The 101,338-nt window shown below is 48.3% G+C and overlaps 3 protein-coding genes and 1 long non-coding RNA gene across 8 annotated transcripts; 3 read left to right on the top strand and 1 right to left on the bottom strand.

The window, feature by feature from the left end:
- The first annotated feature begins 8,571 nt into the window (after positions 1-8,571).
- PHF12 (PHD finger protein 12) lies at positions 8,572-53,218 on the top strand. Its single transcript, XM_077836301.1, has 15 exons — positions 8,572-8,723; positions 8,893-9,074; positions 28,990-29,062; positions 33,418-33,805; positions 34,620-34,740; positions 35,916-36,048; positions 36,816-36,980; positions 38,356-38,517; positions 40,288-41,098; positions 44,030-44,158; positions 45,604-45,747; positions 48,116-48,214; positions 48,921-49,003; positions 50,411-50,549; positions 52,050-53,218. The coding sequence occupies exons 1-15, from the start codon at positions 8,658-8,660 to the stop codon at positions 52,382-52,384; spliced, it is 3,030 nt and encodes a 1,009-aa protein (XP_077692427.1). The 5' UTR covers positions 8,572-8,657; the 3' UTR covers positions 52,385-53,218.
- Positions 53,219-56,194: 2,976 nt separating this feature from the next.
- On the top strand, positions 56,195-60,712 carry DHRS13 (dehydrogenase/reductase 13). Its single transcript, XM_077836808.1, has 5 exons — positions 56,195-56,529; positions 57,580-57,698; positions 58,495-58,618; positions 58,863-59,174; positions 59,979-60,712. The coding sequence occupies exons 1-5, from the start codon at positions 56,223-56,225 to the stop codon at positions 60,239-60,241; spliced, it is 1,125 nt and encodes a 374-aa protein (XP_077692934.1). The 5' UTR covers positions 56,195-56,222; the 3' UTR covers positions 60,242-60,712.
- A 1,550-nt stretch (positions 60,713-62,262) lies between these two features.
- On the top strand, positions 62,263-94,714 carry FLOT2 (flotillin 2). Of its 5 annotated transcripts, none has more exons than XM_077836898.1 (11): positions 62,263-62,386; positions 72,846-72,927; positions 78,622-78,712; positions 86,465-86,588; positions 86,999-87,117; positions 87,625-87,738; positions 87,845-87,964; positions 89,640-89,854; positions 90,117-90,300; positions 90,611-90,760; positions 91,272-94,714. In XM_077836898.1, the coding sequence occupies exons 1-11, from the start codon at positions 62,338-62,340 to the stop codon at positions 91,308-91,310; spliced, it is 1,287 nt and encodes a 428-aa protein (XP_077693024.1). In that variant the 5' UTR covers positions 62,263-62,337; the 3' UTR covers positions 91,311-94,714. The 5 variants fall into 5 exon arrangements, with proteins under 5 accessions (XP_077693024.1, XP_077693025.1, XP_077693028.1 ...); XM_077836899.1 differs by lacking the exon at positions 78,622-78,712 and adding an exon at positions 76,344-76,434; XM_077836900.1 differs by lacking the exon at positions 62,263-62,386 and adding an exon at positions 67,707-67,833.
- Positions 94,715-97,701: 2,987 nt separating this feature from the next.
- On the bottom strand, positions 97,702-100,287 carry LOC144276617 (uncharacterized). The gene is made up of 2 exons (XR_013348289.1): positions 99,842-100,287; positions 97,702-99,385 (listed from the first exon to the last, which is right to left on the bottom strand). It is a non-coding gene; the product is annotated as an uncharacterized LOC144276617 (long non-coding RNA).
- Between the last annotated feature and the right edge of the window lie 1,051 nt (positions 100,288-101,338).

The raw sequence follows: 101,338 nt of genomic DNA, 5'->3' as shown, positions 1-101,338 counted from the left end.
CAGCTTCGCCCTCAGGCTTGTGGAGAAAACTGAAAATCGGAGCAAATGTCAGCACCGCAGCATCACCTCCCTGAGTGTGCAGCCAGCCGCGGGCAGAGCTGTGCGCTGCCCCATGGTCTCCGCCATTGCCTAGGACTTCCCAGCTGGCAGTATGCACGCCGTGGAATTGGACGTTTTGCAGTCACTGTCTCCTGCTTCTCAGACGGGGAGTGACTGGATTCCAGCACCTGCTCCCCGTACCGCTCCCTGGAGCCAGAGCCAAATCCTGCCTGCAGCCAGGGAGCTGGGGCAGCTAGCCAGCCTGGATAACAGTGCAGCAACCCAGGTCTGCCAAGCCAGGGAGATGAGCTGCTGAAGCCAAATGCAAGTTTGCCCTCCTCTGGCACATACTGGATGGTGCAGCAGAAGGAGGCTCTGAGCCTGGCGCATGGGAGCAAAACACCCATCCCTGGAACTACTCAGAGACACGTTGTACCTCAATGAGTATTTGCAACTCCCCATCCTCCCTCTGTGTGCGTAGCAGGGGTAGCAGAATGCAGGGTATTTCATTAGCTCATGGTCGTAGGCTAGAGGAATGCTGGCATGGCACTGTGCCCCCGGGCACACGGCACCCTGAATATCAAGCACTGTGTCTCGCTGTGTGAGACACCTAAGTCACCCCGCAAGAACACAGCCCGCCCCTGCTGCCAGCCTCTAGGGCCAGGGTAAAACCGACATTAAAATTAGAATTCTGTAAAATCAATCTGGCCCACTTCCCGTGGACTAAAAGCTGGTAGGTAAGGGCTCTCCAGATGTCACTGTAGGTGGGGAATCGTCATCAAGCAGGTGTGTCCAGTGGGGCAGTTCTTGGCCCTGCGCTATTTAACATCATCAAGAGACAACATCAAATCATCACCAATGATGTTTGCAGATGACACACAGCTAGGGTGTGGTACACAATGAAGAGGCCAGGTCACTGCTGCAGAGCAGTGTGGCGTGCTTGGTAAACTGTGTGTGAATACGGCTACATGTCAGCGTGGAGGGACAGAGACTGCAGGCCGTGTTACAGGCTGGGGGACTTGTCATGCCAAGCAGTGACTGAAAAAAGCGTTTACCTCTGTGTGTGGCCCTGATGCAACTGCTGCTGGAATCCTGGGTCCAGTTCTGGGGCCCGCAATTCAAGAAGGATGGTGATAGATTGGGAGGGGCTCAGAGAAGAGCCCCAAGAATGTGGAAAGGATTAGAAAACCTGCTTCATAGAGAGAGACTCATAGAGCTCAGACTATTTAGCTTGGCAAAGCGAAGGTTCTGGGTGACTTGCTCCCCGTCTATAGGTATCTATGTGAAGAACAAACATTAGATAGTGCACTGGCTCTTCTGTGTAGCGGAGGGGTGTCTAACCCGGGCCAGTGGCTGGAAGCTGAAGCTAGGAAGTTCAGACTGGCACAAGTAAGGTGTAAATCATTAGCAGTGAGAGGAATTACTCATTGGAACAACTGACCCAGAGCTGGGGCGGATTCTCCGTCACTGACCGTTTTTAAATTAGGACAGGCTGTTTTTCTAACAGCTCTGCCCAAGGGATTACTGGGGCGGGTCTCAGGCCTGTGCTATACGGAGCTCAGACTGGGTGGTCACAAGGGACCCTTGTGGCCTTGGGATGTAGGAGAAAGCTCATAGGGCAGGGCCCAGACGCCCCTGCACTCCCTTTGCGTGAGCAGCAGCAGGCCTGCATCTTAGCTGAAGTGTGCAACAAGCTGCCATTGCAACGGGGTTCGTGGAGGAACTGTACGTGGCTTAGAGTGGGGGCATCCCCAGCCCAGGGAGCAAGCCCCCTGCCTGCCCGCCCCGGTTTAAAGGGGAGGCCTGAGCCAAGCAGGCAGTGGCTGCAGCCCAGATTCCCGTGGCCCTGGCTAGGGCCCAGCCTGGACAGAGATGGGGCCCAGCACCGTGCAGCATGTGCAGGTGCCAGCCGTCCTCTGGGCACAGCGGCTGCAGTGCTCCTGCCATGCAGGTCACAGACGAAGTGGCGGTAAGGTGGGCCTGGGCCAAGGACCCAGCAGCTGGGGCAGGGACAGCTTGAACGTGCTCTGGCCTAGCTGTCCTGGGGTCTGGGGAGGGCATAAAGCCTCAGCGAATGCTGACCAGCAAGGGGGTGGCCCAGGTGGGTTTGAGTGGGCAAGCACAGGGCGGGTCTCTCGGCCTGGCACAGAGAGAGACGGGGGGCCTTGCACTCTATGGGAACCGCAGGACTACAAGGCTCAGGGCCTGCAGAGGGGGCAGCAGCGACCCCAGCTGCAGCTCAGCCCCACAGCTGGGTTTCATTGGGGGGAGCCCCCAGCTGCCCAGCAGGTGGGGGGCACTGGAGAAGCGTCTCCCCCACAGGCGGCCCAGGCTAAGCCCAAGCCTCTCCCAGGTTGTGAGTGGCGGGCAGGGTGTAAACCCTTCCGCCCAGCCCCAGAAGGGCGTGTGATTCCAGGGGCTCAGCAGCGGGCTGAGAACTGACAGCCCCACCCTGAGGTGGCACCTCCATGCGGCTGGGCTCTACCGTTGGCGTTGGTCTGCCAGCCCCCAGCGGGTCACACTGCTTCCCCTGCTCACACCAGCGCCTGCCCCCACCTAGAGCGGCTGGGGACGGTCACAGACGAGGGCAGGTCACTCAGCACGCGTGTGGCTGCTGTGAGCATGCTGCAGTAGCCAGGCCTGTGGCCCTGCGGGGGCACTGTCCAGCTGCATGGGCAGCCATCCTGCCTGGGCGTGAATCCTGCTCCGCGGGCTTCGGGGCACCTTGGGTGCCCACGTGAGGCAGCCTGAGGGACCCGCCCCCCAAGACTGCCACTAAGACCCCAGGACGGTGACCTCCAGCCCCACACGTTGTGGGGTCACTCCCTCCCCTGCCTGGCTTGGGCGGGGCTGCCTGGGGCATGGGAAGCAGTGAGGGCAGGCATTGAATATTGAGCTCCCCAGAGCCAGCTCACACCCCTGCCAGCTAGCCAGACTCTGGCTGTGTGCACAACGAGACTTGGGCTCCGCCAGCCACTGCCAGCCTTTCTCCAGCCAAATGGCCGGCAGGAGGCAGATGGGGGGTGGACGCCGGCTCGGTCCCATGTGGCCCAAGGAGACCCCTGGGGAGGTCTGTGCATGGGCTGGGGCAGGCGCTGGTGCGGCAGTGTGGTCGCTGGATCCAGGCCCAGACGCTGCAGGAGGCTGGGGCAGGGAGACATTTTCTCCCACCCAGGTGCACCGGCCCAGGGTCCAGCTCCCATTACTGCCAGGCCCCTGTGCCCAAGATGCCATTCTCCCTGAGGTGGTGGCCACAAGCTTCAACCAGCTCCAGCCTTCAGCCAGAAGCCTCCTGGCCCCCCGGGTATCTAGCCCAGCCCACCCCGCTCTGCCTCACGGGCCCTTCTGAGTCGCTGTCCCACTGCTGCAAAGATCCTCGCGTGGTGCCAGGACAGGAGGGAGTGTTTGGCTGCAGCAGCTGCTTCCCAGAGAGCCCTGATGGGGCTTTGAGAGAGACGCCAGCCCAAGCGGCTCCCATCCCCCATTTGCCAGGGCCCCTTGCCCGCCAGCCCAGCCGTGGGGTGTGCCATGCTGTTCTCTGTGAGAAGGGAGTGAGAAGCAGCAGGCTAGGCTGGGGAGACGGACAGGACAGGGCGTCCCACCAGCAAGGGGCACCGGTGCTGGAGGGATGGGGAGCCCTGCACGGTCTCCATGAGGGGCAAGAGTGCTTGTGCGGGGCCGTGAGGTCTCGCCCCTTGCTAGGGAAAGGGGGGCTTCGTGCTGCTGCCCCCCGACCCAGCCAGAGCCCCTGGGCCTGGCGAGCCCCAGCATGGGCAGGAAACTTTTCACGTGTAAAATGTCATGTAGAGTCCCAGCTTTCTGCCGCCCGGTCCATCTTGGGGAGAAGAGCCAGGCTTTTCTTTCAGTTGTTTCCTTAATAAACTGGTGTTTTAGAAGAACCTGCTCTGTGTGGTGGTGCCATGTTCCTGGGGCCTGCAATCCCTGAGCACAGGGAACCTCCTCGCACCTTCCTCCCCTGGAACGAGAGCGGCAGGCGGTCTGAATTCTGTGCCTGAGCTGGGGCGTCCTCTCCTCACCCGTCAGCGCACCCCCATCCCAAAGAACCACCTGTGTGCAGTGAGGGCAACCCCACTGAAAGCCCCCGGGGCGATGTCTAAACCTTACTCCCTGCTGCAGACGTACTCAGGGTCCCACCACACCAACCACCCCTGGCTGGGGAAGTTGGGCACTGTCCTGGATGGAGCGGGACGCTGCGAGCCGAGCTCCGGGGGGAGGGAATGGGAGGACACAGGAGAAGGGCAGCCCCATGGGACCTTCCCGGACCCCCTTGTGTCCCTGTAGAACATGCACTGGACTCAGCTGGGAGTGCAGCCGCCTGCTTCCACCATGGTCAGGGCTGCCAGGAGCGTGTCAGGCCCGTGCTCCAGCTCTTCACTGGTGCCCAGTCAGCTGCCGATGCCAGGGAAGGCTGCCCCAGCTCCGTCCACCCGGAGCTGTATTTCAGGCTATGAACCACGTGCCAGCAGTACACCTCTGGGAGCATGCAGATCCCAAAGGCCGGGGGAAGCGCGTGAGTGCTGGGGACCTGGGTACGGACAGTCTTCCAGAGGGGATCAGGCGAATCCAAGCAGAGGGTTTTCTCCAAAAAGGCCAGCGTGCCAGAGACTCCATGGAGTCCAGGGGGTCAGTTCTATGGACCGGGGCTTGTACCATGGGCTGGGCTGCAGGAGAAAGGCCAAAGACAGCTAGCTATGGCCAGGCCCCTGAATCGGGCAGGGCCTGCTCAGCACCTGGACGAGCCCAGCTGGGATGGCCAGAGGGGTGCTTACCGGGTTCCCACTGCTTCAGGACCAAGTGGCTGCCCTGCAGCCCAAGGCAGTGGAAGCTGAGCCGACCCTGCCAGGAGAAGCCAAGCTGATGTGTGGGATGGGGGGGGTCTGTTTGATCCTGCACCCTCCTCTTGGCCATTTGCCCCGCTACACCACTGCCCCCATCCAGCTGCCAGGTAGGTAACACTGCTCCACCCCCATGTCACACCAGCCTGTGACTTGCCCCACCTTCGCCCTCCACCACCCTGGACTTGGCCCAGAGCCTCCCACAGGACTTGGCCCAAGATTTCTCCAGGGTCCACCTGGCTCCTGAGCTGTTTGAGCAGCTGCTGGCTGAGCGCCTGCCCTGCCTGGCCTTGGCAAGGGAGCCACTCCCACGGCGCCCATCAGCCTCAGAGAGAGCTGAGCAGCTCGTGGGCGTGACTCCCCGTTGGCAAGCACACGGGCCTCCACGCACAGGTCGCTGAATTGCCTCGCTGCCGCCCGCCAGTGAGTTACTGGGGATCCTCAAGAGCAGAGACCCCCGGGTCGTCCTCTCGGCCCCCAGAGCTTTGCCTGAGGTGGGTGTGTGGTGCGGGGGCTGCTTCATTTCATTTCTCGGGCCTGGAGAACCGAACCCGCACGCTGAGGAAGAAAAGCAGGTGCAAACACTCCTCGATCCTCCCTGGCGCCATCACAGAAGCCAGCGGCCAGGCTGTTTGAGTTCAACCAATAATGGGGGGGTGGAGCCTTCTCACCAATTCATCCCTTTCAGGGAGATAGCGACTGGCCCAGTGCTAACCACTGAGAGCGTCCTGATAACCGTGGGGAAGGGCAGCCCTTGCCCACCTCTCGCCCCGAGCCTAGCTGTAGCAGCCAGGTGCTCGGAGCGGGATGCGTCTGTATTCCTGTAGTCCAGGCCCGCAGTGTGCAGTGCAGCACCCAGGGAGGTCACACTCCACAGCAGGCCCAGACACAAGCACGTACCAGGAAACCTGCTGCACGCAAGCACAGCTGGGCTCTGGGCCACCCACAGCCACACTTCCTGCTCAGACTGCTCCACGCCATAGGTTGCATTTCTTTGGGCATAGGCAGAAAGGCGATGAACCCACCACAGGGGAAGCCCCCACAGTGACCGCCCCGGGTGACAGCCCTGTATGCAGCAGCAGGAAGGAGGAGGCCAGTGGAAAGGAGCAAGATTCTGCTTATACCTACGGATCCTGGTGCTTGGCATGCTGGGAAGTTAAATGGGCTTGTGAGACAATATTGCACTGTACAGTCTCCCTGCTGGAGTGTGACGGTGGCTCGGTAATGCTGACGCCCCGGCACTCAGTCAAAGTGACAGCCCAAGGGAATTCGGAGGCCACAAAGCACAGCATTCCAAGGGCTTTTTTGGCCCATAAGCATTTTAATCTGGGGAACCTTCAGAGCAATGACATCCGTAGCGCTTAGCACAGAAATCACAAGCATGTTGTGCAAATGCTGCGAGCAGCACCTGGCTCCAAAAAGGCAGCAATTCCCCAACATGTGGTGTGGGGCGCAGCTACAACTGTGTGGCATTTAACTCATCACGGCTGCAAGCAACACAACCTGAAGCTACTGCTGCTGCTACTGTTAGTCAGTGGAAGCCACTTCCTCCTGCAGGCACGCACGGACAGGAAGCCATGCAGGGCTCAGAGCCCAGGCCTGCCGCTGAAACTCAACAGAGCTGACAGTGGAAGAAAGTACGACAGCAAGGCCAGGGGGCCATTCCCCAGCAGCTCCCCTGGACATGACATTCCATGCCAGGCACGCTGAGATCACTGCATGTGGTTGCGGGTAGGCAAACAACGAAACCAGGACACAGCCAAGGGAGAGGGATTACACACACACACCAGGCCGCGCAGCTCATTCATGCTTTATCCACACGCTGTCTGTTGGTGGGCGGGAGGAAGCATGAACCCACATTAAAAAGGAATATGGCAAAGGGCCGGGCTGTAGCCCAGCTGGCTGTGGCTGGCTCAGCCTAGGGCTATGTATCGGTGCCACGGCTGATGTCACTGCCCGGACTTGGGCCTGCCAGAAATGGCATTATTCTCCTGCACACACCACGTGGTGTGAGGCGCGCCCCCCAGAAGAAGCACATTCCTGGCTAACCCTTCTGGTACTGGCTGCTGCTGCTGGCATCAGCCCCCGGGAAGGGTGAGTAGCCTCCTCAGAGCTGTGCTTTGCAGAGGGGCCAAATGGGGCCAAAGACTGGGCTTTTCATAGCTAGTGCAGCCATTCAAATCCAGCCCAGGTCAAGAGTGACTAGACATTGTGCCAGGTGGGCTGGGGGGTCTCAGTACCATTCTGTCTCCCCACCCAACCCACAATTAGCACTCTTGATGGCAGGCTCCAAGAGGCCAAGGACTGACTGGGCATGGCAACTCACCTGCCCTCCCCGCTACAGACGGGCTCTCAAGCACAGGGCAAGGTTGCTCACGATACACGCTTGCTGCCCACACTGGAGCGGTTCTGGGATAAAAAGACGGTTTCAGACTCTCTCCCCCTTCCCTGGCATGTTTCTATTCCACCTTGAACCCCCTCCCCTTGGACACCAGCCCATCTGCACTAGTCAGTGTTGGGGTACCCCAGGCCAGTGCCTGATGGGCACAGGGGACAGTGAATACAGACAGGAGCGGTCCCTACTTGCACCATGCTCCCCAGTGCTGCCAGGCTGGCAAAGCCAAGGGCACCCCAGCCCCAGGGCACTGCTGCCATTTGTGCCAGCTGCCCGGGCTGCGGTTTTCAGACATGGGCTCCGTAGGGTGAAGGATGGGACTGGGCACCCCCCAGAAAAGAGAGGCCGGGTGCGAGGTGGGCACGTGCCAGGGCGATGAGACAGCAGGGAGGCAGGAACACAGCTTTATGCTTCGCCTGTGGCTCCACCCTGAGAGCTGGCTGGGCCCCTCTTTGTACAGCGCCGAGCACAGCGCTCCGCCCCCTGCCGCCCTGCGGAGCGCGCCGCCTACCGGCACGCCAGACCCATTACAGCTGGGCCGAGCTTGCCTACAAACGGAGAATTTAAGCATGCGCGTGGAATGCATGGGCAGACTGAACTGCGCTTGCGCGGGGATTGAGCGGGACGAGGAGGGGTTCCCCGCCGGGCCGGTCAGACTGAGTCTGCGCCGGAACTGGGCTGGAGGGCGAACGGTGTGAGCCTGCGCGGGAATGGCGCCTCACTGCGTCGCGCCTGGGCGGACGGGGGCGCCTATGCCACCTGGGATGCGCCTGCGTGGTGGTGTCCGAGCCAAGCTTGGCTGCGCCTGCGCGTGGGGTGGCGAGGTTCCGGAGTCCGACCCGGGCGGGCTGCGCCTGCGCGCCGGTGTCCGGGCCCGGGCGGGCTGCGCCTGCGCGGCGGGGGTGTCCGGGCCCGGGCGGGCTGCGCCTGCGCGGGGTGCGCGGTGGCGGGGCCCTAAGCAGGCAGCGGCGCCTCCTGTGTGTCTGAGGCGGAGGGAGCGGAGCCCAGCCGAGCCCGGAGCCCCTGCGCAGGTCCCGCCCGCCCCCCCGCCCCTCCCTTCCCCGGCATGGCACTGGGCGCGGGGCCCCCCGCGGCCTCCCCCGGGCCCGGCAGGAGGAGGAGGACGGGGAAGCAGCAGCGGCCCGTGGGATAGGCCGAGCGCCGCCTCCGCCGCCGCCTCCCCCGGGGCGAGGGGCCCCCGCCCGCCCGCCCGCCCGCGCCGAGCCGCCCCCCCGCCGGGACCGGCCTGAGGCCCCGCCCGCCCGCGCGCCTGCCCCCGGAGAGCGCGCGAGGAGCCGCCGCTGCCGCCCCCGCGGAGGGGCCGGGGCCCGTGGGGCCGGGCCCCCCGCCGCGCCCGGGCTGGATGAATGTGGGGCAAGATGGAGACCAAGACGATCGTGTACGACCTGGACACCTCCGGGGGGCTGATGGAGGTGAGCCGCCCCCCTCCCCCCGCGGGGCCGGGAGCCCCCGCGGCCCCTGCGCGGACGGACCGGGCCGGGCCGCCGTGCCCGGCAGCAGCCGCGGGGGCTCGGGCGGGGTGGGGGGCCGCGTCCCCGGGCTGGGCCCAGCCCCTCACCGCCCCTCTGTTTGTGTGTGCAGCAAATCCAAGCCCTGCTGGCGCCCCCGAAGAGCGAGGACGGGGAGAAGAGGAGCCGCAGGCCCGAGAAGGAGGCCCGGCGCAGCGGCCGGGCCACGAACCACGATAGCTGCGATAGCTGCAAGGAAGGCGGGGATCTGCTGTGCTGCGATCACTGCCCGGCCGCTTTCCACCTCCAGTGCTGGTAAGGCCCGGCCGGCTCGCCGGAGCCCTGCCCGCTAGCTTGGCGCAGCGTCTGCGGGAACAAAACCCGGCGAGGGCTGGGCCCGCGGCCGCCAGCTAACCCGGAGCCGCCGAGGCGAAAAGGCCCCGAGCGCCCTTTCCACGGGGCTCGGCGGCTCGCTCGGGTGCCCGGGGGCGGGGGGAGGCTCCTCTTCTTTTTGGGTGAAGTGCTGAGGCGCCGAGGAGGGGCGAGAGGAGAAGCCGAGCTGTCGGTCTGCGGTTTGCATTGCCGTTATTGCATGCCCCCGGGGCTTCAGCCGGGAAGTTTCTCCTCTTCCCGCTCCATCTTCAGGGCTGCCTTGCCTGGGGATCCCTTCGGGGCTGCGGCGGGTGGGAAGTCGCCTCTGCTTCTCTTGGGCTGGCCTGACATCGCTGAGCGCCTCGGTGCTGCTGCAGCTGCTGGGAATAATGGAGGTTGCTGTCTCTGTCTCTCTCCCTGCTTCACTGTTTACAATATGGCGACCTTCCTTTAAATTATATTTTTATTCTCAGCGCCATTTTGGCTGCATATAGCACTTCCAAACCCTTGCACCGTTACTGTAGTATTTTGAATACAGAAGTATCTTCCCAGCGTTGATCCAGAACTCTGAACTTGAAAATTGACACCCCCCTCCCCCACCCTTATTCCTTTTTCCTTCCTCCCGTCGGTTAGACCTGCCTGTTCCATCTTGTAGGAGTGACCAATACGAATTCAGGGACAGCTTGCCAGTAGTTTTGTGCTCTTGTTGCTAATCCTCGGTGGTTGTTTGGAAATGTGTCCTTTAGAGCATAGTGGCTGCTGTTCGTGGGGGACACTGGACCTTTGGTGCGTTACGGGGAAGCCTCCCAAGCTAGTAACAAAAAGCAAACCAGCAAAGTCAGGAGATGTCTGAACTTCAGTTTCTGCCCTGAGAAGTTATTTTTTGCTTCTGTGTAAGGAGCCCAGGTGCATCGAAAGCGAATTTGCATATATCTGTTCAGCAGTTGACTCAGGCTCATGTGAAATTCAGACAGCCAAAGTGAATAATGGGATGGGGGAGGGAGCAGGGCAAGTCAGAGCAATGAAGTTCTGGTGAATCGGTATTCTTCCTTAGAGAGAGATTTTTAACCACATTCCTTATTGTCTTTCATGCCTCGGATCTTTGTTTGCTACTTGGCTACAGTTGTCTCCTTGTGACTTTAGCTGAATGGTTATACTTTTTTATATGGTAATTGCAGGTCTTAGAGCGCTTATTACAGTGATTACTGATACGGGGGAAATTAACCGTCTGGTCAGAATTCTGTAGGGAGTGTCCTGTTACCATTCTATAGACCTGTTTACCCAAGACAGGAAGCTCCATTTTTATAATCCATGATACCATCATTTCTACCTGGAAGAAGTTCCATGGGTAGTTTTATTATATAGAGCACTTAAAATCTGCTGGACAACATTGGTTTTGGTTTTTTGTTTTAATCTGTTTAGTAATTAAACAAGGTAGGTGAGGTAATCTTTTATTGGGCCAACTTCACTTGGTGAAAGAGACAAACTTGGGAGCTTACACAGCTCTCCTTCAGATAGCTGTTGTTTTAGGATGGGATTGTTTTATAATGTAGGGCTCAGTAGTTCAACACAAACAAGTTAATGTTTTACGATAGGATGTTGTTGATATAAACTGAACCTGGTAAAATCGAATGAAGTGCTTAAAATATTGAGTCTCATTTGTTGAAGCAGGATAGTTGCTAGAAGCCTTGAGAATATTTGGGAGAGAAAATGGTCCACACACAGTTTCTCACTTACTTAAAAGCTGGTGTCTCTATCATAAGTCAATATCCACTTTATAGTCATGGAGATATTAGCTATGCATATACTTCATGGTTTAATTTGGCAACAGTTTGGGGTTTTTTAATCTGCATGGAGAAACCATGGTAATTTTATTCAACTTAGAGACTTTTGTGAAGTGACCTTTTTCCTAAAATTGACACAACTAAATTACCCCCAACTGATTAGCTACTATTTTCATGATACGAATACAGGGCCCTATCCCTTAAGCCTTTTCTCACTTAAGTAGTCCCGGTGACCTCAATGAGACTGCTCTCCAGGGTAAGGGGTTTGTAAGGTCAACCCCACAGTTTATGCAGCCACAGTATTCAAATAATTCTTGGCTTAAATTTGCTTTAACTGGCTTTTTCTTCAGCAGAAGTAAAGGATGGGCTGCTTTCCTGTTCTCATTTCTAAAGGCTTGCATACCACTTGGTAAATGCATGCAAATGAGACAAGTTGCCTCAAAAGAACACTTGGGTGTTGTCTTTACCTCATACATCTTGCTTAAAGTAAACTGCCATTCCATTGGGCATGAATGCAGTACATGCATTTCTATGTTGTTCTGCAGTGTTTCAGTAATGCTTCCTTTGGTATATTTAAGTTTACATTCACTGTTTAAATTTACTTAATCTATAGCCAACTTGTGAATTCTGCTGTTTGAGGCATCTTCCAGGCATTTCCCTCAATACTGTTTTCACTGTTCTAAAACTTTCTTTTGTGACAGTGAGGAAAACAATATTTGACAATACCTAGTTTTTATTTAGAGCTCTTCAACAGTACACCCTGAAGCACTTCACCAAGGAGGTCAGTACCATCTGTAAAGGATAGGGAGGGGAAGTGGCATAGCTGAGAATTGAATCTGTCTCCCTAATTCCAGTCCAGTGCACTATCTGCTAGGTCACACTGCTTCCCACTTATACAATACTTGTAACTTGCTTGCTACATTATTGTACCTTGATTAGGTAAATACGTGTATATCTCCAAAGCAACAATCTGCATGTTTTAACTTAAAAAGGAAACAACCACACGGCATAATTTTTGTTTATCTGCTTCCATAGTCCATGTTAGTCTGGCGGGTGAATTCTTACCCATGTTTATTGAAATTAATTCTGTAATCTATTGTGTGCACTTCAAAGATACGTTCCAGTAAGCAAGTCTTGAAATATAATCCAGGCAGGTATTGTGGTTCCATTTTTGGTTTGGTTTACAGTGTCTGGGTGTTCACGGGAGTACTCCAGGAGAGAAAAGTCCTTTTTTTTGTTCTTAAGCATATCTTGACTTCTACAGTATTTCCACACATTTGGAAGCCAGCTGAAAAAAGATGATCGCTTTGAATATTTCCAGGTCGAATTACAGTATATTTACCTGCCAAAAAAGAGCAGTTTTACCCAGTTCTTTATAGTTACAAGTGGGTTGTCAGCCCCAGAATGACTTCATGTGCATGGAACAGATTTCTGATTTATCTATTATGAATTTGACTATTTTTGTAATCTTGTCCAAGAAAGATTATAGTTTGTGGAAAAACCAGATAAAATCTGTATTTTCTTTACTTACATCAGAGTTCATCAGCGTTGTTGCAAATAATTTGGATGGGGTAATAGTTATGGAAAATTTTGTAGTGCCCTTTTCGCTAGATTACCTATGACACTGCGTCTGCTGTATTCAGATATGTTGACTGTTCTTCAGATTTAAATTTTGCATAGAATGCTTTTTCCACTTACCAGCTTTTTCCAAGGAAGTTTTATTGGCTTTTAGCTTTTAAAACTCTGGTTTTGGTTAGGAAGCTTGCATATTAATTTGTCACACGCTAATGTGATTACTATGAATGCAAGTTATTGAACAGTTCTAGAAATAATGCAGGAGAGTCTTTTCTTGAATTTTATCTCACAGTTCGATTCCAAGGGGGCTTTTGAGCTGGGATAAACTATTATAAAATGATCCAAAAGCAGTTTTCTTGTTTAGTAACTTTCTGTACTTTTCTCTTACCCCCTTGTTTTAGATGTGTGTAGCTATTACAGTTTTTTCTGTCTCCTTTTTCCTGCCTGATCGTCAGTAAACTCATGATCCTGTGCTTGAGATCAGTCCACAGAAATGATTGTGATGTCAAAAATTCCATATGGCTTTTCTGAAGGATTAAGCAGAAAGTGATTGAGAGGAAAAGCGCAGTTTTAAAATAGATAACTAGTAAAAATGGCAATAGAGGTTACAAAACAAAGCAGGTGAACTGACTTTTTAAAGCAGTGCTATTAATTTTTCCTAGTGTGAAAGGTGCTCTCAAATTACTGAGCCGTAGCATTCAGTTAGATTCTCATTTACAATTGCCTGTTTGTCTGGCTCCTGAGTACAAGATTGTTAGTATACTGAAGCAACTTAAGTTGTCTTAAATTAGTCAACTTCCTTTTGAAGTGAATATGGCTCTTTACGTGACAAAACTGACACACCAAAATTGTGAATCTCTTGTGCCCCCTCCCAAGATTTCCCTTCATTGACTATTGTTCTGAACCAGATGAATTTTGTGTCTGTCACAGGGTAAGAGCACTGTCTGCTAGTTCCATCAAACATCTTTGCAACACTTGCCTCCCCATGTTTACATTTGGAGTGTTTGGCTCCATTTCCCCTTTCTGACTTGGCAGTCCTCTGGCATGCTGTTGTTGAAGAATTGGAGTAACAGAACTTGCTAAGAGAAGCAGATGAAACTAAACTAGCCTCAGTTTTGCATATTTTATTTTCTGAGTCACATCAGTTGACAATTTTTTCCATTCTATATGTGAAATCTTTGTTCAAATGCTATGACATGAATAACTTTCTATACCTCATTCAGATTTAGAATTCTCTTGGCCTATCCCAAGCTAGCATTCAATCTAGTTAATCATTTAGGAGTTAATTTTGATTTTTCACTTTTGTGTCTGATTCCTCCCCTTCTCTTGTTTTGTTTTTTGACTGAAGAAATCTTTGAGGCATCCAGATTCGGAGCCGCTGCCTTAATTTCAGTGATTTAGTCTTTTAATGGTCATAAAAATAGGTGTTCTGGACATCCTGCCGTAAGATAACTAACTCTCAGCTAGGTAATAGTGAATTGGACAAAGTTTAAATACACTTCAGCACTCCATGTAAGTGAATGAAACGTCATACTGAAATTACTAATAACTTTAAAAAGGCTTACTCATTGGCTCTTCGTAGGTTTAAAAGAACTTAAAATTTACGTTTGAATGTTTACTATCAAAACTAGATCCTCCTTTTATGTGAACAATATACTGGCAAAATCTATCGTTTAAAAGGTCCTTGAAGTAAGCCTGGAGTACAGAGACTTTAATTTAAGCTTCTTTTTGAGCTCATAACTGTTAGAAGAGACCATAATATTTTCAAGTTACGTAAGAAAACAACTCATGCTATTAACACCTGTTTATTTTTAAGTTAATAAAATATTTTAAATTAATTCGCTGCTTGCCAAATTTTATGCTTTAATTGCATTTGGTATTTGGGTGGTGTCAGAAGCAAAGTGGAATCTGAGATATTAAAGTTAATGAAAGAAGCAATTGCACTGGTCTGGTTACTTAATTAAAAAAAAAGTCATTCTTTATGTGCCTTTAGACACAGTAACATGATCAGCCATAGCAGCTCTGTTAAGCTTCCTTGTTCAACTTTGGTTTTGCTTTTTTAGTTTACACTGAGGCTCTGAAATGCAAAGCTATAAAAGTTCAACTGTAGGAATAATGCTGTGCGCAGAACTTAGAATTTTCTGGAGTTTGGTTTGTCACAATTTAATAAGCTGAATTTTTTTAATGTGTAATTCAGGATCCTTAAGGTGTCATTCTATTCAGTATGTGGGTGCATGCTCTTTTAAATCTTCTTATGGTTGATTTAACATGTACACAGTGAAGTGTGCCTGCCAACCAAACCATTGGTTGCTGCTACTCTCAGAACTGGACCATAGTAATCGGGTTTCCCAGTCATCAGTGGGACTCTGTTGAAATCAACAAGATGTGCTATATAATAGCTGAACTTAAACATGATTCCTTCACCCTCCTCTGTATCAAATGGACTAAACTTGTTAGAAAAGGTATCAAAATTACAAGTAAAGTTGTTTGAAAGGTACAGGATAAGATCACTGATAAAAAACTAACAAGGCTTGTTACCCTGCCTAGGGAAAAATGTGCTTTGATGTTGAACTGTAACTCTTAAACATTTTGAAAATTGTGATCATCCATTTTTACTGCTGCAGTGAAATCTGTGTTTTAAAGATGCTGCATCTTGCTGAACTATTCGGTTTAGTAAAGTTTTTTTAAAGTAACTCTGTGACTTAGTTTGAATCCATTGTTCTGCTCAGTAGTTACCCATTATGGTTTTACTTTCTGGCTGCTGTCTTCCAGCATGTTATCGCATCTGTAGGTGTGGCTCATGGGAGCGTTTCAGAATGTGGAAACATCCTCCCAAAGGATTTCTACTACCTAGAGGCACTTGCTTTAGCAAGGAGATTTTAATTGGATTTGATTTCTGATGGATAATGTTCATTGGTTAATGACGGCTATGCAGATCTTAAATATTACCTGTAAAAGTTCTTTGACCTTAATTTTTGTTACCTTATGTTCTATCTGCTAGACTATATACCTAGGCTCAACACTGCTGGGGGAAAAAAATCAAGAAGGTACAGTCACCTGCAAGTTTTATATGGCTTGTTTTACACCCCACTCTCTTCCCCGCAAAAAGGAGGGAGGACAATTGGTTATGGCCCTATGCAAATTCATGGAGGCCACAGAAATCATGAAAATGCCCCCAAACTATGATCTTTTAAATATTTTTTTAAATGGAAAATGTCTACAATGAAGTCTTTAATACAAAAAGAAAAAAGGTACCCTAGCTAGTCAATTTCAAGGACAGAATGTGTTTTCCTAACACTTCTAAAATTCCTGCTGGCCTATAAATTAACTAAATTAAGATGTAAAATTAATTGCATGCAAACCGTGTGAAATCCAATACTTTGCCATTTATACTCATGAATTTTTAAGTTTTTTATATAGGGCCTTAGTTATACAATAAAGGTGTGTGTTCCTCTGGTACTGATTAGTAAGGGAGAAAATGGGAAAAAACATTTGCTTTCTTTAGAGGTGGGATAATACATGAGAAATTAAAACTTCATAGCTCACGAAAGCTTATGCTCAATTAAATTGGTTAGTCTCTAAGGTGCCACAAGTACTCCTTTTCTTTTTGCGAATACAGACTAACACGGCTGCTACTCTGAAACTGGTGCTATCACTGTTACAGTCTGTACTGGGGAGCATCTCAGTTTGGGGAACCTGATAGGGATGTGACTGAGCCTGTTACACCACTGTGTGCCTCAGGTCTCTATAAGTGAATTGTAATTAAGAAACTGTGGTTTTGTTGACTAGAGCAGAAGACAGGATATTGGGCTAGATGGACCATTGGTCTGACCCAGTATGGCTGTTCTTACGTTCCCCTATCTGTGTGTAATACCCTACACCTCATTTGCAGGGTGCCAGGCATGTGTGTAAATTACAAGAAAAGCATATTGTCAGCCTTCAGTTGTAAGACCCATTCAGCACAGGTACTGATGTAATAAAGGCAGCAGAGTTGGTGTTGCTGCCCTTCAAGATACCCCATAAGCGCACACACATCTTGGAGTTCCTTTGTTTCTAGATTGAGTCAGTATGTGGTGCTTCCTTGACTTTTCCTGTGTTCTAGGAAACCTGGTCCTTAATCCTTAAGTCAATAATGACTAGCAGAAACCTACTGTGAAGAAAGCAGGCAATAATTTCCAGAGTAGGAAGGAAAGTGTATCTTTTGAAACAGAGTCCTCAGTGCATTAGGAACCTTGTGGTATCAAGGGATCTTAAGAACAGCCATACTGGGTCAGACCAAGCTCCATCTAGCTCAGGATCCTTATTCCGACAGTGGCCAATGGCAGATGCTTCAAAAGAAATGAGCAGAATGGTAATTATCAAATGTTCCATCCCCTGTCGCCCAGTACCAGCATCTGGCGGTCAGAGGCTTTATGCAATAATACAATAGAAATCCGTGTAAGATCTAGCAGTTTAAAAGACCAATCCAGGAAGCAAGTTTAGGCGTGTGAAAACATTAAAGTAATTCAGAATATAATGTGGCTTTGTTCTGGGGATGTGAAATTCTTGTTCTGGCCTATGTTTACACTTACAAACAGTACAGTGGCACAGCTACAGGTGTGCCACTGAAGCGTAGACACTTACTGCAGCTACGGAAGGGATTTCTCCATCGCTATAGTAAATCCGCCCCCTTGAGAGGCAGTAACTAGTTTGACAAAAGAATTCTTCCATCAACATAGTTGTGTCGACACCAGGGCTTAGTCTGGCTTAACTATGTCTTGGGGATGTGAAGTTTTCACAGCCCTGAGTCACATATGTAGGTCGACCTAAGTTTTACGTGTAGATCCAGGCCCAGAATAAGAAAGCGTAAGCAAGCATCTTGCCACAGTGGCTAAACTGTATGTGACTGATTCTGGAGTACTTGGCACAGTCAACCTTCAAAGAGCTTCTTGTGTTCTTCCCCAACCAGTAGTTCTCACCATGGCTTTTGCCCAACTTCCCTTGTAGACTGCTGTGTGATGCTGAATTAAACACCACTTAGAGAGAAAAATACCTTGCATGTCACCATGGATCATAATCTTGTCAGCACACTTGAATGCAGTTGTAGCTGTGCAGGTTTGTGTCTTTGCTGTGTATAACTAGTTCTGGTGGTTTTTTTCCACCTTTAACATACTTTTTACAAATTGCCTTTCCTGAGAGGTGTTCAGTATATCATCTCAAGAGTATAAAAGGCAAATATTTTAACAGCAAGTTGGGAGGAAATCTAGTGTCTGAACCTGACTTGAGCCTTTTCCACTGATGTCTGCTGTGCATGAGTCACTTTTTGAAATAAACTAGAATGAGCTAGAGATTACTCTCTGCAGGGTTTGAATTTAGCAGTGGCCTGAGGACACAACAGGCCAAAAAACCTTCTCTGAGCAAGTAGCCCTAATCATTATAAAATATGTGCCTATATAGGCTATGACTTTCTGCTGTGGATTTTTTTTTTTGGCGGGGGGGGAGGCACTGTGTTAACTACCCCTAGGATTTCCTTCCACCAGGAATAGTAACAGGAGCAGGATGTGAAAGGGGATAGGAGGGGGAGGTTTGTGCCTATGTTTGTATCTTTTTCTTTAAAAAAAAAAAAAAAAAAAATCTGAAAACGCCTGGGTGGATTTTCAGTTTTGCTTTTTTTAATCTGCTTAGGTTTTTTTAATCTAGTATTTCTACCTGGAGAAATTCTGTGGCCAGCTGAAGGTCTGAAAGAACATAAGAATGGCCATACTGGGTCAGACCGAAGGTCCATGTAGCCCAGTATGCTGTCTTCCGACAGTGGCCAGTGCCAGATGCCCCCAGAGGGAATGAACAGAACAGGTAATCATCAAGTGATCCATCCCCTGTCGCCCATTCCCAGCTTCTGGCACCAGAGGCTAGGGACACCATCCCTGCCCATCCTGGCGAATAGCCATTGATGGTCCTATCCTCCATGAACTTACCTAGTTTTTTTTTTTGAACCCTCTTAGGCCTGGTCTAAACTGCGTTGGGGGGGGGCAGGGGAAATAGATCTACGATGCGCAACTTCAGCTACAAGAATAGCATAGCTGAAGTCGATGTATCTTAGGTCGACTTAGAATCACTTACTTTGCGTCCTCACAGCGCGGGATTGGCGGCCGCTGCTCCCCTGTCAACTCGGCTTCTGCCTCTCGCCGTGATGGAGTTCTGGAGTCAACAGCAGAGCGATCAGGGATCGATCACTACCCACTCATCCAGCGGGTAGTGTAGACGTAGCCTTATAGTCTTGGCCTTCACAACATCCTTTGGCAAAGAGTTCCACAGGTTGACTGTGCGTTGTGTGAAGAAATACTTCCTTTTGTTTGTTTTAAACCTGCTACCTCTTCATTTCATTGGGTGACCCCTAGCTCTTGTGTTATGAGAGAGAGTAAATAACACTTTCTCCACACTAGTCATGATTTTATAGACTTCTATCATATCCCTCCCTTAGTCGTCTCTTTTCCAAGCTGAAGTCTTATTATTCTCTCTTCATATGGCAGCCGTTCCATACCCCTAATCATTTTTGTTGCCCTTTCTGAACCTTTTCCAATTCCAATCTTTTTTGAGATGGGTTGACCACATCTGCACGCAGTATTCAAGATGTGGGCTTACCATGGATTTATATAGAGGCAATATATTTTCTATGATTTATCCCTTTCTTAAATATTCCTAGCATTCTGTTTGCTTTTTTGACTGCCACTGCACATTGAGCGGATGTTTTCAGAGAACTATCCACAATGACTCCAAGATCTTTCTTGAGTGGTAACAGCTAACTTTTATATATATATGTTGGGATTGTTTTCCAATGTGCATTACTTTGCATTTATCAATATTGAATTTCATCTGCCATTTGGTTGCCCAAGTCTGCCTGGGACTTAACTATCTTGAGTAGTTTTGTATCATCTGCAAATTTTGCCACCTCACTGTTTACCCCTTTTTCCAGATCATTTATGAATATGTTGACTAGGACTGGTCCCAGTACAGACCCCTGGGGGACACCACTATTTACCTCTCTCCATTCTGAAAACTGACCATTTAGTTAAATGATAGGAAACAAAGGGTAGGAATAGTTACCAGTCCATGAGAGGACCTTCCCTCTTATCCCATGACAGCTTACTTTGCTTAAGAGCCTTTGTTGAGGGACCTTGTCAAAAGCTTTCTGAAAATCTAAGTACACTCTATCCACTGAATCCCTCTTGTCCACATGCTTGTTGACCCCCTCAAAGAATTCTAGTGGATTGGTGAGACATGATTTCCCTTTACAAAAACCATGTTAATGTGGATTGTGACATGTTGTGGTGACACCTGAGAGAATGTTGCTTTTATTGAGGTTTAAATAAAATAAAACAAGTTCTAAACATCTAACTAACTAAAATACTTTGGAGAAAAGCTCTCTATTAAAATTCAACATGTCCACTTCATTGTAAGGGCTCAGAGCACTCAAGATACACTTCTGTCTTGTTAGCAAAACTGAAGTTCAGACTTGACATTCCTGGTATTTCTAAGGCTAAAAATCCTTAAGCAAATTAAAATATTCCCACCTTGAAGATGTATTCAGTTGATCATCTGAGAAATGTTGAGCAGATATAGAGGCCCAGAGATGAGCAACAAAATATTAGAGAGATGGAAAGGCTTCTGTGTGCGGAGAGATTGAAAGTTAGACTAAATAATTTTAAATGTAAATTAATAATCTAATCTCTTCTAGAGATGAGGCGAGGGAATATAACTTGAGGTATGTAAAACAACAAATGGTTTAGAGAAAGCTAAATAAACACAGCTGTTTACCTTCTCTCCTTGATTAAGAACAAGGGAACATACTTAAAAGCTAACAAATTTGACTGGTAAAAATATTTTTACATAAACCTGTGGAATTCACTTCAGTAAGAGATCATCATGTGCTTTGTAGTTTTCCCACATGTCCTTGATATGTATATGGGTAACCAGAGCATCCACGATTACATTGGCTAGGATAGCCATAGTCTCATGCATCACAATATAAGCCATCAACCAGAAAGCCATTTCATAGGAATGGCGATAGTGGACAGACCAATGGTCTACTTAGCTCAGTATCCTGTCTTCCAAAAGTGGGCGGTGCTAGATGTTTCTGAGGGAGCGAACAGAATAGGGCAATTTGGGTGATCCATCCTGTTACCAGTCCCAGCTTCTAGCAATCGGGTTTAGGGGACACCCAAAGCATAGGGTTGCATCCCTGACCATCTTGGCTAATAGCCATTGATAAACCTATACTCCATTAACTTAGCTAATTCTTTTTTGGACCCAGTAATATTTTTGTCCTTCACAACATTTCCTGGCAACGAGTTGTACAGGTTGACAGCGTTGTGTGAAGAAATATTGTTTGTGTTGTGCTGAATTTGTAGATTAGATACTGTACTGTCATTTTGGAGTTTGGCAATTTTTTAGTGGTTTTTTTCCAATCTGTGCAATATTGATGGGCGTCATCTTTTTTCTTTTCAATAAGTCTAAAAGTGACTTGACTGTTGTGCTCTTTCCCCCTAAAGAGGTTCTCATCACGCTGTGTAGAGTTTTAAGTTCATCACAAACATTGAGAATCTTTTGAAACAGCACATTTATTTGCATGTGATTCTGTAGGCCTGATCTGCACATTGTGTAGCCTTCTATATACGTATGCAATATTGTACATGATATTACATTACATCTGTGTATCACTTTTCATCCCAAAGGATTTCAGTTCACTTTGAAAACTGTGTAGTGATAGCTTCATATAACACGCAAGTGCACCCTACTCTGATAATATTAAACACTAAACAACACTTCAGGACAAGCGGAGAAGAACACTCCATGTCTCTGAAACAGCAGAGTGAATTTGACATAGCCAGAATGTAACTACCTAAGTCGGAATTTTCCTGAAGTAACCCTGTAAGTTTATTTTTGCAATAAGGTGTTCCTGAGGCTTAACCTCTGGAGTGCCTATCCCCTAGGTGCTTTCTCCAGACTTTGTCCCAGGGAGTTTGACCATGAGCATTAGCTGAGAGTTTAAATCCTTGGAAGGCCTGCACCAATCCAAACTCTGCTAATAACTCAAGGTGAGCAATGGGAGGAAGCAAGGTGTTCGCCGCTTTTGTCATTGAAAACCTTGCATTCATATCTTCACAAATTATTTTTGGACCATACTCCAGTGGATATCTGTCCACACCAAATATTTATCAGACTATTCAATATTAACAGTTACTCCCAGGAGCAGAAGGATCCAAGGAAGGATTGAGATGTTTGGTTAAAGCAAGAGCTCATGTTATGCCAGTAGTTAGCCAGCACTAGTAGTCCCTTGCTTTCATGAGCACAGGAATTACAATATCAGATCAGACCAGCAGATGGTGGTGTTTTTTGCTCTGTGACAGTGGCAAGTGTTGGATATTTCGGAGGAATTTGCAAGAAACCCCATAGTAACCAGTTATGGAGCCATGTGTGCGTAGTGAAACTTCCTCCTAAACCTTACGTTCGCCCTCTGAACTAAATGGTCCGACTCTTCTTTCTGGTCACATGGAAGCGACCCCAGGCTTCTGATCTTTATCCCTCTCTGAATCCTTTATTTCTGCTGTACCTTGCAACTGTGTGACCCAATTGAAAGCAGGACTCCAGGGAAGGGGGTAATCTGTGTAATATTTTTAGTCTTCCTTATACGACTCTCTTGACTGCCATTGTCACTGAGCAGAAGTTTTCATTGATCTATCCCCAGTGATGCTCAAGTCTCCTTACTAACTGGTATTGATTTAGAGCCAGCAATGTGTACAAAGAGTTTAAATTTATTCCTTCAAATTGTTCCTTCCAATGCATATTACCTTACGCTTGTCACGATTGAGCTTTTTAATTTTCCCCAAAGTATTAAGGAGGGAAATATGCAGCTTTCCTACAGAGGAAAGTACCCAGCCTCTCCAGTGGCTGTCCTTAAAATCCTGTCAAATAAAACATGTTGAAAAATGTGGTGGTTGGATATGAATCTTACAGACTTTACCATATCACGTTTGATACAAAAACATCCACTTAAAGTCTAATCAGGCCCAAAGAATACCTTGTTCCTGAACCTGTTAGAGGAAAGATGTGTTGGAGCTCTGATAATTCTTAGGAGGAAATCGGTCCTGTGTGTTTTATCCAAAATTTGGGATGCGCTCTACATTCTGACATTTTGTTTGTGGGAATTTTGGATTCACTATAAACATCAGGAAGCTGACCGTTTAAAGAGAGCCCAAACTTAGATCCTACATGCCAAACGTTATCTGTGTTAAAAAACAGGTGGATTTCCATAGTGGGGTTGGAATAGCTTAGATATGCTGTTTAATAGCTCAATGTAACACTTATATTGCTGAATCATCTCCTCTTATACTTCCTGTTGGAGAGATTCTGGCATTATTGGGGTGGAGGGGAGGAAGGGGTTGCAATATTTCCTAACTATGTCTTAAAGATACACGGTCTCCATTTCCTTTTTTTCCCACAGAAGATAAATCAGAAAACTGTTCCTTGGCACAGAAGGTCTATAGTAGGGTGGTAAGAGAGTTAAGACAGGCAGGGATTTTGACTAGCTGCAGTTGTTGACTTGTTTGTTCTTTGTGTAATGTATTGGCTTCAAACACTTTGTTCCAGGTGTCCTTTCCCTGGAGGGCTTTGGGGAGCAGCTGTGAATAGAAGTGTGTAACTTGGGCACAGTAAAACTGTTTCAAAGAATTGCAAATTTGTAAATGATGCAACTTTCTACATTTCTCAATGGGGCGTTTGTAATACGCTGGCACTCTGGCTAGTTTCCTTGTTAGAGTTTTAGTTATGGCCATACACTGGGAAGCCAATAAACCTTGTTCTCTATGATGTTCGTAGAACAGCTGTAGCTGCATCCGTCATTAGAATAAGTCAGAGCCCACATAAAGGCTTTTCACTCTTCTGCCTTTTATCTTGCTGGCAAACCTACCCACCAGTGTCTTCCAATATAAGCCTGTCAGTAAATCCTGCTACATAACTGGGAGGTTTTAGGAAGCGACATGAGTGAGCTGAATGAAGGGGCTGCTGTAAATTTTTTCCTTTTGTGCCCAGTTGTTTCTGTTAAGTTCTGACTTTTTCCTCTCACAAGAGAAAACTCCAAGTATATCTTCACACAATTCATCAACATAAGTCTTACAAGAAAGTTTATTCAGACGTTGAATTCCAAAGTTCTCCACTCCATTATTAAAGCATGATGGAAACTGGCGTCTGTTCTCTGCCATCAGCAGGCAGGGAGCACCCTCACTGCAGATTTCACAAATGGTCTCTTTCAGCAAGGTGTCCACCAGGAATGCCAATTGTAATTAACTTGCATTTCTAATGCAGTCACAATTGGTTCCTTTTGAACCATGCATCTTGCACCGTTGAAATGGCAGATCAGAGAGGGTGCCATTCCTCCGACTATTTGTTTTCTTTACTTTGCTGACCTCAGGAAGTGACAGTAAGCATAATTACAGAATTTAGTCTAATACCAACATCAGATGTATGTGAGCTCCAGAGTATGAAATTGAAAAATAAAACAGCTTCATTGCTTGATGAAAACTCCTAATATACAGATCACTTTGGGGGTTTGTTTGATTTCATGATATCCGTTTAAATAATGATTTCACCTTCCTAAGTGAGGGTTTGCGTAATGTACGGTATATGGGAGATAGTTCCAGAGACTTGTAAAATGATTCTTGTATAAACCTTATATTGTGAAAATGGGTTTCAAAAAAGATACTTAGTATAGAAAAACCATGAGTTTACTGTCCGTATAAACAATATTTAACACCATTTTCTGTGGCTTGTGTAGTCCGTTCTTTACAAAGGTAGAGCCATGAAAATCTCTAATTAGTTCTCTGTGGGACTGACCTTTCAGGTGTGTTTAGTCTTTTAACTTTGAAAGTCAGATTTTATATTTCTCAGGGCTGTCTTTCTTTTGTCTTAAGTTCTAAAATGTACATGTTACACTGAGCAGACAGATGCAGGTCGCACATCAGTAACCTTCCACGTTATGTCAGTGTTGCTGCACCATTTTGCTTGCATGTCATGATAAAAAGGAAAAGTCTCTGAAATGGAGGGCAGGCTCTTGTATAACTATATGTGGTACAATTCCATATTGAAAAGCAAATATATTATGTGTAATTGATAATTAAGTTGGTGCTGTTGAGCAACAGGTCCTGCTGGCAGCGGCTTCATCTGTAACAAATATTAATGCTCTTGAGGTTTGTGTTAATAAGTGTATGAAAAATAGAAGGTAGAAAGCAGCCATGCTGTGCGCAGCTCAAAGTAGAGTTTGGTGATATGACAAGAACATTGACTGCTGTCTTGCTTAAAGATCTTACTTCTAGTATGCCTGCTGTAGAGGGGTGCAGAATGTGGTCATAACTAGTTATTTAAAATTGCACATTTCCTTTGTGTTAACCGGGATAGTGGCTTTTTCCTGGCTCAGAATACAGCAGTGCAAGAACAGTATTCATCCATCTTGGTTAGTATAGTGTTCTGTCTTGATGAGCAGCAGTTCATTAACCTCCAGGACCAGAATCCAGCTTTGGTGCATTGATTGCAGTAGCTGGGCCCCGTTGGAGGGTGAAGTAAATTCAGAAGTAGAGTTTGATATTGAAATGTTGCAGTTGATCTGAAATGGCAATTTTGTTCAGAGCTCCTTAAAATGAGCATTCTGTTTTAAAGTATTTTAAAACTAGGGGTTTTACAGACTAATGCAAGAGATGTGTTAAGTGACATTTTAAACAAAAAATCTTGTATATCCATATTCATAAATACATGAAATATTTTGGTTTTTGAAAAATCGTAAAATGAAATCTATTCAAAATCATTTGTCCTTTTTATCACTCCCTGGGATCCATTGCACTATTCACTGTTCCATTGTAAAAATATCTAAGATCAGGATAATGAGTTAAAATAGCCTGAAGTGTGTCTGGCAAAATGTGTATTTCTGAGTTGGCATACTAAACATATCTTAAAATGGGGACAGGCCTGTTCTGTGGCAGAGTTGGGCATGTCTGTAGGAGTGAGCTTTTTACCACCTTGTAGTTTTGGAACTGCTAATTTCTTTAGTTTTGTTCTTTTTGGGGGGGGGGGGGGCAGGGAATCAGCAAGATGCCCCAAAATAAATCAGTGGCTTCTAGCTATGTTTTTTTAAAGAACTCTTAAGCCAGTGGGAATAAAGGATCTGAAGCTATTGCTGAGGTCACCTCAGGACTTGCAATTAATCCAAATGTTAAGAAGCATATTTGAGATTGTTGCTGTTACTAAGGTTTCTGTTAACAAAATGTTAGTTTATTTTGTAAAAAAACTCCTAATTTCAGCCACACGTCTGACACTCTATCACATTATCTGTAGTTGAAAGAGAGGTTTTGGTGCTTTGTGTCTTCCAAGCAGCTTGATCATCTGTTCACCTGAGACCTCCAGGAAATGGAAAAACAGGGTCTAGGTGTGTTTCACTGTGCATTCTAGAAATATAGTACTCTAGATACCTGAAGCATAGGCCACTAGAAATGCTCAGCTTTTGTTTCTCAAAATGGCTGCCAGATGTGTTGTCTCTACTGAATCCCCCTGTGTTTTTGAGACCAGAAATGGTGGTTACCACCACTCTGGAAGACTGAAGGAAAAAGGCAGTAAAAACCATTCTTAGAACCTGTGCAACTCAACATACAGAATGTGAACCTGACAGCGTCAATGCCTGTGGACGACTGTGTCAGGATGTTTGTAAGCCTTACCCAATGTATGCTACGTCATTGTTTGAAAAGAGGAAGTCTGTTTTATAGGTTAAACTTAGAAGTTGAGGCCGGACCCTGTGCCTGGGACCCGCTGCTAGCATTGGGGTTCTCTATGGAGAAAATACCTACAGCTTCAGAATATATGGTGGCAGACTCACTGAAGAAGCTGCTATCTGAGACATCTTTAAAAATATTTGTTTGCAAAGACTAACTTACAGTAGAACATCTGTGACTTTTGCTAGCTTTATATTGGCTTGTCTAAGTGATGTCACTGAGCCTTGTAGTAAAAAGGACTTTCATGAATTATAGAAGAACACTTGACTAGCAGTCACTTATTTCAGGCCTCTGCTTTTTAGTGATTGGTATTTAAAGGCTAGTTAATACTAATGTAGTAATTGACTCTTCTGTATTACCTTGTATCAAAAGGTCTCAAAGCACTCATCAAAATAAGGCCTCAGTCCCTTAAGTTCAGGTACTTATATGGCCCCCATTACTACAGTAGCTGAGCTCCTCAGTCTTTTCATGGGTTTATCCTCACCAGACCCTGGAAGGCAGGGATGTGCTATTCTCCTCATTGTACAGATGCAGAACAGACACAGAGGCTAGGAGACTTGCCCAAGTCTCCCACTTCCTATGCTAGTGCCCTAACCAGTGGATTTACTCTCTGCAGGAAAGAGTGATCCCTGGGCTGAAGTACGTATTGCATCATTGAATTTTGGCTAACAACTGCAGTAAATTTATACAGAGTTAAAATACAAATAAATACACTTTGAAAACAAACTACATGGAAACAGAGTCCTCTGTTTATCTGACAGCAGTTCTGTTTCCTCCATGACAGTTAGTGACCTGATTAAACCATAACTTGTGCAGGAAAAAAGATCTCAGTTGAAAATTACCTTTTTAAAAACATTAACAATATAAATGTCTTGGGGGAAAAAAGATTTAAAAAACCCCAAAACCCCTCAGACATCTCTTACGCTGTTGTAACATTGAGAGAAGGCTGGAGAAGGGCCAGATTTCAAAATCCTACTGTCTTGGGGGTGGTGGTGAACTTTGTCCCCATCACCCCTTGAACTGGTTTGGTTTAACTTGAGTTTCTCATTTAGATGTGTTTTTTTTCTTCTATGCCTGCTTATGCTGATTTTTGTCAACAAATCTTGCAAGGGCAACTTTTAATTCAGTTCAGTTTTGATATGTATTTGTAATTTATAAGTTTGTTCACATTTATTACTGATGTGAGACTAACTTCCACGCCCCTAAAATCTTCGCAGTTTTCCAAATTCTCTGCCACGTTTCCTGCTTCAGCCAGCCTGTCTGCTGGTTCTTCTGTATGCTTTCTACTGGAGCTGCTCATGGCCACAGTCCAGGATCCTAGCAAATATTTTTATACAATTCTGTTGCTTCCAGAAAACTGAAAGAATTGTAGTTAAGCCATATGAAAAGGGTTTCCACCCTTCCCAATCTGTGATCAAGCGGTAACTTTGTAATTCTTTCACCCATGGCCTTATCACGTAGACTGGAAGGAGGAGTGGACGAAGGAGATTAAAATATAGTGGGAAGGAAGGTACAGAAAATGCTATTCCAAGGAGTATAGACTTATACTGCATACATGAGTCAAACATCTCTCAGTTTTGGAGATATTCTTGTTGACATGGTACAGTATCTGTTCATTAATGGCCAAGGCTGATTCTTTTGGGTCAGACAAATCTTAAGCTCATAACTTCAAGGCAAACTGCATATATCATGCGTTGGTGGAATACCAGGCCTTATTATGATTGATAGTAACTAATGCAGAAAATGAATGTGTTTTGCTGTTTCTTAGCTGATTCTAATGTACTGGTAGGTATAATGCATTGCCTCTTCTCTTCCTGGGCAGGTGAGTTTCATGGCAACAACTCACTTACAGCTCACAACTACACTGGAGCTGGAGGTGTACTTTCCCAGTTATGTAAATTCACACACGTTAGCTCTTATTGAGTTTGTGCACTAAAAATAGAAGTGAATCCCAGAGGCAGGGTGGGCTAGCGATTCCAAGCCCAATCCTGTCAAGGACCCTAGGCGTGTACAGTAGTTGGGACAGGGAGTCCATCCCACCGCTCACACTACCTTTATTTTATTTTTAGCATGTTACCCACACTAGCTTTGATTGAGGTATGTCTCCTCAAGCTGGAAATTACACCTCCATCTCCAGTGTAGACACCCTCAGTTGAAGAGGGATCATGGCTATAAACTAGAAAACAAATTCTGTCACTTGTTTTGGGGACTTTTGATGTAGTTCTTTCTTGGACAAGAATCTGATCCAGTCTTCTGGCAGGCTCTAAATGAACTTTAAGACTCGACTGTTCGAATTATAAAGGTGCGTAGGTGTATATATTTAAGGGCAGTGAAACTGGCATCTATTAATGCAATGACTTACATGGCACCAAAAGTGTCGTCTGTTTTCTTGATGCAAAGGATGGGGTAAGCACCACAGTAGTGGAAAATAAGTGCTTAATATGGAGGGCTGATTTTCCCAGCAGAATATTTTAAGGTGGAAGTGAGTGTTTTATAATTAGATTATAAGATTTTATAATTTGCTTCATTGGTGATAGAAGGTTTATTACAAAACTGCCTACAGAGGGAGCACAGTCCATGAACCTGAATAAAATAGAGAAGACTCCTGGCAATGGAAACTCTCAGAATTATTCTGGGCCAGCTTGAAATGTTCTCAGTGTTGCAAGCTGAAATCTGAAAGTTAAAGTGTGTCTTGTATTCCTCTCGCAGTAACCCTCCGTTGAGTGAGGAAATGTTGCCTCCAGGGGAGTGGATGTGTCATCGCTGCACTGTGCGCCGAAAGGTAAAACCTCTTAACCAAACAAACTCGGTTCTTTGTCTCCCTCTTCTAAAATGTTCACTCTGTGCTATTTTCCAAACGTTTCACTCATATTTGAGTCTTTCTGCCCTTTTTCCCTCCCACCAACCTTTCTTTTCCCATCCCCACAGACATAGATGCAAAACCTTGGAGAGTTCTGCTCCAGTGTGTGTGAGATCATGGAATTGCAGAAAGTAAAGTGAAGGTTAGACAGCTTGGCAGAGCAGAGAGGTTTTGATTAGGAATAGGTGCACAGAAAACTCTAAGGAAGTCCCAAATTCCTGTACTGACTTTTATTATTAGAAATCACAAAACTGAACTTAAATCCAGACTTACAAACATTAATTTAGTAAAATACCCTCAGCAAACAGCAATTTTCCACATTAAATCTTGGACAGGAAAAAACAAACTGCACTAAAAAATCCCAGAGGGAATAATTCTGCATTGGCAAAGGAGATGGACTAGTTGTGCCTTAATGTGGCTTCCCATCTTTAGTGTCTGATGCTTTTATGGCAGTGCCTCCTGATTCTGGCTAGTAAAAACAAAACTCTGACCCCCCAACAGTTTCCATAGCAACAGACTGAAATTGCTGTGAATTATGACTTCCTTATTTGTAAGAACAGGATGGAGAGATGATTGGGCAAGATTGTGGCTTGGTTTTTTGACATGCTATTTCCCAGGAAGCTCTCCTTGCTAAATGTAAACATGATTTTGCAGCAATGACGTCTTCAGACTGTGTACCCAAGTGTTTAAAGAGATTCTGCACCAAATTATCCAGGAAACCATTCATATGACGTGCTACACAAATTCCCCTCTAACACGTTGCTTTCTCCAACTTGACACCTTTTATCATGGTCTCTTGCTCCTGGCAAATCACTTGTGATGCTGTTGTACCCTGAAGACAGTAACGCTTCAGAAACTTGTCTCAACAATAAAAAGGTCAGCTTAAAAAGAGCAATGGCTTTGCTTTCTCTACCTCTTTTCCTTATCTTGAATGGCTTAGCCCTCAATTTTTGCTCATTCCAGCACCTCACACAAAAGAGAAATGCTGCTTCCGAAAAACCTGTATCGGACAAAAGTCTCTCTTTCTGGTGGCTCAATTTCTTTTTTCTCTGCTCCTGATTTTCCCTGTGGTTTGGTTTTTGTTGTTGTTGGCTTTTTGTTTTTTTATTTTATTTTATTTTTTTTAGCGGGATTCCCCTCCTTTCCTATGTTCAACTGTCTTTACCCATTTTCTCCCTTGGAGGTTCATATGCTGCACGTCTCACAGCTTTCATGTAGATTGATGTGAATGCTAAATCCTTAAACTGTGCTGATGCTGCCCCTTGTGACTCGTAATAAATTATGCCCATTGCTCCTTCCAAACTAGGAGCACCAAGAAGGCTGGCTGGCTAGAGACCTCAAAATTAGGGTTGTCAAGCGATTTTAAAGGAGTAATCGCAATTAAAAAAATATCATTCAAGTATTTTTGGATGTTTTCTACATTTACAAATATATTGATTTCAGTTACAACACAGAATATAAAGTTTACAGTGCTCACTTCCTATTTTTGATTACAAACATTTGTGCTGTAAAAACACAAAAGAAATTGTATTTTTCAACTCACCTCATACCGTAGTGCAGTCTGTTTATAATGAAAGATGAACTTACAAATGTGGACATGTACAAAAAAATTGCATTAAAAAACAAAACAGTGTAAAACTTTAGAGCCTACAAGTCCACTCAGTCCTACTTCTTGTTCTGCCACTCACTCAGACAAGCAAGTTTGTTTACATTTGCAGGAGATAATGCTGCCCGCTTCTTGTTTACAATGTCACCTGAAAGTGAGAACAGACATTCGCATGGCACTGTTGTAGCTGGCGTTGCAAGATATTTACATGCCAGATGCACTAAAGATTCATATGTCCCTTCATGCTTCATCCACCATTCCAGGGGACATGCGTCCATGCTGATAATGGGTTCTGCTCGATAACAATCCAAAGCAGTGCAGACCAATGCATGTTCACTTTCATCATCTGAGTCAGATGCCACTAGCAGAAAGCATACTCCACACTTCGTCCCTCTCAGATTTTGGAAGGCACTTCAGATGCTTAAACCTTGGGTCGAGTGCTGTAGCTATCTTCAGAAATCTCACATTGGTACCTTCTTTGCGTTTTGTCAGATCTGCAGTGAAAGTGTTCTTAAAACAAATAACGTGTGCATAGTCATCATCTGAGACTGCTATAACATGAAATAAGTGGCAGAATGCAAGTACAACAGAGCAGGAGATGTACAATTCTCCCCCAAAAGTTGTCAAAATTTAATTAATGCATTATTTTTTTAACAAGCATCTGTGACGAAGCGGGACTGTTCTTAATGTTTCTTCGGAATACTGTAGGGGTGCCTCAGTTTCCCCTATGCATTTCTTAAGTCTCTAGGTGGTGGGATAAGGGGGTGTAATTGTTGCAGAGCAAAGAGCCAGTGTACATAAATGGCCGACTCTCTCTCTCCTGACAGCTGATGGCATGGGCCCTTCCCCCCGCAAGGTGAGAGCTAAAGGTGTTGGAGAACAAAGGAGTCAGGTGACCTCCCGGACCAGGAAAGGGACAAAGCCCAGAGGAGGAGGGGGTGGAGAGTGAGTCAGTTGGGGGCTGGCTGGGGATGAGGCCTGAAGTGCAGATGTGGTTGTCTGGCTCACTGCCCCCGAAAATGGACCCGGCTGAGAGGTCTTGTTCTCTGTACTTACAAGCTCTGTTTTAGACCGTGTTCCTGTCATCTAATAAATCTCTGTTTTACTGGCTGGCTAAGAGTCATGTCTGACTGCAAAGTTGGGGTGCAGGACGCTCTGGCTTCACCAGGAGCCCGCCTGGGCGGACTCCCTGTGGGAAGTGCACGGAGGGGCAGAGGATGCTGAATGCTCCAAGGTCAGACCCAGGAAGGTGGAAGCTGTGTGAGCTTCTTGCCCTGAAGACGGTCTGCTCACAGAGAGGAGGCTCCATCAGAATCCTGCCCGGCTTTGTAGGGAGCAGTTCCAGATCATCGCCCGGGGACCACGTGACAGCATCATCAGCATGGAAGCATGTCCTCTGGAATGGTAGCCAAAGCATGAAGGGGCATACGAATATTTACCATATCTGACACATAAATACCTTGAAAAGAAAAGGAGTACTTGCGGCACCTTAGAGACTAACCAATTTATTTGAGCATAAGCTTTCGTGAGCTACAGCTCACTTCATCGGATGCATCTGGTGAAGTGAGCTGTAGCTCACGAAAGCTTATGCTCAAATAAATTGGTTAGTCTCTAAGGTGCCGCAAGTACTCCTTTTCTTTTTATGTATTCCATGTTCCTTTCCATACTCCCCCACTTTATTATGGTGGCTTTTAATTACTTTGTTTACTCCCAGCGGCTGATTCTTTGTACTAGGCATAGTGTGGGCAAATACTCTGCATGCTGCTTCGAACACTTCTGCGAATGTACTTGAGCCCTTCTGTGCACCAGCCTCTGCTGTTCCAGTCCTTAGCTTCCAGCATTGATCTCCTTCCTTACCTTCAGCTCCCCATAGACTCTCCTGAGCAGAAGTGGCCAGTTCGTGTTAAGTTGGCACATTGCAGTTTTTACTTTTTTTGTGCTCTCAAGTCATCGTTCTAATTCTTTTCTCATTTTTGAGTAGTCCTGCTATGAATGGACTCAAACGCTGCAAACCCTGCTGCGCTGTATTAGGCAGCAGAATGGTCCATTGTGTATTGTTTTAAGATCGTGGTTCTCAAACTTTGGTACTGGTGACCCCTTTCACAAAGCAAGCCTCTGAGTGCGGGGCCCCCCCCCATAAATGAAAAACGCTTTTAATTCTATTTAACACCATTATAAATGCTGGAGGCAGAGCAGGGTTTGGGGTGGAAGCTGGCAGCTCGCAAGCCGCCCATGTAATAACCTGGCGACCCCCAGTTTGAGAACGCATGGCTTAAGAGGTGTCATTGGTAAATATGGTCTCCCAAATACATTGGTTGGTTGATCTCGAGTATTAATTTGGAATCTGATGCCACTAAACATGTTACTCGTGTCCAGACTGGATTTGAATCCAAGTTTCCAGAGGCGAGAGGCAAGTAGGTGAACCTCCTCCCACACCTGGCCGCTCTAACTGCTTTCGTAGTAGTGTGACTTAGTCACACTAGCAATAACCAAATTGCTTTTACTGGCTTAAGGCTAAATGTCATGGTGAGAAACTGTTGCAATCAATGTCTTGAGCTTTTGTTCATATAGCATTTCTGAAACATGTTCAATCTTTACTTACGTATGTATCAGGGCCAGTGTACTTATTTGTATGGCACGAGTGGTAAGTGTGGCTCTTCATGTTATGCAGAAGCGAGAACAGAAGAAGGAGCTGGGGCAGGTAAATGGATTGGTGGACAAATCTGGGAAAAGGACCACCTCCCCCACAAGTGACACAGACCTGTTGGATAGGTCTAGCACCAGCATCAGGGCAATTGCACATGCCAGGATCTTGGAACGGAGAGCAAGTCGGCCTGGCACTCCTACATCTAATGCCAGCACTGAGACTCCCAATTCAGAGCAGAATGATGTAGACGAGGACATAATTGATGTGGATGATGACTCTGCCATTGCGGAAATGGACTGTGGGCAGCCCCAGCTGAAGCGACCCTTTGAGCTTCTTATTGCAGCTGCCATGGAAAGAAACCCAACCCAGTTCCAGTTGCCGAATGAACTGACCTGCACCACAGCACTTCCAGGTGAGTAAATATTGTTCACTTGCATAGCTTACAGGTCAGACATGCAACTGGTGGTTGCAGAAGTGCCCTCTGCCTTCTCTGTGCTCTTGTTTGTCCAGTTTATGCAAGTTTCTACTGACTATGTTTTTCTAATTCTGGCTTTGATGCCCCCTCCGCAAGTAGATGGTGCGGGTGTACACTCTCCTCCAGCTCCTCTTCAGATGTGGCTGCTTCACTAGAACAATAGATGAGTTTTTTTATTTCGCTCCAGGGCATGCAGCAGGACTTGGAAACCTGTTTAATAGCAAAATGCCGGACTGGCCGGAACTTCAGTAGAGTTTAACAGAGTAGTGTACAGCTGCTCTCGGACGCCCTCTGCCAGACCAAATGACACTGGCCAGAGGATTTTACCGGCCAGAGGAAGTCTCCTTGTATTTTGTTAGGATTGTTAATTGCCGAACTTTTATTCACTGCCATTGTATTCCTGGAATAGACTTTCAGACTAAGTAACAAGTTGATAATTTGAAAACTCAGTTTAGCCTAGATATTATCTCTGACTAAATCTAGATGGCTGCTTGCTTTTTTGGCTCATGTCTACAAATAACAGGCCTGCCTTCATTTTATTTTTGTATTCCTCATCTCCCCTTCTTTTAAATTGATACCAAATTTAAGTCACGGCTGTGGTGCCCTAAGTAGCTTTGCTAGCCTCTTCCTAGGTAAGTGTGTTTGTTTCTGCTAGAGTTGGATGTGTATATCCGTTTGCTCCAGTTACAGTGATCAGAATAGGATCTCTGTTACACACAAGTAATGCAAAACCTTTTAATTTACTTTTCAGGAACTAGTAAGAGGAGGAGGAAGGAGGAAACCACAGGAAAGAATGTCAAGAAAGCACAACATGAGTTAGACCATAATGGTCTGGTTCCCTTGCCGGTAAAAGTCTGCTTCACATGCAACAGGTACCCAAGTCTCTCACTTCTGGGAGTTTCACTTGGTGTGGATGAAATTCTATTGTTTGTGAAAAGTTTGGCATCCTCTGCTTAAATACCAGTTTTGATCTCAAAAGGCATTGGATGAGTAAAAATTGTGTAGTAGTGAGTGTAATTTATGGTGCATGTAGAGGGTGTTAGGAGAAAATAACGCTCAGAAACAAAAGGCAGAAAATCGCTGACAAAGATGCATGCCACTAGATTATGCAAGGGAAACTCAGAAATGGTTAATCACAGAACCACAGAGCTAAATATTTATACAATCTTGGGTTGCTGGAATAGTAAACCATATCCATGAATTTACATCCCAGCCCAAAAAGTCAGTTTAATTGATAGTCTAAATCAAATTAAAATATTATTGTGGAAACCGAATCACAGTACAGCTATGCTCAGTGTCTTCTTTCACTCTAAGTGAGCTGTGGGAAGTGAGGAGGAGCTTCAGGTAAGCTTTAAAAAAAGAAACCTACGATGAAGCTGATGGCTTCATTAAATGAATTGTGTGTGGCTGGGAAGAACAAGCGTATTTGAAAGAGACCCCCTCTCATGTCCAGTTTGTTTTGATGACCTCTTCCGTCTCTCTGAAGTAAAAGTTCTCGGTGCAACATAATATACCTCTCTGAGGAGTGGAGTAGTTGGGAATAATTTAACTCCCTGGAGGTTGCTCTTAGGGTCCATGAGTTTCCTTGGTAATGGGCCTACTGGCCAAAGCAGTAGTGAATGAGAGCAGCTTGTTCAGAACTGTTTATACAGCTTCTATGGAGTGCCTGGGGAACAAAGGACACTGCCAGTCCTACCCAAAGGATTTTACAATCCAAGGCCCCCATCCTGCATTTGGATTTGCATGGGCAGATCTTTGTGCCCATTTGACTTCAGTCCAGTAGGACTCCACACAGATCAATTACCCCATTGTTGTCTAATTTTAGACAATAGCAACAAATAATTCAGGGGAAAGGGAGGATGAGAGCTACAGTAACTTTATTAGGTTACATAAATTGTGTGGCTGGGGCCACTTCAGTCTCTTCCTAATTATTGGCTACAAGTGATCCCTCCCCTCCCACTTGTAGCATAGGAAGGTGGTGAGCAACATTAATTTTGGTTTTCTAGGAAATAATAAAAATAGCAGCTGTTTCCCTGTTTCTTTGCAGGAGTTGCAGAGTGGCACCTCTTATTCAGTGTGATTACTGCCCCCTGCTGTTCCACATGGATTGTCTTGAGCCCCCTCTTACTGCCATGCCCCTGGGCAGATGGATGTGTCCAAATCATATTGAACACGTGGTGGTAAGTTTATAATAGTAAATGGATGTTAAAAGGACACGGTCAGATTCAATTTTATTAATGGACTAATTTTAAAAAAAACTTTGAAAAGAGTTTATTGCTTCTCCATTAGTATTTCTAAGGATGTTTTCAACAAGCAATAAACTGACTATACACAATGTAAACAAACTGAAGAAGTAGAATGTTGATTTTGCTAATTTTCTTTGTTATAGTAATTGGTGTTTGTGACTCTGAGAAGCTTGATTTTTCAGACAAAAATGTGATCAAGTTGGCAACCTCTGGACAGAAGAAAAGCAGTAGATGAAATGCTTATATAGAGAAGTTATTTCTCCATAGATCTCAGCTTCTTCATTCCAAAGTTCTAGAACTATCCCCCCAAAACCCCTACCCTTTCCTGAATAAGGAGTTCCTGTGTGAATCAGCCCTCTGTTCCATCTACCTCAAGTTGGTGGGCACTATTTTATAGTCAAATGTTCATATCCACTGATGGCTGGTATCTAAATACTTGTCTCAGGAGACCCACTGTTGGTGAGATTAGACAAGCAGACATTAATTTATTGGGCCACTGAAATATTTTCTTTCGATTTTTAGAGTTGTACCCTCTAGCAGAAACAATTTTATATTTTTTTATTCATAAACATAGAGGACTAACGCTGAGCTGATGGTATTGGTGGTACAGTACCAACTGACTCTGAAAGAGGCAATATTTTTTGGAACAAGTATTGGGATCTGTCATCCTAACTGCGCCAGAATTCTGTCTGCTCTTCCAGCTGAACCAGAAGAACATGACCCTGAGCAATCGGTGCCGAGTTTTTGATCGGTTCCAAGACACCATATCTCAGCATGTTGTCAAGGTGGATTTCCTGAACCGAATCCACAAGAAACACCCTCCCAACCGCAGAGTTCTTCAGTCAGTGAGGAGAAGAGGTTTGAAGGTAAGTGAAAACAGGAAACATTCTGGAGAACCTTGCTTACATGTTTTAGCATAATAAAAAGGCAAGTAACAGGCATGCCCTAGTGTGATGGATTATCAAGACTTTCTCTAGTCTTTGGTGTGTCCTGAGCAGGGCTAGGAAGAAGTGACGACAGCACCTGATCTCAAACTTGGGAGTGGAGCACGGCTGTTTTCTGGGAGCTACATTTAGCTATCCAGCCTCCCAATTAAGTAGCATTACACAGTTTTGCCACTTGGTGGCAACTACACATCTTTCAAATGCAACTTTAAGAAATGCTCTTGCCTTTCCCGTGAGTTGCCCTCATGCTTCAAAATTGGAAGGTTTTTAAGTTGCTAAGAGCTGCCCATATTACTGATTTGTATATGAGACAGAAGCAAGCATACACCATGCAACCCATCCTGTTTTTATATGCTCTAGAATGTGCAAATATTTTTCTGCAATCACAACAGGTCAGCTAGCTTAACACCGTACTGTTCAAGAGTCACTGCGGCAATTTAAAGTTAGTAAGGTTTATAAATTAAACTCCTTTTGAGTAGTAAATTTAAATACATTCTTGGAACAAGTTGGGAAGATAGAACAAAATGTGAGGGAATCTTTACTAGAACCTCCAGGCTGAGACTAGATACTTATTTGTCTGTGGGGGATGGATAAAGGATTAATGGAATCAAAGTTGCCAGGGCAGAGGGTATCCTACTAAATGTGTGGCTCAGAGCCCCAGAGTTGAACACATTGCTTTTTGTCATCTACTAATTTAGAGAAACTGAAAAGTTCTTTAACCTACCAAGCATGGGGTGCAGGCTTCGGTTTTCTTCTGCAATGTTGGAGGTGGCTAACTTCTAAAAGAGACCAGAGAGATGGAGGACCTGCTTCTGTAGCAGGTGCTGCAGTCGGAAGAACTAGCGCTGCTTCACGTGTTCTAATTTGTCAGCGAAATACCTCACCCAATCTAAATGAGTCAGAATAACTCCATATAATGGGCATTTGATGCTAAATAAATGCATTTTCCCTGCTCTTTTTATTTTGTTTGAATGGATGCATTCATGCTACAACCAGTTCACTAAGGGCTCAAGTTCAGACCTGGTATAAGCAGGTGAAATTCCATTGACTTCAGCAGAGTTGTGTCAATTTAAACCAAGTCTGCATATAGCCCTGAAACTTTCCTATTTTCTGGTGTCCCCCTTTCGTATTCCACTCTGCTACAGTGCTGACGGGTGTTGGCACAATCTCTGATTTCTTTGGCCTGGAAACCATCGGCTAGTAGTAAATTTGGACAATACTTGTTAAGAATGACTGTAGTTTAATGGCACGCACCTGTAATTATTCTAATGTCTCATCTTCCGTCCTGACAATTCAGGTTCCTGATGCGATAAAATCTCAATACCGGTTTCCACCCCCCTTACTTGCACCTGCAGCAATTCGGGATGGTGAGCTCATCTGTAATGGGGTCCCTGAGGAATCCTCACAGAAGCACCTTTTGAACTCTGAGCACTTAGCCAGCCAGTCAGAACAACAAGAGGTAAACGATGGCAGACGTTTTGAATCTATCGCTTCTCTGTGGTGCAAGGACCTCTTTGCTGTGCATTTCAGTTAGATATGATCAAAGTATCTTTTTGAGTAGCAAGTCTAGAATATATGTGCAGTGGTGACTGTTTCTTCTCTCTCCTTCCATGACCTATCGCAGCTCTTGTTGAACACTTCCTTTTGTCTGCTCCTCAGACAGCTGTGAGGGGATCCAGCTGCTGGATTGTGTGTTAAGCCTCAAGTCTGAATGGAGCCCATGCAGTGTTCTTATCTCAGCACCTCTAGGCACACTTCTAGGGTACAGTCTGTCCCCACCACCACCACCAGATTGCTTTGTTCTGCTGCTGGCACCTTTCCACTCTCCAAATCCCAGCCCCCTACCGACAAGCTGGGGAAGTGATGTCCCCCAGCTCCAGCCTCCTTAGTATAGCTATTGGACGGTCAGAGTACCAGTGTCAAAGTCCGTTGTCCCTAGACTGGTGTCTATATCCTTCATCTCCTGTCAGCTGATGGTGGATACCCTATATCATGCAATGCTCCATGTCTGTGTATCAGCCAGCATTCCTAAGTTCTGCAGACATGTTCCCCTCATCGTCACACCTCCCATGCACAGAGAGAAGGCAGTTTTTGACTGGGTCTGGGGAAGAGTGATGAGGGTATAATGCTTGGTGTGATTTGAGTGTTTACATTTTTATGTGGCAGAGGGAAATTGCATTCTCCATTTGGTTGTGTAAGGCTGGTGGAGATAACTAACTTGTATGTTAACATTAATGTTGCTGGGTGGCTTTTGTAAGACTAATGTGAGGACACTCAGAAGTTTTGTATGGGCATATTTTTAATGTCAAATCTGAATGTTATACTTCCTATGAGTTCTCTTGCTGGGTTACAGTATTGTAAGCCACAAATCCCTTCGCAAATAGCGGTTGACTCTCTAAGCCATTCTGTCATCTGTTACAAGATTGTGACAAGATGAGCTGGTCCCACAGTGTGAGTGGTGTAAACTTCAGTGGAAGGCAATTGCTGCCTCTATGTATGAGTCTAATGTAGGGACTCCATTCTGTTCTGGAAGCGAAGGATGCATGGTGATGTGCCTTTGGCCAATACCCATCCTTGTTCAGAAAGTGCCTCCGAAGCTGGTAATGTCTGCATGCTGCCTTCGGAAGCCTTGAAGGAATTCAGATTGCAAATTTTCTCCTCCCCCAGTCTTCATTGTTTAAATAGGTTCTCTGCCCTGTCCCTAAAAAAGCTTCTGTACAGGAAGCCAAAGTATTTCTGCAGTCTGTTGCAGCTTTCTCTACAGAGTCATTTGGCTGGATGCACTCTAAGATGGAGAGAAACCCATTTTATAGAAAGGCCAGTATTGTGTTACAGTGGAATCTGTTTGAATCTTGTAGCAAGATGGAGGTAGAATTTTGGGCATAAGGCAGACTCTCCCTGTAACTAGCTTGGGTTTGGGCAAGATGTTTGTCTTGAGTATCAATGTGATTGATGTATATTCTGGAATAGATGTAAATCCTATGTGGCAGAGGTATAGTGGTCTTAACCACATGATACTGCATTTGTATCAGAACAGCTACCATGGTTCCATAATATACCTATATTTAGTTGTCTTGCTATGGTGGTGAACTGCCTTTCCAGGAGCAGGCAGAGCGGTGCCAGGTAAATTGACCTGCTTATTTGGGTGGTTGAAGCAGGCGTGCTGCATGAGTGACCAACCTGTAGTTGTAGCCTGTGAAGCTTACCGATGTTTTCTTTCTTTTTTCAGTGGCTCTGTAGTGTTGTTGCACTCCAGTGCAGCATTTTGAGACATTTATCTGCTAAGCAGATGCCTTCGCTTTGGGACTCTGAACAGACAGAGAAGGCTGATATTAAGCCTGTTATTGTGGCAGACGGCTCAATCACCAACCCTTACCAGGCAGCTGACAAGGCACTCACACCTTCCCTTTATTCCGTGTCGTGCACCTCAGGGATTACCACCCAGAATTCCTTGAGCTCTTCTCAATCCCAGCAGGCTTTATCACAGGAAGATGTCAATTGCAGCTCTTGTATGGATAAGTCAAAGAAAGTATCTTGTGGAACTTCTAATGGGCCAACAGCCTCTGATGTTAAAGTAAATGGTCCTCATTTGTATGGTGTTTCCTCTGAACCTTCGGCACACTTGACTGAGTCTCAGAGGCTAATTGGCCCAGGTAATACAATACCTGGGCTGTCTCATCGGCAAACATGGGCGAGGCCCCTCACACCCCCAGCAGCTTGTGGACTTCTGAATCACGCAGTTGGAACTGTCGTGAAGACGGAGAACATAGTAGGACCCGTTTCTTGTGCACAAAGGGGTTCTGCGCCAGTCACAAGTATGCCTGCTTCCATACCAAGCTCTTGTGCCAGCCTAGAGACCACCAGCACTTTGCAAAGAAAGAATATCCAGACACAGATAGGCCCCCCACTGACAGCAGAACTGCGATCTGTTGGTTCCCCTTTGACTGCCACTAGGGCTCTTACTCCTCCACAGGCAACGGGAGATGGGATCTCTGCCATCGGATCCACACACAGATTCTGTTCACCAGCACCACCTTCAGGTGAGCATTTGATGGGGAGTTCTGGGCCTTCCAGCTGGGAAGTGAGTGTTTAAAAATCTTTCTTTCAGAGCATGAAGTTTAGTAAGTGCAAGGAAGCAAGGCTTCCCGCGGACATGGCACAATGGAGAACAAGTTAGGGTTAGCATTGCCCACAGGTCCTGAAGCAGAAATTGGGCCCTGTGCTGGGTGTTGCCAGTTAAATGCATCTCTGAAGTGGGGGAGCACTGTGCTGCTTTCTGAAACAGCTGATCCATCAGAGGTTCATAAGGAGCTGGGAATTCTGGAAACGCACTGTAATTTAAACTCTTCAGTTGCTGTGTTGCTGTCACAGTTCCTATTTTGACAACTGTAACAGTAAATTTCCTTTAAGAAGATGGCTGGAGTTTCCAAATGGATTACTTCAAATGTCTGCTTTAATGCTCTGTTAGAAGCAGGCACTCAAGGCTGTGAAGATCATAATGTGTGACCCCTTTCATTTGTTTGCAAAGGCAGTATACAAAAAAAAAACCCTAAATCCCGAGTGTTAGTCAGGAAATGCCACAGTTAAGATTTCATGTACAACCTCAGCTCCACCCTGGTTCCTATGAATTACAGTAGTCTTCTGTCTGCTTTTTGCACAACCTTCGATGTGTTTAGCATCTCGTAACTTTGTCCTTCTGGATGTGTACCCAAATATGAAAGTTATTCATGGGACAATTCTGTTTAACACTGGGTTTCCTGTATATGCTCTACTTATCAAATATAAAGTTTACAACAGTAATAGTGAAAGTTGGCTGGCGTAATACATGCTGTTTGGTGAGCTTTGTGGTTAACAGCCTCCACCCCGAATTGCACCAGTCCTGTCTGTGCTGCTGATTGAAAAAGAAATGTACAATACTATGGACACTGACAAAAGTGCTAAAATGTATTCCTGAGGAGCAGATAACATAAAAAATTAAGTCTGAGATATGCAGACCCATTATGGCAATGCAAATAGTGAATTTTCTTCTTGAATGGTAGAGCTGTTCAGAAAATTGTAATTTTTTTATAACTAAGGAATGGGATATTTTCTTTCTTGTACAGAGGAACAACTGAATCAGTTTTTCTCAAGCTTCAAAACAAGTAAACCAACACCTTCACACTCATTTAAGCCCAGAAAATCAGTGTACAACATAAAGATTCAAAAAGCCATGTGCAACTGAAATGAGGCCATTAAGGACATGTAACACTCACGATGCAAATTGTAGAGGTGGCAGTGTTCCCAGGACATGGGAACTGTGGGGTGGGTTCAGAGTCCAAGTTTAAGGCCAGAAGGACCACCAGATCATCAAGTCTGACCTCGGTGTCACAAGCCACCCAGCACCTGAATACGAAACCCAACAACGAAAATAAGACCCAAGTATCACAGCCCCCAGGCAGAGAATAGGAGGGGTCGAGGTGCCCCAGTGGCCAAGCCCTCTGTAATGGCAGGGAAGTGATTGAGATACCCACATAAGTTTGGTTTGTTAAAGTAAATTTTTTTTTTTTTCAGCTAGTGAGCATCCAAACAGTTAGTACACACAGTGGGGAGAGCGAGTGCTTAGCTGGCTTGCGTATTATCTTAAAAATCCCTGGTATGAGTGACAGATTTTCCTCTGAAGTAGCATTAATGTAGAATCTACGCCCAGGGCTGCTGACCATCTTAACCGCACTTGTGCACAAAGGAGAAGGCAAACATGCAGCTGCTGGCTTGGCTGTTGCTTCAGCTGGAAGCACAGGGATGGGGAGGAGGGAAGTTTTACCAGGTGGAAAAGGGACCATATTGATGTGGAGAAACATTATGTTCAAGATTCTAAGAGTTCGGCAAAGCATGGATAATCCTGAAAATTCTTCTTAAAAGGATGATGTCAGGTCAGTTTGGGCCCAAACTTTAGATTTTATAAAATGCAAACCAAAGCCCCACTCAGCTACCAAGAAAGCGTCTGTAAAATTAAAATTAAAAAAATCCTATAACAAATGTTAATGGAATGTAGGTTTCCCCTCCAGTATTTTTTATTCAACTCATGCTGCATCATGCTAGAGAACAAGTGAATGAGCCTAAACTAAAGCGAAACTGACATTGGAAGTGACAAATAAATTAGATTTTAATTCTTGGTTCTAGTAATGGAAGGTTATGGGAATCTAGGTAAGGAAAAATTAATGTCCCTTTTAAACTCAGTTAGTATTTCTCATCTAATTCTAAATAGATTATCAGGGAGAGGCAGGAGATTTGGGTATCTGAGGCATGGGGGTGTGAGTTCCTTCACTGCTATGTAGTTCTGTAGCAGACATTTTACAAATGTCACAATATTTTAAGCAGTAGGATTGCAGTTTGTGAATGAGCTAAAGTCACGTGTGTGCGTATTGCTTCTTTGTTACATTCTCACCACCCAGGAAGGAGCTTTCAGACTTCCACAGTACATATGGCACTCGTGTTGGCAGTAGCAGATCTCTAAAACAAGTTACAGAAACATTCATCTTGTTTCTGGTTAACAAAACATTTCTTACCCAAAATTCTGCAAATGTATAAAACCCAACACAAAAAAACTGCTCACAAAATTTCTCCCCTCTGGGTCCAGTGAGATTTGGGTTTCAAGCAGTTCCCCAAACACCTTACAGCTCTGCTCTACAGGTCATACTTCCAGGATAATGTGAATTCCATCAGCAGATGGTAAAGGTCCAGGAGCCCATGGAACGGAACTCAGTTAAGCTGGCTAGAACTGCTTTGGGAAAAGGTGTGGTGCTATTTAGAGCTCCTTTCAGGAGGTGTGTTGTGTCATGAGAGGAGTTACTCCTCTTTTCAAAGCATGGCTACTAGCAAAATTAGCCAAAAATTTTGTCCAGTTTGTAAATTAGAAGTAGACGTTGAGGGCTCATTAGTAGCTCAGAAGTGACTGTGCATATTGACGTTGCTCTTCTCTCATGTCTCTCTAGATGGTAAGGTCAGTCCCAGCACCGTATCCATAGGAAGCTCTTTAATTGTCCCCTCATCTTTCACTTTAAACTCTGCGGCTATGTTGGACCTCACCAGCTCTGTGAAAGCATTAATGGATGGCAATGGCGGTGAGTAGTCTTTGTTTCTTTTTTCTGTCCAGAGTTGCTGTGTATACCAGCCGAGAGGGAAATGGTCCTTTCCTTAAAGCATTCACTCCCCTGCTAAAGGAGAGAGTGACTTTGGTAAAGGAGGCCTGGGGTGTGGACATGTGTTACCCTGGGTGAACAGGGGAGTGTCCCATCCCTGTCACAATCGTGGGTCTCATTCACTTCCACGCCTTGGTACTTGGAGTGTTTCACCTCGTAAGCTTTGGGGGTGTCTGTCCAGAATGTTGGTGTCCAGACCTGTTGCTCGATGGAATTCATATGCTCAGACCCCCAGCTTGTCCATGTCATGATTTTAGCTGTGATCCAAGGACACTTCCCTCACCTTTTCTGAGGCCAGTGATTGCGTATTCTTTGTAGGTCACCAGTCATTTGGGCTGCAATATTGTTATGGGTTTGCCTTCAGTTACATCTTTCTACAGCTACGTTTTCTGCCTTTGTCCCAGAGCCTAGTAAGTCTTCCTCTCCTTTTCAGTGGGATAGCAGGAAACCTGGACTCTCATCAGGGTGACTTACTGAGGAACCAGAGGACTGCTGTACAGTTCTCAACTTCATTATCAGTCTGTTGCTTGTGACCCTTCTCTGTAGCCTTTCTTGCACTGTTATTTTGACCCTCTTCCCTTTGGCAAACACCTGGCTGTTTGTCTTGGCCTCCTGTGTTTGCAGCGGGACTCTCACTAGCCACCATGGCTCTGCTGCTTTTATTCGCTCTTTTACCAGTGACATTGATGTTGAGATGGCTCTTGCAAGAGGTTAACTAACTTGTTCATGAGCACAATGCAGATCTTTGCAGGTCCTGATTAACTGTCGTCCTTGCTGCTCGTTATCAGCAACAGCGATCTGTTTTGAGATTTACTTTTTACCCAAATAGAGATTTGTATGAATTTCCCCTCTTTCTTAACACTTTTAAGTTGAACCTGCCATGAAAGACTGCGACCCTGAAAATGAGACTGTACCGCTCCTAAGGAGTTGTCGTTTATCTGTGGGATAGATCTAGTCAAACTTCTTTCCAACCAGGGTGTAAATTTGAGTCTCACAAGAAGCACGCCCCATCCCTGCTGCCCAAAAGAGCCTGAAATACACCTGGCCTTTCTGGGTCTCTGCCCACATGTAGAGTCTTCAGCTTTTTCCTAGCCAAAAAAACACAAATGTCCCTTTCCTGTCTAAACTGCAGCTCTCCAAGATTACAAGTCTTGCTGTCCATACGTGCTGCTAGGGAGGAGAATGCACTTAGACAGTAATAGAGCACCCTGTACTTTCGACTCTTGAGGCCACAGAGTTTTCCCTGACGGAGTTGCTGCTAACAGAAGCAAATGGCAAAATGTAGGAACAGAACAGTTAAGCCCTCAGCAGATCAAATGACGCCCTCTCTGTGAATAACTTACTAATTGCTTTTTATTTATTAACAGAGATTGAGATAAATATGCTGGATGAGAAGCTAATCAAGTTTCTGGCCTTGCAGAGAATACAACAGCTCTTTCCTTCCAAAGTTCGCTCCGTAGCAAGCAGTGTCAGTTCCCATCAGTCGTCTCCTTTGGCAAATCACATAGAAGGTAAGAGCAGCCCTAGAATAGTCTCTTTGCATTGAGCTGTGGTTTTTCTCAGCATATACCATGCCATCAGACTGTCATCCAGAGAGATTCTCTCTCTTCTGGTATTTGGGAGACACCCATTTCATCTCCTTCCTTCCTCTTGCCCCTCCTCTCTGGATACTCTTCGATCAGAAACATTCCTCCACTTTCCCTTGTTGAGCTTTTGGCAAATGTGGTAGGAAAAGGAGCTTGCTCTCTCCCTGCTGCATCACAGCAACTCGCAACCATGGATGTTCTGTTTCCTGTAATTGTGGGGCTAAGCCAAGTTGTACCAGTCTGATCTAGCAAGGAAGGGAAAGGCCCAGCTTCCTTCTCTGGCATTATTGCAAGAGGCTCAGGGATCTGGGAAGCAAATGAACAAGTGTGTTTGCAGTCCTGCTGCCTTCTTTTTGGAGATGGAGAAAACTGGTTTGTGGGCTTGAAAGAGAAACCTAAACGTGAGCTGGAAAAGCAGGGGCATAGAGTGAGGATGTTACCTTTTAAAATCCATTGATTTCTTCAATCCAAATTGGCAACTGCAGAGCTAAAATTGCAGATATGTTCTAACACTAAATAGTTGGAAACTGTTACCTCCTTCACTTATAAAATCTGCCAGGGCCTGAGGTCAGGGTTCTGCTTCCTTTGCTATAGTCATTAGTATCACTAATCCTTAAAAGTGCGCCAGGTATGCAGCTTCCTATTCCGCTGTTAGGTTGTCATCAGCTGTTAGGAAGGAGTATAGATTCCCTGAACCATATCCATTTACCTTCAGGAGTAAACAAGAGTTGTCCCGTGGGAGCTGTGTCCTGCTCTCAGGTGGCCTAGGTACAGTAGGAGCAGAGAGGTGAGATCTGTGTTAGTGCACTGTTGGCTGTGTCACAAACTTGACTTGTCCTTGGCTCAGCTCCCCTGGTGGCTTCAGGCCGTGGCGTAGCAGCAGGGATTCTGACGGTCAGTAACTGTCTTTCTTCTAACACTTCTGGAGCTAGAGGCAGCTGTGGAACTGCACAGGGCCAGCACTGGGATTAAATGATGTGGCCAGCAGACACTTGTAGAACTGAACCTTCGATCATCGGCCCCGACTATCCTAGTGAGATCAATGGCTGTGTTCCCTACCTGCTTTTCTGTCTTTTGGACCCATCAAACTTCAGATGCTTCCCCCTGTGCTAATTTTGACTTTTCTTTTGTTTGTTGATGGGACACTTGGGTGACAACTTCTGAGACAAGCCCCACTGGCTGATCTGTACTAAGCCCGCCCTAGTAACTGTCATCCAAAGCAGCCAAATGTAGAAATGATGTGTTGGGAACAATGAAGCTTTTTGGCATGTTCCATGCTGAAGGTGCCACATAATCCCATGGAGAGTGTTCTTGACATCAGTGGTGAATTCCAGACACACAGATTCTAAATTTTTGTTGTTTTTTGACCACTCTTTACTCAGTTTGTAATCTGCATGCTTTGTCAGTTTCACATCCTTTCTTGATGTGAAACTGTCCTGGAGATGCATGTGGTGGGGAGTTAGGTTAGACTGTGTGTGGGTTTGCATGGACAGGAAGAGTGCAGGTACTGAGCCAGTCAAACCTAGACCAAGTTGCCATTTGACTGCTGTGTGAAACAAGATGGTGGTCTACCTGTTCCGGGTGCAATGGGGATGTGATCTCTGTGTCCATGCAACCACTGGGTCTTTGTCGGCAGCCTCAGTAGTAGGGGGGTCCAGGATTGACTGTGCTGTGGATATTGAACTAAGATTAAACTAGTTGAAGAGAGAATCCTCCTCCGACCCCAACCTTCCAGTTGTAGGAATTTTAAATTGATCCCTGGAAAAGCTTGTTCTGCATCTACCTGTGCTTTTCTCAGGGGTTAACTAGCAGTTTTGTCTCTAGGGCTGTTGACTTGGCAGCTTTTGCTAGCTCCAAATTCAGTTTAAAGGGGCACCATCTTAAAGGAACTGGAGGACAATAATTCAGAAGACGTGTGCTTTAACACTTCATGGTCCTGGAACTGGAAGAGATGAGAGAGGGGAAATAATGTCTCCTCAGTTTGTTTCCTTTGTCCATGCCCAGTGTCATTTCCCCTGTGTAGTCACGTGGCTTATGTGGGTCTTTCACATAGCAGTTTGGGAGAGAAAAATTCTAAGAAATAGCAAGATGTGACTGTAAAACCACAACAATTGGTCGGGGGTAAGAGCTGAAACTATTTCCGATTTTTGTCCAGATTTCAAGTTGATAGTTTCCTTTAAAAATTATGCATGAGCCCCAGAAAGCCCAATAGGGAGAATACTTAAATCTGGTAACTTTATATTACTGTAGGCAATTTATTCAGTAGTATTCAGATCTCACTTTTGTCTCACAGTGCAAAGAAAGGAAGTGCAAGCTCGTGCAGTGTTCTACCCCCTCATGGGCATAGGCAGTGCAGTCAACATGTGCTACAGAACCCTCTACATCGGGACAGGTAAGTGACTTCTCCTAGCTGGGGGCTTGCAGAATCCCAGTGAAAAAATAACTTTCCGTTTGTTTTTTCAGCTTTTATTTTGTTTGCACATAGACAATCCAAGCCATAATGCACTAAAGTCACCCCATTGGAAGTGAATGCAGCTCTTTGGAGAATGCCATGTTGGGGCCAGTCATTTTATCCTGGGATTCTGGAATTATGTTTCTCTTGTGTATTATCAGGCAACATATGCAAGAAAGCTTGCTCAGATGTCAGGACACTGTGTGACTGGCATAGTTAAGTGCCTGTAACCCAGATTTGATAGCCATTGTTTTAGGATGGGAGTATTAACTCTTGATACCACACAGTCTAAGAGATTTGGCATTAAAAAGTCACCGCTATCCTAGGCTCCCCAAGTCGGTTTCTGTCTGGTAACTGCTAAGAAGGGAGGTTAATGATCATTCTGGGCATTTGCCACTCTTGCCTGAGCCTGGAGCCCCCTAGCACACTGGAAGGGCACAATAATGCTGAAAAGGTTTCCCACCTTCCCCTGCTTAATCTTACAGCCAGAACCCTGAGGAAACCTTGTTCTGTGGCTTATCTCAGCACTGTTCACCAAGCTGTGAGAGCAGATACTAAGGAAGCAAGCCCCTTGCTGTTTAATTCTCTTGCTCTGTGCTGCCGCTCTTCTGAATTCAGTTGAATTTTGTCTTCCCGTCCGTTGCAGGAGCTGACATGGATGTGTGCCTTACAAGCTATGGTCACTGTAACTATGTGTCTGGCAAACATGCCTGCATATTCTATGATGAGGTGAGTGCCTGGGCCTTTGGTTTGCCACTTGCTCAGAGATGGAGATGAAGGCAGCTGGTTGTCTTTGTTGTGTGGAGCTCCTTTGTGGGCTGCAGAGTGAGAGCCAGGCTTGTACTAGAGTTAAGGTGGGGTCAGCATTCACTGGTAACCCTCTTTTTGAGGCGGAGAGATCTGCTGACAAGTTCCTTCAGGGCAAACTCTGCGGGCTGAGTCTCTGCACATCCTTAATCTGTTTTCAGTGTCAACATCCTTTCTGAAGCGTGGACACCAGAACTGGATACACTAGTCCAGTAGTGGTCTCAGTATTGCCCTATAGAGCGGGAACACCTCCCTACTCCTCAGTACACGTCTATGCTTATACATCCAAGAATCCCCCTCTTAGCCACCGTGTCAAACTGGGAGCACGTATTCAGCCAAGTCCTCTTCAGAGTCACTGCTTTCCGAAATCGTTCCCTGTCCTCTACGCGAGACCTGTGTTCTTTGTCCCCAGAGGTAGGACTTTGCCTTTGGCTGTGTTACACATGCTGTTCACATGAGCTTGGCTCACGCTCTAGAATTGACATGTCCCTATCATTATTTACTACTACCTGAGCAGATTATTTGGTAATTACTACATGAGTACATCCTTGCAGGAGCCCACCAGAAACACCCATCGGGCGGATAATTCCCCATTGATAGTGACTTTGCTATCCCTGTTAGCTAGGTTTTAGTCCATGTAATGTGGGCTAACAAAACATTGTACTTTTAGTGTAATAGCAATTTCATAACTTGATCCTACTCTGCCGTGACAAGATCTGATCGATCCACTTCCCCCCACTGTCGGGCTATGTGCTGGGGGTAGGGACTCACTCACTCCTGAGTGTCTCTAGAATGCCAGGCATGCCAGAGGCAGTGTGTTCAATCTCGGGGGCAGTGCCTTGTGCCTGGAGTTAGTGCTCACAGCTGTGCTGTTGACCCCTGTGAAGGGAGGGCGGAGGCCTGCTGTTTCTCCAGCACTGTGAATATGCTCCGTGGTTTGGGAATGAAGCGCAGATGCTCCTTTCTGGTTAGACCCCTTGGTAGTGTGGTGAGCAGCACACAGTGGCGAACATGAGGGGGCTGGCCGAGGATTAGCAGGTGGGGAATTGGGTCCTGTGCAGTACAGCATGTTCCCAACTGTAGGAATCTCATTCAGAAGGTTGACGAGCCCACAACTGTGTGAGCAGTTTTCATTTGCTCGTTTTGCATTCTGTGCAAGATCAGCATGCAAAGCATTCTGGGTAACATGCATGCAGCCAGATGCCATGAAGTCTGACTTGCTGCCACTGCCTGAAATGGCGTGTTTAGCTCGGTAGGTCCCTCTGTCTGAGCAGGAACGCAGTACAGAGCCTTGCCGGAGTTACATGTGAAGTTTCTCTTCCTTCCTAGAATACAAAACATTACGAGCTGTTGAACTACAGTGAGCATGGGACGACTGTGGACAATGTTCTGTATTCATGTGACTTCTCTGAGAAGACTACACCCATTCCTCCCAGCAGCATTGTTGCCAAAGTGCAGAGTGTGATCAGTAAGTTATGCAAGAACATGTTCCCTAAAGGGAGATGGTGCCCTGGCCTTGTGCGGCTAGAGGAGCCAGCAGTGGGGGAAGCAGAAACTCCAGCTTGTGCTGAAGTACCATATACAGAAGGAAGGGGTCTCCCCAAAGCCCAGACCTGCCCATCAGCTGCACAGTATAACCCTCCCCTCTGAGCCCAGCCGCTTGGGACAGAGAGTGCTTTGAACTGCAAATACATGCTTCCTCTAATTAGAGTTAATTCAGACTTAGAGGCCCTTTCCTGACACCTGTCCCTCTCCTGAAAGGGATCAGTTCTGAGCTGGAATCAGATGATCTCCATAGACTTGATCTGTAGATTTGCCTCTGACCAATGTTCCCTCTAATTTTTTCCACCCATGTATGGAATAAATTTTGGTAGGTGCACCGAGGTATGTGCAGATGTGTGCCACGAGTAGAAACAAAAAACCTAGATATAAATATTTTTAAAATGTTACCATAGGGACAATTACTCCCACCAGGACAGGTTAGGCATTTTAGAACTCGCTACTCAAAGAGTTAAATTTAAGTGTAAGAGAAATAAAAATTGTGAAATGCATAGACCAGTCAAAACACTAAAATAACACACTTTGAAAGAATAAAATTACAGAAAATATATGTGCATTGCAGGAAGTACCAAGTAGTAACAACAATAATACAAGTATGTGTTGGAGGTGAGTGTGAAAGAGACTGTGTGTGCGTGTGTGAGAGAGAGAGATAGACGGCTGCTGGGGAAAGCTGTGTGTTGTCTCTTTAAGACACTCACTGAAAGCTCTCCTGCTCTGTCCCGTGTCTCCCCTCTGCGGAGATGGGGTATGTGGGCAGGGGGAGAAGGAGATTGTGTGTGTGAGCTGGCTGCTGGGGAAATCTCAAACAGTGCACCGTCTCTTTAAGAAAGGCACTCCACCACTCCCCATTCAGACCACAGCAGCTCTGCGTCCTCCTGAGCTAAGCTGTCCCCTCTGCCCTGCACTGTGGAGATGGGGTACAGTGGGAGGGGGACACGCGTGCGCGCACACACACACCCCGGTTCTGCACAGCCAGCAGGAGGGTCCCGGGAGCAGCTTCAGGATGGAGCAATGTGGGGGAAGGGGCACCTGAACACATGCTGCCGGCTGTGCTCTCTAATCAGCTGGATGACGTTTGACTCTCTCCTACCTGGCCGCCCAAGCACGCAGCTTGCAGGGAACACAGCCTCTGACCTGGTCCTGTCAGGGGCTACACTCTAAGCATCATTATCCACCTCTTTATCCTCCCATTGCTTCACTCCTGCTGCCCGCCTGACCTCGTGCCCTTCCCACAGCGGGGCCTACATACAGGCTGCTGAGAGATCCCTGCAGCCAGGGGCTGGCCGCACTCTGATCATGTGACTGCAGCACTTAGTGTTGTATAGAAACAAGCTGCTGCACTTGAGCGTGACGCTCTCTGGATGGGACGCTTGCCCTGGCCTGTTTCTCATTTGCGTTTCTTTTCCAGAATGCCACAAAGGCAGAAAACAGGACGAGGAGCCGCATGAAGAAGCAGTCGTGATGAATTCCCAGGCACAAGGGCAGCACCGGAAACCCTGCAATTGCAAAGCCAGCAGCTCTAGTTTAATAGGAGGCAGTGGGGCGGGGTGGGAAGGAACAGCCCTGCTCCACCACGGCAGTTACATCAAACTGGGTTGCCTGCAGTTTGTCTTCAGCATCACTGACTTTGCGACCAAACAGCCCAAAGGGGACGCTGCCTTAGTACAAGACATGGACTTGGAGGAAAAGCTCTCTCTGAAACCCCACCAGGTGCCCGTGCTGCGGTCCAACTCCGTTCCCTAGGAGCTGAGGCAGAGCCATGGGGGAAGAAAAGCCCTGTCCTGAGACTCCTGCAATGCAAAATGTACAAACCAAGTGGGGATTTTCTGTCGGCCCAGAAACTGTTCACGCGCCGTTTGCATGAAATGAAGAACGTTTCACTTTTTTAATTATTTTCTTCTTTTGCTCAAGTTTTAGGGGCATTTGCACATATATTTGTACTATACATTTCATTTTAAAAGGAAAGCTGCAGCAAGAGGAGGACGTGTCAGAGCGAGGAGGGGGAGGGGTGGGGGCTGGCTGACTTGGACTCTCTCTGACAGATCGTTCCCATGCAGTTGTAAAATAATCAAAAACTTGTTCTATTTTGTGCCAGTGACAATAGTTTTATATTAAAAGAGAAAAATACAGTTTTCATACAGCAAATCTATACAATATCATTGTTTTATTTAATGTAAAGAAGTGCTCTCCTCCTCCTCCCCAGTTATTTTACCCCCTCCCCTCCCTGCTATGGTTGCACTACAAGTAGCTACTGTGTATTACGGGCAATGAGAAAGGAGTTCTTTTCCTGCTGTCCACCCTGTTTTATTTCAAGGAAGGAGAAGCGTTGGACTCTGTGTAAATACACCCGTGATGGCATTTTCAGTGTTTTAAAGCTGTGTACAGTGCTACGTGGTATGACGTTGCCTCACACTGTCTATTGTAGCAAATCGTTTGTCGTAAACCTGTTTGTCTCTTTTGTTCTATGCCACCTCCCCGCCCTCCAGGACAGCTAGTTCCGATGTACATAGTCATTGTAATGTTTTAGACTTTACGGAAGGTTTCCTGTATTCTGTATATAAAAAACAAAATACGTCACCTCCTGCTTTCGACTGTCTGTCCTGACTCTGTAAACACAAGCAAGGATCTACAAGAGCATCCCAAGGCAAAACCCAACCTCTGTGAGAAGGGCTTCCAGGCTGTGTCCAGGAACAGCCCTGGTCTGCTCTTCTCCCCCTGCTCTGCCCCAGGCCTCCAGGACCAGGGTGGCTGGGGACAAAGTGAGCTCCCAGGGGGAATGAGGCTTCTCCGGAAGAATGGAAGGTTCGAATACAGGGTGTATCTGTGATGGCCTCTGTGGCTCCTCCTTTGTTCTTGACCACATCAGTGCCATGCACTGGCCGTGTGCATCCCCTCCCCCACTCTGTACAGGGTATGTTCTTAGGGCATCATGCTGCACAGCAGACTCGCTCTGTTGGCACTCAAGGTTTGTAGCTATTACAGGGCGGGAAGCTGCTCCCATTCAGCAGCCTTCCCCTTCGCTCCTGGCTCTCCTGCCCTAGAGCCGCTCTCTGCTGTATTTTTACTGTTTTATACTCTATGTTCTGATCTGGAAATACTAACTCTTTTTGTACAAAGACGGAAGGATTTGCGATCTGTTCCAATGGCATTAAGTCTGTATTAATAAACTCTCATAATACTATTGAAAACAGAGCAAGAACCACACTTGCACCCTTCTTTTTTCCCCTCCCACCTGCAGTTTGGGGCTCAGATAGCTTCTCACCCTCTCCAGACAGGGAAGCTCCTTGGGCAGGTTGTGAGGCCTGGTGTGAAGGGAGTGTTCTCCCAGCTTTTCCCTCTCCTGTCAGCCACGTCCCTGCTGCAGGAAGGCTCCTGAGCCATGACTTCACTTGTACCTTAGGGTTACACCTGAGCTCACCTCCTGAGAGAGATTGGATCGGCTAATCGCTAGCCGCAGGGAACATGCTCCTGTGTTGAATAAGTTCTGGTATTTTGGCACAGCCTTTAATGTGTTGGCTCTGGTTTCTTGTAGTCCTCAGGTGCAAAGCGTTTTAAAGGCTTGCATGAATTTAGCCTCGGGTACTGGGAGATGAGGGTTTGTTTAATCATCTTCAGCCACAACCCAGGGCGGGTGTGGGTGGTAAAGTAAGTGCTAAGACTGTAATGATTTGCCCTGGTACCCTCCAGCCATTGATCTCAGTGCTTGGCAAATGACATTTCAGCCAAACAGTCCTTCAGCAGGGGAACTTCTCCTGGAGCTGGTGAATGTTCCTGAGGGAGGCTGGCATATATGCCCATGGGATGCATCCCTTCTACCTGTCCAAATACCCCCCTGGAGCAGCATTTTCTGCCCTCTGTCCCTTTACCCTGACCCCCCTCATTTATTCCACTTAAAATCCTAGGAGGCTGGCCACAAGTCCCCCCAGAGCCTGGCAAGGAGGTTCCTGGAACTGGCTTGCTCAGGTCTGTGCCGGCTGCTGTGCACCCCTTCTCTGCCGCCCCTGGCTTCTGCTAGCCCAGCATGCAGGAACCGAAGGTAAACACTCTTCCTCCCCGCTGTGGGCTCACCCCCTTCTCTGCTTGTACTGCCTGGTGGTGCAGTTGAGCTGTTTTCTCTAGTCCAGTGTTTGCCAGGGCTGTGATTCCAGTGTCATTCCACTGCCAGCGAGCGGTGCCTACGCACATGGGAGACCTTCCAGGTGAGTAACTCCTGTCGCTGCCACAAAGCTATTGTGTGGCCATGAATGGGGGGGGCCCTGCATGATTGGGAACAGGAGTCGTTTGTCCAATTGTCTGTTAGGAGGGGCTGGGGGACAATTTTGTGTTCTTGGATACAGAGAATATAGGGCTCCTAGGTCTGTAAAGTGAAATGCACGTCTATGGGGCTAGATAACTAATCGTTTCAAGCCCCCATGCCTGCCCTGCTATTTTAGTTCTTTCATATTAGGGTTTTGTCCCACTGCTGGGGTCTTAGTTCTCTAGCAGACTCCGTACTCGGCATCTCTTTGATGGAAAACCATGAACTAAACCTATAGTTCAGAAAGTGAATGGTGGTTCTAAGCCTGTTGAAACCGGTCTGCGCACCTGTCAATGGCGAATACTGACACTACAGTTTATGGCCCTGCCCCAAGCCAGCTGGGAGCACGAATCGGTTCATGTTTGTTAAAGTGCTGCTGCGGGGTGCTGATAATCAGGGTTTCAAAGGTGCTGAGCCTCCACCATGCCCACTGCAATCATGGGCTGTTGAAGAAAACAAACACACCATCCTTGCTGAGCCGGGTGACAAACAGGTTTCCTGTCTGGGGGGAATTTTTGAGATTTCAAAACAATTTTCCGTCCCAAATCAGGACAAAACTTCAATCTCGAAAAATTCCGCATACTGAAAATCTGAACCAGCTTTTGGACTGGGCCAGTCGAAAGGTTTCTTTATCAAGAGGGCTGCAGCCTTGTAGCACTGACAAGGCTACAACACTATTGAGATTAGTGTCGGATATTAGACCCGCAAGGTGGGCGAGGTGATATCTTTTATTGGACTAGCTTCTGGCAGTGCAAGAGACGAGCTCTCGAGCTTACGCAGAGCTCTATGGAAGCTTGTGTGTCTCACCAACAGAAGTAGGTCCAATAAAAGATAACACCTCGCCCACCTTGTCGCTCATCTACCAAGTCATTTAAATCAAAACCTGCAACGGGTTTGTTTAGAAAATGCTGACACAGGAAGTTTGAGAGCTTTGACACGTTTGTCAGCGCTTGTTTGAACCGGGGGCCACGGTTTTGACAAACTGGCTTTTTCAGACAAAAAATGTTGATCAGAAATTTCCCGGCCATCTCTAGCTCCTTGGGCAAAGCCGAATTCGTGCCCTGCAGGCTACGGATCTGCAGGTGGCAGTGTTGCCAGCAGATTGGCTGTATTTCAGCCAATCTCACGCTATAAAGCAGAGGGCCCAGGCCGAGCGGCCTAAAGCCGTGCCTGGATCAGAGCCAGCTTCAGAACCGCACATCCTGGGCGTGAACTTGCAGAGGTTTGGCCCAGGAGGCTTGCCATAGCTTTGCTGCATGCAGAGAACAGCCCAGGAGAGCTTTTATGCAATGTGAAGCAAGTGACCTTTGTCCTGGTCCTTCTCTGACGCAGGTTCTGGCTCCAGCTCCGGCCCGCCCAGGAGCGCAGCTCGGCCAAGTGAATCTTGCCGCTGGAGGCGCCTGTGAATTGGCTGCAGCCAAGGGAAACCTGCTGCTGACCCTGTTCGCTGCGCCCCAGAAAGCCATGGCCACAGTGCTACTAGTGCTTGGGCTGCTCCTGGGCCTCTACGCCCTCCTCTATTACAACTGCATCAAAGGGGCCAAGTGTAGGGCCCAAACCAGCCTCCGAGGGAAGACCGTGGTCATCACAGGTGAGGGGGAGAGGGGACAGGTGCCTCCAGGGACGCTGGGGGGCTACCTGGGCTCTGGTAGAGCGTCTCTCTTTAAAAGTGGGAAACCCCCTGCCCCCAGCTCAGGACAAGGACTCTGATTCCCACGCAGCACGTTGTCTCCTGTTGGAAGAGCCCAGGCTGGGTGCCAGGCCCAGCTCTGCCTTCTCCCTCTATGTCACAAATGTGAGCTCAGTGCATCCGGCTAGAGCTCCCAAGGCTCCTGCGGTCAAGGGTTGGGATCCCAGCCGACTTGACTCCGCTAATTGAGACAGATCAGAATCGCCTGGTGTCCACCTTTAGTCCAGTGACCAGGGCTGGATATGTGAGATGAATGTGCAGGCAGCCCCACAGCTGGGTTATGGGATAACCTGCCCACCAGTGAAGTCTCCTAGCCTGGAAGAGTTTGAGCTTGGCTGTGTGCTGAGTTGCTCTTTCCCTCCCCAAACTCTCGTCTAGTATTTACTAGTCTAATTCTGGATACGCATGATAACCATAGAAACAGCCAATCTCTCATTGCTGAAGCCAAAAGGTAGCCACAGCCAATGTGCTGTGGCAATGAGTTCCACAGTCTATTCATAGTAAGAAAAAGGATTTCTCTGTAGCATTTCCACACAGAACATTGCGTATGGATCAGTGAGAGGAGGTTTGGACCCTGGTGTCCTTGGCAAAGTTCTCTTCTCCTGGTTTGTTGTGCGGGGGTTGTGTGCTGGCTGTGCCCTCCTCATAAGAACGGCCCTACTGGGTCAGAGCAAAGGTCCATCTAGTCCAGTATCCTGTCTTCCAACAGTGGCCAGTGCCAGGTGCCCCAGAGGGCATGAACAGAACAGGGAATCATCCAGTGATCCATCCCATCGCTCATTCCCAGCTTCTCTCAAACAGAGGCTAGGGACACCGTTCCTCCCTGGAGGCGGCTGGATTTCAGGCAGGCTCTATGAATTGTTTTGAGAGGGAACACAGTGCTACCACAACACAGAGCTAGGCTGCTCTTGGTCATCTCCGTGTGCCCAGCTCCTTCTTCTGCTTTTCCAGGGGGAAACACTGGGATTGGGAAGATGACAGCCCTGGATCTGGCCCGGAGAAGAGCTCGCGTCATCCTGGCCTGTCGCAGCAGAGCGAGAGGAGAAGCGGCTGTCTATGACATCAGGCGGGTGCGGGCTCTGCGCTCCTATTGCCTCACTCAGATGGATGCAGTCTGAGCCCCAGTGATGAGCAGTCCCTGCTGTATGGCAGGCCTGCACCCTCATGGGACGCTGCTGAACTTTGAGGGTCCACCAAGGCTTAGGATGGAGCATACCCAGGGAGGTGCAGAGGGCAGTGGTATCAGCTTGGGGAAGGTTTAGGAGCCCTGGCAGATAAGCAATAAGAGAGTTCCCTTATTCCCAGGAGAGGACGCAGCATTTAAGGGCTCTGCTACTCCCCAGTGAGGCGAGGGGCGCAGATGCCAGCACTGGGTGGGGAGTGGAGGGCTGCAGAGGTACTTGCCTACAGAGAATGCTGGCAAGGGGGTTGTGCACATTCCATGGGCACGGTGGGCCCCATTTCTATATGCAGGGAGCTAACCAAGATGACAGCATCCCCCAGGCTGGATTTTCTGACTGCCCCAGGGATGCCTGAATTCCCCGTTTACCTGCCCAACTGCCAAATTAAACACCCTGTGAGGCCTTTCTCCATCCTGCTCAGGTGTCTCAGTGTGGGCTGGCTGGCTGGCTGCATGGTGTCAAACAGTAACCACTGCGGAGCCTGCAAAAAAAACGTGCACGCAGGCTCTGGGGCTGGGTGCTCTGAAGGGCAAGCAGCTCCCTCTGCTAGTTCCTGTTTGCAGTTTGCCCCGTGCTTCAAGGTGGAAACGGGACATCACCTTCTGCGTCGCTGTCACTGGTCTGGAGCCTAACAGCCCCATGCACCACTGTGGCCTGCAATGAGTGCCTCCCCCTCTTTCTCCAGGAGAGCGGGAACAATGAGGTTCTCTTCATGAGTCTGGACCTGGCCAGCCTGGACTCAGTGCGAGCATTTGCAGAGACTTTCCTGAGATCTGAGCCTCGTCTCGACATCCTGATCAACAACGCAGGTGGGAATCTCATTACCGAGCCTGCCACCCAGCTCCTGGTGGGACAGGGATAGGTAGGTCAGGCCCTGAGGCTGTGCTGAGGAGGTTCTGGGGGAGATTCCTGGATGCTGATGTTGGGGTGATGACTCTCTGAGGTGGGGAATAACACAGTGTAGGCTCGTTTTGGCTTGCAGGACCCTGTCGGGTAGAGAAAGTCCTAGACCAGAGATCACGGCTGTATATTGGAGCTTATTTTTCTCTACAGGGGTTGGAGCAGGTGGCAGGAAGAAGGATGGCTTTAACCTGGTCTTTCAGGTCAACCACCTTGGTCACTTCCTTCTGACTCACCTCCTCCTAGAGCGGCTGAAGCTCAGTGCACCGAGCCGTGTGGTGATTGTGGCCTCCAATGCACATCGATCAGGGAAAATAGACTTTGAGACCCTCCATAAGCCAGTGGAAGGGATACTGCAGAACTTCCAGGCTTACTGCACCAGCAAACTGGCCAACATCTTGTATGCCCGAGAGCTGGCCAACAAACTGGAGGGAACCGATGTAACCTGCTATGCTGTTCACCCAGGTGAGCATGGGTCCAGCCTTTCTCTGGGGATGTGGCTTCCAAATCCCACCAAAGTTCCTGAGAGCTATAGATCAGAGCCTCGCTACTCGAGGTGAAGTTCAATCCAGTCCTGTTTGAGACCTGTCTCAGGACAAACTGGCTACTAAGGACGATAATTTCTGATTTGGGTTAATTTCAGATCTCCCCTAAGACGGGTACTTAAGCCCCTGGACTCCTGTGGCTCTTCCCTTTCACACTGAGCCTCCCACCCAGTCAAGGAGGACTGGTCAGCAATCTTAGTAAGAGAGGCAGCTTTCTAATGAACCAAAGTTACTCTTTATCCCCAAGGCCATGATCCCTCATTCTGCATTTCGCCCTGCTTGCAATGAAATTCTCTTTCCTACCTCTCCAGCACTGGTTGGAATTTGGGTGGGAGGGAGGCCAGAAAATGGAACTGCTATTTGGAGGAAGCATGACGTACAGATTAGAAACTATTCAACACCCTACTGTGCAAGTCACTTTCTTTGAACTGTCCATGTACTTCACCCCTCTTTGCAGTCAAGTTCCTGTCGAGTGAGTACTAAGAGAACATAAGAACGGCCATACTAGGTCAGACCAAAGGTCTGTGGATGGTTCTCAGTGAAATGTACTAAGAACCAAACCCAGTGTGCCTGCATGGGTCTCATGTAGTTTTTGCCTTCTCTCTCTGTCTTCACTGGCACCGTTGCTCTTTATGCCTCCTGAGTAAGACACCCTCCTCCCAGATGAGGGACGTTTCCCGTACATTCCAGTCTAACTGCAGCTGCTGCTTTATTTTGCTTTCAGGGGTCGTTAACACTGAACTATTTCGCTACATTCCGATCTGGCTGTGGCCATTCTTTTTTCCGATCTCCTGGCTCTTCTTCCGAGACCCCACTGATGGAGCCCAGACCTCTATCTACTGTGCCACGCAGGAGGGGATTGAGATGTTCAGCGGACGGTACTTTGTGGACTGCCGGGTACAAGATCCCAGGCCCCAGGCCCGTGACGATGCTGTTGCCAAGAAGCTGTGGGAAGTCAGTGAGAGGATGGTGGGTTTGGCTGCTTAGAATGTGCTATCCCCTGACCTGGAGAGCTATGTAGGGACCATAGACTGGAATAGCAGTGGCTGCTGTAGGGGTAGGATTAAGGTTTATTAGGAAACTGAGAGGGCCTCAGACTGGCAAGAGAGAGGCAGAGCTGAAAGCGAGGCCTCAGATACATTAGAAATTACATGGTGGAAGCTTCCATGGCATCTAGGCTATACCAGATGATCCAACACTGTAATATGAACACGTACCCATCTTCTTAAGAAGCAGGATTTTCTTTACACTGCATCTAACAAATAAGATTGTGAGAGCTGGGATTACCACTCTGAATGTAGGTGCCTTACCGTGCCCCAGTGTGTAAGGATGATGATGATGTGGGTTCTGCTGGTGCTATCCACGCTCTCATTTCTCTCACCTCAAGCCCTGTTTCATACCTGATCATTTTCGATAGCATTTTCTATAATTGTATCAATTAAAACACAATGAAAATAACTGTTTTAAAAGGTGAATTAAAGCACCTCCTTGAGCATGTATCATTTTCCCCATCCCACTTTGTCACAGTAGCCCAAATACTTGCCTTTCAAGAATAGCACTGACGCCTACCACTAAAAAAGTTTCCACTGGGGCAATTGCCTAATTCTGTGGAATCCCCAGTGCAACGGTTTCGTGAGGATGTTTCTGTATGTAGCTGGCCAGCTGTGGTCTACGTTCTAGACCTGCAGGGAATTCCTGGGTAGCAGGTATATGTTCACCAAGAAGTTTTGGGAAGGCTGACATTCAAAGGAAGTCTAAAGATGTTCTGGGCAGGATGCTAGCGGTAACAGCTATGTGCACAAAGAGACAAAATGCTGGTAAGTCCTCACTGCACAGTGGCAAATGGGTGCCTCCTCCACTGAACTAGCTGCTGAGTCTCTCTGAAAGTGTCCTGGCTGCAGCAGGCAAGTTATGAGAGTCATTTAAATTCTGTCTAGACTGGGGGGAAAGTGCTTGCTTAAAATTGGGTGAATTAACATGATTAGAAACCCCCTTTAACACCGAATGGAGATATCGTTTAACACTTTTACAGGTGTTAGCTGGTCACAAAATTGGGGATTGATAGAAAAGGCCACAACTGTGACAATTATAAGAACGGGGGCAGCTGAACACTACTTCATGAGATGTACAGCCCTGCATACAATGATCATCCCCCTCTGTAAACATGTTCTCTACTAGCTCCTCACCAAACCCATAGGGCAGCTGGTGACAGACACAACATCCAGCCCAGTGTGGCACTGAGGACAGACACCCCCCGCCCCCGCGCACTTCCACCCTACCCCACCCAGCGTGGCGGTGCCTGACAGACACCCCCCCCACACACACACCCCCAGCACGGCGCCGCCTGACACCCCCCCCACACCCCCCCAGCGCGGTGGCACCACCTGACAGACACCCCCACACACACACACCCCCAGCACGGCGCCGCCTGACACCCCCCCACACCCCCCCAGCGCGGTGGCACCACCTGACAGACACCCCCCCACACACACACCCCCAGCACGGCGCCGCCTGACACCCCCCCACACCCCCCCAGCGCGGTGGCACCACCTGACAGACACCCCCACACACACACACCCCCAGCACGGCGCCGCCTGACACCCCCCCCACACCCCCCCCAGCGCGGTGGCACCACCTGACAGACACCCCCCCATACACACACACACCCAGCGCGGTGCCACCTGACACCCCCCCACACACACCCCCCACACCCTCAGCGCGGCACTGCCTGACAGACACCCCCACACACACACACCCCCAGCACGGCGCCGCCTGACCCCCCCCCACACACACCCCAGCGCCGTGCCGCCTGACGGACCCCCCCCCCAACCCCTCCAATCCAACATGGCGGCTGCTCCATTTCTGCCCCCCCCCGACCTCAATCCAACATGGCGGCCGGCGTCCGCCCGCCGCCGGGCGCCCCTCCCAACATGGCGACTGCCCCGAGCGAGTCCCCCCCCCCCGGTGACGCGCTTCCGCTGGCGGGCGCGGGGCGGGGCGGGGCGGGGCGTCGTGGGCGCGGCTGGGCGCGGCGGGCGCTGCGGCGGAGAGTCGGGCGGGGCGGTGCCGTTGCTGCCGGCGCCATGGGCAATTGCCACACGGTGGGGCCCAACGAGGCGCTGGTGGTGTCAGGTAGGGGCGGCGGCCGGGGGGGCCCCTACTGGGGTGACGGGGGAGGGGCTTGGGCGGGAGCCCCCAGCACTGAGGGGGGGCCCCTGGCAGGGGGGCTCCTGTCGTGCGGGGGGGATGGGCCCCCGCAGGGGTGAAGGGGAGGAGGTGGGGGGGCGCCCCCCAGCTCTGCAGCTCAGGGCTGGGCGCCAGGTACCCGCCAGCGGGGCGGGGGGGCCCCGGACTCTTGGCTGCCCCGGGGCAGGGCCAAGGCCCCGGGTGTGAAATGTCTGGGGAGGGGTCGGAGCCTCGATGGCAGGGACTGGGGGTGAAAGGCCCTTCGGCTCGTCCGGAAGGCAGCTCGGGCCCCCTGTCCTCTGGGGCACGGGCGGGGGCCGGGGGGGCATGTGAGCTCTTTCCCGCTGCCAGCTGGGAGCCGCAAGGGCTGTGGCTGCCTTGCGCATTCCTTGGTCCCCAGGCGCCCGTTTCCCGTTGCTTTGCTAGCGAGCCTTGTTCCTGTAATTCCCCGACCCTGCCAGCACCAGCAGAAGCAGCAGGTGCCTTTCCCCTGCGTCCCCGTAGAGGAGGGGTCGCCCGGGTGGCGATTGTGCCTTTCCCTGGTTTATGCCACAGTTGCAACTGTAAAGGGTGCACAGTGGATCTGGCTCCATCAAAACGTGGAGTTGTATTAAACACCAGTACGTGAGGCTGCATCCTGTAGGTATGGCTGGATCCGTTGTGGTTATGCGGAATGGGTGGGCTGTGGGCAAGAGAAAGTTCAGGGCATCTACAAATAATGTTCAAAAAGAACTTGTGGCACCTCTAGAGACTAACCAATTTATTTGAGCGTCGGCTTTCGTGAGCTACATGCATCCGATGAAGTGAGCTGTAGCTCACGAAAGCTCATGCTCAAATAAATTAGTTGGTCACTAAGGTGCCACAAGTCCTCCTTTTCTTTTTGCGGATACGGACTAACATGGCTGCTACTCTGAAATAATGTTCAGTTGCTCAATACGTTCCCAGTCTGCATAAATCCTCTTTGTCAACATTGGGTTCGTGATGGAGTGGATGGCTAGGTTTGGTGATTGGGACTCTGACCCTCAAATCTTAACCACCTTTCCTCATGCCTTGGAGGAAACAAACGTTTGGGGTTACAAAAAGAAAAGGAGTACTTGTGGCACCTTAGAGACTAACCAATTTATTTGAGCATAAGCTTTCGTGAGCTACAGCTCACTCACGAAAGCTTATGCTCAAATAAATTGGTTAGTCTCTAAGGTGCCACAAATACTCCTTTTCTTTTTGCAAATACAGACTAACACGGCTGTTACTCTGAAACCTGGGGTTACAAAGTGATTATACGGCTGCTTCACTCCCATTGCTGTGTATCTGAAACTACGTCATCATGGTTTGCAAGCCAATTAAATCAGTCCCTTAGGCTGAAATCTCCTGCAGGCAGTGGTAATCACTTCCAGTTGGTCTATTAAGCAATCTGTAAATCTTTCTCAGAGGACAGGCCTGTTACAGAGCCTAATGAGTTGGTCTTAATGGGTGGTTCAGGCATGTTCTAAAACCTGCTTACAGGGTACAAGAATAGTATTTTACAAATAGCAAAGGAATGGGAATTATCCTCTGTCTTTTTAAATTTGGCCATTAAACAAGTTTATTTTAACCCCTGATTAGTTGCTGGTTTTTTTAAAAGCACAATATAATTATGAAAGCAGCAGTATATAAACTCTGAATCACAAGGCATGGCAACAAAAGTCTGTGGTATCCATTAACACCCCCCAAACTATATATTTTCCCATAGCTCGGCCCCAGTGTGCCCAGGATAACCCATCAAATGCAATTGCATGCTGAGAATTTTGGGGGGGGTCAAAAAAGAATAGATATTCTTGTGGAGGATGGGTACAGCAATGACTGTTAGCCAAGATGGTCAGGGACGCAACCACATGCTCTAGGTGTCCCTAAACCTCTGACTGCCAGAAGCTGGAACTGGATGACAGGATGGATCACTCAATAATTGCTCTGTTCTGTTCATTCCCTCTGAAGCATCTGGCATCAGCCACTGTTGGAAGACAGGGTATTGGGTTAGACAGGCCACGGGTCTGACCCTAGTATGACCATTGCTGTGTTCTTATATATGAATACATCAATCCTGGCTATAAAGGTCTGTTCTGTAGTCCATACCGTCACCAAAGATGGCCTTTGTATTTCACTATCCAGCATGCTATGTGCTATGCGAACACCTGCCTGTTTCCTAAGAGCACTGCTTCTGTGCTCAGGGAACAGGCTGAAAGAGTCGGGGGTGCTTATGGATGCCTCATTCTTTCCTGGGTGCTTTGCAACAGGTGTTCAGTCTGGGCCCTGGCTGCAGGGTTGTGACTGTGCTAATAACCCTTTGTTTATCTGGGTGTTGAGTGACTGGTGGGTTATTAGCATGCTAGGGCAGAGCAGTCAACAGTTAGGCTTCCATGGATGTTGAGCAAGCTCTGGGGCAGAGGTAAAATGTCTCTAAATGCAGAACTTTGTGTCCGTTTTGGTTTTCATCCTTGCTGTGTGTAGTTATTAAGATCACAGTCAAGAAGTTTTTGTGTGTGATAAACCAATATTAGAACATGTTATTAACAGAGTTATGTTCTGCAGTATTGGGTTCCCTTACTAATACTGGTAAAAGAGGTCACTAACTAGGGAGATGGCTCAAATATTTTAATTGAAAAGCTTTTTCAGAATAAATTCTTGACTCTGTTAAGGAGGGAGTCTCACCATATGCCACTTCAGGGGTGTGGCTTTCTTTCAGTGCTTTTTATAGTGACATACAGTACCCCAACAAGCAGTCAGCTCTCTGTAACTTCTGTTTGACCAATAAAACCCTCTGCTTGATGGCCTTATTTGGAAATCTGATTCCAAGGGCACAGGTCAATGGTGAGTGTTAGTGCTTTTTTTCCAACTCTGGTAATTTCTCTGGGTTCCTGTTAAGCCACATATAGGTTAGAAAATTACTTCTGGGAACTTTTAAACCCAGACTTGAAGTTCTTCTGTTCACATTTGAAAAACTATTCAGGATTTTCTGTGGTTAGGTTCTAATTTAACCGAAGGACAGCAGTGTGCTATGGGACACGTCCGTGTGAAATCTGTCCCAGAACCGGGTGTCCAACGCTCTCCATGCTGGCCATTACTGAGGCTATGGCTTCTCTCCCATGGCACTGGTGCCATTGAAGGTTTTCAGGAAAATGCAAAAGGTACTTTATCTAGACAATCAGACCGCAGTTCCCATTGTGTAAACAAACGATACTGACTGCACTGTTGATGTTGGGTTTATTTGGCTGGCTTATTTCACTTCCCTGAATTTACACTATGCGTGGTTCTCCCGCACTCTGCCAGTCGTGAATTGTGATACTGTAATACTTACACATAAACTACATACCCTTATTGTTACTAGATATCATACATGAGCAATCTTTAAGGTGTGATTGCCGTCAGCAAATAACATCAAATGTATCCGCTTACCTTACTGACATGTCTTTACTCTGCTTGTCTCTTGAGTAATCTAGATTCCATTCAGTAACAAAATGGTCACCTATGTTTGGTGGCAGACCCTTTCTTGTATGTGTTGATGTAAGACACAGAAGGATCAGCCCAGTTTTCCTTGAGGAAAAAAAAATCACCTTTTTGACTTGTAAACAGCATTATGATATGCAGGTCACGGAACAAAGATGGACTCCCATGATCTTCTGACTAACCATGCTTTAATTCCCTAGCTTCGTAGACAGATTAAAAGTTTGTAGGCATGGTATAACAGTAAGGGGGAACAGGCAGCTCTGGCTGTCTTCTCTGCATGGGAGAGGTTTTACCCTTGTCTGTTTTGCCTTTGGAATCAGATTTCCATATTTGTATTCAGAATATGTGTGTTCCTGAGAGTGAAGTTCTTACACACCTCATGCAGGGTTAGCTGTTTAAAAGGTCTTTAAATAAATGGGTTTCCATTTTCCCCTAAAATCAGAGTACCATGATAATCTGTTTAGTTTCATAAATGTGATTAGCCAAGAATCTTGAACTGTGACTGGATACAGTACTGTTCTTTCACTGAAACCTCTTTATTTGTTACTGTCCAGTATGCAACCTCACAGCCTGTCAAGGTGGATTGCAGTTTGACACTAGCCTAAGCCAATCTTTAATACTGTTGTTCAGTAATTACATAGAATTGGGTAATCTGCATTCTTCAGAGACATTGCCCTTCCCAGGAGGCAGCACTGTAGCCTTTTGCAACAGATGGAACCCAAGGTTTCCTTTGTCAAGTGCTTGTTAAGTCTCCAAAAGAGTTGGAATAGCTTCTCTGCACGTGTGGTTTGCTTCACATTGCCTTAGGGCAGGGGTAGGCAACCTATGCCATGCGCGCCAAAGGCGGCATGCGAGCTGATAGTCAGTGGCACTCACACTGCCTGGATCTTGGCCACCGCTCCGGGGAGCTCTGCATTTTAATTTAATTTTAAATGAAGCTTCTTAAACATTTTAAAAACCTTACTTACTTTACATACAACAATAGTTTAGTTATATATTATAGACTTCTAGAAAGAGATCTAAAAACGTTCAACTGTCTTACTGGCATGCGAGACCTTAAATTAGAGTGAATAAATGAAGACTCGGCACACTACTTCTGAAAGGTTGCCGACCCCTGCCTTAGGGGTTTTCCCTTTAGTTTCCAGGAAGAATTTAGTGTAAGCTTTTCATGGTGTAATGTGGCACACCTTTGTTATGGCTTGTAAAATTCAAGCCATATGTTGTGTTGTTTTTTTTTAACAAGGCCTGATCTATACACTGAGTTGCACCAGTTCATTGAAAGGTGTGTTTTGAATTCAATTTAGTTAACCCAGTGCAAATGCTGTGCAGACACTGTATAGATCAGTTTAAAACTGTCATCATCTTAGCTTGTTACTGGTGCTAGCTAAACTAGTATAGCCAGTTTTTGATTAATAAGTGTCCAAACAGGAGTTTGCACTGGTTTAACTAAGTCCATTTAAATTAATTTTAGTTAAGTTGATACAACTTGTGTATGGACAAGGCTTAACTCAGATTCACACTAGTGTCTGAGATTCTAACCCTGATCTATGCCTAGACTCTGACTTCACTGCACATAAGTTTCTTTATGCATCTGTTGTCCAGTTTCATTTTTTCTCCTCCCCATCATTTAATGGTTTAAACTGCAGAAGGGACCTCTACCTTTGGGCCTCAGTGGGTTTGTCTGCTCTGCAGCTGGGAGTGTGCTATGTTTAGCTCACTAGCTCAAGCCTTGCTGGCATAAGTCTGTCAACAGCTTATGTGGGGAATATTTCTTTTCAGCCACAGGCACACAGCCCAGCAGGAACGGCCACCTTTGAATGTCCCCTTAATAAAATTACCCTATTTCAACGACAAGTGACCATCCAGGAGAGCTTTATGGAGATGTCCCTGGAGAATTTCCGCTCCATCCCCAGGCACGTTAAGACTTTTCCAGTAGCTGTACTGGCCGCGAATGCATCCAAAGTCTTCAGGACAAATTAATCATTAAACACGCTTGCTTTTAAACCATGTATTTTATTTACAAAAGTACACTCACCAGAGGTCCCTAGTCCGCCTGGCGGGTCCGGGAGCCCGCCTTGGGTGGGTTCAGGGGGTACTGGCTCCAGGTCCAGGGTGAGAAACAGTTCCTGGCTCTCGGGGGAAAACGGTTTCTCCGCTTGCTTGCTGTGCACTATCTTCAACCTCTTCCTCATCTTCCTAATCCTCAAAATGCGCATCCCTGTTGCATGGTAATCCATTGATGGAGTCAAAGCACAGGGGTGGGTTAGTGGTGGCTGCACCCCCTAGAATGTCATGCAGCTCATCATAGAAGCGGAATGTCTGGGGCTCTGACCCCGAGCAGCCATTTGCCTCTCTGGTTTTTTGGTATGCTTGCCTGAGCTCCTTAAGTTTCACGTGGCACTGCTGCGGGTCCCTGTTATAACCTCTGTCCTTCATGCCCTTCAAGATTTTTTCAAATGTTTGGGCATTTTGTCTTTTGGAACGGAGTTCTGATAGCACGGATTCATCTCCCCATACAGCAATCAGATACCGTACCTCCCGTTCGGTCCATGCTGGAGCTCTTTTGCGATTCTGGGACTCCATCATGGTCACCTCTGCTATTGAGATCTGCACTCACCTGCAGCTTGCCACGCTGGCCAAACAGGAAATGAAATTCAAAAGTTCGCGGGCCTTTTCCTGTCTACCTGGCCAGTGCATCTGAGTTGAGAGCGCTGTCCAGAGCGGTCACAATGGAGCACTCTGGGATAGCTCCCGGAGGCCAATACCATTGAATTGCGACCACACTACCCCAAATTCAACCCGGCAAGGTCAATTTCAGCACTAATCCCCTCGTCGGGCGAGGAGTACAGAAGTCGATTTTAAGAGCCCTTTAAGTTGGAAAAAATGGCTTAATCGTGTGGACGGGTGCAGGGTTAAATCGGTCTAACGCTGCTAAATTCAACCTCAACTTGTCGTGTAGACCAGGGCTTAGAGCAGCAGTGCAAAGGGCCTTTTTGGATCTGCTGGAGGCATTTTCTGTATGTAGACCTGGAACTAATCATAAACCCTAATTTGGTTCATCTAATCTCATAAGAAACAGGCCATCTAGTTTTGTTGTTTCTGGGAACGCTTCTGACTTTAATGCAGGATCACTTCCCTCTGCAGGCTCCAAGCCGGAATATTGCTGTCTGGCATGAATCCTCCCATGGTAGTATAGCTGGCTGTATTCTATTGTGCTGGAAAAGGCACGGTGGATGTCTGTAAATTGTAGCCAAGTAGCTGTGCGACCCAGACTTCAAGAGAAGAGGGGATGTTCTAGCTGAAATAGGAGGTTTCTCGGCCAAATCTCATTGTGCTGGGGTTTGTTTTCCAGATTTGCAAAGTTTTTCACTTTGGTGATTTGTTTCTGTTTTTTCACTTGATCTTTGGGACCTGGGAAGCAGATGGCAAGATTGTAAATAGGAAATTAGTGTTTAAAGCAATTAGTTCATGCGGCTCATTCTTTTACCACCAGAGTATTCTACTGTGCCCGGATGTACAACTTGTATTAAAGAACCTATTTGGCAATTCACTCCCATTAGTAAATTCAGATTGAATCTTTCTAGAAGAACTTTATTATAACTTTCTGTATTTTCTTTCTGCTTTGGACACTATTAAGAATGATTTTACTAAATAGCACTACATGGCACCAAATCTGGTGTGCACAGATGTAACTTTCTGTGCTTTCTGGTGAGAATTAGTAAGGGTGCTGCTGCTCAGTTTGGAGAAGATTCGAAGTAGGATATTTTCTTACATTGTGTGTGAAAGAAAATAACATCTGTTTGAAGGGACACATGCTGCCATGTCTGCTCAGTGATAAGTGTGGGCTGGGAAGCAGAATCTATCGAGAACGTTGTGCTGTGCAGATAACCAACAGAAAAGGAGGTGAGGAAGTGGCAGACAGCGTATGAGTCTGGCTAATGAACTGAGCAAGCCAGTCTCCTATCCCCCAAGAGATATTAAATGACATTACTTTGAATCTGTTTTAGGAGCTGTCACACCAATCAGCTTCTCTGAGGGCTTGCCTTCGCTACAACGGCACAGCTTGGACACGCCCTACTTCCACAGAAGGGGTTTTTCTAATCCGTCTCTCGCAGCCCCAGTAGCTAGGTCGACAGAAGAATTCTTTCATCAACCTAGCCGCCTCTTCATGGGTGGTTAGGTGAATCTAACTGCGGCACTCAGGATACACAGTGTTTCACAGCCCCAAGTGACATAACTAGGGTTGATCTAATTTTTAAGTGCAGACCAGGTCTAAGCTTTCCCCCAATTTGGAGGAATAGTCTTCTAGCTGCCATGCAAAAGGGAGATGTTGTCTTGGAGGTGGGAGAATAATGCACATACAAGTAGTGATCAAAACAAACATCTAAGCTAGTGGCTCTTAAGCTCACTGGTTTCAGGTCTTAAACCTGAGCATGGCAAAAAGAGTTACTGGAAAAAACACAAAGTTAAACAACTTGCAAGCAATTGAGTCTGTGGTTTACCTTCAAAGCATGGGATGTCCTAATAATCCTGAGCCAAAAGCAGCAGGTATTGTCCACAGCTTGGGGGATTACCCCTGCAAGAACTCAACTTTTCAGCTTGTTTTTTTCAGCTGTGTTGCTTTAGAAGCCTGAAGCATAAGGTGCTTTTGAGATAACACTGTCTGTGTCAAAAAGCCAAGTTTGTTATAATAAATTACCCTGCTTTTGAAACGGACACCTTCTGCCCGTTGGATTTCAATATGGCAAACAACAAACATTGTGTAGTACATTTAATAGGATTTATATTGAAAAGTTGCCTTCAGAAAATAACCTCGTGAAAAGAGCTTTGAGCAGAGGGAGAGGGGCACTAGCTTCCTGATTCTACAAAGAGAAGGAATTCATATCATATTTACTGTAAAATGTTATCTGTGGTTCTGTACAGGAAACAGGGTATCCAGCTAACCCACTCTGAGCCCCGGCAGGATTTCTTTGGCCGCGCCCCCCCCCCCCCCCCCCCATATCTTGGAAAGGATTTTTAATTTTTATTTAGTACTGCAAATATACGTGGCTTTTTACAGGACCTGCCCTGAAAATCCCTGTGAGGGGTTTTCTCTAGCACCCTTTACTGCAATACAAGTGCCAAGGCATTACAGTCTAACTCAGGGGTGGGCAAACTTTTTGGCCCGAGGGCCACATCTGGGTATGGAAATTGTATGGCAGGCCATGAATGCTCATGAAATTCGGGGGTGGGAGGGGTGAGGGCTCCAACTGGGGGTGCAGGTTGTGGGGTGGGGCCAGAAAAGAGGAGTTCAGGGTGCAGGAGGGGGCTCCGGGCTGGGGTGGGGTGGGGTGGGGGATGAGGGCTCCGGCTAGGGGTACAGGTTTTGGGGGTGGGCTGGGGAGGAGGGATTGGGGGTGCAGAAGGGTGCTCCAGGCTGGAACCAAGGGGTTTGGAGGGCGGAAGGGGGATCAGGGCTGGTGCAGGGGCCTGGGAGTGGGACAGGGGTGCAGGCTCTGGGCAGCGCTTACCTCAAGCAGCTCCTGGAAGCAGCAGCATGTCCCCTCTCCAGCTCCTGTACAGAGGCATGTCCAGGAGGCTCTGCACGTTGCCCCATCCTCAGGTGCCGCCCCTGCAGCTCCCATTGGCTGTGGTTCTCAGCCAATGGGAGCTGCAGGGGGGGGGCGGGGCGGGGCATGCTGCTGCTTCCGGGAGCTGCATGGAGTGGGGCCAACCCCTGACCCCACTCCCCAGCTGGAGCACCAGAGCAGGGCAAGCCCTGGACTCTGCTCCCTGGCGGGAGCTCGAGGGCCAGATTAAAACGTCTGAAGGGCCAGATGTGGCCCCCGGGCCGTGTATTGCCCACCCCTGGTCTAACTCTTGCAAATAGTGTAGTTGGGTCAGCACTGAATGTACAACAACTTCAGTGGTGAGGAAAGCAACATATAAGGGGGCTTCAGGAAAGATGTTCTTCGTGTCCTGTGGATTAGCATGCGTTTAGCTCACCTCTACCATTGCAGCAGTCGCATGTTGTGTCATTACATCAACATCCCTGTGGTTTCAGAAAGATTGGGGGAAACTAGAAGAATTAATTCACTCAGCCTGTTCTTCAGCCTCTGGGGGTAGAAAGGCCAGTATCACAGAAGGCTGCTGTTTGTCAGAGAGCTGCTCTCTGCCTTTGCAAAAAGAAAAGGAGTACTTGTGGCACCTTAGAGACTAACCAATTTATTTGAGCATGAGCTTTCGTGAGCCACAGCTCACTTCATCAGATGCATACCGTGGAAACTGCAGCAGACTTTATATATACACAGAGAATATGAAACAATACCTCCTCCCACCCCACTGTCCTGCTGGTAATAGCTTATCTAAAGTAATCATCAGGTTAGGCCATTTCCAGCACAAATCCAGGTTTTCTCACCCTCCACCCCCCCACACAAATTCACTCTCCTGCTGGTGATAGCCCATCCAAAGTGCCAACTCTTTACACAATGTGCATGATAATGAAGTTAGGCCATTTCCTGCACAAATCCAGGTTCTCTCACTCCCTCACCCCCCTCCAAAAACCCACCCCCATACACACACAAACTCACTCTCCTGCTGGTAATAGCTCATCCAAACTAACCACTCTCCAAGTTTAAATCCAAGTTAAACCAGAACATCTGGGGGGGGGAGGTAGGAAAAAACAAGAGGAAATAGGCTACCTTGCATAATGACTTAGCCACTCCCAGTCTCTATTTAAGCCTAAATTAATAGTATCCAATTTGCAAATTTGCCTTTGCTTTCCCAGGAATTGAGCATGCATTTTCTGCAATCTTGCTGGTCGCTATTGTGGCTCATCATTGAGTGGAGAGCTATTTGGAAGCAAGTTTTTATTTTTAACTTGCCTGGGGGAGATGGCTCTGTGTGTGTAACTATAACATACTTGTGCTTTCTGCTTGTGCTGCAGGTGGCTGCTGTGGCTCTGATCTAAAGCAGTATGTGTTCGGAGGCTGGGCCTGGGCTTGGTGGTGCATTTCTGACACACAAAGGTAAGGAGACCTCTCTCCTCTTGTTTGTGTCTTTTGGGTAGGTAAACCTTCAGGCTGTCAGCAGTACCTTTAGGAACATAGAATTGGCCAAACAAGATCAAACCACTGGTCCCTGACGAGCCCAGTACCCTGCCTCCAGCCATGGCCAATATTTGGTGTTTCAAAGGAAAGCTCCATGCCTCCCTATGGTGCCTCTAAACAGTTGTGCAGTGTTGTAGTAGGTGAAGTGATGGGAAGGAGCTGAAGATCCTTTTTGGCCCTTGAGGAATGTCCTGAAGCATGAGATCTAATTACACTCATTTAATGATGGCCTTTTAGGGCCGCTCACACCTGCACAGCCCTCTTTAAATCCAGCTGTGGGATTCAGCCTCTGACCATCTTGCAGCTGGGAATTCCAAGGAATGAAGGTCTTTGTGGTACTTCAAGAAATATTTCCTGCTGTTTCAAATGTACCATCTATTAGTGTCATCCTATTCAAAATAGGACCCATATAACCTGTAGTCTCAGGACAATCTGGCTCTAGCTGCGTTCTCTGTGTAGATTATTTGCACAGAGATGCCCAGATACCATGGTGAATGATAGAGAAAGTCTGGTTTCAGCTGAAGTATTCTTCAGACAGATATTGTGTGTCTGCATGCCTCCCCCTTAAAATTGATTTTATTTTTTCCAGATACCTCAAAATCGAAGCAAATTGAGGGCCCATGTCTATGTTTAATGTTAATGAATTTATTTTTCTTCCCACATTGCTAAAATCAGTCAGTTTGGGGGAACTCAAGAACTTTCAGTTGCTATTCCCCTTGAGGGAATAGCAGTAACAGGGAAACAGCTGCTGCTTTACTAAGAGGGTATAATAGAGGTGCTCTGTAGTGGGGGCTGCTTTTCCTTTGTGGCCAGTTTGGTTTGTCTGTCAGTAAGTATTGAAGCTCTGTTGGGAGAGCCATATGTCTGACAGCTATTGCCAAGCCAGTCTTTCTGATAAGGGTGCTGGTGATTTGCCGGTGGCACTGAACATACAGGGGGAGGGATGGAGTGAGGAGCAATTTTCTTCTCCTCTTACTCAAGTCTATTTTCCTAAAGGTATGCAGCCCTCTATAGTTTCAAAAACTAACTGTTACTTTGGGATTGGGCCCAAATTTCTGTTTAAAACCAAGGGATTTCCTCTCTCTCCCCAATCCCAGCCATGCGTTTTGCTTGCTGTTTGTTGTTGCTTCAGTCTCTGAACTAACATGCTGTGATAGTAACTGCTTAGTCTGCAGGTCCATGGGAATGTCACAATAAGTAACACAGTCGTAACATCCAACTGACCTGTGTGGGGTTCCTCCGCACTTATAAGAATTAATAGGGAAAAGGAGAAAGACGAGACTTTTTGGTTTTGCAATAAGAGTGAAGGCCAAATTGTTGTAGTTAACCTGCACTGGCTGGCCTCATCACTTGTTCTCTCTTTTGATGTGTTGCCACTGTCAGATGTAGTTAGCATGTTGCTGTCCTCGCTGTGCACCTCCATCGTAATAGAAATGACACGTTATCTTAGATGCCCTTCGCTTCGGGATAGCCCCGGGCCACTTAGCTTGTGGGCATAGCAAGCTCTCATCTGATGCTGTTTGCAAATGATTCACACCACCTGTACAGGTCTCCCTTTTGGTGGCTGCCACACTAGGCTGTTACAGTGCCAGGGCACTATAGCACTCCAACCGCATGTCAACTAATGCTTGCGTTTTAACAGACTTTCTAGTAGCGCTCGTGTCAGTTGGGAAAATGAAGAAAAGCCCAGCTGTGGTATGCAGCACAGGAGAACTGATGCTTATGGGATGGTGGTTTTTCAGTGGTGTCAGGCTTCTCCCCTACACCGCTTCAGAAGTCTGACACCATGTGAGCGTTGGGAGAATAGTTACACTTTGAACAGATGGCTCCTGTCCTTTGTGTTTAAATGGTTCCCTTTTTAAGTTGCTTGAGAAAGCCCAAAGAGAGGGTCTGACACATCATTTGCAGAAGGAATAGACTTATTCAAGAGGTCTGAGAATTTGTCTAAAGAGTTAAAATGTGGGGTGGCTGGAGGGCAGGGAGAGATGGTAATTTACTAAATGTTTGTACGCTAGTTAGTACAATGGGGCCTTTTGGTGTTGCCACAATATAAATGTTAATCAAAAGTCTGGGCTACCAGGTCGTTCATTACAAGAGGTGCCTAGGCTTAGGCTATGTCAACACTGCACTCTCATCAGTAAAACTTTTGTCGGTCAAGGGTGTGAAAAAAACACACCCCTGCCCAATGAAAAGCACAGGTGTGGACAGCACTTGCCGACAAGGGTACCCCTCCTCATTGGAGGTGGTTTTATTTTGTTGGCAGGAGAGCTCTCTCCTGGTGACAAAGACCAGCTACGCTGCATACCTTACAGCTGCACTGCTGTAATGTGTGCAGTGTAGACATAGCTTTAATTACACACATTATAGAGAGCTCAGAGGCACCTTACCAGGCATGTCAAGACCTGAGTGCAGGATTTGATTCTTCTTTCAAGAACCAGTGACCTCCTGAGTAACTCTTAAGTGCAGTGTAAGTAATGAAGCTTCCTGCATTCCCATTTGCCCGAGAGAATGAGACTTTCCTTCTCTTGAACTAGAAAATCTCCCCAGGAGGACCAGTCAGAAGGGAAAGCCAGAACAGCTGCAGATATTGCACAGTTGTCGGAGTGAAGCCCTGCTGGTTCTGAACGGGGAAGATGAAGTAGTATTTAGTGCTGGTCAGAAAACAGAATGTCCATCCCATAGAAAATTTTGAGGTTTCATAAAACATTTCATCCTGATTCAGGACAAAAATTAACAGCTTTGGAAATATTCTGTGGGCAGAAATTCTGAAATTTCAAATGTGGAGGCCTGGAATGGAATGTTTCAGCACATTGGGGGCAGGCTCTTGTCAATTTCACTTTCTCCTGGCAGGCAGAAAATGAAACTGACAAGAGCCTTCCAGGTGGGGACTGTCACTTCATGTTCCTAGTGGAAAATTGAATTTTTTGGCAAAATTGAAAATTCCCTGAAAAAAAGAATTGATTTTGTGAAAAGGGCACTGACAGAAAATTCCTGAACAGCTGTAGCAGCAATGTCCAGGTGGCAGGAAGCTTTTGTTTTGCAGAATATCTAAATGTAGGGTTCACAGCCAAAATTACAGAGCAAACCATGTTGCGTTTATACAATCTAAATAAAGCTACTAGGCAGTGGCAACGCCCCCGCCCCCAGGCAGAGAGAGACTGGGCTGTATCTCTGCCCGGCAATGTTAGCGACTCAGGAGTGGGCAGCGGGAGACGTGGAAAGTGATGGGGGAAAATTAAAACCTGAAAGTCCCGTCTGTCCTTTGCGTTGTGTCGATTATTCTCTGGTAACTGCTTTGTGTATTTGCTATCCTACCCTTATTTATCGCTGCTCAGACTGTCTTTGGAGGTTATGACCATCCTCTGTCGCTGTGAGAATATTGAGACGTCGGAGGGGGTCCCACTGTACGTAACAGGGGTTGCACAGGTAATAACCCACCAGCTTCCTAACATTGTGTCTAACCTTCTTCTCTCCCTTCCATTTTGTGCAACAGCAGCAGCAGGATAACATAAACACTAACTTTTCCTCTAGTGGGACAACAACTAGATCTCAACACCCTCCTCTTTTGCCCCCTTCTCTGGTGTTTGCCTTCTGGTGCACTCCATAGCTCTGTAGGTAATGTAGAGAGATGCTACTGACGTATTCCAAATTCAGGGCCAGGCTGGCTCCTTTCAATAATGCTGCAGACATTCCCTCTTTCCTATGAGGGCACTGTCCTCATCGTGTGCCATGTGAGAACACGGGCCTCCAACACTACATGTCAATCGCAAACCAAACCCAGGTCAGGCTTATTTGAGATGGGAGGGGCAAATTGTGATGTAGGGTTTTTGTTGTTCAAGTTAAAGCTGTATGTGGAAAATTCCTAATGTGACTGGCTCATTGACTTGTTCCCAAACTTGTGCTGTGAGATTAAACCAAGTCCTTCTATTCCCCACATGGCGGTAATACCCATCTTGAATGTTGTTGTGTTTTAAAAGCACAGTATGGAAAGAGCCCATCTTGTTTTGCTTCACATTTGACTGATGTTTTTATGGCGCCTAAAGCATCTGTGTAAGTGCTTATTATTTATCAGTGAGTTTCCTTCCACTGGGCTGAATCTTGGTCCGCTCCAAGGGCTCATGTACGCTAAAGCTACAGCAGAATCGGGGACTCATTACCATATTTGTTATAGTTCATAGCGTAGATAGGACAATTAAGTGTTCCCTAACACAACTACAACCCTGTATTAACTGTTAAATATAGCTATAAACTTGCCTGGCAGAGATACCCGGTTGTATGTACTGTACAGCAGGATCTGTGTAATCAGCTCCCATGCCTGCATGCCAGTTTAATTAGGGTGATTGCAGAGCGCAGACTCAGTGCAGTACATTTGAATGATTTCACAGAATGGTAAAGTGGCCTGTTCAGTGGATACTGCTGCCTACTCATATCTCATGTGTGTGAACTGATGTTCGCTGACATAAACCCTCTGACCTGTGCCTCTTTGATTTGATTCAGAGCTGGTTTGTAGTGGCTGCTAGCCAAGTCATACTTACTCTCCTATAATGGTTTCAAAATTCCAATGCCTTTTATTATATGTATCTGCATAGGAGTCTGGGGCGTGCACACAGCTCTATGATTCTATCTAACTCCTGATAGGCAGTGTCCTCTGTTCTTCCAATCACTGACCTTCACCCTCCTACGCACAGGGCTCTGCCAGTGTACTTTGGTCCTAACTAGCAGGATTCCAATGCAAGGAATGAAGAGGAAAAAGGATTGGATTGATACAGCCCAATAGCTTAAAATTCCTGTTTGTTTAGCTGATACTGAAAAGTAGTCGTGGCCCTAGAGAGCCAAGGGCTCTCCATTTCCGTAAGCTTTGAGTCACTGAGGAAATGGGAGACTGCTCGGATGCCTGGAGCTGCCCTGAAGCAACAACCTACATCTGGATTAGAATTCCCAAGCTCATACACGCAAAGTGGGGTGGCTCTCAGTCCTTGGTTTCATATCCTGATTACCAGGACATTAGTTATTTAAAAAATCAACTCCTGTCTTGGACAGTGAGACTGGGAAGGATGACTACAGGCCAGGATGTCTTGAAAATGTACTTGTGACTCTTCTCTGAGCTCTTTCCCTAGAGTACTTCTTGATGAATGTCTGAGCCTATGGGGTCTGCACAGGTATTGTGGTATCTGTGTAGCTACTCCAGTTAGAGAGATGAAATCTGGCCTAGTGTTCTCAATCTGATACTGTACTTTTAAAACTAGTGACACTGACCAAGCAGATCATATGCTGCCTTTTTATTGGGCAATTTGTAATATACAAACTTTCAGATAGAGGGGTCTTTGCGGGTTAGCCTGTAACCTGCTAGTTAACTCAGTAAAAGGGAGGGGGTCATGTTATCTTGTTCAATCTGGCTTCCCGGCCTTTCTCTGTTTAGAAGATGTCTAAGCATTATTTGAAAATCTTACTTCCTTGGCCAAAATGACCTCTCTAATTATGAACCGCGTCACTGGACAGCATCCTTTACATTACCTATAAGGAGTGTGGCAGGTAGCCTAGGGCAGGAGGTAGAGGGGAAACGCTGACAGTGTGTTACCTGGAAACGTGCAAATGTTCTACGTTTTTTGGCAGGATTTCCCTAGAGATAATGACGTTACAGCCCAGGTGCGAGGACGTAGAGACGGCGGAGGGGGTAGCTTTAACTGTCACAGGTGTGGCACAGGTACAGTAACTCCAAAACATCATTTCAGGAATGCATGCCTCTAACCTACCTCCTAATTTTTTCCTCTTGAAAGGTTGCTGTAGTCCAGGAACAGAGGTTATCTGCTCTGAAATGAATTCTTGTATGACAACAACACTGTCTCTGTTGTCAGTTCATACTACAGCATGTCCATGGAGTGAGGGAGGGATGTGACTTCTCCCACCCTCCACAGAATCATTGCTTCTTTTCCAATGTTCTGTCTCATTCATTCATGCAGCATGAGGTGTGTATTGATGACGTGACCTACTTCTAAAAGCTGTAACGTACCACAGTGCCCCTTGAGCTCTATCTGTCATTTCCCAGAACTGAACCATTTTGTTCTGAAATCACATCCTGTTGCTTTGCATTTCCTAGAAATGTAAGTAGCAAATGGCCTTAAACCCGTGAAAGTCTACGGCCTTGTTCTAAAGTGGGAGTGCGGAATGTTGTCTTTATAACAAACATGAGCGCACTGGCATTTCCAGACTGTCATGCGCAGCAGAATGGGTGTATGCAAGCCCCAGTCATCAAACGATAACCTGTATCCGCACTGATGCTTCAGAGAGTATAGTCGTGGTTAGAACACAGGACTGGGGGTCAGCAGATCTCTTCCAGGCGTTCTGTATGGCAAGCCAGTTAACCACTATGTGGCTGTCTCTCTAAAATAGGAATGGTACTGAACTACCTTTCAGGGGACAGCAAATTAATTCATTAACATCTGGAAAAACTCTGAGAACTTCAGATGGAAAGTGCTAACACAATGTAAACTGTATATGTCAGTCTTAGCAAATCATTAATTTCCACTTGACTGCTAACGTTCACATAACCACAGAATTTCTTGCATATTGGGCCAAAGTGAGGACCAAATGCAGGTAGTTGTGCACTTCACACTGTGGTTTCATATATCCAGAGACACTCTTCTGTTTTCATAAACGCTGTCTAAGTAGCCAGCCCTCACTCTGATCTAATTCTGCAGCATTCTTTCCTAGGAAACCCTGATTGCCAGTGGCTTTACTGTGGCAATAGTATAATGGAGAGCTGACTATGATACCAACTGATTCAGCGTTTGCTATGACACGGGCTGCTGAATGTCCCATTTTAAAATCCAGTGCAGAGCTCACTTGATTTATTTTGTATCCTCTCATAGCACTCATTGCTCTTTGCTGCCAAAAACAAGAACCCCAATAACAAATGTGTTGCTGTCCTCTGGATCAAGAATTAATTTTAAGGATTTGTAACTGTTTGGGGTAGAATTGTAAAGGAATCCACTGGTCACATGTAGCTCATATAGGTTTTAAGCATGGGGTGGGGAGACCTACAAAATAAGACAAATATTGCCATAACTTTATGGAGTTCCATTAGAAAGGCTTTTAAAGTAAATCAACTTTTTTCCTTTGTGTTGCATTGTTCCACTGCAGTATTGCACTAGTGCATAAAGATAGAAAATGACACTGACAAGAAATCAAAGTGGAACTGACTAGTTTGTTTGCCTTCTCCAAGGCATGCAGCAAGCAGACAAAGGATCTTACTCCAGAAAAGTTTGATGCTTTGTTTTGATACTCTAAAGTGTTTGTAACATAAATAAGGACACGCTTCAAAAAGAATGTCCCTGGGCAGTGACCCTTTAACACTTGGTAGCACATCACTTTCTGTGTCAGTGGGGTGCTTTGGGACACACTGGGATTGGCAGTATTGATCTGTACCTCTACACTAAACCCTGCAGCTGGCTGGCTTGTGCCTTTGCTCGTTTAATGCCAGGTTGACCTGGGGATGGCAATACTGATTGGCTAAAATGGGACTCTTTGCAGAAGCACTTCGACTTCATGCCTGCTGAAAATTCCTTTAATTGTTTGAATGGTATTTGAAAAAAATCACATGCTGTGGCTGTGCCCTATGTGACAGGCTGGAGGTATGTGGGGTTCAAATCATAAACTCCGTTTGGTGTTATGATGCCATTTGGACTGTAAACTTCCTGTCACTTATGTATTGTGACCTCCATCCAAGACATGCTGGGAAAACAAGTCTGGTCCTGACAGAGGCAGTCTATTCTGGGCACCGTGCTTTGCTAGGGGGTGGGACACCTCCTAGAGGGTCCTCCGCTCTAAATGGTTCTTCTGTACAGGAACAAGAAGTTTGCTGCCAGGAGGACTCACTACACACCAACCTAAACAGCAGCTGGGACAGCTGCAGTTTCTCCACTTGACTAGTTAAGAGGAGAGACTTCAGTTAAGGAGGGGGTTCTGTGAGCTCAGAGGCCTTGTGACTGTTGCATTCAAAAGACAAGGCCAAGCTGGCAGGAAGAGGTGCCTGGCCTAAGGATGCTAACACCAAAGCCAGGTCGCACAGGAGTGGTGAGATCGAACCGGGGGGTTGCATATGGGAGTGTTTCCATAAATCTGTAACCCTTCGATTTTTAAGAATCCACTGTTAGTGGTTACAGAGATTCTTTGGTTGAGCTGGTGTTCCTTGCTTTACTGCCATGTCATCCCTGCAACCAGAGCTCCCACAGCCAGGTGGACCCTGGGGAAACTTGTCTAAGCAGCGGGGGGCTGAGGCACTGGTTCCAGGGTCAAGGCAGCTGGACTGCAGGGTCCCTCTACCCAAGAGGGGTGTCAGATATGATGTCCATCTCTGGGAGTGCACCTGAGATACAGAGCTAAGAGCAGTGTCCCAGTGCTGAAGCACAAGGGATTCAGTGACTCGATTGCACTGAAATGGCTCTTTTATGAAGGGAAGCTGTTGGAAGACGCACAGCGGCGGTTGATCTTGGTTCGTGCTGTGCATTCTGCTGCCGAGTCTGTACAATTGTTTGTGGTATTTGCAAGAGTCCTGGTCTGAAGCCCAGGCTGAATGTGCTAAGACAGCTGACTTGTGCAGGGACTCTGCATTGCATGGCCCTTGCGACCCCCTCTTGTGTGACAACCACAGATTGCTCTCTTGGAAATAAGGCAATCTCACAGCTGGAGTACTGCATGCAGGTCTGGGCACTCCATCTCAAAAAGGATATATTAGACTTGGAAAAGGTACAGAGAAGAGCAACAAAAATGATTAAGGGTATGGAACAGCTTCTGTATGAGGAGATTAAAAGACTTGGACTGGTCAGTTTAGAAAAGAGACGACCAAGGGGGAGTATGATCGAGTCTATACAGTCATTAATGATGTGGAGAAAGTAAACAAGGAATTGTTGTTTTACCCCTTCATGTAACAGAAGAACCAGGGGTCACCCAATGAAATTAATAGTTGGTGGGTGTAAAACAAACACAAGGAAGTATTTCTTCACACAATCACAGTTTCCCTATGGAACTTGTTGCCAGGGGATGTTGTGAAGGCCAAAAGTATAACTGGGTTCAAAAAAGAATTAAAGTCATTCAGGACAGGTCCGTCAATGGCTGTTAGCCGAGACGGTCAGAGACACAACCCAGGCTCCAGTTGCCACTAAACCTCCAATTGCCAGAAGTTGGGACTGGACAACAAAGGATGGATCACTGAATAATTGCCTTGTTGTGTTCATTCCCTCTGAAGCATCCAGCACTGGCCACTGATGGAAGACAGGATACTGATCTAGACGGACCATTGGTCCAACCCAGAATGTCATTTTCATATTCTTATGACTCCAAGATCACTTTCTTGAGTGGCATCAGCTAATTTAGACCCCATCATTTTGTACATGCAGTTGGGATTGTTTTCCAACATGCATTACTTTTCACTTCTCAACGTTGAATTTCATCTGCCGTTTTCTTGCCCGGTCGCCCAGTGTAGTGAGATCTCTTTGTAACTCTTCACAGTCAGCTTTGGACTTAACTATCCTGAGTAATTTAGAATTGTCTGCAAACTTTGCCACCTCCCTACTTACCCCTTTTCCAGATCATTTATGATTAGATGTAAGGGTAGTTTCAGAGAACTGCAATGCCCTTTCCTCTCCCAGCACTAAGTCTGCACCCTCTGCCTGGGCAGCGTGCTTGTTATACAGACAGAACTGCACAGGATCGTTTCAGGGGACAAGACAAGATGTCACGTTTATTATAACACAATTTGATTTATGACCAATAACCAATATCTAATACCTGTGTATATACACCGCCGCCCCCCCCCCCCCACCAAAATGTTCTGCAGCTGCTGTATAGTTACCAGTCCTGAATGTAGCTTGAGTTTGTAGCTTGTGGCGGCTAACTGGCCAGGAAAGCTGGGCACAAGGAAGGGCTGGGTCTCTGTTGGGCGCGCACCAATGCCCTTCCATGTTGGCAGCAGAGTGTTACCCTCCAAAGTCTTCCATCTCACCCATCCTTTTTGTAGGCTTCCGTTTGAATCCAGAGTCTATAGGTCTTGCTGTGTCACGCTGCCTCTGGGTCCGATGTGATTGATCACCCGTCTATTGCAGACATGACTTTCAGCCTGGGACCTGGCTTTGATGTTTCTTCAATTGTACTTTTGTTCTTTTCTTTTGAGGGTGGACTCTTCTTGCTTTGTCAGGGCTGTTGTCTGCACCTTCAGCCGTTGGTGTTTACACTTTATTTCATCAGGACTGGCTGGGGCTGGAGGTTGAGTCCATCATCCATACATACCTCATTCACACATCTAAACTACACTAACAATATTACAGCAGGGTTTTGCAAAAATGGAGTTAGCATTTTAAAATGGAGTTTGGGAGAAGTTAAAATGGAGTTTGGGTTACAACATGGGCAAGTGTAAGGAATGGCAAACAGTGAACAGAAGTTACAATATAGACAAGTACAATGAATGACCGTGAGCAGGAGTTACAATATTGAAGCAGTGCAAGTTTCAGTGATTTAAGCAGCAATTGGATTGAAAGTGAAACTCAATTAGCCAGTTATTGGGGTACCTGGCTTATGAATGAATGTAGTTTCATTCATAAAACTTTACTTATGAAGTTATATCAATAGAGTGAACAATTAAAAACAATTTCATTGGTCAGTTCTACATGCTGAAGCCCTGAACGTTGCTCCCCTAGGTGGTAGGGTGAGACATCTAGGAAAACCCATCGAGAACTTCTGCAGCTGCGCCCCGGAAGTGCTTCGTGCAGTGCTTTGAAATTGTTGGAGGACTCTCAGCCTCAGGGCAGTGTCAGAATCTTAGCCAGTGGTAGCCGAATCCATCCTCCTTGCAATGCTATGAATGTGGCAGCGCTGACGAGAGACCCGGCCCAGCAGGGTTTCATTTCTCTTAATGGAATGAGGCCCTCCGCCACAAACGGCTCAATTCGAGGAGCCCAGAGCAACTTGCCAGCTGCTCAAGAGTCACCTCTAAGTAGCGTGAGAAGGTGCAGATGGCTCGAGCTGTCCTCTGTGCAGTGGCAGCCTGTGACGCATCCCGGGATACCCAGGGCTGCGAGGCACCTTGCTACCACCTGCCCTTGGCGTGAGGAAGCCTTGTCTGTGGTTGTGGATCAGCTCCCTGACTCCACCAGCCAGGCCTCACTATGTGCAGGTTAGCAGTAGGCACACACCATCCCCAGAGCGCCAAGGGGGGGAGCACCCGGCCCCTGATCCACTGAACACTCAGAGTCCCTACTCCCAAAGGAACAGTACACACCACTTACTACTGTTCACCCAGGATCACTGGTCCGCTTAACACATAGCACATAGATCTCTTCATAGTGAACACAGCACGTTTATTATGGAAGAGCAGAGATTCAAATGATAGAAAGTAATTACACTGGAGACAGGGTTACATATACAAGGGAATCGTAACAGGCTTGCTAGTGTGTAAACATGTAAATCATAACAGGCTTGCTAGTATGTAAACGTAACTCACAAGACATTTCCCGGTCTCCCACAGGACAGCTCGCTCCAAGTCCTTTTCCCAGCGTTTTCAGCCAAGATGGCTGTGATTCCCACCCCGCCCTTCATAAGATCAAGCTCACTGGCAACTTGTCTTCACTGCCTGAAGGATGGAAGAGCGTCTCTCTGCACCCCCCAGATATACCAGCCCAGACCTTTGTTCTTCACCTGAAAAGAGCCTCCCCCCACCCTCCATTTACCTCTTCCTGTTTATTACCTTCTGAAATCTCCACAAGCTCTTCATTAACATTTGACTCGGTGTGCTAATAGACCTGTTTTGTAAGACACACAATGGTCCTCTGGGAGAGATGGCTCCCCCTCCGCTCTGCAGAAGCCTGTTTCCAGGCACACTGCCTTTGCGTGACCTGCCTTTAACTAGCAGGCCTAGAGAACATCATTTTTAGAATATTACATAACTCCCGAATCTTTTTCCTACCTCCATCAGTGATTTTCATGAGCATTTGACACAGGCTTTCAGGAGACACCTTACCTGGCATTCTTTCAGTGAACCCCGGGGATCCCTATATCACTGTGTACCCCTGTGCCCTCTGCTAGTTGGCATCAGGAGATCCCTGGGTCACATAATCCATGGAAACTTCAGGTCACAGCATGCAATGCTTCACCTTAGTAATCAGCAGTGGGCACTCAGATTAAGATGGAGCATAGCATGTTGGGATCTGCTTTTTCCATGAGCTGCAGCTCTCTGTTAACAAAAGGCAGCTACATGCTAGATTAATAGAACTCCATGGCCACGCCATTAGCACGGAGTGGCAGCAGCTGCAGTGTGTGCCTGGGGTCTCCACAGGGTAACGTACTCCGTAAGGTTTGAATTTAAACTAAGTTTATCTTAAAAGAGCATGTCCCATACCAAGAGAACCATCTCGGAGCCCGGCGGGTACATGGATCTTGGATTATCTTAATGGAAAAGCTGCTGGGAGTTGAAAGTTGTTGTGTTTTACTGCAGAGAGATTGCAAGAGAGCTTGACCTGACCAGTGACCTTGTCATGATGATTCCTTGGTCAGACCCAGTTCCCCCAGGGGCCTCCAGGGGTGACTGTACCCTTTGGGGAGACGACGGTCTCGTCTCCCAGTAGTGAGCTGGACTGCCATGACAGGCTGAGCTCCTCATCTGGGCCGCTTGCAGACTTGGCTGGCAAACTTCTTGTGATGGGCAGGGTCAGAGCCCAGCAGACCCCGTGTCTGATGGCCCGCCCCGGGTGCCGTTTCTCATTTGGAACGTGACTTGGAACATTGATTTCCAAGTGCTCCTTGGACAAATCTGGGTTTTTCTCATTCTCCGGCGTTTGTGTTTGTGGAAGGAGTAGCCCTAGCGAAGGAAGAGCGAGAAGCAGGAAGGTAATTAAATGTGCATTGTACGTTGCTCCTTGGGTAAACCTCTCTCTCATGTATTTTGGTATCTGCATGGTAATGGTGGCCTTGGTCAGGTCACCTCTGCAATACTTTTCACCTGTTAGGTTTGATTGGGTCCTGTTGGCGTGCGCACTGGACCAGCTTCTGGCATTGGCCAGTGGAGTCACCTACTATTGCTGGCACTGACGTGGAGGTGACTGCAGTGATCCACCCTGCAGAGGGCAGCTGTAGTCATGGGTTTGGAGAGGTCTCTGTCTCTGCTCTCCGTCTCTGCTCACTCTGCAGCAGCCGTTCCGTAGCAGCAATGACTGCCAGTGCTCGTTCAGCTGTGTCCCCTGCACTCTTGCTGTTGGTGCTAAGGAAATAGCCGGGTCCCCTGGAGTGACTGCCAGTGCTCGGTCAGCTGTGTCCCCTGCACTCTTGCTGCTGGTGCTGAGGAAATAGCCGGGTCCCCTGGAGTGACTGTCGGGTCCCCTGGAGGCCCTGGTGGCAATGCTGCTGCTGTTGCCGGGTGCCTGTTCCTCTAGACTGACCTTTATCTCACTGTTCCCTCTCCTCTCTCCAGGTGAAAATAATGACCGAGAGCGAGCTGCTGGCTGTGGCGTGTGAGCAGTTCTTGGGGAAGAACGTCCAAGACATTAAGAACGTGGTCCTTCAAACGCTGGAGGGGCATCTGCGATCCATCTTAGGTGTGGTGCAACTACCCTGCCGCTGACGTCACAGTAGCCAGCGCCTCGAACGGCGTTTCCCCTCTGCGTGTGCAGCTCTCGGTGGCTGCTTCCCTCGCTGCCCTCTGGGTGCTAGAGAAACAAGCTAAGCTTTTCAGCATCACTCTGAACAACTGCTTTTCATAGTCGGAGTTTCTGGCATCTTCCTCGTCATGGGAAAGTGTGAAATTGAGATGTAGGCAGGCCTGGCGAAGCCTGGGCAAATGTTTGTGCTGTCGCATCCAAACCTGACCCCCCTTTTCCCACTCTTGAACAGCCGGGAGGTAACATGGGGCCTGTTCATTCCCTGGTACCTCCTAAGCTTACTGCCCACCTGTTGTGCTTTTCCCATTGTTCGTGCAATAGCGCTTTGGCTTTGTTTCCTTTTCCAGGCACCCTGACAGTTGAACAGATCTATCAGGACAGGGATCAGTTTGCCAAGCTGGTGCGGGAGGTGGCAGCTCCAGACGTGGGCCGCATGGGCATCGAGATCCTGAGCTTTACCATCAAGGTACAGCCGGGCAAAGGGAACCCCACAGCTGGACAAGGCGAACCCACTGGGCCAATTGGCAATGCTTCTGGGGCAGTAACCTATCGGTCCTAACTTCTTTGGAAAGGTCTCTGTAGGATTTACAGTCTGCCTGTGCCCTGCTAGAGTTTCCATAACAGCAGCTGCAGACTGGTATAAAATATGGGCCATACATTCAGTTCTCTGTATGCAAAGTGCTGGAATTCAGCGCCCCACCAGGGCCGGCTCTGTAAACATAGCTGCAGTTCCCCTATCGTGTGGGAGTCACAAGGGCATTGCACAGAGAGCTCCTCTGCCTCCTCAGCGTGGTAACCTTCCCCCTTTTGCATCTCTTCAGTTCCCAGGTGGGCTGGCAAGGCAGGTTTGCATATCCTGGAGCGAAGCAGCTGCTTTGTTGTTGTGAGCACTGGGTGCTCTGAGAAGGAGGGGTGGGGGTCTGGGATGGAATGACTTGCGGTAGATGATTTTGAAGTATCTCCCTCTGTCTAGGATGTGTACGATAAGGTGGAATATCTAAGCTCTCTGGGTAAGACTCAAACAGCCGTTGTTCAGAGAGATGCCGACATTGGCGTGGCAGAGGCTGAGCGAGATGCTGGCATTCGGGTACGTTCAGCAGCAGTCCCCCAAAGGGAGTGTCATCCTTCAGCTGCTTGCCAAGGCTGCTGATGTCCTTGCGTATCTGAGTGTGTGGTGTGATTCCTTCCTGCAGGAGGCCGAGTGCAAGAGGGAAATGCTGGACGTCAAGTTCATGTCAGACACTAAAACGGCCGATTCCAAACGGGCCTTTGAGATGCAGAAGGCTGCCTTCAGCCAGGAGATTAATATTAAGGTGAGAGTGTCCTGCTTCCCCCTGGCTGGACTTCTGACTTGGAGATCAATAGCAGTGGGTTCTTTCTGGCTGCCCTTCTCTGGGGTCTCAGAGTAACAGCCGTGTTAGTCTGTATTCTCTGTGTATATATAAAGTCTGCTGCAGTTTCCACGGTATGCATCTGATGAAGTGAGCTGTAGCTCACGAAAGCTCATGCTCAAATAAATTGGTTAGTCTCTAAGGTGCCACAAGGACTCCTTTTCTCTCTGGGGTCTGTAGTTAGTCATCTTCTCTCCCTTTTTACACTGATAAATGCTGAAGATGTCGCTTGTCAAACAGATTTGTAGACTCTACATTCCAGGTTGGTTGCAGTATTGGCAAATCCTTTGAGTAAGAAACCGTAGGTTCCCCAGGCCTGGCAGCTCTGCGGATGTGTTGGATGCTTAGGGCGATTGTACTGCCTCAGAAGGGAGGAAGAGAAATGCTCAGAGCACCTGAACTGGCTGGTTCATTAGCCACGAGGTGCAAGAAAAGGTGGGGTCAGTTTCCCAGTTAGACAAGTGCTGCCTTAGCCTGAGGTTTCCCAAGTGGAATCCAACTGGCCCTGATGTGTTCTGGTGCTTGTCAGCCACTAGCTCCTGGAAGGGAGGGGGACAAGGGGCTGGGCACATGGGACAAAAAGCTGTGGAGAAAGTCTGAGCAAAGCTGGGCAGTCGCTGGCCCAGCAGAGTTCTGAGTGCTCCTCACAGCACGTTCCTCCCCTCCCATATCGGGGGGCTAGCTGGGACTGGGGGAGAGCGGAGTGGAAGAGTGTTCCAAGGGACAGGACACGGGCTCCTCCAAGCCCTGCTTGGGACTAGCTGGTAGGGAGAACACCTCGCTGTGACTCCAGCTCCCAGGATGGGACAGGGAGGATTCCCTTCAGGAGAGAGGGAGCGTCTTTGATTTCCCAAGGGAGCAGTTACCTCTTCTCTGCAGGCTCTTACACCTCTTAGGCCGAGGCCACTCACTCTGGGTGGTGAGGCATTTGCAGGTCATCCTGTCTCCTCTCCGCCAAGGTCCTTCTGCTTCCCTTGCTGGTGAAGGCAGCAATGTCAATCTGTCACTGGGTCAGCGGCCAAGCTTTTCTGTTCAGTTAGGGTTAAGGGTGGGCACGAAGAGCCTTTGTAAATGGACAAGTGGGTCAGGGCTGGAAATCCTGAAGTGACTTTGTGTTCTAAGTTGCAATAGCAAGGGAAGAACAATGCTGCTGATCTCCTCAGAGCCAGGTTCAGAGCTCCTGCTCCCACTACAGATGCAGACATCGCAAACTCCTAAAATAGCCCAGGGAGCTGTATTCCTTCCCCATATTGGGGAAAGCGAGGGCAGCAGCTGCTGCAAGGGGAAACTGTCACCTCTCGAGCTTGCTGACTGGGTGAGTGAGTGAGGTTGGGAGAAAGTCTGGAATCAGGTGACCTTTGAGAAGGGGGAGCGCTGCGCTCCAGCCATCCATTAATCCCTGGTGCTGGGGCAGTCACTTGAGCTCTGGGGTTGTCTAGATCAGGATATCCAGCGTCCTAGGAGGCAGATAGCACAAGGAGGGTTTCCCCTTCTTCATGCCTCTGAGGTCTCAGCTAGGCTTGGGCAGGCAGAACTAACAGCTTTGTAAGCTAAGCCTTTGGAGTCCCGGCTGTGTGCTGTTCCCCTCTGTGTACAGACTGCCGAAGCCCAGCTGGCCTATGAGCTGCAGGGTGCCCGGGAGCAGCAGAAGATCCGCCAGGAGGAGATTGAGATCGAGGTGGTGCAGCGCAGGAAGCAGATTGACGTTGAGGAGAAGGAGATCATCCGGATGGACAAGGAGCTGACAGCCACCATCAAGCGGCCGGCAGAGGCCGAGGCACACCGCATGCAGCAGATCGCCGAGGGCGAGAAGTGAGTGGCCCAGCGGGTACAGGTGCCCAAACTCAGTCTGGCAGCATGCGAAGAGCCTGAGTTGCACGGGAGCAAATGTAGCTACCTTTGAGTTGAACCCTGCACTGGGAGCAGTGGGAGTCCCAGCATGCTGAGCCTGGCCCAGGGGGCTCTCGAGGGCCCTTCCGACCCCTACTATACAGAAGCCCTCCTGTCCACAGCAGCGCACTGCTAAGGAGCGGGACTCTGGGCTCTTTCCAAGGAGGGGTTGTTTCCTTTCCAGGGTGAAGCAGGTTCTCATTGCACAGGCCGAAGCAGAGAAGATCCGCAAAATTGGTGAGGCAGAGGCCTCTGTCATCGAAGCCATCGGGAAAGCAGACGCAAAGAAAATGAAGCTGAAGGCAGAGGCTTACCAGCAGTACGGTGATGCGGCCAAGATGGCTTTGGTGCTGGATGCTCTGCCACAGGTGAGAGGCTCAAACGCCAGTCGCTGAGCCAGCCTCTCTGCAGGGAGGGGGCTGTGGGAAAGGTCGGTGAAAGGTTTGGCTCTGCTGCGCCTGTGAATCGCACCCAGCACCGTGCCTGGTGGCTAAGTCCTGGGCCAGATCGGGTGCTCAGAGCCTTCCTGCAGTCAGGCACCAATGGGGACATGCTTGCAGGTGTACTTTTATACCTGAACCTTTTTGAAGTCTGGCCAGCAAGTTTGCAAGCAGCCCCCTCCTGCTGGAAAAGAAGGTCCCTGGTTCATTCTGATCTCCTTCCCCTGCGCCTCCACAGATCGCTGCCAAGGTGGCCGCTCCGCTGGCTAAAGTGGACGAGGTTGTTATCCTCAGTGGTGACAATAACAAGGTGACGTCTGATCTGAACCGTCTGCTGGCTGAGATCCCCGCATCTGTGCATGCCCTCACTGGCGTCGATCTGTCCAAGGTGAGTTGGGACCAGCGGGGCTGTCACATGGAGAGCTGAGGCCTCTTCCCACTTCAGGGGACCTGCCCTTAACTTTCTTTGTGGTTTTATTACATATCCACAGCACCAGTTAGAAACCCCTTCGATCCTACCCCTCCCTACACCCTTTGAATGTTATCGGACTGAGGAAGCTCTCCACTGCTCTGACCAACATTGCTTGGGGGGTCACTGTGCAGAGTTGGTGGCCCCACACTCCTGGCCAAGTCATGGCTGCAGTTCCTGGAAGGGAACAAGGGAGATCCCTTCCCATGATGTGCTGTGGGGGCAGAAGGGGGCTTTCAGTGTGCCCTCCACCTCTCAAAGCTCAAACCTGTGTCTCTGATGTCTTCCCCTCTCCCTGACGGCTTTCTCCCCGTCGTCCCCAGCCTTTGTTCTGGCTGCAGAGTCTCAGCCCGAGAGCCTGGGGCTGGCTCTCTCACCTTCCGTGTCCCACTGCAACGCTCTTAACAGCTTCTCTCCTCCCACCCTGCAGATCCCCCTGATCCAGAAAGCCACGGGAGCCCAGGCATGAGGCCGCCAGTCCAAAGCTAGTGATGACAACTCCCCGTTATGCACTCTTACTTCAACTGCCTTTAACACTTGGGAAATCCTTTTATATCAGAGACAATTGGAAGTTCATTTTTAAGCTCTGGTGCCTTATTTTGTAGGACCAGAATGATGCATGTTAAATTGGTCTCTTTTTCTTAAGGGGAATTTATTTTGTAAGTTTAATTGTGTGTTGTATTAGTCTGGAGTATCGATTTGAATCCTCGGTTATAATTGGCAGCTTGTCTGGTCTTGCAATCTTGGTGCCTTGAAGTTCTCTGTCCTCTGTTTGGAGCTCAGGGGCAGAGAGGCCGAGAGGGGTGAGCTGGAAGCCCGGGGGCTCAGGGAGGAGTCACTGGGGCAGTGAGGAGCGTGGATGGAGGGGTTTGCAAACTTCTTCCTTAGGGCAGAAGCCTGTTTCTGTAGTGTTCTCGGTGCGTGGAGCTGCTGGAAGAGAACCCTGAGCAGGACGTCCTCTTGTCTGCCCGAGTTACAAACGTGATCTAGCGAGTCCCACGTCCTTTTGCTCACAACTGCTTTTGTGCTCACCCGCTGGCTGGCCTCCCCCCTGTACATTACCCCCAGGGCATGCAAAGCATAGCAAGATTGCCCTGAGCCAAGCCCCCAGGACCACTCTGAGTTCTGAAGGGCCCAGTCCAGGCTAGGGCTTGAGAGAGGAGCCACCCTCGGGCGACTTCTTACTCAATGCATGAGTTCTATCAGAGCCTGCTGAGATCTGCCCAGCCAACTGCATTGTCAGGGTGCAGGTCTCAGGGCCTGCCTGTGGCCATGCCATGCTGCCGCATACGTGGGACTTAATCCGGGGGCCACGGTTCCTCTGCCTGAGAGCAGGCAGAGCCCTGGGGCCAAGTGTGGGATGAGCACTTCTCCGGGAGTGCCCCTTTCTCTCCCGGCTGTTGCCTGCGGTGCACAGTGGCATGGCTGGAAGCGTGGCGAGTACAGGTTCTCTAGTGTGTGTCAGGCAGCTGCCCGCTCCCCTGGGAAAACTGCTTGCAGCCCCACCAGATTGAGTCTGTCAGTCAGCGGGGTGAAGCCAGCCTACTGTCCCAGGTGTGTTGCAGACCCTGCCCTGATGCTGGGAAAGAAACTGCTCCTGTGGGAAGCCAGCTGCCGTTCTGGAAGGGCCACGGAAGTCACGGCTCTGCTGGCTCCCTTTTGTACACAGCCTCTGAACGGCTTCTCTCAGCAGCCGGCAAGGCCCGGCCCAGACACTGCAGGGGGCAGTGTAGCCCCTTGGCTTCCTTCATCTGGGCCCTGAGGTGCAGCCTGCAGGGGCACTGGGTTGCGGAAGGTTTGATCTGGCTGGAGCTGTGCATGCTGGGCCCTGTGCTCTCCAGGCTCAGGATGGCAGGGAGCCAGGGTGCCGGTGTCCCCGCGGCCCGGACACTGCAGTTAAAATGCCGGAGCTGCTGTCCGTCAGCACTCCCGCTGGTACAGGTGCACCAGGGACTGGCCGTGTAGGCACAGCCAGGGGGCACGAGGAGGGATCTGGGCGTGGTGGGGCTGTAACCCCTCGCCCGGGTGGGGGGGTTCCGGGGCTGTAATCCGAACACTGCCTGATTGTTGGTTGTTTTAATTTTGTTGAGCACGTGGCCCGGAGTCCTAGCTCCATGTCCCACGCTCTCCCTGCCATTCCCCCCGGCTGCCCTCCTTTGGCATGGATCGCAGGGGGCAACTGGCTCTCACAGAAGGACTTGGTCACAGAGGCAGACTGTGCAGCTCCAGCTGTCAGGCGCTGTGGATTTCAGTCCTGGGGGTCCCCTCTGAAGCTGTGTGTAAAGGCACAAAGCCCCAGTCGTGCTATGTGGTGGCCGTGGCAGCAGCAGGCGGGAAAGCAGCCGGCCCCTGCTGCAGGCACAGGCTGAGTACCGTGTGAGGTGTCACTCGCGTCCCAAAGCTGTTGTAATCCTGGGCTGCTGTGTAGCAGCTTTTCCTGTCCCTCGGTGTGACTGATCCCGCTGCTGTAGGTGCCAAGCTGTGCCAACGGCCACTCTGCTGCTGCCAAAGTGTCTTCTCCTGCCAGTGGTAGCCAAGGCTTTCCTCTTCGTGTCTGTTGCAGTGCCCTCTCTTGCCAGCTCCTCTTCCCCTGGTGGTTTGTCCAGCTCAGGGTGGGCACAGCCGTGCGTGGGTCGCTCCCCCCAGCAGAAGGGCCTCACGCCAGGGCTCCTGGTGCTGCTTGACCTGCCTCAGGGTTGTCTCAGTTGTTTTATAGACAGCTAGCCTGTGCGGGGTGGTGTGCTGGTCTGAGTGTTCTTGCCCTGGTTGGAGTTGATCTGCGTTATAGGGACCAATCCGGAAGCTTCACAGGCCCAAAGAGGGGTTGGGGATTAAACTAGGGGAAACTGTGCATGGCAGTAGGCCTTGAAAATGCTCTGGCCTCCAGTCTCTCACGTTGTCAGGTTAGCAAGGACACAGGCACCGTGGCCGGCGGGCAAAGGTGCCAAGCCCATCAGCATAACAATAAAGCTGCTGGTGGTGGTGAACTGGGGGGGGGGCAAGGCCTAGTGCCCACAGGGCCAGTGCCCATTCTCCCCCTGCCCTCAGTCCTCACCCACAGCCCCCTGCTGCTCTGCTCCTGGGGCCTGCAGTGTGAATCCTACGCTGAAGTACAGTGCCCGCTTCTGTGACAGCCCCTGGCACATGGACACCAGTTTCTTTCCTTGCCAAAGTCAGACTCCCCAGGTCTGCAGAGGAGACCGTCTACTGCTGCCTGCAGCCAGTTACGTTTCTTCCTCCTCCCTGCCCCGGCTGGGTCAGCACGAGGGGCTCTGGCTGTCTTGTGTGTCCCGTGGAAGACCCTCCCTGCAGAGCAATCCCGTGGCTTTGACAGGGAATGCCCTGGTTTCCCACCATCTGTGTCTTTCCTCAACACTATTCTGGCCGTGGGGCGGCTTGTGAAAAACTGTCCGAGTTGTGTGCGCTCTGGCAGGCTGCTACCCGTCTCCCTGCAGCTGGGACGGTGCCTCCCTCTTTGGGAGCTGGGGGGTGAGTTCAAGGATGTGACTGGATGTGTAATGTAGAGCTGAAACTGGGTCTGGCCGGATTTCCATGGGGAAACACGAGGAATGAAGGAATGTCCGGCCTCCTGGGGCTTCTCTCAGGGCTGAGGCTAGCTCTGCATCGGGAGGGAGGAGCTAGCTGGACAACAGGAGGGGAAGGGATGGTTTTATCTGCTGGCTTGCGCGTATGCCCCAGACACACTACTCTGTATATCTGGAACTAGCTTATTGCGACGGCAGGCCAGGAGCTGACTGCTCTGTAAAGGCTGTTCGTATCTGCATGTAAATTGTGCATGCCACAGTGCTGCTGCTATGTTACATACTGTGTAATAAAGAGGCAGCATGACCATGCTGCACTGGCTGTCGGTCATGCCCTGCTCGGACTCCTTCCTTCTCTGTTGCAGGGCAGGCTCCACTTCCCCTCAGGCCCCAGCAGGCGGAGGGAAGGGTCTGCTTGTCCTGTGCCTCCCACTGACCCCACAGCTGCTGCGGGAGTTAGCTGGAGGAGCCGGCGGACACAGGTAGTTTGCAGGGGCTGGCCTGCAGGCAGCATTCAAAGGGCCAGCCTTGCCCTGAGAACTGGCCTCATCCCAAGCCTGCTCTGGGACCCACAACTCTTCAACTGGGCCAGAACTCTCCCTCTTTCTTATCAGGCCCAGGTGGGCAGCCTTGGGCTTCTTGCCAAGCTCACCTGTGTTTCCTACAGGGTAGCACTGCCGGTTTCAAGCTGGGAGCCCAGCCTCATACCAGCTGCTGGTAGATGGCAGGAGGAAGCCACTGTGGATGGGTGCATCACTGCACCAGAGGGGTCCCAGCTCGCATTTCGCCTCCAAGGCGACCACCTTGGCCAGCCTCGCAGAGTCCATGGCAGAGGTGAGGAGAATCCTGCCACCCTCGGGCCTGGTCCCGGCTCTGACCACTCAGCCACACTGCCCTCCACGTCCAAGTGGATTTACCAGGTTGCTGCCAACAAGCTCATCTTCCCTAGGTGACTCAGGCAGCGGAGTCTACTGAGCCCAGGGGAAGCATCCCACAGCTCCATGTGCCCCAGGCTGGCGGTGCTGCCTGCCCTCAGCCAGGGCTTCTGCTGCCCCAGAGGGGTAGTTAATCCCTGTTCCAGGCAGCACTGCCGGAGCTCTGACACCAGACGGAGCCTGAGGCTGAAATGGGGCCAGTGCCTGCAGCTGCCAGAGGGCAGAAACAGCAGGGATGTCAGTCCCGCAGCTGGGACAGGCTGGCAGGAGCCCATCGCACAGCACACTCTGGCCTCTCCTGGGGAACGTGGCTGTTCTGGGCTCTCCTCAGTGCCTAGCCATGGCACATGGAGACCGGGTCTGGCCCACGCTGCTCCCTGCGTCAGTGCGGCCTGGCCACAGCACATGCTGGGACCTGCTGGCTGAAGGTGAGGGTAGCTGCCACATGCTGACAAATTAGATGCAATCTCTGGGCTCTTGGCTGGGCAAACAGGCATCCAGCTGCATTGTCCCAGCCACCTACCATCTGCCTGCCCTGAGCCTCAGTCACATTCGCCCTTCCCGGGACCACATGCTCAGCCCAGTGGGGAGCTGGAGCCGGTTCACACCGGTTTTCGCAAACCAGTTGTTAAATTTTGAAGCCGGTTTAGAACCGGTTGTTAAAGGGGTGGGGAAGCTCAGGTGGGACGGACAGGATGTGGCCCGCGGGACCGTCCTGTCCGTCCCGCCTGAGCTCTCGGCTGGGGAGGCTCCCTTGTGAATTTTTACTGAGCCTTCGGCGGCCCTTTGGCGGCGGGTCCTTCACTCGCTCCGGGTCTTCGGCGGCGGGTCCTTCAGTGCCACCGAAGACCCGGAGGGACTGCAGGACGTGCTGCCGGAGACCCGGCGCGAGTGAAGGACCCGGTTCTTGAGCTTCTGGCAGCTCATCACTGGCTCAGCCCTTCTAGAAACTGGGTTTAAAGTGAGTCCCTGTCACTGTACATGGACTGGGGCAGCAGCACCTGCTGTCTGCTTACGCTTCCTGCTCTGGCCAGCGCCAGTCCCCAAGCTGTGGCCTCTGCAGCCTCTGGGCCCAGCAGTGCCCGGCTAAAGGAGCAGAGTGTGGCAATCGGAAGCTAAAACCGGTAAGTGTTTCTGATTTTCTATCCCTGTCCATTTAGCTACTGCTCTGCCCCACAAGCAATGGGTCCTGGCTGCCCCTGCCTGCCCTGCTGCCTAACGCACCTGCCCCTGCAGCTCACCATGGACGGTCGGCTTGGTCAGGGCATCCCAATCCTGCTAGCCTTACAGTAATGCCTGTGTAGGAGAAATCCTGAAGCAGGGCAGGCCGGGTCACCCTTCCCCCTCAGCCAGGACAGGAACATCACGGGCGTGGGGTCAGGGTTGAGACGAGTGGGAGGAAGAGCCCGGGCTGGGATAGCGGGGGGCACTGGCAGAGCTGCATGTGGAGATATCAGTCATCTTACAAAACCACTGCGAGGCGTAGGAGGTAAGGACAAAACTTGGCTCCTGCTTGGAAGCCGAGCCAAGATCTGGGTGTCTGGCAGCCCCCTGACTGAGGGACCCTGTAAAGACAAACAGCTGAAGAGTGTGCGTCTGACGCCTGTGGAGCTGCAGATAGTGCAGGGTGGGGACAGTGAAAACTTCCTGAAGTCCAAGCAGAGGCTGAGAGCTGGAGGACCCCTTATCTACGAGCAAACACATGGGCCTGGGCCCCCAGCACATCCAGGGAGCAGAGCGTGTGTGCAGGCCAGGTCCTGGGGTCCTGCACCAGAGGCCCCGAGCCCCTCTGGCTGCATTACCGCTGGCAGTGTGTCTTCCCCACCTTGGCCTAGCTCTGACGCTGCAGCGAAGGGCTCAGCAGTGCCTAGTGGAATTAATAGGCAGCAGGTTTAATACAAACAAGCGGAAGTGTTTTCTTTACAAAATGCACAGTCAGCCTGTGGAACTTGCTGCCAGGGGATGTTGTGAAGGCCAAGGCTATAACGGGTCCAAAAAGAATTAGATTCATTCCTAAAGGATGGTCCATCAACGGCTATCGGCCAAGATGGTCAGTAACACAACCCCATGCTCCGGGTGTCCCTAAGCCTCTGACTGCCAGAAGCTGGGACTGGACGACCGGGCTGGTCACTCGATAATTGCCCTGTTTTGGTCATTCCCTCTGAAGCATCTGGTGCCAGCCACTGTCAGAAGACAGGACGCTGGCCTAGCTGGACCATGGGTCTGACCTGAGGAATTAACCCAAGGAGGGGTGGGGGGCTCATTTCTTTGCAGACAGAATTGGGGAGGTCAGTAAATCATCAGGTTAAAACAAAATGTTTGTGCTAAATAAAATAAGTAAATAGGTCAGTAGGCTAAAAAACCAAACTGTCTCAGCCACCTATACCTGGGAAACTATTTAATATCAACTAAAGAACAAAAATCTAAAGTTTCACAAAGGTAAAGATGAGGAAAAGAGGAAGTCAAACCATATGCTGTGCGTGTGGCACCGGAAATGGTTCCTGCAAAGTAACCAAGCCAATCCAAACCTGTAAGATGCAACGGACAGTACGTGCAATAAAACGTGTCATGTATATTTAAAGCTGTAATGAACCCTGCATCCTCCCCCCCCAACCTCCCATGTTTGTTTAATCAACTCAACGTAGAACTGCTGAATGTCAAATAAAGTATGTCAGAAGCAAGAAGCCTGCCAAACAATCAGTGGGGCCCCTGGGTGATTGAGGTGCTAAAGGAAGACAAGGCCGTTGCAGAGAAGCAAAATGAATTCTTTGTGTCCATCTTCACCACAGCGAATGTGAGGGCAATTTCCCACATGAGTCCTTTTTAGGTGACAGATCAGAGGAGCTATCCAAGATTGAGGTGTAAATAGAGGAGGTTTTGGAACAAACTGATCAATTAAACAGTAAGATGTCACCAGAACCAGATGGTATCACCCAAAAGTCCTGGAGGAACTCAGATATGAAATTCATAGAATCATAGACTTTAAGGTCAGAAGGACCATTACGGTAGTCTAGTCTGACCTCCTGCACAACGCAGGCCACAGAATCTCACCCACCCACTCCTGTAACAAATCCCTAACTTATGTCTGAGCTACTGAAGTCCTCAAATCGTGGTTTAAAGACTTTAAGGTGCAGAGAATCCTCCACCAACTGACCCGTGCCCCACCCTGCAGAGGAAGGCGAAAACCCCCCAGAAATTGCAGAATTGCTAACTGCGTTATGCAATATATCCCTCAAAGCAGACTCTGTGCCCGATGCCTGGTGGAAGCAAACATGATGCTGATTTTTAAAGCAGCGGCGATCCTGGCAATTACAGGCCGGTAAGCCAGACTTCAGGACCAGGCAAATGGGTCGAAACTACAGTAAAGAACAAAATTATCAGACACAGAGATTAACATGATTTGTTGTGGAAGAGTCAACACAGCTTTTGTAAAGGGAAATCAGGCCTCACCAATCTATTAGAATTCTTTGAGAGGGTCAACAGCCATGTGGACAGGGGGACCTAGTGGATACAGTGTACTTAGACTTTCAGGAAGCCTTTGACAAGGTCCCACTCTAACGTCTCTTAAGCAAAGTGAGCACTTAAGGGATAAGAGGGAATTATTTTTGTGGATCAGTAACAGGTTAAAAGATAGGAAACAAAAGGGTAGGAATAAACGGTCAGTTTTCACAGTGGAGAGAGGTAAATAACAGGGTCCCCTAAGGATCTGTCCTGGGACCAGTGCTGTTCATCATAGTCATAAATGATCTGGAAAAGGGGTAAACAGTGAGATGGCAAAATTTGCAGATGGTACAAACTACTCAAGATAGTTACAAAGCAGACTGTGAAGAGCTACAAATGGATCTCACAAAACAATGACTGGGCAAAAAAACAGCAGATGAAATTCAATATCAATAAATGCAAAGTAATGCATGATGCAAAGCACAATCCCAACTATACATAGAAAATGATGGGGTCTAAATTAGCTGTTACCACTCAAGAAAGATCTTGGAGTCATTGTGGAGAGTTCTCTGAAAACATCCCTCAATGTGCAGCGGCCGTCCAAGCAAACAGAGTGTTGGGAATCACTAGGAAAGGGATACATAAGACAAAATATCATAATGCTGCTATATAAATCCATGGTACGCCCACATCCTGAATTCTGCAGGCAGTTCTGGTCACCCCATTTCAAAAAAGATGTATTGGAATTGGAAAGAGTACAAAGAAGGGCAACAAATATTATTGGGGGTCTGGAACAGCTTCTGTCTGAGGAGAGATTAATAAGACTGGGACTGTTCACCTTGGAGAAGAGATGGCGACAGGCAGATATGATAGAGGTCTAAAAATCATGGCTCATGTGCAGAAAGTGAATCAAGAAGTGTTATTTACCCCTTCCATAACACACAAACCAGGGGTCTTGCAATGGAGCTGGTTTAAAACAAACACAAGGAAGTATTTCTTCACACAATCACAGTCAGTCTGTGGAACTCATTGCCAGGGGATGTTGTGAAGGCCAAAAGTAAAATTGGATTAAAAAAAATTACCAACATTCATGGAGGATGGTCCATCAATGGCTATTAGCCAAGCTGGGCAGGGACACAACCCATATGCCGACTGCCCCTAAATCTGACTGCCGAAAATTGGGACTGGATGCCAGGGGATGGAGCACTTGATAAATTGCCCTTTTCTGTTCATTCCCTCTGATACATCTGGCACCGGTCACTGTTAGAAGACAGAACACTGGGCTATTGGTCTGACCCAGTGTGGCCGTTCTTATGTTGCGGGGAGGCTGGACCTGCCCGGGGGCTCCTGTCCGGTAAGCTAGCACAAGTTGAAAGTCTCCTGGGTGCTGCCAGCTGGTTCCCCCAGGCCAACCCTGCGGGCTGTGGAACGCTGGGACACCTCCCACCCGTCCCAGCTCCTAGGAGAACACAGGAGCCCCCGCAGCCTCCCCACCCCTGTGTTCCCTGCCAGGATCAGAGCAGCTCCAGCCTGGGGTCCTGCTGCAACCTGGGCAGTGCCGAGATGCTGGCAGGGTTGCTAGGAGAGCACAGGCTCCCACCCAGGTGCCAGGGCAGGGCCCCTGATAAGCAGCAGGCTCTTGCCTATCAGCAACTCCTGCCCAGAGCGCCCCATCCAGCCCCTTATCACAGGCCTCACAGGCGAGCGGCTTCCAGGAACCCTGAGCCCTGCCCCTCGGCCAGGCCAGCGGCCAGGCACGCAGTGACATCCCAAGTGAGTGCCCCACACATGTTCTACCCAGAGTTCCAGTGGAGGAGCCCCTGCCCTCAGCAGGGTTGAGGTGACACCACCAGCCAGCCACCCTCCCTCCCCCAAGGCCGAGCCCTGCTCTGTGGCGGGGCATGTGGACACATGGACACCGGCATCTGTCCCTCCCCAACCTAGCTGCCACCAGTTATCTGGGTGCTGAGTCCCTCTGAAATAGCCACGTGTTGCTCTGCACCAAGAACAGCCTCTACCACCCCACCCCCACCCCCGTTGGCTGCACCTAGCTTGGCTCCCTGCCTCAGTGGCTCTCCTAAGAGGCATTTGCAAAGGCCCAATGGGAGGGGGGAGCCGAGCAACCCCAGGGGTATGGTCTAATCGCACAAGCCTGGTTCTCAGGCCTGCTGAGCCTGCAGCTTCCTCAGGCAATTTCAGGGGCACGCCAGGGAAATAAGCGATGCCTGGCTGGGGTGGGGGTCCCAGAGAGGCACAGCAGGTGCAGTCCTGTCACAGGATGGAGCAGGTGCCAATGCCTAGACCTGCGGGGACGGGAGCAATCCACGGCAGTGCTGCCTCAGTTACTGACCATCCCTGGATGTGCCTCTGTGGGGCTGGGATGCCCACGGTCGGGGCAGGGATTGCGCCTGGCTCAGGGGACTCTTCGGTTTGTGCTGTACGTATCCTGCTACTTAATGGAGTTTCCTTTTGGAAAAAAGCAAGACCATTTGGAAGCTGACAACCTCCAAGCTCTGGGCCAGCAGCAGGGCTCTGTTTCCTGCTCAGAGGATCAGGGCCCAGCTTTGTAGCCCTGGGTT

The sequence above is a fragment of the Eretmochelys imbricata genome, chromosome 17, assembly GCF_965152235.1.
Source record: "Eretmochelys imbricata isolate rEreImb1 chromosome 17, rEreImb1.hap1, whole genome shotgun sequence".
Classification (NCBI taxonomy): Eukaryota; Metazoa; Chordata; order Testudines; family Cheloniidae; genus Eretmochelys; species Eretmochelys imbricata.
Note: the sequence above shows the minus strand (reverse complement) of the source record. Positions and strands in the feature narration are given on the sequence as shown.

Excerpts from the sequence above, each read along its gene's own strand:
- FLOT2 (XM_077836898.1), top strand. The coding sequence starts at position 62,338 with ATGGGCAATTGCCACACGGTGGGGCCCAACGAGGCGCTGGTGGTGTCA. Across the intron at positions 87,118-87,624 it reads TCCTGAGCTTTACCATCAAG|GATGTGTACGATAAGGTGGA; the intron begins GTACAGCCGGGC and ends CCCTCTGTCTAG. Across the intron at positions 90,301-90,610 it reads TGCTGGATGCTCTGCCACAG|ATCGCTGCCAAGGTGGCCGC; the intron begins GTGAGAGGCTCA and ends GCGCCTCCACAG.
- DHRS13 (XM_077836808.1), top strand. The coding sequence starts at position 56,223 with ATGCAATGTGAAGCAAGTGACCTTTGTCCTGGTCCTTCTCTGACGCAG. Across the intron at positions 56,530-57,579 it reads GAAGACCGTGGTCATCACAG|GGGGAAACACTGGGATTGGG; the intron begins GTGAGGGGGAGA and ends CTGCTTTTCCAG. Across the intron at positions 59,175-59,978 it reads CTGCTATGCTGTTCACCCAG|GGGTCGTTAACACTGAACTA; the intron begins GTGAGCATGGGT and ends TTTTGCTTTCAG.
- PHF12 (XM_077836301.1), top strand. The coding sequence starts at position 8,658 with ATGTGGGGCAAGATGGAGACCAAGACGATCGTGTACGACCTGGACACC. Across the intron at positions 48,215-48,920 it reads AACCCTCTACATCGGGACAG|GAGCTGACATGGATGTGTGC; the intron begins GTAAGTGACTTC and ends CGTCCGTTGCAG. Across the intron at positions 49,004-50,410 it reads CCTGCATATTCTATGATGAG|AATACAAAACATTACGAGCT; the intron begins GTGAGTGCCTGG and ends CTTCCTTCCTAG.